Source organism: Heloderma suspectum, chromosome 3 (genome assembly GCF_057233095.1).
Source record: "Heloderma suspectum isolate Gila_16-S chromosome 3, 16-S_ref, whole genome shotgun sequence".
NCBI classification, from domain to species: Eukaryota; Metazoa; Chordata; class Lepidosauria; order Squamata; family Helodermatidae; genus Heloderma; species Heloderma suspectum.
The window spans coordinates 268,637,607-268,781,785 of NC_139460.1; the positions used below are offsets into that span (position 1 = coordinate 268,637,607).

Consider the following 144,179-nt stretch of genomic DNA (forward strand, 5'->3'; position numbering starts at 1 on the left):
ATAGAGGCAGCTCCATTCCACATAGGTGATTTATAGTGGCACATCCTTTTTCTTTACTTCTGCATACTTTCTGAGCTGGTTAAAATCCAGTTCTTTGTTTAATCAGCTGGCAAAATGTTCAAAACGGGGGTGAGAATTCGTTTTGGAACAAATGAAAAATGTAACCGAATGTGGCCTATTCAATCCAATATCCATTCATTCTGAAATGAAAAGGGGTGTGTGCATGTACGAGTGTGTGTGTGCGTGTGCATATATATATATATATATATATATATATATATAGAGAGAGAGAGAGAGAGAGAGAGAGAGAGAGACGCACATTTATCCATACCTTTACCTATTCAAGGATGTGGGGGCTTGCCTTTCTCCCATGGCAGCACAGCAGCAGGCTCCTGCAGACTTGTTGACCCAGAATGCCCTGTAGGTTGTGATGTTCTAGACATCCGGGAGCACAATTCCACTTGTAACAAGGTGCACACTCCCTGTGCACCTTTTTTTCAAGCAAAATTGTGGCGGTTTGCAGCAAATTCGGTGATGGGGAGCCAGGCCCCCCCAGAAAAATGCCCGGGGGGCAATATGTTGCCTACTCCTGGTCTAGTCCCCCATTTTATTTATGGCATGACAAATATATTAAACAGTTTACTATAAATGCCATTTTAATCTTTCATACATATATGTATTCTCTACAGCCGCTGCATGGATTTTACACAGATAAATTAGAATGGTTTTATGTAGAATTGTACATAATTCTGTATTAACAACTGCAGCAAAAAGGATCTTCATCCAAACGCTATTTCACCATGAAAACTGCTGAAACCACAACACATTTTGTCATGCGTTTAGAACAGGAATGTATTGTGTATGTCTTCAGTTTTGTTAACCTTGCCACTTCCCTCCACCAAAAATGATTTTAAAATCACACATTAAATACACCTACCCCTGCAACCATTTTTTTACATCAGAAAAACAACCACTATTGTAGAAACATTGACTTTTTGGAAATTGCCCACTCTTTTTATATAATTGAAAAATTCTACCAATGATAGTTGATGCTCTGTGGTTTGACTAATTTATAAACAATCACTTCTGTACAGAGTGAATGCCCCATGGCTAAAAATTCCAGTGTCCTTCTAGAGTAGACTCATACCTCCAATTTTTCACTTGGAGGAACAGAGGATACATTGTAATAATGTGTAATATTTAAATATTCAATTTCTTGTTTTAAGTTGGGAGACTTTTTTATTTCTGCAATTTTTAGAGATTAAAAAAAAAAACATTTTACACTCATTTGCTCTGCTGCAAATTATATCTGAAGGTCAGTATCAAGAGATCTGGATGAGCAACTGGTTCCCACCACACCGTCCCCACGCCCCAATTCCGCAGTGTTTGAGGAGCCCAGAGCTGCTTATAGTTTGCAGTGTACTCAACTGCAAAGACAGCACATCATTTCCCACAATCATTCTGGGAAAATCCATTAACACTGTCCTGAATAAGAAACAAATAAATGTTTTAAAGTGATTTTTAGAAATTGGGGCAGGGGGATTCATGATCAACCCAGAATTTTGTTACTGTACATTTCATTTTAGACAGATCAATCCAACTTCACTCCAATATGAAAAAACTTTTATCTAGTAAGAAGTGCCATTTACAGCATCTCAAGAAGAAATATTGCATGTTTCTTGAGCTGTGGTGCCATCAAGTGGCCAGCTTGATTCAGCAACCCTTAAATGTATTTTCTGAAACAGCTCAAATATAAAATAACTATGGGTCAAACTGTCAGCATGCAGCCTGACCATAACCCTAAGGGGACCTCATCTGAGGAAGAGGAATGGGATCCTGTAGAGACCCTTTGGGGAAGAGGACTCATATAGACTCACTATATGAGGAACACCTTCTAGCAAACAATTCAACATTTGGGAAGAAACATATGCATAGACCCTGTTCACATGAGCTCTCCAAATGCTTTGAATCCCTTTCTTTTCTTTATGAGCTTCAGGTTTCTTTTCATCGGCTTGCCATGGGGTGCTATTCCATCTCAACCAGAATCTGTGGTCTGACACAGCTCAGCTAAATACAAGAATCACCAGGCACCAGCCCTTGGGCTCCTGGAACTCCAGATACTAGTCCCTCGAGACCCAGCCGTGTCCCTGCTACTCCTTGTTGCACCTTGCTGCTTCTTCAGCTTGGTTTCGGTGTCCAGATGCTGGGAGACTTCTTCTAAGGAAGAAATCTCCAAGTCACTGTCTTCCTGTTCAACAAACTACAGCGGAGGGGAAGAGAGAAGAGAGGAGAGCAAGTTGCAGAAGGCATGCAAAGATAGACTGAACACTGGGGTGCTTGAGGCATTCGATCTTTGTGGATTTCAAGACAAATTGACCTGACCTGCACTTGTATAAATCATAATGTAGTTAAGCTTCTGATTTCACACTTCTCCCAATTTTGTGATTCTGTTCTCAACTCAGAAAAAGAGTACCAACAGAAATGCATATTTTACAATCAAATATGTCTAGAAATACATACATTTAGAAATTAGCATTTTATAAGAAAATACAATCAAAGTATTCATTTAAATACAAATCTTCATGCTGATATTTTCTTTCCTTTTTTAAAAAAAATAAAAAAATCACACATTCATGTGCAAATGGGATAGAATGGACTTATGACATGTGAAAGTGACATTAACTGGAAATAGCTTGACCCACCCTTCTTTACCTACACTATATAAGCTCTGCGACAGGTGAATGGCTTGTTACTTGCTCCTTAAAAATCTTTCTAAAACAATAAAATATGACACATCACTTCCCTGGTTTGGAGCTGTGGATTGAAGTGTCCTAATTTATGCTCAATATCGAAATTGCTGGAAATGCTACCTATACGTACCCATTGATCACCATAGAGCTGGGATATGGAATTCACTAGTACAGAATGTAGTGATGGCCACCAATTTGGATGGCATTAAAAGGGAGTTAGACAAATTCCTGGAGGAAGAGGCTATCAATGGCTACTATACTTGATGGTTATGTGCTATCTCCAGTATCAGAATCAGTGTGCCTATATGCACCAGTTTCTGGGGAACATGGGCAGGAGGGTGCTGTTGCACTTGTGTCCTGCTTGTGGGTTCCCAGTCGAGAGCTGGTTGGCCACTGTGTAAACAGAATGCTGGACTAGATGGACCCTTGGTCTGATCCAGCATGGCTCTTCTATGTTCTTCTATGTTCTTGTGATATGGATGCCAGCTATTTTATATCAAAGTGGTTTTCAAAAGGCTGGGCACTTTGCTCAATTGAAATGAAGAGGAGCTATTTAAGGGCATCCATTTACTTCGTCACATAGCACGTCGTTAAACTATTGAATTCACTATCACAAGATGTAATTATTATGGCCACCAACTTGGTCACCATAATCCCCACCAACCAAGGGGATTAGACAGATTCATAGAGGATAAGGATATCAATGGCTACTAGTCATGATGGCCATATATTACCTTCAGTATCAGGGGCAATTTGCCTCTGAATACACATTGCAGGAGAACTTGGGGAGCCAGAGAGAGCTCTTGTGCTTATATCCTGCTTGTGGGCTTCCAAGGGGGATCTGGTTGGCTACTATGGGAATAGAATGCTGGACTAGATAGCCCTTCAGTCTGATCCAGCACAGCTGTCCATATGTTCATATATTCATTTACATGGGTCTTGTGCAGGACAACTTCCTGGTGGATTGTGCTCTGTGAGTTTAATCTCTGACCACTGGCAGAATTTGGCCAATGTATTATGCACAGTATAATGGCATTTGTTAAATTAAAAATAACGAATATACAGAAGGTTAAAATGGGTCCCAGCAAAATGTTAAGCTCTTCTTTTAAATTGCCTGCAGCCTACTGTTGCTTTGAAATACTGGCTATGATGAAGTCATGCTCTTTGTCAAAACATTGTATACTAAGTCTACAAGCCTAAACACATTTACTAGGGAGTAAGCCCCATAGAACACAGTTGGATTTACTTCTGAGTAAACATGTATAGGATTGTGCTCTTAGTAAACAGTACATATGCATTTGTGTGTTTTAGGGATTATCCTTAAGAAACAAAAAATACTGTCAATTGTTTGGTTTTTTGACCCAATGCATGTTGCAAAATACCTGAAGTTTTTTAGTTGAGTGGCTGGGTGTAGGAGTTTTTTTGGTTTGGATGGAAAATAGCTTCACTCCACCAGGAGGCTTTCTTCTAGGAGCACCCAGAGTCCTCTCCAGATTTTTAGCCATTGACTGCACCAGTGTTTCTACATGAAGCATGGAATCAGTTGAGATCAGAATCTGGACAGCACAGTCAACAACAAACTTGTTTATTATAATAAGTGACTTCTTAAAGGGTCATTTCTGATTTAAGAAACCCAAAGTGCTAATGAAAGCTGTCAGAATGACAAAACTAAGAAACAGGCTGTTGGGTTTTGACCAGAAAGCTAGACCAGTGACGTCTATGGTAGTAAGCATCTAACCTATTAATCCTCCCCACTGTGTGGCAAGAAATTTAATGTCCAGTGTTAGCACACCAGTGATGCATCCTCATAGGACACAGATTGCTGGCATACTAACACTGCCCTTGAATGGGCTGGAGCACATGGTAAACACCTTTTAAATGCAATGGCAGCTGTGTGGAACATCTACACTGGTAAGTGCTCTCTAGGCAACACTGTCACATTTTAACTAGAGATGCTTGAGGAATTTAATCTTTGCAAATTCCTGTATAAAATGTCCTGATTTGCACTTCTCAAACCAGCGCAGAAACTATGTATTTAAATGCGTATTAAAATATGGATTTAAATGCATATTAAAATACACATTTTGAGATGATTTTTTTTGAAAACTTGCAGATCAGTGCAGGAACAGAATGGAATGGAATTAGGAGCAAAAACATGTGAAACAGACACAGCTCAGAAACAGACAAATTTGCCCATTCTGTAATTTTAGGCAGGCCTTTTTCATTGCTGGTGGCAGTAAGCAAAGAGGTAACCATCAGCTATTGCAACAGAAGCAGCAGGTATGAGAGGGTAAATTGGATGGGGTTAAAGAAATCTTGAATAAGGGAAAGGGAAGGGAAGAATGGCTGAGGGTCAGTCAAGATAAGTGAGGATTTAATTAAGCTGAATCAAATTACAGTTGTGTAGCTTAGAGTGCTAGCAGGCCAGTGCTCTAGGGCAGCATTCCCCAAACTGGCACTCTCCAGATGTTTTGGATAACAACTTTCTTCAGACCCAGCCAGCATGACCAGTGGTCAGGAGTTCTGGGAGTTGTGGTCCAAGACATCTACAAGGCACCAGGTTGGAGAAGGCTGCCCTAGGAGAAAAGGAAATAGATCTACAGTTCACATAGCAGAAGTCCATGCTTGTCCTGGATTAATGGGATATGCACGGCTCACATGCCTAAGCATTCAGTCTTGTCCTAGACATGGGAAGCAGTAGCATCTCATGCATGTTGGAACCTGCTGACCAAGCACACATTCTGAGAGGGCAACCAATTAATTTCACAAAGTTACTGCTAGGGATGTGTGATGCTGGGAATTCCATTCTGTTTAAGCCTGATGGGATTTCACAGTGTTTCCATTCCAATAAGTGGTGATAGACTGTAGTGGTTCCCCCCGCCCCCAATTCTGGAAATGTCTGCATTTTTTTTTGCAAATTTGGTGGTGGTGGTGGGTTAAATTTGCACAAATGGGATGGGTTGTTTTCCCCCCAGTCTTTAAATTTGAACAAATGAGTCACATTTTTTAATGCATTGGTTGTCTTTTGCAAGTCCTCCTTGGAGATGTGTTGAAAGGAGGGAGGACACTGCCAAGTGGTGCCAGTTCAAGCTGTAATAGCCAGAAGAATTGGCTCAGTCTTCTCCCAAAAGAGGGTCTATGACCCCCCTGGCAAAGGCGAAGTACAGGCTGAAGGGGCAGGATTGCAGCTCGAGATCGATAGGCATATGGTCAAGGAACACCTAATTACTTTGAATGAGTTCAAATCTCCAGGGCCAGATGAACTGCATCCTCGAGTAATAAAGGAACTGGCAGAACTGCTCAGAACCGCTGTCTATTCTCTTTGAGAAATCATGGAGGATGGGGAAGTGCCAGATGACTGGAGGAGGGCCAACGTTGTCCCTATCTTCAAAAAGGGTAAAAAGGAGGAACCTGGGAACTACAGACCAGTCAGTCTGACATCAATCCCTGGGAAAATTTTGGAGCAGATGATAAAGCAATCCATCTGGAAGCACCTTGACAACAATGCTGTGATTACTCGAAGCCATCATGGATTTGTCAAAAACAAGTCCTGCCAGACAAATCTGATCTCATTTTTTGATCAAGTAACCTCCCTTGTAGACTGTGGGAATGCTGTAGACATCATATACCTCGACTTCATCAAAGCTTTCGACAAAGTGCCCCATGATATCCTGATCAGCAAACTAGCTCAAAGTGGGCTAGATGAAACAACGATCTGGTGGATCCACAGGTGGCTACAGAATCGGACTCAAAGAGTGCTTATCAATGGGACCTTCTCAAACTGGGGAGAGGTAATGAGTGGGCTACCGCAGGGCTCAGTCCTAGGCCCAGTGCTCTTCAACATTTTGATTAATGACTTGGAGGAGGAGGTGCAGGGAATGCTGATCAAATTTGCAGATGACACAAAATTGGGCGGGATAGCTAATACTTTGGAAGACAGAAACAAAATTCAAAGTGATCTGGATAGACTGGAGCGCTGGGCAGAAAACAAGAGAATGACATTTAATAGGGATAAATGCCAAGTTCTGCACCTAGGAAAAAGAAACCAAATGCACAGTTACAAGATGGGGGATACGTGGCTCAACCACACTACAAGCGAGAAGGATCTTGGAATTGTTGTCGATCACAAGCTGAATATGAGCCAACAATGTGATGTGGCTGCAAAAAAGGCAAATGCTATTTTGGGCTGCATTCACAGAAGCATCGCTTCCAAATCCCGGGAAGTACTAGTTCCCCTCTACTCAGCACTGGTTAGGCCTCATCTGGAGTACTGTGTCCAGTTCTGGGCACCACACTTTAAGAAGGATGCAGACAAACTGGAGAGAGTTCAGAGGAGGGCAACAAAGATGATAAGGGGACTGGAAACAAAGCCCTATGAAGAGAGACTGAAAGAACTGGGCATGTTTAGCCTTGAGAAGAGAAGACTGAGGGGAGATATGATAGCGCTCTTCAAGTACTTGAAAGGTTGTCACAGAGAAGAAGGCCAGGATCTCTTCTTGATCATCCCAGAGTGCAGGACACGGAATAATGGGCTCAAGTTACAGGAAGCCAGATTCCAGGTGAACATCAGGAAAAACTTCCTGACTGTAAGAGCAATACGACAATGGAACCAATTACCTGGGGAGGTGGTGGGCTCTCCCACGCTGGAGGCCTTCAAGACGAGGCTGGATAGCCATTTGTCAGGGATGCTCTGACTTGGATTCCTGCATTGAGCAGGGGGTTGGACTCGATGGCCTTGTAGGCCCCTTCCAACCCCACTATTCTATGATTCTATGATAAGATAACACTGCCAAGGAGGAGATACTGAGCCCCCTTTTGCCTCCATGTTACTGCTCTACTTGAAATTTGCAGTCTCCCCCTCCCCACACACACACACATATTACTGCTTTGCCATGATATTTATGTATGTTTAGCAATCTCGCTCATTGCTGTAAGGAGGTGCTTTGAGTGGGTGGGCTTGTAACATGAAACAGCTTTCCTTTAAATAAAAAGGTGCTTGCTAGCAAGGCATGCCCGGAAGTGGAGGATGAAACTGACAAGTTCTTTGACAAGTACAGGCTGCTGGGCTAAACCAAGTAGTGTGTGGAGAGGATGAAACTGACAAGGATTTTTGCGAATAGCATAAAAATAGGTGGACTTGTGAAAGACCACGAATAATTTTTTAAATTTTTTTTTAACCCCATTTGTGCAAATTTAAAGACCCCCCAAACCCCACGATCCCAATCATTGCACAAATTGCCATCACTATTAAAAATAAATAAATCTGAAAACTGTGTATTTTATTGACTTGCTACAGATTGAGTTGACGCCAGCAGGGGGAAATGGAACGAAATCTGCCAGGGCCAAACTAGTACAATCCACTGAGATTTCACCCCCAAAATGGAATTCTCATACATTCCTAGTTACTGTATGCCATGCACTCAAATGAAATTCCCTATGCTGCTATTTCAGCCCAGAGAACCCAGAATATACCGAAGCCTGACTATGCAAGGACAACCCTCCCTGCTCCCATTCAAGACAAGCAAAAGAACTAAATAACATGTGAACATTCACATCCTTTCCTGAACTTGTTGAAGCCTCCCTTGAGAGTTACCTTTAGTCACTTGGCCTATAGAAAGCTATTATTATTCACCTGAATGAGTTGTTGCTGTAGCTGAAAGAACCATTCCTGAACTGCCTTTCTCCTCAGGAGAATCTGTGTCAGATGAATCCCACTCACTCTCTTCAATCTGTGCTACTCTGGGAGAGTCTGGTTCTCTCTTGAGGGGTGTGAGCTTTGGAGAGGTAAAGCTTGGTTCTTTCTCAGACTCTTCTTCAGAGCTGAAAGGTGAAGTGCTGAGGGAGAGAAACATAACAGAGGGAAACACTGAGAAATAAATATTCTTGACTAGGCTTCTATACAGGGATTTGGATCCACGTGTCAGTTAGGGCATTTTGAGGGATTGTCAAAATCTCGAGAGCTTTGCAAAACGTGCCCAACTAGCAAGGTTGGAGGGAAATGGCTATCTTTAGGGCAGGGAGGCAAGCTGTTATTGCTGCTGCTGCTGCTGCTGTTGTTATTTTAGAGTTGTACCTGCTTTTCTTTATAAAATGAACTCAAAGCAGCTTACAAAAAAGTTTAAACAATAAAACCAAGAGCAGGATAAGACAATTCAGCATGAAAACAAGGAGGCAGATCTTTAACTCAGAACTTTTAGTACAGAACTCACCTGGGGTGATGGACAGCAGAGTGTTGAGGGGAAGTTGGACTGCTCCTGGCTTGCTTTGGAGAAGGTAACCTGGGAGTCTCCATCAAACTAGCCATGGAGCTAACTTTGCTCCGTGGAGCTGGTTGGGGCACCTCTGAGGCATAAGGCTGTAATTCAACTTGTTGCTTCCTGTGCTTAGAAGATGCAACCTGGATTGGAGAGGGTAGGGTCATTTGGTTTTTACCTGAAAGGGAAGATTGGAAACGTATGGAGGAAAACACGTTGGCCAGTATCTGACCTGTTATTAAACAACCTGTAGATCACTCTTCATTCTGGAGAGAGATACCCTCACTTTGAAGTAGAATGTTAAAACAGGATGTTACCATGTACAATGGCACATGTTCATATACAAACAGTCTAATTGATCGCAAACATATTCAAGCCTTTGTAATAAATGCAAAGAAACCTTCATGTGTGAGATAAAGGGCACAATCCTGTTCAGATAGGCGGCAGCCTCTGAACTTGGAGGCAACTGCCTATCCAATGCAGGGCAGGAGAAACATGGAGGGGATTGTTCCCTCCATGCTTCTCCCGCCTTGCATGTTTGGCTAGACAGCCAACTGTGGCTGTCTAGCCGTGGGAGGATGGAGCGGGGGAGAAGGCTGCTGTACGACATATTGGATGTGTCGAACAGGCATTTCCGCCCTCCCTGCCCTGGAACGCCCCCCCAGAATATCCCCAGAATGCCCCTTTTTGGCCACTCTGCACTCCTCTTGCAAGCATGGAGGACAGGGCCATTCTGCACTGCCTCTGAGGCAGCACGGAGGTGTGGGGAGGTCATTTCTCTGGGAATTGACCTCAGAGAGTGGGCTCCAAGGTTGGTTTCCGGAAAACCAGATATCCTATGGCCATCTAGTCACTGTCTGGTGGCCATAGGATTGCTCCCTCCATTGTTTTGTCATTTTGTAAATTTGTTACTGAGGCTTTACAAGTAGCTGAGGAAAGAAGGGAAGCGAAAAGCAAGGGAGAAAGGGGAAGATATATCCAACTGAATGCAGAGTTCCAGAGAATAGCAAGGAGAGACAAGAAGGCCTTCTTAAATGAACAATGCAAAGAAATCGAGGAAAACAACAGAATGGGAAAGACTAGAGATCTCTTCAAGAAAATTGGAGATCTCAAGGGAACGTTTTGTGCAAAGACGGGCATGATAGAGGACAAAGAAGGCAGGGACCTAACAGATGCAGATGAGATTAAGAAGAGGTGGAAAGAATACACAGAAGAACTCTACAGGAAAGATCTTAATGTCCCTGATAGCCATGATAGTGCGGTCACTGAACTTGAGCCGGACATCCTCGAGAGTGAAGTCAAGTGGGCCTTAGGAAGCATTACTAACAACAAAGCTAGCGGAGATGACAGTCTTCCAGCTGAGCTATTTAAAATCCTAAAAGATGATGCTGTTAAAGTGCTGCATTCAATATGCCAACAAATTTGGAACACTCAACAATGGCCGCAAGACTGGAAAAGGTCAGTTTACATTCCAATTCCAAAGAAGGGCAACGCCAAAGAGTGTTCAAACTACCGCACCATTGCGCTCATTTCACATGCCAGCAAGGTGATGCTCAAAATCCTACAAGCTAGGCTTCAGCAGTATGCGAACCGAGAACTACCGGAAGTACAAGCTGGGTTTCGAAGAGGCAGAGGAACGAGAGATCAAATCGCCAACATTCGCTGGATCATGGAGAAAGCAAGAGAATTCCAGAAAAAGTCTATTTCTGCTTCATTGACTACGCTAAAGCCTTTGATTGTGTGGATCACGACAAACTGTGGCAAATTCTGAAAGTGATGGGAGTACCAGACCACCTTACCTGTCTCCTGAGAAACCTGTACGAGGGTCAAGAAGCAACAGTAAGAACCAGACATGGAACAACCGAGTGGTTCAAAATTGGGAAAGGAGTACGACAAGGCTGCATATTGTCACCCTGCTTATTTAACTTATATGCAGAGTACATCATGAGAAATGCCGGGTTGGATGAATCACAGGTCGGAATTAAGATTGCTGGGAGAATTATCAACAACCTCCGATACGCAGACAATACCACCCTAATGGCAGAAAGCGAAGAGGATCTCAAGAGCCTCTTGTTGAGGGTGAAAGAGGAGAGTGCAAAAGCTGGTTTGAAACTCAACATTAAAAAAACAAAAATCATGGCATCTGGCCCTATCACTTCCTGGCATATAGAAGGGGAAGAAATGGAAGCAGTGACAGATTTTACTTTCTTGGGCTCCAAGATCACCGCAGACGGTGACCCACAGGTACTTAAGGCGGGGCTGCCAGAGGCTGCTCGGGAAGGAGCCTGGGGAAGGAGGACCAGCCAGCAGCTGCACCAGGTGGATCCTGAGCCTGAGCCTGCTTCTGCCCCCGCCCACAGGTACTTAAGGCGGGGCTGCCAGAGGCTGCTCGGGAAGCAGCCTGGGGAAGGAGGACCAGCCAGCAGCTGCACCAGGTGGATCCTGAGCCTGAGCCTGCTTCTGCCCCCGCCCACAGGTACTTAAGGCGGGGCTGCCAGAGGCAGCGCCTCGGCGTCGCGCCAAGTGCGACGCTAAGTGCGCACTTAGCGTCGCACTTGGAGTCGCGTAGGACCTGAAGATCTACCCACCTGCCTCTCCAGAGACACCAGCAGCCACAACACCAGCAGCAAATAGCAGCAGCAGCAGAGGGCAGCAGCTTTAAAGACCAGGGGAAGGGGCAAACGTGGACTATCTGCTCCTTCTTAGCTGCTGTTCTCTTTTATCTTTTTAATATTCTTTTAAACTGTTGTATATTTTATATCTTAATATTTTAATATGTGCCTGGGAGGACTATTGGGCAACTCAGGGGGTGGGGGAGGTGCCACCATAACTGTGGTCACGGGCAGGGGGAGGTATGGCGTTGGGGGATTAACAGGCCAGCTGAGGAGAAGAGGGGCTAGACACCTTACAGCTGTGCCCTCTTCTGGTTCTTCCCCCAACCTGATGGTTCCTGGCAGCCTTACCAGTCTGCCCTTGGGTCTGGTGGTGCTGCTGCTGAATGCCAGGTCGGCCCAAAATAAGACCTCCCTCATCCATGATTTGATTGTGGATGGGAGGGCTGACCTGGCATGTATTACTGAGACCTGGGTGGGGGAACTGGGAGGGGTCACTCTCTCCCAGCTGTGCCCTCCTGGGTACTCGGTGCAGCACCAACACCGACTTGAGGGTCGGGGAGGGGGGGTTGCCGTGGTCTATAGGAATTCAATCTCCCTCTCCAGGCTTCCTGCTCATTCGAGTGCAGATCTTGAGTGTCTGTACCTTGTGTTGGGTACCCGGGACAGATTAGGGATTCTGTTGGTGTACCGCCCACCCCGCTGCCCATCGGACTCCCTGCCTGAGCTGACAGAGGTGGTCTCGGACTTGGTGTTGAGGACCCCCAGGATGATGGTCCTGGGGGATCTCAACTTCCATGCCGAGGCCGCTGTATCCGGGGCGGCTCAGGACTTCATGGCTGCCATGACAACCATGGGGCTGTCCCAACATGTCATCGGCCCAACGCATATAAAAGGACACACGCTTGATCTGGTTTTCTCGACTGGGCAGGAGGATGGTGATCTGAAAGTGGAGGAATTAACATCTGTCCCTTTGTCATGGTCAGATCACTTCCTGCTGAGGTTTAGACTTCTGGCGGCCTTTCCCCTCTGCAAGGATGACACCCAGCTCTACCTCTCTTTCTCATCAAAACCAGGTGAGGCAGTGGCTGTTCTGAACCAGTGCCTGGGCACGGTAATGGACTGGATGAGGGCTAATACACTGAAACTCAATCCAGACAAGACGGAGGTACTGTTAGTGGGTGGTTCGTCTGCCCGGCTAGGTGATATTCAACCTGTTCTGGAGGGGGTTGCACTCCCCCTAAAGGATCAGGTTCGTAGTTTGGGGGTGCTCTTGGATCCAGAACTGTCACTTGAGGCACAGGTGAACTCAGTGGCACGGAGCACTTTTTATCAGCTTAGGCTGGTATACCAACTACGCCCTTATCTGGACAGAGATAGCCTAGCTACAGTTATCCATGCTCTGATAACTTCTCGTCTGGATTACTGCAATGCGTTATATGTGGGGCTGCCTTTGAAAACGGTCCGGAAACTTCAGCTGGTCCAAAATAGGGCAGCAAGATTGTTAACAGGGACTGGCCTGCGAGCTCATATTACGCCAGTACTTTTCCAGCTGCACTGGCTGCCAGTCCATTTCCGGGCCTGATCCAAAGTTCTGGTGTTAACATTCAAAGCCCTTAACGGCTTGGGGCCAGGTTACCTGAAGGATCGCCTCCTCCCATATGTGCCTGCCCGGACCTTAAGATCATCAGCAGCGGCCCTTCTCCGTGAGCCCCTGCCAAAGGAAGTGAGGCGGGTGGCTACTAAGAGGAAGGCTTTTTCTGCTGTGGCACCCCGGCTCTGGAATGAGCTCCCTAGTGAGGTTCGCCTGGCGCCTACATTGTACTCCTTTCGGCACCAGGTGAAGACCTTTTTATTTTCCCAGGCATTTTAGCTTTCTAAATTTTTATCTTTGCTGTTTTAAATCTGTATTTTAAACTCCTGTACTGCTGCTAGGTTTTATTGTGGTTGTATTGTTATATTGTGGTTTTAATGTTCTATATATTTTAAATTGTTTTATTGTGTGTTGTTTGGTTTTAGTTTTTGTGAACCGCCCAGAGAGCTTCAGCTATTGGGCGGTATAGAAATGAAATAAATAAATAAATAAACTGTAGCCATGAAATTAAAAGGCGCTTGCTCCTTGGGAGGAAAGCTATGGCCAACCTAGACAGCATAGTCAGAAGCAGAGACATCACCTTGCCGACAAAGGTCCATCTAATCAAAGCTATGGTTTTCCCAGTAGTAATGTATGGCTGTGAGAGCTGGACTATAAGGAAGGCTGAGCGCCGAAGAATTGATGCTTTCGAACTGTGGTGCTGGAGAAGACTCTTACGAGTCCCCTGGACTGCAAGGAGGTCCAATCAGTCAATCCTAAAGGAAATCAACCCTGAGTGCTCATTGGAAGGACAGATACTGAAGCTGAAGCTCAAATATTTTGGCCACCTAATGCGAAGAGAAAACTCTCTGGAAAAGACGCTGATGCTGGGAAAGACTGAAGGCAAAAGAAGAAGGGGACAGCAGAGGATGAGATGGCTAGATAGCATCACCGATGCAATGAATATGAACTTGAGCACGCTCCGGGAGAGAGCGCAGGACAGGAAGGCCTGGCGTGCTATGGTCCATGGGGTCACAAAGAGTCGGACACGACTGAACGACTCAACAACAACAACAAAATTTGTTACTGCTGTTTACCATATTCAATACATTTTTTAAGCATGAAAATGTGAACCCACACAGAACCCTGGTAAAAGAGGGCTACTTTCCACATTACATCAATGGTAACTGAAGTGCTGAGCAGCCAAGAGCATTTTCATATATGAAGCTTATATTAACTTTGTTCCTTTTGTGTGCTATGTGAACAACCACCAATATTTATTAGTACAGAAGACAGTGTCACAAATCCCTTGGCCCCCTCTTTCCTTAAGCACTCACACACACACAAATAGAGAGGCTTTAGTCTCACGCCTTTAATTCATTATTCACAGGTTCATTACAAATCCTTGAAGACTCTCTGGCTACAAAGGAATGCCTTCAGGGGATTCAAATGGGATCACTGAAAGTTGCCTGCAGTTTGAAAGGGAGGCTATGTAGCTAGGCTAACTGAGGGAGGGTGGTCCCGCCCCTCACGTGGTACTTCCCTGCGTAACCTCTCACGCATCGCTAACTGGGTTGGCTGGCTGAGCTCCACCCCTGACGGAGGTGCCCCTCTTAGCTCTGCGCCATCGCCTTGCATCTCTTAGGTCATAGTCCCCAATCCCCTCCCCCTCCTGCTCACTGCTTCTCACAGAGGGGGGCAAGGAGGAAGCTTCATGTCCGGCCATCTGGGAGGTGGTAGCCTGAGAAGCACACCTACCAATATCTGAACTGGCTTGTGAAAATGCTTCCCCCAGTTCTGGCTGCTCCTCTTCTGAATCTGAGCTGCTAACTGTCTCCCTGCACTCAGAATCAATCCTGACAGACAGTGCATGATAAGCATTTCTAACAGGAATGCGCATCTGGACACCAATGGTTGTACATTTGTCTGATAAGCCAAGTGAAGCAAGTACTGCTTTGAGTCTCATGGGGGCACCCTAATTTTCAGTAGGGTGAAAACGCCCTAAGTGAAGTGGCCGAAATTACACAGCTGCTTCAAACACTGCATGGAGCAAATCGTTTGTATTTATATATTTATACATAAATATAATGTTTATTTATACATAAATAAAATACAGAAGGAGTCAGTGGCACAGCTAAGAATCTCAGTTCTATAACCATAGATTAAGTGTGGATCAAGGGTAGAGGAGCACAGAAAAAAATGCCCTGACTTGACTCCATTCCACCTCAGAGACCACTTCTCCCCCTTACTTCCTCCCTGAGTAGTTAAGATAGCTTCCTGTAGGCATATTGTGTGGCACAAACATCAAGAGGCTGTACAACAAGCTCCTGCATGAGATGCGTTTGAATGCTTCTGACCTTCACAAAATGTTGTAAAGTGTACCTTCCCTAGGCCCAATTTATACAGGATTGGGGTGGGCCACATATGGTCCTCCAGATGTTTGAGCCTACAATTCCCATCGGCACTAGCCAGCATTGCCCACCCTTGATATAGGATGTGAGCAACTGGTAAAGCACCCATGTAAGTGTTCCCTTCATGCCCAGTCACATTTAAATGCAGTTACCATGTGTCCTAGTCCATTCATGTGAAAGCACACCACTGGCACAACTGCCTGACCCATGGATCAGTGACATGCTAATGCTAAACACAAGAGAGCCAGATACACATGGAGCACTTATATGGGAAAGGTCCTTACCTGAGGCTTCATCCATTACAAATAAGGCCTTAATTAAGTTCAGCTGTGTAACAGGATTTTGGGTATTTACCACAGGTTTTCACAATTGTATTTATACATTTTACATTAGGGTATTGGTTTTATGCAATCTTTTTGTGATTGTGAATGCAGCCTCCAGCCAAAGAGAAAGGCAGAATCAAACTCTTTAAAATGAAAAAAGAAAATGATGGATATCTGGCTCCTGGGGTCATAGGAGCAGTTCGCATACAGTTTCAGTATGTAGGTTGCACATGCAAGTTTTGGGTTTGTGTAGGAACGGACATAAGAAGCTGACTTATATCATGTCATATCATTGGTTCATCCAGCTCAGCATTGTCTACACTGACTGGCAGCAGCTCTCCAGGATTTCAGGCTGGGGTCTTTCCAAGCCCGACCTGGAGATGCCGAGATTGAACCCAAGACCTTTTGCATTCAAAACATGCTCTACCACTATGCCACACCCCTTCCCCACTGTACATATAATCTTGAGCGTGAATAGGCCTGTAAATGGACTAGTTATGTGGGTTAGCTCACACAGTCTGTCTGCTCAAATGAATGGGTGGGTGGTTCTTGTAAGCAGGCTCTACTCTTTTAAGGATTTATACATATACCCCACCCCCCACTCCCAGTTAAACAATTAGCCTCCCAATTAAACCTATCTTATTTCTTCTTTACGAATTATGTAAGCCATCCTTGAAAACTCCGAGAAAGAGCATGATGCAAAATACCCCCCCAAATAGATAAGTAAATACAACAAAATAAAAGTATAAGTAATGTGTTGGGAATCAGTGTTCTAAAGAAAAATATATATATCAGAAAGCCTCTTACCTGAGATGACAGAGAATTGCAGGGACGTATTCCTGTCATTTTTCTGACCCCAACTGACTCGCTTTTTCACTTCTTGCTCAAGTTTGTCTCTCAAGGCAAGAAAATGTGGAAATGTGTTGGCCTTCTGCTGTTGTTGGATTTTGATCCCATCTCTCAAATTTTTATAGGTTTGAGCTGGGATACCTTTTGTACCCTGTCAGAAAAACACACATAATTATGAATAACGTAAACCACACTGTCACATAATTCTGATGTTGATCCTCCTTCAGGTGGTAGATCAAAGCCCTTTCATACATAATCCACATACAGAATAATTGTATGCAGGTGGAGCGTCGGTGGAAGCATCATGGCAGCAGACTCTGCCTCTGACCAATGCACATTCACTTCAGACATTGAAAGGCATGTGTATAAGTGAGGGGTACAGCCTGTCGCCACACTGTCACCTCCAAACGCAAACATGAGCACGAGCAGCATGTATCCACCAAAAATATTCGTAAATTGTTGAACCTGTGCTCATGTTCATCTTGTTCTCATTTCCCAGTTCAATTTGCACAGATTTTCTAATTTGCACTAGTTCTCTCAGTGGACTGTATCAGCCTTGCTTTAGCTTATGGAGGAAAGTTGCATAAATTAGGAAAGTTGCACAAATTGTGGGAAACTTGTGCAAATCTCCTGTGCGATCGCTGTTCGATTTGTGCAAGTTGCCCATTCATGCAGAGCGACCAGTGATCTCACACATGATTGGGAACTGGGCAGAAGATGAGTGGTGAGATGATGTTTGGAGAATCCTGGCCATTTCGAACATCATTCATTCACCCATCCCTATGCAACACCTCTTATTGCCAAGTGTTTTTTCTCAGGCATTGGAAGCAGATTCTAGAATTATCAGTTTCACCCACAGAGCAACACTATTTGAGGTCTTTGTTCCTTAATTTGAGGGATTCTGTACAGCCATAGGCTGAACTGAGGCCTTCCTATGGTGGGTGAGCCTTGTTGGCTCTCTGTTTGCTGCCCTTCTTTTTCCAATGCTTCATTTAATTCAAGGACTATGAGCTGCATACATAGTACCTAACACCCCCAAAGAGGTATGTTCTTCTTTTTCCCTATTCCCCTGACTCAATAGATTTAACTGCTTCAATTCAATGGCTCAGTTTCTGAGCAAAATGGTGCATTTAACATTAAATATCAGCCTGTTAAAATGCTACATTGAAAAATACTTAGTTTCATAGAATCATCTTTTCAGCAAGAGGTTAAGACTTTCCTCTACTCCCAGGCACATTAAACATTTTTTATGGGACCTGCGATTTATTGTTGATTGTTTAAAATTGTATGTTGGTTTTATATTATGTACTTTTAGGGTTCTAATCTTTGTAAGGGCTCAATCCTGTGGCCGCTATTCAGTGGTCATAGGATAGGTCGGTTCCTGGGAACCGACTTCAGAGCCTGTGCTCCAAGGTCGGTTCCTTGAGAACTGACCTCCATCTCCTCCTGCGCTGCCTCATAGGCAGCATGGAACAGCCCTGTGTTCTGCTCCAAGAAGGGGAGTGTGGAGCAACAAAAAAGGGGCATTTGATTCCTGGGGGCGTGCCGGGGCGGGGAGGGTGGAAGTGCCTTTCCGACGCTTCCTATGCATCATCCGCCCCCCCCCCCCCCGCTCCAACTTCCCGCAGTTAGACAGCTGAAATTTGTTGTCCAGCTGCAAATGCAGGATGGCTGAAGCACAGAGGGGATGATCCCCTCTGCATTTCTCCTGCCTTGCAATGGGTAGGTGGTCACCTCAAAGTTCAGAGGTGGCCGGTAGGATTGCACCCTAAATTGCCCAGAGAGCTTTGGCTATTTGGTCGTTATAGAAATGTAATAAATGAAATGAGTGGATGGAGTCCAATACTGGAGTTTAACAGAGGTGAAAACTCAGAGCCTCACAGACCTGTCTCTAGCTCTGTATGTATAAGTATGCATATACAAGCTTCAGATTTTGTCACACACTCTGCTGATGAAGCTCCTGCTGAATAAGGGCTGCTGTGTAAGGGCAGAGGGTGGTAGCAACTTCCTTCTTCACATTCCTTTCTGGATGATTCCTTTTTTTCTCCCTTCCACTCTGAAGTCTCAGTCTCTCTGACCTGGACTGCACGATCACTGCAGCCCACCATGGCTTATTAGCCATAGTGGGTTGCACTGCAGTGCCCACAGGCACCAATTTGACAATCCAAGCGCTCCCCACGGTAGCTTCTTGTTATGTGTGAACCCAGTGAGGGTGGGTTGGTGGGGTAGTTGACAAGCCACCCCGAACCCATGGGCTGTTTTAGGGTTGCGGGTGGCTTGTCAACCACACCAACAACCCACCCTTTGGGGTTCTCACGTAATGAGCAGCCACAGCCTGTCCCTGAATATTCAAAATGGCTACCACGATGAAAAACCCCGTGGGGAAATTCACCCATGGTGGCTTCTTGTTACATGCAAACTGGGCCTTTCTGCCCTGTTTCCATCCAGTCTTCAACTCTCCTCAGAACTCTCTCTCAGTCTTCTCAGACCAACCACCCTCTCAGTCCCCTATGGGGCTGTGCTCCAGGCAATTCACATGGGGCTACATTACATTGCACAAGATTACTTGCAAAACAATGTATTTCTCTTATGCTTCTTCATTCCCTCTCCTATCTGTTAATCCAGATCCAATGACAGGAAAATGTGCATTGCTGTGATTAAAATCACTGAAAACATGCTGAGGAAAAACATTTCTTGAACCCAAGAAGGAAATTTACAGAAGGCTCCTTAATACGCACTTTGTGAAAAAGGCATATTGACTTCCCCCGATTTCTCTGTGGGGCAGATGGAGCAATGTAGTGCCGTTCACAAGCCATTTTCCTCAGATGAAGATTCCTGGTGTTGAAGAAGAGTAAAAGAGGCGGCAGCACAGTTCCCATTTTTCTGCCTAGGTAGGGGTGAATGACCACACATGCTGAGGATGTTTTGGAGAGACTTAAAATGAGACTACACTCTTTATTGCCAGACATATTAATAAGCATTGCAATCCTCAGCTGAATATGCAACAGGAATTCAAAGTTCTTTAAATGGAAAAAAAAGGAAGAATGTTCTCTCTCTCTCTCTGCTTTTTTCTTCTCTTGGAACTTACCCGCTTCACTCCCATTTTCTCCAGTTTCTCTTCGAGGGTCTCTTCCAGAATTGGACGGAACTGCTTAAGCAAGTTTGGATCCCTCCTCAGTGCTTCTAGAACCCTCTTCTTCCTGTCCAGGGTATCTTCCAGTTCTGCAGAGAAACCAAAGGCCAGAATGGATAAAAAAAAAACAACCTTAAGGCAGGGGTAGGCAAACTTTTTGGGTCATGGATACATTTGGCCATTTGAGAAGCTGTTCTGAGCATCACCACAAAATGGCTGCTATGGGGGCCATGGCAAAGTCACCTGTCCAAATGACGGAGTACAAGAGATGGGATCTGAGCCCCCAAACACTCAACAACAACACACTTAACCAAAGGATAATTGTATTCTGAATTGTGTATTCATTCAGGAAGGTCGAATTCCTACACAGGAAACTAGTGTGACTCTTCACAAGACTGCCTATAAAACCAGCTGCTACCTGCTCTGCCATAAAAGGAATGATCATAATTACTTTATTGTTGTTGTTTTTTATTTAAAAAATAGGGAAAGAAAGAAAGAAAGAAAGCCAGCCAGCCAGCCTAATGCCTGCATGCATGCCAGGGTTGTTGGACAGAATCCAATATAAAGAATAGTTATAATCATTAATATAGTCCTGAACAGGTGTTGCTAAGGCTAGAACCAAATAACCATCAATTTCTGCACTGCTGTCCAGTATAAATAGCCACTGGGGCTACAGGGTGCAGTGTTTGGGGGAGGCCATTGTTCAGTAGCAGAGTGCATGTATTGCAAGCGGAAGGCCCCAGGTTCAATCCCCAGCATCTGCATGTTGGGCTGGAAAAAAAAATCCTGCCTGAATGCCTGGAGAGCTGCTGCCAGTCAATGGTGATAATACTGGGCTAGATGGACCAAAGGTCTGACTCAGTAAAAGGCAGCTTCTTATATTCCGATGTTTCCTGGATGATGAGATGTTCCCAGGCTCTGGAGTACACTGAGCCTGGGAACATGGATGGAAGGCCTGGAAGGTCTATAGAAATTTCTTAGTTAGGTTGGGGCTTTGTCCGGGCAACAACAACCGGGTTTAGAATAAAATTAAAACAAAAAGAGTAGCTGACAAAAAGCTTTTGATAAAGCCCCCCACCAAAGACTCCTGAGCAAACTTAGCAGTCATGGAATAAGGGGAGAGGTCCTCCTATGGATCAGTAACTGGTTAAAGAACAGAAAGCAGAGAGTAGGAATCAATGGTAAATTCTCCCAATAGAGCACTGTAAATAGTGGGGTCCCACAGGGATCTGTATTGGAACCAATGCTTTTCAATTTATTCATAAATGATCTGGAGTTACGAGTGAGCAGTGAAATGGCCAAGTTCGCCAATGAAACCAAATTACTTAGGGTGGTCAAAGAGGGATTGTGAGGAGCTCCAAAAGGATCTCTCCAAACTGGGAGAATGGGCATCCAAATGGCAAATGGGGTTCAATGTAAGCAAGTGTAAAATGATGCAAGTTGGGGCAAAAAATCCCAACTTTAAGTATAACCTGATGGGATCTGAGCTAGCAGTGACTGACCAAGGGAGAGATCTGGGGGTTGTGGTGGATAGCTCAATGTCAAGCCAGTGTGTGGCCACTGTAAAAAAGGCAAACTCTATGTTAGGCATAATTAGGAAGGCAACTGAGAACAAAACTGCCAGTATCATATTGCTTTTATACAAATCTATGGTGAGACTACATTTAGAAATACTGTGTACAGTTCTGGTCACCACACACATACATATACATACGTAGATACATACATACATATATATATATTGTAGATCTGAAAAAAGTGCAGAGGATGGCAACTAAAATGATCAAGGGGCTGGAGCAATTCACCTATGAGGAAAGGTTACAGCAGCTGTGATTGTTTAGCTTGGAAAAAGGTGAGTAAGGGGAGATATCATATAATAGAGGTGAACACAATTATCCATGGTGTAGAAAATGTGGATAGGGAGACATTTTTCTCCCTTTCTCATAATACTAGAACCCAGGGTCATCCCATGAAGCTGATTGGTGGGAGATTTAGGACATATAAAAGAAAGTACTTCTTCACATAGTGCATAGTTAAACTATAGAATTCCCTACCACGATACGTAGTGATAGCCACCAATTTGGATGACTTTAAAAGGGGGTTAGGCAAATTCCTGGAGGAAAAGGCTATCAGTGGCTACTAGTCCTGATGGCTATGTGCTACCTCCAGTACCAGAGGCAGTGAGCCTATGTACATCAGATGCTGGGGAACATGGGTGGGAGGGTGCTGTTGCGCTCATGCCCTGCTTGTGGGTTCCCGGTTGACAGCTGGTTGGCCACTGTGTGAACAGAATGCTGGACTAGATGGACCCTTGGTCTGATCCAGAAGGGCTCTTCTTACGTTCTTAACAAGTTTAGTATAAAATCATAACAACAAGAGTAGCTGCAATTGGTGAAGTATACCTTCTTCAGTGGACTCTTCTGGCTTTTCTGCCTTAGGGACTTCTTGGATTTCTGGAAATAACAAGCAAAAACAGGCATCATATTCACATTCCACTTGGTGGAGGTCACAGGTCTTACACGTTGTCATGGAATCAATGTCAAAGGTTAGTCATGACTTAAAATATGTCCCGTTGAAATCAGTGGGAAGTAAGTAGATCCAACTCAATACATTTTAAGAGAGAGAGAGAGAGAGAGAGAGAGAGAGGATGGTTTAAACGTGTCTCTAAATCCTCCTTTCTGCATGGCTTTCAACTCATTTTTAAACCTGCTACAAGTGTTTTTAAAAGTGTCCCCATGCCCTACTGCACTTAGGCCTGTAACCAAGTTTAAGCACATGCAACTGAAAACAATTGTTTGTTCTTTCCCCATTTACTTCTGCCTCCATTTCTCTCCTCTTCCTCTTTTTTTTTTTCTGCTGCCAGATTTTACATCAACAGTTCTTCAGGGCAGGCGGGTGTCCTCTTGTGCTCCATAAAATGCCATGCACACAGATGGCATCATCATCATCATCATAGTGTGCACTGACCACAAGATTAGTTTCAATTCAAAAAAGTGCCCAGTTCATCTTGAACCAATTCAGAGGCTGCTCAGTTTGACTCAGTGCCAAATATAAATCTGAATTAGGAAATCTGAAGCTTCGTGCCTCCCATTGACTACCACTGGAAATCAACAAATGACTTTAAAGTTTTTGCTGTTTGACAGAATTGGATGAAATTTGGAGGAACAGTAGCCCTTTCTGAGGAGATAAAAACCACAACATTCCAGAAAAATAGATCCAAGGTGTGTGTGTCTCTGTGTGCGCTATTTGCCTTTATCTGTTTTGAGTGAATTGCCACAGTAACTTTTTCATTTCTTGACAGAATTGAATGAAAATTGTAAGCTTAGTTGCCTCTCCTGATGGGATCAAGCCTGCTATATTTCAGATGAATACATTCAGGGGTTTTTGTTTGTTTGCAAGAGAAGCCTTTACAGTCCCCCCCCCCCAAGGGCATGCTTATCCCCCATGTCCTTTGTGGGCAATTGTTATGAAAATGGCATACTCCATAGAGATGGCCCTAGCTAAAAAAAGCCTGAAAAATTTTGGAAGGACAGATACAGCAGTTTTTGTGGAAAGGGTCTTCAAAGTTTTGGTGTGGGAACTGGTTCATGAAAATGGCATACACCATAGAGGTGTCCCTAGGTAGGAAAGCTGAAAGTATAGGTGCAGGGGCTAGGGAGTTTTGATTTTTAGAAGAATAGGTACAGAGGCTAAGGAGTTCAGATGAATGAAAAACAGTTTAAAGCCTTTTTGCTGTTTTCTGCTCAGTTGGCACCAACATCACAAAAAGTGCAATATAGGACAGGAATGGGTGATGGATATAAAGAATGCAGAGGGAGAAGGACTTGAACATCCAGCATTTTCCAAGCAAGCACCTAATGCAACACCCTCCCAGTAGGGATTTTGTTCTTTGAAAATCTGCCCACTTTGGGGCCCAATGGACCCCCTCTGCCCAACTGGCTCGGCTTGCATTCATGAGGCTTTTCCCGAAATCTGGGAACTTATTTGCATTTTTTTTCTTGTCAATAGAAAGTTGTGCAAATTGTGGATACAACTTGCATAATTTGCACAGAAGGCAGCCTTAATTTGCTTATTTTCTGCAAATTACAGCTGGAATTTCTGTAAATTAAGCAAATTACAGCTGGAATGTGCACAAATTAAGTGGATTACGGCTGGAATGTGCACAAATTAAGCAAATCACAGCTGGAATTTGCATCAATTATGCAAATTGTGCCTGCAATTTGTGCAACGTTCTATTGATGAGGAACCCCCTCCCCCTGAAAATCCACAAGCTGGCCCAACTCGATGCAGATCAAGTTGGGCCAGCTTGTGTGTAAGTGAGCCAAAGTCCACCCCCACCAGATGGATTCCTATGTCCCAGGTCTGACAGACTCCACCAAGACTCTTTTAACATTCCTGCTCCTGGGAGTGAGAACAAGCAAAGAGCACCAAATGCTGAAACAGTCCTGCAATATATTTCTTCAATATCCCTGCCCCAAAGCACTGGGAATGGAGAACGCTGGTAAAACCATCCACTGTGATTAGAAGCTAGAGCTATCAAGTCATCGAACTACCCCCCCCACACACACACACACATACACACTGGTCTTTCCCTTATATGGAGAGCTTAGGGAGAAATGTATCAGTTTTTGCAGACATATGTGTGGGTGCCTGTATCATTCTGAATCCAAATGTCTAACAAAGCTTTGGAAGGTTTCCAATTAAGATTTGGTCCACTTCAGAGGAGTCATACTTCGATTCAGACTTCTCACACATCTTTCCAAATCAGCCCCATTCAGTTCAGGAGCCATCCCAATCTGAAGTACACCCCTAATGATAATAATGGCACTGCTGTCTTTTAGAAATGCACACCAACCTTGGGAAGGAGGCTCAAAAGCACTTTATGCTGGAAAGTGGCATATGTAACATCAGGCCAAGATTTTTCCATTTTCCTTTGTAACTCTATTACGATTCAAGGATTAATTTGACTGCACATTGTGCTCGTCAATGACAGTATATTGGACTCTGCCAATAACAGAGAAGAAGGAAGAAGTTGCTCTTATTCCTGAAATAATAAAAAAATATTGTCTACTAAATCTCTAGAGACAATTAAAGACTTCTGTCCTCTTAGCAGCATAATAAAAAGATTGACTGTAGGAGCTCACCCTTACAGATGTGCTCTAAGGAAATTTATCCTTTTAAATCATCAGGTAGCCTGCAACTTTAGCGCTACTATTAATCATTAATCCTTGATACATAGCTTGTACGAGGGCTGCAAGAAACCTTAGTCTCCAGAAAGCAATCTGTAGTTGTCACTATCTATAACAGCAAATAACTATGGAACCAATTGGGGCTTCTCTTCCTTCTAGGCCTCTGTTTCCATTTTAATTCCATGGACACTGATTTCAGGGGTGAAATGTTCAGAATGACCTTAGAATGAGCACTTGATAATTAACTCCACTGTGTGCTTTGGAATCATCAAATACGGCTATTACAGGATTTCCTTTGTCGCCTGAAGTTGCCTGTGTATTACACAGTTTTCAAAAGAGAGAAAGAAGAGTCTAGTGTTAACTACAGAAATTCATTCATCTTAGATATTGGCCATTACCTCTGGCTTTGCTGGAAGACAGGAGCTTAATCTGCAAGGCAAAATAAGTTATTTAAAGGTTTTATTTACAACAGGGGTGTTGAATCTCTTTCAACCCGAGGGCCAAATTCAATTTCAGAGAAGCTCTCAGGGGCCATGTTCCAGTGATGGGTGGGGCTGAAAGCAAAGCGGGAGAGGCCAAAATACCCACATATTTTAGCTTAAAGCTCTGACTGCCAGTAACTAAGCCTTAGGAGAGGCATGTCAACTGTTTAGAATGGGGAAAAGCTGCACAAAAGCCAGGAAACCACCAAATGATTGGTGGCCAGGGGAAAGGGTGTGTGGCTAAGCAACACCAGGGGACTGGATTAGAAACCCTGGAGGGTTGGATTTGGCCCCTGAGTTTGAGGTTCTGCACCCCTATTTTACAAGGACTAGTAGCTGCTTGCTTTCTATGAGCATCCACATAATCAGGAACAATGTGAAACAATTAAAGGAGTAGCTCCAAAAGGGGTCCAAACATACGTGCCTGCCCAGACCCTAAGAGCATCCTCAGGGGTCCTTCTCCAGGAGCCCCTGCCAATGGAAGTGAGGTGGGTGGTTACCAGGAACAGGGCCTTTTCTGCTGTGGCATCCTAGCTGTGGAATGAGCTCCCCCGAGAGGTTCACCTGGCACCTACGTTGTACTCCTTCTGGCACCAAATGAAGACCTTTTTATTCTCCCAGTATTTTAGCATTTTAGCTTCCTAGTCTTTTAGCTTTGGTGTTTTAAATCTGTATTTTAAATCTATGCATTACTACTAGGTTCTATTCTGGTTGTACTGTTATACTGTGGTTTTAAGCTTTCATATTTTATATTGTTTTATGCTGCACTCTGTGGTTTTAATTTTTGTGAACCTCCCAGAGAGGTTTGGCTATTGGGCGGTATAGAAATTAAATAAACAAACAAGCAAACAAACAAATATGTTGCATACTTTATGCTAGGATGTAAAGCCAAAACCTCGAAGTGCTACTCTGTTGAAATAAATTCTATTGCCATGTGAAGTGTTCTCTCCATCAAAGCAACTGATTGCCAGAATCACAGTTTGCAACAAGGATATTTTATATCAGGGGAACATTCAAACATGCAATTTGCCACGGATATTCTGAAATGGTGAGAGTCTAACAAGAGCTGCAGCATGCGATTCAGCTTATTGTATTGTTTGATTCTTAGAGCAGAAGGGGCCTCCAAAATTCCCATTGAATTTGAGCCGCAAGAGGGAAATAGAGAGCTTCTCACAAGACTGTAGGCAGGATATTCAGCTTACTGTTTTCTCCTGAGATTGGATGATCTTGGCTTGTTCCCTGAGTTGTGCAGCAAATGCTGCCATTTGCTGCTTTCTGTGCTCGGCCATTTTCCATTGGTCAGAAGACAAGGAGGCCCATAGTCTCTCATTCTCACCTGTCAGCTGGGAGAAGGAGAGCAAATTATTGAGAGATTTGGGCATGATGACCAGTCTGCATGAGTAGAAGAAGACTGTCTTTCTTAGTAGAGCAGTGTTCTGAATGCAGCTACATCAATCCCCAGTTAAATGGGACCACGCTGGAGTTTGATTCTGCAGTGAGATCTTGCCATTTCAAATGCGTACACAGAGCATAGTTACACATTTTTTTCTTGATCCTCTCTCTCTTTCAGGATTCTAGCAAACCCTAGCAGAGGATTATGGAAATCCATTGCATCCTTGTGTTTTGGAGGCTGCTATGGATGGAATTGTCTTTCTTTTTTCTCTTTTTTGGAGCATGGGCTGCACAAACTGGCTTTGTTGTTCTGAATATAGTCACTTAGGAATATACCAATAGGACTGTATGCATATTCCACTGATGTACAGTCAGTATGTGTAGGTGACCACCTCCACGAGCAATCAGCATGAATTGATACACAGACTCTATGCATGTAGAACACAAAGGTTCTCTTCATACATAATTCTGAACATAGGTAGAGGGAGGCTGGAGCCTGCAGGCACAATCCCAATCCTCCAGTATTTGAACTGGCTGTACACCAATGTCATGTCTGTACTGTCATAATGGGACAGAAAGCGGTGGAAAATATTCTTCAGTTTACTCACCTCTTCCTTCTCCATCTGGTGCTCTTTCTGAAGTTCCCTCAGTTTCCACTTCCACTCTGTTTTCTGACAAATTAAAAAAAAGAAGCTTTAGCATTATTCACATTTATTTTGGCATTCTTTAACATTAGCTATGTAAATGTATTCAGTCGTTATTTGGGACTTCAGGGGCAGAAGAGAAGACTGAGGGGAGATAGGATAGCGCTTTTCAAGTACTTGAAAAGCTGTCACAGAGAGGAAGGCCAGGATCTCTTCTTGATCATCCCAGAGTGCAGGACACGGAATAATGGGCTCAAGTTACAGGAAGCCAGATTCCGGCTGAACATCAGGAAAAACCCCCTCACTGTCAGAGCAATATGACAATGGAACCAATTACCTAGGGAGGTGATGGGCTCTCCCACACTGGAGGCATTCAAGATGAAGTGGGACAGCTACCTGTCAGGGATGCTCTGACTTGGATTCCTGCATTGAGCAGGGGGCAGGGGCTAGGAGTTATAGGCCCCTTCCAACCCTACTATTCAATGATTCTACGAGTATCCAATGGTAGTCCTACACAGAGTAGACCCATTGAAGTGAATGGGCCTAGTCTGGGTAGGACTGCCATTGGATACTGCCCCAGATGTACATTTTTCCTGTCTTCACATTCTCTGCTGAACATGATTTAGGGTGCTGAGCTACCTTAAAACAAGAACAAGGAATCCCATTCAGTCCATCATGCCCTTCTGTGCCCTTGATCTCCTGAAAACTTGAAGAATGCTGTGGGGAATGCTGGCAAGTGGCAACCCACTGAGTGTAGAATACCCTCTTCCAGAGGGACAATGATCAATGCTGCTGCTTAGCTGCCAAATTATTAAAATGAGAAGTTCTGCTGGGCTTGTCATCAGAAACATCAATAGAAGCATCTTCACAGTGCAAACATATGCATGTCTACTCAGAAGCAAGTTCCCTTGAACTAAGAAGTAAATTCCCTTGAGATCAATGGGGCTTACTCTCAGTTAAGTAGGTATGAATTGGAGCCTTAGGGCACAATCCTATGCATGTTTAGACAGAGAAAAGGCCTACAACTCCCAGCGTTCCCCAGCCAGCAAGGCCATTTCTCTGTCTAAACATGCATAGGATTGCACCCTTAATCACTTGTTGATCGGAAACTATTACTGTCACTCCCAGGACAAGGGATATGAGCCAAAGTGACCTCACAATCATCCATCTAACACTTTTGCCATGTTTCACAATAGTGAAACAATAGCTTAGTTTTCATGGTTTGGTGCCAGTGGACCACAGAGTTTAAGAGACCACATAAAGAAGGTACTACTGCTTTCGTCCTACCTAGCCATTCTGTCTAGGAAGAGATGATATCCTACATTCCTCACAGTGCTTACAGTGGGAGTGATCAAATTCGCCATTCCATCTAGGCTCTCCCACCTGTTGTTCAATCTTTGCCTTCATCCCCTGTAGCTCCTTCTGAGTCTTACTCCACTGCTGCTTGTCAGCTGAATCATCATCCTGCAGTGTCCCCAGATTGGAGACCACGACATTCTTGACTTGTAGTTCCTGAAGTTTCTGGAGAAAGAATAAGGCATTCGTGTAAATGTGTCAGTGTCAAAGAGCATCCTGCAGCAGTCAGGGAAAAAAATGAAGGCACCACTAAGGTATTTTAGGTTTGCGTTACTATTCCATGCAAGCTGGACCTCCCATATGAAGGCATGGCCACATGACATGTAGGGGGGCACAAGTGTAATTTATGTCATTTAAAAAATAATAATAATCTTGATTGGAAAAGGATAGATAGATAGGGCATAGATATTCCCCATAAATGTCACCATAATCAGCCATACGTCTCCCTACTTTCTGTACTACATTGTACAGATCTACATTGTGCTAAGAAGCTAAATTCTTCCCCCGCCTATTAATCAGAATCATTGGAAACATTTTTTGGGGAGAGTTTATTTATTTATTACATTTATATCCCGCCATTTTTTCCTCTTTAAGAAACCCAAGGCAGCATACATTATCCTCCTCCTTTCCATTTTATCCTCACAACAACAACCCTGTGAGGTGGGTTGGGCTGAGTGTCTGTGACTGGTCCAAAGTCACCCAGTGAGCTTCCATGGCTGAGTGGGGACTAGAACCCGGATCTCCCGACTCCCAGTCCAGTACTCTAGCCACTAGACCACACTGGCTCTCCAGTTCCCTTGGCTCAGGGTATTGGAGTGGTTGTCTCCTTACTCCTAGCCCTTCCTAGCCAGCTCCTACCATGTTGAGATATTTCCATCTGCGACACCACCATGCTGAGCCTTGAAGCACTGAGTGGGCAAGTTTGGATAGGCTCAAGTGGGACTCCAAAGTTCATGCAAATGATGATTTAGTACATTTTTTATCCTGTACTTCCTCCAAGGAGCTCAGCATGGTGCACATTTTGGATAAACTGTATTATTACCTGTGAGACAGGTTAGGCTGAGATGTCACGCCTGGCCCAAGTTTACCCAATAAGCTTCATGGGTTGAGCGGGGATTTGAACCCAGATCTCCTTAGTCCTAGTCAAGCACTTTGTCCATTACACCACACTGGCTCTCAGATTAACAGAAAGATGTCTCAGCCCAAGTGACTAATTATAGGTCAGAAGCTTTGTAGCAAATTACACACTGCCTTTCACTTCCACTTTGAAGTTCAGGGTTCCATCCAGCCTGCCATGCTCTCTTCCTAGACACTCCATTTCATTCTAATCCCCCCTCCCCTATTTTTTTTTTTACCTCTTCCAACAGTCAGCCAGCATTCTGGGTCCACTAAGCATGCTCAGTCCTCTCTGGGCTGGGGGGCAGAATTTGCAAGCTTTTTTCTCCTAAAGCTTTTTTCCAACTTCTACAAACCTTTGGGTTGCCCCGAGTTTGCTCATACCTTCCTCTGGTGCATGGATGATGCTGTTTAAACTACCTAAGTATCCACACATGGAGAGAACTGAATTCACTAATAGCACATGTGACTGCGTAACAGCAATGAGTGTGGGAAGTCATGCCTATAGACACCCTTACAATCATGCTCAGGCCTTCATGGGAAGCAGGCCTTTGTTCTATAAATTCTCCACCCTCCCACTTCTAGATCTCAACAACTTTAACTCAGTTTTTCCTTCTTTGCCATGAAGGAATTAATCACTCCTTAAATGAAAAAAACCCTGGTGCTTACATCTAAGCTTTTATAGTAATCTGACACATTAAAAGCAGCATACCAATTTAGTGAAGGTGGCAAATGCATTGACTGATCAGGAAAAGAATAAGCCATGCATTTCCTTTACCCCTTCCAAGACAGAATTCTTGCTTGAAATATCCTTTAATTCAGTGAGGAACAGATGCCTGAGGTCTTCCATTTCCTTTTGAAACTTTGTCCTCTCCTCTTCCTTCCATCTCTCAAATTTTCTCCTTCCTTCCTCTTCTCTTTGGAGAACATTCTCTGCTTCCTGTCAGGAAAATAACAATCCCAAGCTGGACATAAACTGGTTAGAACCCCCACCCCCCAAAAGCTGTGACTTTTCCAGGATAATTTGGAGCTATTTTTAAAACTCTCAACTCAACAGTCATTCCAAGTGAACCAGAGAGATTTGGAAGGAAAGGCTGGATGAGGACTCTGGGTCAGACTTTGACAAGTTGGTCCCAACTGGCTATATTCAGCATGGCATCAACCCATGAATTGGGGCAAGGGGGGAGTTGAGTGGCAATGATCTGCAAAGACAGCTTGCCCTATCAAAGATATTTGCAGCACCATCCTATGGATGTGTACTCAGACACAAGTCCCACGGAGTTCAATGGGACTTAATCCCAGGTTATCATGTATAGCAGGGATAGGCAACCTATCTGGTGCCCTCCAGATACTGAGATGCGGAAGCCCCTGTACAATTATCAATGATTTTGTATAAGGCATGAATTGTTCCCACTTTGGCTACGTGTGGATCATTAAAATTCATCAAGCCAAGAGGTGTTTGGCCTTTCGGGTTCCTCCTAATCCATGATCTTCTAAGTCCATACCTGAGCCCTGCACTGACTCTCGGCCTCCAGTTGGGCATGGGTCTCCTTCAGCTTGACCTTCAGTTCTTCAATCTTACTCTCCATTTGCTCCACCTGTTTCTTCTTCTCTTTCTCTATAAAGTTGATTCAGAAAGAGATGTCATGGCCTCCATTGTAAACATTTAAACTGTGCATAGAAGTGGATGCAGGAATGTGCCAACAGAAATGTTACATCTCAGACAGCTGCATCTTTTCTTACAAAAAATTATCCAGTTTCAACTTTAAAATTAAATGGTTGGAAAAACAATGTAATTATTGTAATTGTAACAAATATTATGCTGTGTTATTGCATGTGATTATGATGATGATGCCATTACTCTGCATGGCACTTTACAAAGTACAGGAGGACTGTTCCCTGACCCAAGAAGCTTGCAATCTAAAATCTGACATAGTGGAAGAAGAGGGAAATCAGCATAAACAATCTGAAATTCTGATTCCCCCCCCCCGACTTTTAAAATGTCTTAATTTTAAGAAATGGGCAGAGCAATCCTATGGTTTCCAAAGGAGCACTCGGATGTTGGAGCACTCCTAATATCCAGTGCTCTGGCAGATGCCTGGCAGAGCAGAAAGAGCGATGAAGGCAGTCTTTGCCTCTCTGTCCTCCTTTCTGTTGCTATTCTCACTAGATGTGCTTTTGACCACATCTAGCGGAGTCACAGGGGGCAGGGAAGGGGGGAGTAACAGGAGCCAGAGTCTTCAAGATGTTGCAGATCCTCAGTGTCTCCACTCCCCACCCCCTTCCCCTTCATTTGCATTCTCAACTGAGGTTGGAGCTCCAATCTTGGGTGAGGAACCTGTGGTGTTTTCCGCAGCAGCTGCAATGGGTGGGGGGAAACAATCTCCATTTGGACTTTTCCCTCTCACGGTCATACGAGGTCTACAGCCTTGGAGGGGGAACTTCAAAATATCCTATGGTCCTTGGGATACTTTTCCAGTGACCATAGGATCCTATGGTGCTGTTGCACTCATGTCCTGCTTGTAGGTTTCCCATGAGCAGCTGTTTGAGATGTCCTGGAAATTAAAGGTTTAATCTGGAGTATTGGGGGCCTGATTGGCACAGACACTGGTTTGATTTCAGCACCAAGTTGAAACATGGCTTTTTACCAAAATCTTTGAGGGCTAATTGGATTCCCTCAAAATTGCACACTGTTTTAACTGTTTTCTTGTTTTAGATTTTAAACTGGTATTTGCTAGCTCAATGATTTAATATATTTTTAGCTATTTAAATTATTTATTGTTTCATACTGTTTCAACTGATTTTATCTGTACGCTGCCCTGAGATCTTAATGACATAGGGTGGGATACAAATGTTTTAAATACATACATACATAAATAAGTTCCTCTCCAGGTCCCCTCACCCTGGAACCCCCTTCATGGGAAAGCTCAGGAGAAGCCCCCAAGCAACCCCTAGTGCTCACCGGCTGCAGTGGCCTCAGGGTGCCTCCGCTGCATGTGGGCTTGAAGAAAGGAGTAGTTCATGAAGGTCTTGTCACAGAGCTGGCACTAGGGAAAAAAGCAGACAGAAGGATGAAGAGCCACATGCTGAAAGGTTCAGCATGTTGGCCAAGGGTGGGAGAAACACCTCCCCCCATACACATACACACACACACACATATGCACACCCCTGTAGATTCTCACCCAAGCCCATCGATTTCATGGAATCGTAGAATAGGTGGGGATCAAAACGCTACCTAGTCCAATGCCAATCCTAATGCAGAACCATCCCATCCACATGCTCAAGATAACCATGAATCCTGGGCTGTTTGGGAACTTCTGCTGAAACATATGAACATCTTTGCTTCTGCTGCCTCTATCAGACAGATGAGATGGAAGAAAAGATTATTCACATTTCCTGTGAACTGTATGTGCTCCAACAGTCCCCATTTATATGAATGTATATATATTATTAGGGCTGTGCAGGGACCCCCCAATCCGCTTTGCAGGGGTGGGCCCAATCCACCTCGGGCAAATTCGGGGGGCCCCCAACCCGCCTCGGCCCCGAACCTGAAGCGGGTTTCTGCCCCCCCAGCTCCTTACCTCGGCCGCCACCTCCTCTGCCACCACCACTGCCTCCTCTGCCACCTTCTCCATTGCGCCTTTGCCGCCACCCGCTGCTGCTGTCTTCGCCGCTGCCACCTCCTCTGCCGCCTCCTGAGGTCTGGACGCGCAGTGACTCTTCTTCCAGGGAGTCACCATTTTTAAAATGGCAACTTCCTGGAACTTCCAGGAGGTTGCCATTTTAAAAATGGTGACTTCCTGGAAGAAGAGTCACCATGCATCCAGGCCTCAGGAGATGGCATGGTGGCAAAGGCAGCGTTGTAGTGGCAGAGATAGTGGCAGAGGCGGCGGTGAGGAGAAGGTGGCTCAGGAAAGGACCTGGAGGTGCCGGGGGGGGGCCTGGGCCAGGGGCCAAAGAGCACCGAGCCCCTGACCTGCTCCGGGCCACTTTGTGCCCCTTCCACTTCACCTCAGAGGGGGCACAAAGTGGCCCGAAGCAAGCAGCCCACTTCAACTCAGGGTTCAGGCCCCAGGCCAAAGCGGTGCACAGCCCTATATATTATATTTTCTCACTGTCCCAATTTTATTTTTGAGGATGCTTAAAAAAAAACCTCATTAGTGTCAGGAGCGCTCTGGCGGCTTCTCCCAGTAGATTCCAATAGCCAACTCAAGACACAGATGAAATGATTTCTTTTCAAAGCTTTAATCCTTTTACAACTTAATGACTCTTTCAGATGCTAATCACCAGCGACTAAAGCAAGGAACAGCAGGGTAGCCTAAGCGTCAAGTAGTCAGTTGATCCCTGTTTGAAAGAGAGTCACTTGAAGACCCAGAACTTATGGGCTAAGGAGACATCCTCCCTCTTTCCCTTGGGTCCATGGGAGGTGGTTGTTGCTTGTGTGCCAAACGGGCGCTACGCCTCCTTTCCGCGCCCTCCATCGCTCGTTGCTCTTTGCATCTGCGTCGAGCGTCTAAGAAGCCCCCCTCCCGCATTCCCTCACTATCCGGGTCGCTATCTATCTCTGGAATGCTGGCAGGAGGAATCTCTGCCAGGTGCTGAGCCTGTGATGAGCCAGCCCCTCTCCCACAGATAGAATCCGAACTGCTCTGAGGCTCTCTGGGCTCAGTTTCCACCCTGACAATTAGTGTGCATACTCACAAACAAGAGTATATTGGCTCCCCTTCCATCCTACTAATAACTGCCTATGTAAACAGTAAATGTTGATATGTGTGTACAAATATAGCATACATCAGGCATTCAGAAATGTGTAATTGTGGTTGAAGGGGTGTGCGTGTCCTTACTGTGTTAACAGGGGTGCTATGAGTGCCTAAGTATGTCCCTATTTACATATGTGAAATGTTGATAGGTAGCTGGAGCAGGATTGACCCAAAGAGTATCTTTTTGGGATGGATTGACTTACCTCTGTCTGCAGTTGCTGGGTGCTCTCTGAGTTGCCACTACTGCCCACGCCTGCTCGCCATGCAAGCCCCGAGATGGCTTGGCAAGTGCCCGGTGAGTGCCGTGGGGCCGCCCATAATGGTGCATAAATGGTGGCTGTAAAGGGGCCAGCTATGCAACATGATGGGGGCAAATGGTCCATTTACGCCTGTAATGTTGCATAAATGGCCCCTTTACGGCCACCATTTATGCAACGTTACTTTTTTTATGGAGAAACCCAAGCTACCATTTTTATGAAAAATGGCCGCTTGTGAAGGGGGTATGCGAGAGCCCAGCGAATGGGTCCAGTAAGTGGTGGCGGCTTGGTGAGCAGGGTCTGGGGGGCTGAGCAGGGAGGAGCTCCCCATACTCCACCCCCCTCTCAGACTCCCACAACATCCCTAGTATCTTTCCTTCTTCCCCCTACAACAGGGGTGTTGAAATTCAGGCCCGGCGGGGCAAATCCAACCCTCTGTGGTTTCCAATCTGACCCCCTGGGTTTCCCCAGATAGGCACACCCCTTGCCCTGGCCCCACCCCTTTCCCCCAAGCACCAATCATTTGGTGGTTTCCTGGCTGTTTGTGCAGTTTTTCCCCCATTCTAAAAGGGGGAAAAGCCTTCTTCTAAGGCTTAATTGCTGGCACTGAGAACTTTAAGCTAAAGTATGCTGGTATTTGGCGTATTTTGGCCCCACCCCTTTTGCCTTCGGCCCCACCCACCATTGGAATGCAGCTCCCAAGAGCTTCTCCAAAGTGGAGTTCAAAGCTCAGGCTGAAAGACACTCAACATCCCAGCCACAGAACTCACCTTGTGGTAGTTATTGGCCCCAGCTTGCAAGAGCAACTGCTGGCTGGCGATCATCTTTTTGCGCCTCCGGCACTCTTCCTTAACACTCTTCAGCTCCTCCGCTTGCTTCTCCAGGTCGTACTTGAGGTGCTTGAGATCTTCTAGCGCCCCCTGGTGCTGCTCCTCCTGAAGTGCCAGGCTCATGCTCAAGCACTCCTGGGAGTGCAGCAGGTATTCGATGATCAGCTGGGCCATCTTCAGGACCTTTAAGAGAACAGGGTCTACTGGCTGCTGACAGTAGGGGCACTTCTCCGCATCAAGGTTGCAAAAGGTGACGCCATGGATACTCTCCTGGAGAGTGGTGAGATCCAGCTCACGAGCCACCCGCTCCACATCAATGGCACTGAACCGTCTCCAGTCGATAGTATCTCGCCGCGACTGGAATTTAAAGGCTGGGATCGCGCCAGGACTGGCTAGCATGCTGCCAAACAGATTGCCACTGCTTTGGAAGTTCACGGGAAATGTGGACCCTGGTATTCCTGTCTGATAATGTCGGGATACGGGTTGTTGTAATGGGTAGTAGATATTAGAAACAAATGGCTAAAAAAACCAAAATGGGCACAGATGGATCAGAGCTGAACCAAAGTGGTAATTGAATACCTGCAACAGTGCAGCCAAGTAATTTTAGACCCTGAACTTCATACTCTTATGGCAGGCCCCTTTAGATGGCCATGTACATTGCTTCGGTTGTGAAGCATGCAGCTCACATTTATCTTCCCCCCTCCAACGGCCATTCCGTGCTTCATAACTGGTTCTACATTTCTGTTATGTTAGAACAACAACAACCATGTTTGCCAACCCCAATTTAAAAACAACCACCACCCCCGGGCAAGTGCAGCTTTGCATTTTAAACTCATAGCACCATCATGACTACAAGTATAAAATACAGTTTTTCTTCTGCTGCCCTGATCACCTGCCACTCTCCGGGTGGTCATTCCCCACCCACCCTACCCTGGTCTGCAGGGCCCTAAATTTTGGGCCCAAGTTCCAGCCCTAGCTGCACCACTGAATACCTGCAATCATGCATTTGCTTATTTGAAGGTATACCCAAAATGTCAGTGGAGGCTGGTGGCTTTGATGTCACTGGGGTGGTGAATCTGCTCTGGGCTTCAGGTAGAACCAGGCAGAACTCTAAAGGAGCTATCCAAGGCCCTCTGCACCTTGGATAGCTCTTTTAGAGTTCTGCCTGGTTCTGCCTGAAACCTGGGGTGGATTTACCACCCCACTGACATCAGAGCCACCAGCCTCTACAGCAAATTGTATACACTGAATTCTGCAAAATTGTTTTCCTTTGATATTTTTCCATTACAATACTCAGTCCTTGAGTACATGTATGTTTATGTCAGCTTATGGGTTTCCATATTGGATGGTTAAACAAACACTGATTCAAAACCCTACTAAAAATTCATGGAATATGTGAACAAATGCAAATAACTACTTTTATAGCTAAAAGGTTTAACTCATTGACTATTCAGATTTAAAACTGGGTATCTGTATTAAGGGTACAGATGGGTGTTTCCAGCTTCCGCATAAAAACACACAGACACACAAAAGGAGGCTTGCACTATCTACAAAGTTATATACAGATCTCTCAGATGCTCAACATGACTATAAAATGTACATAATTATTTGTGCATATTCCTACCCGCAGATGGAAAGCATGAGAGCTACTGAGCTCTCAGCACTGAAAAATCAATCCACTTATACAAAAATCCACCCCATATATATTTATAAGCTTGATTTTGAAAATCTTAGGGCACAATCCTATGAAGATAGTCAGCAGCTTCTGAACTTGGAGGCTGCTGAGTATCCAATGCAGGGTGGCGATCTTCGCCTCTGCTCTCCAGCCACCCCGTTTTTCTGGTAGACAGGTGATTTCACCCATCTAGTAGTGGAGTTTCAGAGGGGGAGGGAAGGAGGCTGGGGAGGCCATAGGAAAGTCATATGGCTGATGCCCCAGTCTCCCCCCATCCCTGCCCCCAGAAATGCCCCCCTTTCCTGTCTCTGTGCTGTTTCCGAGCGCAGAGACATAAGGCTTCATCACACAGAGCATTTATCCTGTGATTGAGATTGCTCCTTCACAGAGGTGTGCAGGATCTTCACAGGATGCTGTGACCCTGCCATGACCCTCCTGCACTAAATGCCCTTTGTTCTGTTCTTAAATAGATTTCAGATAATGAGCTATCAAATTACCCGGCTGTGTCCCGCTTCAGTTTCCTCCATGAAAAGATTGAAAGTGTCAAGAAGAGGAGTGAGATCAATGAAAAATAATGGAAGGCTCAGATATGGGGAGAAGGGGGGGAAGGAAACGCATGTAAAGGGAGTCAGTGGTGATCCTGCATTTAAAATGGAAGCAGAAAGCCCCGTTTTAAATGCAGGATTTTAGGCTGGTGTGGAAATGCCCATAGCCAGAACTGTGATGGCTATGAGGAGGCGGGGTGGGAGGGAGTACAATTTCCAGGCTCCAAGGTCAGAGCCCTGTTACTGAACTCAGAGAAAGTTCAGTAACGGGGCTCTGACCTTGGTGCTTGAGATCTTCTACTATACTTCAAGACTGAGAAATGTACCTAGAATACACAGAAGAGAACATTTCAAAGATTTTGTCTCCAAAGGAAACTGGGAGGCAACAAATCTGTTAAATTTGATGTGATGTTAGTTGGTTTATGAACCCTGGCTTGTTTGGGAGCAACAAACCAGGATCCCGGGTTTGGATGTGATGTTAAGGTATTACTTCCTGGTTAGTTTTACCCACTCGTGTGAAGTGAGGAGTAAATAGGCTGCATGCATTAGCATTCTGCTCATTCACAGTAAGCCAGAAATCCTGGATTATTTTTATGTGTGAACATAACCAGTGTTACATTCATGTGTGATAGATGGTTCATTGAGGCACAAACAGTTTAACACTAGTAACATTTTCAACGCTATGAGGAAGGCAATAAAGGCTCCATGATTTCAGCATTAGTTCCAAACATTGTGTTTTTTCCACTCACTGTTCTGTGATAAAAATGGAGACATTTTCATTACTTTACAATATTGTAGTGACATTTCAGACTAAATGTCAGTTCATTGTTTCACTTCTATTCTAAAACAGATATAATTAGCCAGGGATATAGCTAGATACCACAATGCCTGAACTGGAAACCCTTTAGCTATAGTTTCAAGAATCTGTGTTACTGCTCAATAATGTCTGATACGATGATGTAGAAAAAGAATCCATGACGTCTAAGCTAACAAGCATTACAATTAGGACATCTGATATTGTACAGTGATAAATATTTTCTTTTAAATATGTTATTACTGCTATTACAACAAAGTCAGTTACAGCACAATCTTATGCATGTCTACTCAGAAGCAAGACCCACCAAGGTAAATGGAACTTACTTCCAGGTAAGTGTGTATAGGATTGCAGCCATTGAGTGCAATTCTCTCTCTCTCTCTCTCTCTCTCTCTCTCCTGGAGGAAGTTTGATGCTCAATGGCACTTACTCCCAAGTAAATATTTATAGGATTGCAGTTTTGGGGTTGGGGGTGATGTTTGTAAAATGATACATACCATGTTTCCAGTATAGAACTGCTGTTCTGATCTATCTGGACCCCTTGCTTATTCATAACAGTCAGTTGTGTTGAGCAACAGTGTGTTACTAGGTGTGTCTTGTGTGATGGTAACAAAACTCCAGAGTTCTGCTTGCAGTAGCACAAATATACCACAGCTAAGCAGAACACTCCAATTGGTTAAATATTCATTCTCTGCTTTGTGTGCCTTTGTTGGAGGCTCCAGTGTGAGCAAACAGTGATCGAGAGAGGCAACCAAGTAATAATATTTTTTGATGCATTGTGGAAAAGCTTAACACTCTGTCACATTATTCTAATTAAACCACTGTAGGATTGGAGTCATAAATGAAATGATGCTAAGTGTGCAAATGTCATTTACTGAGGGCTCTAGAGAAACTCCCAGAACAAAAGCAGAATGGCCCATCGGCTTGAACATCACAATTCTGGCATCTGGCCTGCTAGGTATCAAATAATATAAGCTTTGCCCCACCTCTGTGTTTGCGTTTACTATTATGCCTTCACAGTAGTGGTCATATTTATTAGGTGTTTATTATATGTCATACACTCGCTTTGGACTGTTATTGCAACACTATGCATGACACTTAAAATAATAATCAGCTAAAAGTGCTAAAAAGACCTGCTTCTGTTATCCCTGAATACACTGGAATTTCTAGATCTTTCCTGTATTTTACTATCCTTAAATGAATTTTTCATTGCTAGCAAGAGGCAAAGCCAACCAAGTAATTGGGAACAAAGGCCTAATGTGGGTTCAGGCATATATGGTACAGGACAATAATCTTTTTATCAATCCCTAATGCTAGGAAACAACACAAAACAGAAGAACTAAAAGCTCAATGATCAGTTCCTGTTTGGGATGTCTGTGTAAATGTTCAAGCAGAAGCATAAAATTATAATCCATCACTTTTCATTCAAAAATTTAAAAAAGGAACTAGAAAACATGTTTGGATCTATCAGCTACAGAAAGTAGAACTCCAGATGTTTTGGACTTCAACTCCTGGCATTCCTGACCATTGGCCATGCTGGCAGGGGCTTCTGGGAGTTGAAGGGCCAAGCATCTGGGGCCCCATGTACATGGGGCATTTACTCCAGTTCTACTGCACCCCCAAGATGATCATGGCACATGGCACATGACCCATGCCCCTGTCTGTAGCAAGCATGGTTTTTTATGCTTTAAAAACTGCTTTATTGCAAACTTGTTTTGTGATGGTTTTTCTTGTGGCGGCAGCTTCAGTGTGGTTTGGGAGTCTGTGTGACCTTAACTGCCTTCGGTGCAGGCTGTGGGGGAGCAGCCTGACTGGCGGAAGGGAAAGTTCTGTCACAAAAGGGTAGACATGGGAGGAGTGGGCTAAACATGTCTACTCGGAAGGAACTCATTGCCTTCAACTGCACTTTACTGAGTATGAGTGGAGAGACAGGTTGGGAGAATTCCTTTGTCTGCTTTTTTTAAAATCCCCAGACCAATGAATGAGTTTTAAAAATGACACCTACTCCCACAGAGAAAGGGTGGACATTGAGGAGAGGTGCCTGCTTAACATGTTTACTAGGAAACAACTCATCCTCCATTGCACTTCACTGAGTGCTGGGGAGGAGGGGGGTAGGGAGTAAGCCTGTCATTTAAAAACTCTCTCTTATGGAAGTGCAAAGGTATGCAGAACCTTACTGATTTTAAAAGTTCATTGCCCCCAAATGAACCCCTAATCCTGCTGAGAAAGGGTGGAATCAGAGGAGAGGTGTCAGCTAAACATGTATATTTGGAAGTAATTTGTCCTCCATTGCACTTCACTGAGCCCAGGTGAGTGGGGGGGGGGGGCAGGGAGCAAGCCTCCACTCATTCATTGCCCTGCACCTATGCAGTCACTGGTGTTCAGTTCTACTTGCGGGATTCCGGCCACCCAACCTCCAACTAACGCAGCTTCAGGTGCCATTTGCCCTGTGAAAGTGGTTTTTTTTTTTTTTTTAATGTAGATACCACTATACTGGCTACAATACATTTGCTGCAGGAGAAGCAAACCAGATTTCATGGAAAAGTGGATTTAAACAGAGTCGCCTCAGAAACTGTCACTGTGTAGATGGGCCCTGGAGCAACTTCTGCCCACCCCTGAGCTACCCAAGAGCAATTTGCCTGTATCAGCAGCATCACCGCTGCTGCTGGAATCAACTCAGCTAAATATTAATCTCCTTAATCTCTATGCAACATTCATTCATTCATTTCATTTCTATACTGCCCAATAGCCGAAGCTCTCTGGGTGGTTCACATTTACTTTGAATATTGTGCAAACTTTTATTTGCACACTTTTGCACATCAGTCTGTGTGCTTGCCCAAAGTGCCCTTTAAATTAAATTTAACTAGCAAAATCTTTGCCATTTCAGTAAGTGAGGTGTATTGCGAAGGGTCATGGATCACTGCCTTGCTGTGGCGAAGGGGCTTGCGTAACTCAGTGAAGCCATAAGCTATGCCGTGCAGGGCCACCCAAGACGGACAGGTCATGGCAGAGAGTTCTGACAAAATGTGGTCCATTGGAGAAGGAAATGGCAACCCACTCCAGTATTCTTGCCAAGAAAACCCCATGGAATGTATCACAAGGCTAAAAGAGATGACGCCGGAAGATGAGCCCCTCAGGTCGGAAGGTGTCCAATATACTACTGGGGAAGAGCAGAGGGTATTTCCAAGTAGCGCCAGAAAGAGTGAAGTGGCTGGGCCAAAGCCGAAAGGACACTCAGCTGTGGATGTGTCTGGTGGTGAAAAGAAAATCCGATGCTGTAAAGAACAATATTGTTTAGGAACCTGGAATGTCAGATCAATGAATCAAGGTAAGCCAGAGGTGGTCAAACATAAGATGGCAAGATTGAACATCAACATCTTGGGAATCAGCGAACTAAAATGGACAGGCATGGGCGAATTTAATTCAGGTGACCATCATATCTACTACTGTGGGCAAGAATCCCTTAGAAGAAATGGAGTAGCACTCATAGTCAACAAAAGGGTGGGAAAAGCAGTACTGGGGTACAATCTTAAAAACGATAGAATGATCTCAGTACGAATCCAAGGCAAACCATTCAACATCACAGTAATTCAAGTCTATGCCCCAACCACTGAGGCCGAAGAAGCTGAGGTTGATGGGTTCTATGAAGACCTACAACACCTTCTAGAACTAACACCAAAAAAAGATGTCCTCTTCATCATAGGGGATTGGAATGCTAAAGTAGGAAATCAAGAAATCACTGGGATAACAGGCAGGCATGGCCTGGGTGTACAAAATGAAGCAGGACAAAAGCTAATAGAGTTTTGCCAAGAGAACACGCTGATCATAGCAAACACTCTTTTCCAACAGCACAAGAGATGACTCTACACATGGACATCACCAGATGGTCAATATCGAAATCGGATTGATTATGTCCTTTGCAGTCAAAGATGGAGAAGCTCTATACAGTCGGTAAAAACAAGACCTGGAGCTGACTGTGGCTCAGATCATGAGCTTCTTGTTGCAAAATTTCAGCTTAAATTGAAGAACGTAGGGAAAACCACTAAACCATTCAGGTATGACCTAAATCATATCCCTTATGAATATACAGTGGAGGTGAGGAATAAATTTCAGGGATTAGACCTGATAGACAGAGTGCCTGAGGAACTATGGACAGAGGTCCGTAACATTGTTCAGGAGGCAGCAACTCAATCCATCCCAAAGAAAAAGAAATGCAAGAAAGCCAAGTGGCTGTCTGATGAGGCTTTACAAGTAGCTGAGGAAAGAAGGGAAGTGAAAAGCAAGGGAGAAAGGGGAAGATATATCCAACTGAATGCAGAGTTCCAGAGAATAGCAAGGAGAAACAACAAGGCCTTCTTAAATGAACAATGTAAAGAAATCGAGGAAAACAAAAGAATGGGAAAGACTAGAGATCTCTTCAAGAAAATTGGAGATCTCAAGGCAACGTTTTGTGCAAAGATGGGCATGATAAAGGACAAAGAAGGCAGGGACCTAACAGAAGCAGATGAGATTAAGAAGAGGTGGCAAGAATACACAGAAGAACTCTACAGGAAAGATCTGAATGTCCCTGATAGCCATGATAGTGCGGTCACTGAACTTGAGCCGGACATCCTCGAGAGTGAAGTCAAGTGGGCCTTAGGAAGCATTAGTAACAACAAAGCTAGCGGAGATGACAGCATTCCAGCTGAGCTATTTAAAATCCTAAAAGATGATGCTGTTAAAGTGCTGCACTCAATATGCCAACAAATCTGGAACACTCAACAGTGGCCACAAGACTGGAAGAGGTCAGTTTACATTCCAATTCCAAAGAAGGGCAACGCCAAAGAGTGTTCAAACTACCGCACAATTGCGCTCATTTCACATGCCAACAAGGTGATGCTCAAAATCCTACAAGCTAGGCTTCAGCAGTATGCGAACTGAGAACTACCGGAAGTACAAGCTGGGTTTAGAAGAGGCAGAGGAACTAGAGATCAAATCGCCAACGTTCGCTGGATCATGGAGAAAGCAAGAGAATTCCAGAAAAACGTCTATTTCTGCTTCATTGACTACGCTAAAGCCTTTGATTGTGTGGATCACAACAAACTGTGGCAAATTCTTAAAGTGATGGGAGTACCAGACCACCTTACCTGTCTCCTGAGAAACCTGTATGAGGGTCAAGAAGCAACAGTCAGAACCAGACATGGAACAACCGATTGGTTCAAAATTGGGAAAGGAGTACGACAAGGCTGCATATTGTCACCCTGCTTATTTAACTTATATGCAGAGTACATCATGAGAAACGCCGGGTTGGATGAATCACAGGTCGGAATTAAGATTGCTGGGAGAATTATCAACAACCTCCGATATGCAGACGATACCACCCTAATGGCAGAAAGCGAAGAGGATCTCAAGAGCCTCTTGTTGAGGGTGAAAGAGGAGAGTGCAAAAGCTGGTTTGAAACTCAACATTAAAAAAACTAAGATCATGGCATCTGGCCCCATCACTTCCTGGCATATAGAAGGGGAAGAAATGGAAGCAGTGACAGATTTTACTTTCTTGGGCTCCAAGATCACCGCAGACGGTGACTGTAGCCATGAAATTAAAAGACACTTGCTCCTTGGGAGGAAAGCTATGGCCAACCTAGACAGCATAGTAAGAAGCAGAGACATCACCTTGCCGACAAAGGTCCGTCTAATCAAAGCTATGGTTTTCCCAGTAGTAATGTATGGCTGTGAGAGCTGGACTATAAGGAAGGCTGTGCGCCAAAGAATTGATGCTTTCGAACTGTGGTGCTGGAGAAGACTCTTACGAGTCCCCTGGACTGCAAGGAGGTCAAATCAGTCCATCCTAAAGGAAATCAACCCTGAGTGCTCATTGGAAGGACAGATACTGAAGCTGAAGCTCGAATATTTTGGCCACCTAATGCAAAGAGAAAACTCTCTGGAAAAGACCCAGATGCTGGGAAAGACTGAAGGCAAAAGGAGAAGGGGACGACAGAGGATGAGATGGCTAGATAGCATCACCGATGCAATGAATATGAACTTGAGCACGCTCCGAGAGAGAGCGCAGGACAGGAAGGCCTGGCGTGCTATGGTCCATGGGGTCACGAAGAGTTGGAGACGATTGAACGACTGAACAACAACAATTGCAAATGGAGAGCTTGCATGTAGCAAGGCCCCAAGGAGGGATGGAGTAGACTTTTTCATGAGCATGGTCAATGATGGCATCTGCCACCCACTCAGACTTCTCTGTTCTCCCTGAAATCTTTCTCGCAGCAGCTGGGGCAAGGATGAGACATTGATTTTCCCATCAATGATATATTGTTGTGACCTACCCTTGTTGTAATGTGAAGTCTTTGGGGGTGGGGTGGTCTTGAATGCATAATTAAGACCTATTAGCTTTACAAAGGACCTATAAAAGATCTATCTGTCTGTCTGTCTGTCTGTCACACATATGTGCATGCATACGCACACACACGGATCCTAAGAACATAAGAAAAGCCATGCTGGATAAGATCAAGGGTCCATCTAGTCCAGCATTCTGTTCTCACAGTGGCCGACCAGCTGTTGACCAGGAACCCACAAGCAAGACATGAGTGCAACAGCACCCTCCTGCCCATGTTCTCCAGCAACTGCTGTACACAGACACACTGCCTCTGATACTGGAAGTAGCATATAGCCATCAGGACTAATAGCCATTGATAGCCTTCTCTTCCAGGAATTAGTCTAACCCCCTTTTAAAGCCATCCAAATTGGTGGCCATCACTATGTCTTGTGGTAGCGAATTCCATAGTTTAACTATGCACTGTGTGAAGACATCCTTCCTTTTATCTGTCCTGAATCTTCCGCCAATCAGCTTCATGGGATGACCCCAGGTTCTAAGTATTATGAGAGAGGGAGAGTAAAATGTCTCCCCATCTACATTCTCCACACCATGGATAATTTTGAACACCTCTATCATGTCTCCCCTTACTCACCTTTTTTCCAAGTGAAACAATCCCAGCTGTTGTAACCTTCCCTCATACGGGAGTTGTTCCAGCCCTTTGATCATTTTAGTTGCCCTCCTCTGCACTTTTTCCAGCTCTACAGTATCTTTTTTAAGGATCAAGACAGCTGCCTGCATCTTTGGCATCTCCTTGGGGGTGTGGCTATGGGGACCGTCATCATGAGCGCCTGCCCTTCAAAATTTACCACTGCACCATTGGGGAGGGGACAGTGCATCCTTGTGCATTCTGCGCTCAGAGACAATTGCCTGCTCCACTGCTTCAGGATCCCTGGGGCCAGCCATCCAGTTTCACAGGTGGAGAGCAAACAGTTGAGAGAGAACACTGCTGGATACATTTCTGTTGCTTTTACTGCAAGTGTCACCAAAGTATTTTACTTTTTCCTGTGGGGCAGGATATAGATTGACATTGACCCCCTGGTAACCAGAGAGACGGAGAATCAAGCCTCTTTGTATTTGCATGCCCTATTTGGTTACTCCCACTTCTTCATCTGCCTAGCTGAGAATCTGTTTCTTAATCATGCTAATGGGAGGGCAACTTGTTGCCCTCCTGAAGTTTTGACCTACGACTCGTATTAGCCCTAGCCAGCACAGCCCATATTGAGGGATAATGGGAGTTGTAGGCCAAAACATCTGGAGGGCCACATGTTGCCCATCCCTGTGCTAAAGGGTGATGGAAAATTGGATACAAGTTTTTAGAGAAAAGAAAGAGAAAGGCAGACAAACACTAGCAAAATAATTGCAGGTTGTATATATGGAGCAAGGGCCTGTATATCACAGGGAGTTCTGGCAATGCCGTGTGTCCTCCTCCCTTTGCAGGAGTGGGTCACCCTGAAAAGCTGGAGAGCAGGATATACCCTCACTGCAACAGTGTCCCCAGGTGCAGGGCTGTACTTTCCCCCATAGACATGAATGGCACTTACTCACATGGGAAGGGGAAAGCAAATACACAAATATGTACACACACAGAGAGAGACAGAGAGACAGAGAGAGAGACAGAGAGACAGAGAGAACAAACACATTTCAGGAACTTTTAGGATAGGAGCTGATCCTGCTCCGGCCAGGTATTAAGAATCAAGCCCACTCCTATTTGCCTAAATCTCCACCATCACCTGCCTATCCCACACTGATTTAACTTTCTTGGTCATGCTAAAGCATGAGCTTGAGTGTGATGAAACTGGCATATTTAGCCCTATCTAGACATTATGCTTCCATGAGGAGTCCCCACTCCCTCTGTCACACCCCTTTCAGATTTCCATAAGGTTGGGGAATGTCTGAAGTGAACATAAGAACATAAGAAGAGCTGGATCAGATCAAGGGTCCATCTCCTCCAGCATTCTATTCACACAGTGGTCAACCAGCTGCCCATGGAAAACCCACAAGCAGTGAATTCCATAATGTAACTATGTGTTGTGTGAAGAAGTACTTATTTTCACCTGTCCTGAATCTCCCGCCCATGAGCTTCAGGGGATGACCCCAGGTTCTAGTATTACAGGGGAGAAAAAGATGCTCCCTATCCACTTTCTCCACACCTTGCATAATTTTGTACACCTCTGTCATGTCTCCCGTCATTCACCTTTTCTCCAAGCTAAACAATCCCAGCGGTTGTAACTTTCCCTCATAGGGGAGTTGCTCCAGCCCCTTGATCATTTTGGTTGTACTTTTGGGGAGCTTGCTGTACACATGTAGGCTCCCCATACACACACGAACAGGGTTCAAAACTGTGCAAGGAACCAACACAGATACTGCAGGCTCCCTGCTTCATGCCTTGCCCTCCTGTCTCTGGCTTGCCTGAGGAAGGACAAGCCAGAGTTCCCAGTGTGCATGTCATGAGACACAAATCACAGATAGATGGCAGGTCTGCACTTTTGTGTAGCCGCCTGCTCCTGCTTGCTTCTTTAGAATGCTGGCTTATTGTGATGTGCAAATGCACTCATGCCTCACGGCCTGTGGTATGCAGGCGAAAAAGGCGGTGTGGATTGTGTTGTATTGGACAAGAGATCAATATCTGTCTTGAATGTCAGCATCACAGTTCCCACACTCCTCAGCTTCCTATTATAATATTATTATTGCAGTTCGCCAGATGAAATTTCCCCCTCAAGTACAACTCCGTGCTAAGAAATGCAGCACTCATGAAATTCCTGTTTTTCTCGTAGCTGTTAATGTAAGACTCAGGAGCCCTGCCCAGAACATGCCAGCACCCCCACTGTAAAACATCACTGGTACTCACTCCTTGTCTCTCTCAGTCACCATAAGAGATAATGTCCTTAGGAACAGCCCCCCATTGACAACCCTCAGCAGCTGCTCTGCCTCTACTCATCGGGAAACTTGGCCCTAGGTTTCTGAACGTTAGGAACCACCAGTGCCTCTGAAGTGGAGGATGTAACAGGGCCATCCAGGCCCAGCTAGCCTTCTGAGCCATGCTCGGAAAAAATGAACTTCCCCTAGAGGCAGAATTTGGCAAGGACGTAATCACTGCGCTGTTTCAAATGGCACAAGTAGCAATGCCATCATCACTGTTCATTTTATTTTGGCAGACTGCTTTATAACCAGAGTGTATCCCCTTCGGCGCCTCTGCTTCCCTTCACAGTGAATAAACTCTCTTCCTGCCACAACCCAAATCCTCTCCAATGGCTTCAGATTCTCTGGCCATAAAGAGGTTTCCAACAAATCTGGTGTTTAAGACAATGTCCTCAGTTGGGCTAGGTTAGCTGGGTGGCTATTCGGTTCATTGGTTATTTCCTAACTTTAGAGTTCAGATCTTCCTCTTGTGTGTTGTACGAAACAATGTGCAACAGCTGCTAATGCTTAACTGAGCAGGGGAAATATGCGAGAGGCTGGGAGAGAAGGCAAGATCTGGCTTGAAGAAAGCATAGTCTGTAGTCCCTCCTCCTCCCTTCTTCCTCCTCCACTCTCTTAATAGTCACAATGCACGCTTTCAGTTCTATATACCAAACAAAGCAAATCCTTACCTCTCCTCAGAATGCATGGTTTATGGAGTGGTGCTGAGAATGTGTGTGTGAGGGGGGAGGAGGGGGAGTGATCAAAGTAGCATGGATTTTAGGCAGAACTCTCTGAGCCAGAATCCTCCTTCTCCCCTCCCACCCAGGAAATTCAACACCATCCAGCAAAAGATCCCAGCACTGGTTCTCTACAGCGACAAATCACCTTCTCGGCCTAAATTCGCAACGTCAGGATGAATCATAAAAGCAACTCTGTGGCTCTCCCCTGAAACAGCTTCTCCCTTGGGGGATGGAAACAGCTATTTAGCTGTTCCCAAAGCCAAGCCGTTGCTGTAGTAACTTATAAAAACACCGTACCTGATTGCCCTCTGCCTGTTTGTTTAGCTTTACTCCGGTAACGATATTAGCTTCGACCCAACCGTAAGGCAGAAACAGGGAGGATCGTGCAATCACTGTGTATTAAAACATTGGTGCTCAGAGGTCTATTAAGGCTCTGTATGTTTGATAACAAAGCTCCCTCCCCGTAGCTATAATTCTGCTCTAACAAGCAGCTGTGGAGAGGAGGCAGGGTTGATGGTTGCAGTTGCTTTCTGCATGTGTGCCTCAGTGGTATTTTCTCCTTCGTGTGTGATGCTCGGGTGACACCCTATACAGCAGGGTGGGCACAGCAACCTGTGGCCCTCCAGATGTTTTGGTCCACAACTCACATCAGCCCGAGCCGGCACAGGCAATGGTGAAGAAAGCTGGGAGTTGTAGGCCAAAACATCTGGAAGGCAACAAAATTGCTCATTTCTGCCATACAGTGACACTGACATGTTATAGAGATTGCACAGAATAGAATAGAGACATTGGTTAATCTGTTGCCTCTTCCTTGCTCCCCCCTCCCCCCAACCTGGCCCATGTGTGTTCCAGGTTTGAACAGAGGGTGGTGTGGTGATGGTACATATACATCCCCTTCAGAACCTCAAAAACAGGCAGATAAATAAACTAACAGAGCACTCCTGTGTGTGTCTACCCAGTAGTGTTCAGTGAGATTTACTTCCAGATAAGTAAGTATAGGATTGCAGCCTTAACCTCACAAAGTGACATGGCAGGGATGGGAGGGAGGAGGAAGTCTGATTGCTTTCTGCATTTTTTGAAAAAGTGTTCCAAAACAGGTGTTTCACAGAAGGGAACTGCAGGATGTAGGCTAAAATGGTGAATCAAAAAGGGACGCAAATAGCGCCCGCTACGCTATTTGCATTCCCCTTTATTTTTGCCATCATAGTCTACATCAATATTTACGTAGATTAAGACGGCCAAAAATAAGGAATGCAAATGGCAGCAGCCGTAGCCGCCGCCATTTGCGTATGCGTTCTTTGTTTTTTGTTTACCCAGAGCCCTCTGCGGACGGAAATCCGGCTGTGGACGGCTCTGGCCTGGGCCTGGCCGGCTGCTCCGTGGAGCTGCCGAGGAGCACAGCCGGCCATGGAGGATTCCGGGGGGGAGGAACGGATCGCCTCCCCCCCATTGAGGATTCCGGGGGGAGGGACGGAATGCCTCCCCCCCATCAACATAATCCGTGGAAAGGTAAGTGACTTTTGTACATCCCTAGTGAAAACACCTTGGCCAAGGCTTGAATCTGAGGCAAAAATCCCTGCTTCAGAGACATTTGGACTACCTCCAAATGCAAGGCAATGAGGATCTCACGTGATGGAAGGCAAAGCTTTAATTTTTTTAATTGCTTGCTTGAGTGCCCCAAAGCAGAGGCTGCACATAAGGGAACTGCACAATTACTGAAGAACTAGGAGAAGGTCACACAATGGTGTATGTAGGTTTGTTTAGCTGCCTTGACTGCCATTATTGGCAGACAGGCATGAATCTTGATGATTCTTAAAGAAAGGAAACTGGCCCTGTCCTTTCAGTGCCCTGTAATAAGTGGTGTATAATGTCTGTATGGAAAATCCTCTCTCCCTTCACAAAAAGTTACTAGGAAGGTTGAATAGGAAAATATATACATTTAAGCTCAGAAGTTAGTAGACTCTTTTATTTCTGCATGCAGTGACATAGCCATCATTGGACGGTTGGCTCATCTATTATACAGGGAGGAGAAAAAGCAGCTACGCACATGGGAATAAGATGGAGGTCTTCATTCATGTCAGGGTTGAATATTGCTCCATCAGTTATCCGTGCAATCTTATAATATCTACTCAGAAGGAAGCCCCACTGAATTCAATGGAGTTTACTTCCAGGTAAAGGGGCGTAGGATTGCAGCCTTGGTCAAGTTTACTTGCTACTGCCGGAGGCCTTCACTACAGTTATCAATGATAGGGCAATGAAAAATGGATACAAAATATATGCACAAAATAGTATATATCCCCATGAGAAAAACAACACTGTTGTCAACATTACTTTTTAACAAAAGCATGCCTAACTTTAGAAGCAGCAGCAGCAGCAGTTGCAAAATGTATAATTATACATAGCAAATGACAATTCTTATTCCACATACAGCTATTTTCTCTAGAGTTGGCATCAGCCGTTCATTCATTTATTATGGAGGGTCCAGATGACGTTGCTGTCAAATTATTGCATTCCAGTATTTTCACCTTGTCTTCCCAACTTTTAAAAACCTGGTTTGTGGCAATTTTTCTGCCTATAAACACGATTGCAGCACCAGCCTATCCAGCCTATCCAATATTCCAAAGCAATATTGATGGATGGAGTGAAGGAGTGCTCTACGCTACTGTTGGTGGTCCACCACCTTTCTACATTGTTTGCCCTGCGTTTACTGGTTGCAATGCGATTTTCCTGGCCTTCTACACAGTCCCTTCTCCCATTGCTGGGTAAATAACATTTTAATTTTCTATTTCACTTTTTCACTAAAGTGCAATTATGCTAATAGAAACCAAACTAAAATAAATGAATGATTTAAAAAGATAATCTCAATAAAGCCACTGGCAAGGAGGGAACTAGTTAAAGGGCCCCATTTCTGAAATGCCAGTAGGCAGGAAGGAACTTGTTGCAGACATGACCAATTCATGGGCTAATTTCAGTAACCTTGGCTGTTAGGAGAAGCTGGGCTGTGCAAACACTAGGGATGTCATGGGAGTCTGAGAGGAGGTTGGAGTCCAGTGGACTCCCCAACTAGGCCTCTCGGACCCCTCTCTCTGGGCGCTCATTCCCTTAGAGAGACTTTTACACACAATGACAGGCGCTGGAATTGCCTGCTGCTGGTTGTCATGCGCAAGTCTCCCTTCTTCCCTGTTGGTGAGCCAGCAGGGAGAAGAAGAGAGACCTTTATGCACAATGATGGGAGCTGGGGAGTCACTGTGTGTTATAGTTTCTCTTTTTCTCCCTGCTGGGGCACCAACAGGAAAGAAGGGAGACTTGTGCATGACAACCAGCAGCAGGCAATTTCAGTGCCTGGTCACAGTACATCTCCATTCTTCCCCGTTGGCCCCCCAACAGAGAGAAGAAGCACAATAAAAAGCAGTGGGCAATTCCAGCACCCGTCATTGTGTGTAAAAACCTCTCTTCTTCTCCCTGCTGTGGTGCCCACAGGGAAGAAGGGAGACTTTTCCATGCAATGACCAGCGGTGGCAGGAAGGGCAGCAGCATGGCTCCTTCCTTCCCTCCCTGCCACCTCTGCCTCCAATGGCAGCTTGCTAAAGGGATGGCCAGCCCTGTGGTGCTGGTCAGGCACTCGCCAGGCCATCCAGCAGCTTGCACTGCATGGCGAGCAGGGGTGCGTTGTGGTGGTGGCTGAACAAGCTCCTGGCAAAACTGGACAGAGGTGAGTCCGTCCATCCCTAGCAAACACCTTGGGCAAAGCTTGAATCTGAGGCAAATATCCTTCTTCGGAGACATTTGGACTACCTCCACATAGAAGGCAACTTGGAGCTGAGGTGGTCCAAGGCAAAGCTGGCTCATTTGGATGCTTCAGACCCACCCAAAAGGGTGCTTTTTTGTCTCAGTTTGATACAGACCGGGGAGAGGAGGAGGTATAATTTTGTGACTAGCAAGTGTAGCTTCCAATCAGGGAATGACTTTGTCCAAGTTCTCCAATCACATTGCTCTTGGGTGGGGGTGTTTTGAAAGAACATATCAGAAACCGTTCTTTGCTTTTCATGACAGCTGTGTCCATCTCAGGCCACTGCAGCAGCCGTACTCATGGGCGTCCTGATGCCTCTTCACTAGCCTGAAAACTCTCTGATCAGGTATGTGGAGTTCCACCCTGTCCCACTGGAGTTAATCACCTAGTTTTATTTTGAGACATCTGTTCACTTCCTTGTGCAGCTTGAACAAGACTTCTGTAGGTAGTAGGGCAATATGTTTTGAACAGGTTTTCCACAAGTGTATTGCTACCAATGGTCACCTCCTTCTGTTGATGATTCATGAAGTTCCACAAGTGCAAAGCATAGGAGTCATTGAATTCTGGCCTTGAATCCCACACCTCATAATACTTCATCCAGTTTCCATAGGGGATGGGATAGAAACGCTCTGGGTGCAAGAAGGAAATGTTGTGACATCTCTGATCTTCCACATTCTCAAAATTTGTGAGATTGCATAGCCTCTTTAGCACCCTTGTGATCAAATAAGGTCCCTGATTTCCCCAGATGATTCCATTATAGTGCTGAACAAAATCTACCATGCAATTCCAGAGGAACCTATGATGATGTTGAAAACCAAGGATCCCATTGCTGGAGAACTGGGAAGACTGGGCAGCCAAGAAGTTGGCCACTGGGATGGGTCTGATGGAAATGACATCTGTGTCCATATAAATTCCACCGTATTTCCACACCATTGCAAGCCTGACTGCATCTGAGATAATATAGACCCAGTTCTTCTGCTGTGTTGCGTTGACCTGCAAGGTTCAAAATGGACACACAGTCATGGAAGAGCCCCTAGTTCTTGACCTAAGACAAACCACTGACTTCTTCCTGTGAGCACTTGAACAATAAAGAAGTCCCAGTATCATGGATCAGTTCAGGTTTCATATGCAGGAGGTCCTAGGTTCAAATCCTGGATGTAATGCCTCACTGGAAAAGACTGGGAGGGCCTCCCGCCTACACAGGTACACCTGAGAGAGTGTGGTCCCTGAGCCAATCAGGGTGTTGCAATTCACTACTTATAGATAAGTTCTTGTGCCCCAGTAGCTAAGCAAACTGTGAATTACTTGTGTTAAGCAGAAGGTGTGAGAATTACATGCCTGTTTTCCTTCTGTGGGTCAACAAATATTATATTGGCATCTGTGACAAAATCACCTGCTTGTTATGTTTGGGGATAGCACAGGCATCTGGTTGGGGCTTGAAGCTCGGCGGATTACTGCCAGCTAGGCCCCCCAGATGCCAGCTCGCGGATCCCTGAGGCTGCCCGATTTGCTGTACGCCCAGTCAGGCAAGCTCATGGTTTTCTGCTGCCCACCAATCCCTCACAGTCTCCTTGCAAGGAAAGAACAAGGGGCTGGCATGTGATGATGGGACTCCTGCCCCCACTGCCTCTCAAGCTCTCATGGTCTCCATCCTCGCAAGGAGATGGTGAAGGCTTGAGAGGCAGTGGGGGTTGCAGGAGAGAACAAGGGGTTGGTGCAACCCCCGCTGCCTCTCAAGCCCTCACCATCTCCTTGCGAGGAAGGAGCCCATGAGGGCTTGTGATGCAGCAGGGGCAGGAATCCTGTGCTGACAGCCAACCCTTCATTCTCTCCTAGCAAGGAGGAGAGAACAAGGGGTTGGCAGGTGGCAATGGGGACTCTGGTTGCTGGCATTTTGCAGAAAATGGTGGCTGCCAGAGCAGTGTGGGACATCTCACATTACTCACCAAGTGCCCATGGACTGTCTGGCAGCTCACGGCATGCTTTGAACAGGGTTGGGTGGCTGGCAGGGGTCCAGTGAGTGGTGTGTGGGGCAAGCAGTTGTGAGTCCGCCCATCCCTATTTATGTTAATATGTTTTATTGTTGATGTATTTAGTTTAGCAGGAAATGAATGTACAGGTAGGAAAGGATTGACTGTGGACAGGATGGGGCTTGTATGTGATTGGCTGTTTTAGTTCTACCTGGGAGGAGGAGGGAGTGAGTGACGGCTCTGGAGGATTTGTTTCCAGTTTGTTCAGTTGGGTTTTGGGAAGGGCTAGGGTGGGGAGTTGGACAGAGCACTGTCTTGGTTGGGGAGAGAGGATTTAGAGGTGCAGTGAGGCAGGTTTAGGCTAATTAATAACATCTTAGAAAACTAGAATAAAAGTTTCTTACATACAAATTAAATCCCTGTGCCAGCTGGGTCTTCGTTTATGCTACTTCATATAAGAGCACATCATAGCCAGCACCCAGTTCCCAAATTAGAAGTAACAGTGATAAATTTGACACACTTGGCATTAATTGTGGCTGGATAACAGGTTAGCTAAGTCTGTGGGTACAGCTGATCTGGCAATGAGGGCCCACTCCTAGGGCTTCTTATCCAAGGCGTGAAGGGATAATAGGTGAAAGCCTGAGTAAAGGGTGGACATCACAACATCATTAAAAAAAAAAACTTGAGGGAAGGTTTTCTGGGGGGAAGAATATTTACTTTCAAAGAATCAATATATTTTATAGGGGCGTAACATGCACTTACAATTCTGAAAAGCTTAGTGGTAACAAGGAAAAATGTTTCAAAAGCTATCATGCCTTTAAATTAGAATCTTACACAAGAAGAAGAGATAGAGGAGCTCACATTAAGTTTCCTAAAAATCTCTGGACCCCAACCGTCATATTTATATACACCGCATTTTCATGAGTTTGCAAGTAATCCTATGCATGTCTACCCAGAAGTAAGAAACACTGAGTTCAATGGGGCTTACGCCCAGGTAGGTGGGCATAGGATTGTAGCCTTAGGGCATAATCCAATGCATGTTTAGACAGAAAAAGTCCTACAACTCCCAGCATTCCCCAGCCAGCATTGATGGCTGGGGAATGCTGGGAGTTGTAGGACTTTTCTCTGTCTAAACATGCATTGGATTGCACCTTTAAGCTATTTGAACATCTGTTTCTTTAACAATGGATTATTTCAGTTACAGGTTATAAAGTTTACTTCCCTTCCATTGTCAGCATCTCTAAATCTAGTTCCAAAATAAGATTCTTGACCCTATATCACTTTGATCCCCAGTGTTTTTTGTGTCGTTTTATTATTAACTGCTTGGTATTCTATTTAAGATTAAAATATTTCCTCTCATCTTTGCTCATTTCGGTATCACAACAAGCAAGATTACTTTCAATAAATCGTCACTAGTTAGCCACCCTTCATTCTGATCAAAGCCACCATTCTTTCTTCTGAGAGTTAGGTAGGGATGTCAGAGAATTTCGCCACGAATCTCAGGGAGGCCAAATGCCAGCGCATTCGGCCCCCCAAAATCGGTGGCGAAACGGTCTGCCCCCCCCCCGACAGGACTTACCTTGGGCGAATCTCCCTGGCGGCGGCAGCTCCGGCGGTGGTTCGGCGGCGGCCGGTCTTCCAACTGGCTGCCGCCGCTGCCATTTCCAGTAAAAAACAAAAAAAAACCCCACCAAAAAATGTGGTAGGCTACATAAATCTAGATTTTAAAAAAATACCGTGATAGGCTATGTAAATGTTTACGTAGCCTATCACGGCTGAGTAAAAAAACACAAAAAACCCCGTGCGTACGCAAATGGTGGCGCCCATGGGCGCCGCCATTTGCATTCCTTATTTTGGCACGTCTAGTCTACGTAAACATTTACGTTGACTACGGCGAAAATAAGGGGAATGCAAATAGCATAGCATCTACGCTATTTGCGTTCCCCTTATTTTCGCCGTAGTCTACGTAAATGTTTACGTAGATTAGATGTGCCAAAATAAGGAACGCAAATGGCAGCGCCCATGGGTGCCGCCATTTGTGTACGCGCGGTTTTTGTTTTTTGTTTTACTCGGCTGTGATAGGCTACGTAAACATTTACGTAGCCTATCACAGCTGACTGCAGGGACGCAAACGGCGGCGGCTACAGCTGCCGCCATTTGCAGACCCGACCGGCCAGGATTCATGGCGGGAGGGACGGGGTGCCTCCCCCCTGGCCAGAATTTCGGGGGGAGGGACGGAGCGCCTCTCCCCCACCTCGAATCACATTTCGTCAAAAGGTAAGTGACTTTCGTACATCCCTAGAGTTAGGGATACTGCAGGTGCAAATTGACTTCTGTTTGCCCCTGGTTTCAAATATTGAGGGTTTCTCCACATGGGGCTTTTGTCCTGTGATTAAGATTGGTTATTCATGGAAATGTGTGGGTCCTTTACATGATGTTGTCAACCTCCAGCACCTCTCCTGTGGTTTCTGATCATTTCTGTGGGCTAATTTGAAAGGGAAATAATGAGCTAATAAAAAAGAATTGGTTTGAATTTGTCCATGTAAAGAGGAAATGGTGTTGTAGCAACTGCACCATGTAGTAGCTCTATAATGAAACACAAAGAACTCACAGATAAAGAGAAAAAGGGGGAGGGAAGGGAAGTGCATGTAAAGGGCCAATCTTAATCCTGCAAAGAATCTGGAAGCAGAAGCCCTGGTAAAATTGTGGATTAAAAAGCCTCTGTGTGGAGATGCCCTCGTTCACAGACAAAGAGCTAAGTAAAAACAGGCAAAATAGGCAGAGGTTTAAATAAGCATGAAGCTGACTAATGCTTTCATATTTTCTTAATATGTTCTACAAGATATAGGCAACAAATATCCTAATATGGTTAAGTCAAGTTGCCGAGAGAGCAAGAACCTTATACATTTAAAGAAGGCAATAAACTGCATGAGGGGAAATGCCAGAATATACATGTGAGTGCAAAGGCTCCTGGGACAAGAATATAACTTCAATATTTTTTCCTCTCTAATATGATAAGGGGGACCACTGTATGGGTTAATATACTGGCTCCTGCATGGGCCACTTAACCGTTGGAGAGGGAGCATAGCTCAGTGGGTGAGCATGTGCTTTCCATGCAGAAGATTCATTGTCTGGTATCTCCAGTTAAATTTTAACTGGAGATACCAGGGATCATAAGCAGTGGTAAAGCCAGTCTTAGCTGGCTTTGGGGTTCACTGGGGAAGGAGAAGTCTGCAGCTTCCCCCCTTCCCCAGTGACCCAATTAGTGGTGGCAAGGCAGAGATCTGGGCTTCTGTGGGGTCTCTGGGTAAGGGAGGAGGCCACAGCTGCCTCCCTGCCTGAGCACACTGATGTGGGTCCTGCTTATCATCAGAGATAAGGGATAGGAAGTGTCACCGCTGCTACAGATATGGGTGGTGATGGTCTGGGGGGCCACCAGAAATGTTTTGGCAGGCCATATGCAGCCCGTGGCCTGCATTTTTTCCACCCCTGAGTTAAAAGGCTGATGGAAGAGACCTCTGCCTGAGAACCTGGAATAGGGTAGATGAACCAATAGCCTGAATTCATATAAAGGTCCCATCCAACAATCTCTCAACAGTTTGTCAGTTTCTGTTTAAACAAAATTAACCAAATATAGACAACAGACATACTGAAGTTGAAACTCTGAGGTTGTTGATTCTGAGTGTATGGAGATAGTTAGCAGTTCAGATTCAGAAGGGGAACAGCCAGAACCAGGGGAGGCATCTTCCCATGTGAGTTCAGATATGGATAGGTGTGCTTCTCAGGATGCTAGCACCCAGATGGCTGGGCCTGAAGCCCCCCCCCACATGAGAATCCAGGAGGAGGAGGAGAGCGTGGGGCATGACCTGAGGGAGGCTAGGCTGCGGCACAGAGCAAAGCGGGAAATGTTAGAGGCGGAGCTCAGACAGTCGACCCGGTTGGTGATGCGTGAGGGTCAACATAGGGGAGCATCACTGGATGGGAGGGGTTTCCCTCCCTAAGTTATTCTAGCCAGCAAGTCCCTGTTCAAACTGCTAGCAACATCATAGTTCCCATTTGGATTCCCTGCTGTTATTCCTTTGTAGCCTGAGAGTCTTTGGGGATTTGCATCTGTAATGAACCTGTTGAGAGTGAATTAAAGACATGAGACTGAAGCTTCTCTTCTTGTGTCTGTGTGCATGAGGAAGGTGGGGGGCCAAGGGAACATGACAGTGACCCACTGCAGATGTAACATTACCTAGGGTTTGTGCTGTGAGATTGTGTAATTTCTCCACGCTGCTTTCTGCTTGGGCTTACTGTTATGTATGGTGATCAGCATACATCACCAATCTAGGGTAAAATGAACCTAAGGATATCTGAAAAACATGTTTTGAAAACCTGGTAAAACGTACAGCTGTGCCAAGCCTCAACTGAGAAATGTGAATTTTCACTAAATGTAGGTATACAATGAAATAAGAACATAAGAACATAAGAAGACCTCTGTGTCAGGGTGGAAACTGAGCCGATAGAACCCCAGAGCAGTTCTGATTCTGAGGACGATCAGAAATCTGTGGGAGAGGAGCATGCTCATCTCTCACAGGCACAGATTCCTCCTGCCAGCATTCCTGAGATAGATAGTGACCCTGGCAGTGAGAGAGTGCAGGAGGGGGCCTTGCTAGATGCTCGACACAGATGCAGGGAGCGACGAGCGATGGAGGGTGCGGAAAGGAGGCGTAGCGCCCGTTTGATGTGCAAGCAATGACCGCCTCCTGTGGACCCAAGGGAAAGAGGGAGGATCTCTCCCTAACCCATAAGTTCAGGGTCTTCAAGTGATTTTCCTTCAAATGGGGATCAACTGCCTACCCGGAGCATAGGCTACTCTGCTGTTCATTTCTTAGTCATTGGTGATTAGCATCTGAAAGAGTCATTAAGTTCTAAAAGGATTAAAGCCTTGAAAAGAATCCTTTTGTCTGTGTCTTGAGTTGGCTATTGGAGTGTACTGAAAGAAGCCTCTAGGGCGCTCTTGACACCCTGCTGGATCAGACCAAGGGTCCATCTAGTCTGGCATACTGTTGACACAGAGGCCAACCAGCTGTTGACCGGGAACCCACAAGCAGGGCATGAGCACAACAACACCCTCCCACCCATGTTCCCCAGCAACTGGTGTATACAGGCTCAATGCCCCTGGTACTGGAGGTAGCACATAGCCATCAAGATTAGTAGCCACTGATAGCCTTCAGCTTTATAGGATGACCTAGAATTTCAGCCTAGTTATAAATCAAAGTCTTAGTAGGAATGGGGTGGGGTGGGGTGTAACATCTTCATTTTCTTTCCACTGATAACTCCCACCCAAAAAAGATCAGCATTTGTCAGAAAGATCTATTGTATTTATTTGTGTCTCTTTCTCTCACCCCACAAAAAAGCAACCCCACTTTCCCACTTACCTTAAGGTACCATGGGAGTAGAGGTGTGTCCTGGAACAAAATGTCCATCTGAAGGGGAAAAATGAAAACATTTTTCATAGCAGATAAGAAAGTAAGTGATGGGTAAAAAGATTTGAGATCTGCCATTGTATTATTGCCCAACCCTTTCATAAAGAAAATGATGGGCCTATCTGGATAAATTCTGGCAGCAGATTCCACAGAACATAAAACCAGGGGAGGAGGCTGCAAATGGTCAGTTGTCTCCAGAAGGATGATACTTCTGCCCTCGGCCATGACATCTTCAGGTGTCCGGAACTGTTTGGAAATAGGCTTGCAGGAAAAGAAGCAACCAGGTGCTTGGTACAGCTCATAAAATATTCCAAATGCAGACAAAAAGGTGATAAACAAGCACACCTGGATCTCCTTTAGCATGTTGACTGGTCCTTGAACCTCTGATATAAATAAATAAATAAATATTAGTCATAAACTCAACTCTGGTTCTTTCTTTCTTTCTTTCTCTCCCCCCCCCCACACGTACACGCACACACGCATGCATGCGTGCACACACACGCACACACTTTTTACTCTCTTGCAGTTCAAAGTCTTCAGTAGTAAGTAATAAGTTATCACTCTCCTCCTAAGCAAAAGGCTGTGATCCCTTAATAAAACTTCAGTCTAAATGTGGGATGAGAAGACACATTCAGAAGACTCTTGAGAAGAGCTGAGCCTACATTTCTCAGAAGACATTTTCCTGAGAAAATTCCTGAGATTTCTTTTTTCACTCCCTTCATCATTTTTTATAGCAGCTGCCATTTCTCCCCATAGCATGTCCCAGAATGATGCTCGCTGGGGCATTGAGGAGGATACAAAATGGCGGCCAGACTGCCAACACACAGTTGCCACTGCTGCCATTTGCAGCAGTAGACAAAATTGTAGGGATGGTGGAGAATTCCGCCACAGATTTCAGTGCATTCGGCCCCCCAAAACCCATGGTGGAATGGCCTCCCACCCCCTGCCACCCTGCGGAATCCCCCGGGGACGAAGCTTACCTGGGGCTCCGGTGGTGGCGGCAGCTCTGGTGGTGGCGGCGGCAGCTGGTCTCTTGGCCTGCTGCTGTGGCCGCAAATGGCGGCCGTCATAGCGGTCACCATTTGCATCCTGCCAGGCTGCCGTGATAGGCTACGTAAGTATTTACGTAGCCTATCACGGCAAAGAGCAGGGACACAAACGGCGGCCGCTATGCTGTTTGCGCCGCTGCTCTTTCCGTGATAGGCTACGTAAGTATTTACGTAGTCTATCATGGTAAAGGCAGCCATGCAAATGGCGGCCACTATGCCATTTGCATGGCTGCCTTTACCATGATAGGCTACGTAAATACTTACGTAGCGGAAAGAGTAGCAGGCGCGGCGCAAATGGCGTAGCGGCCGCCATTTGCGTCCCTGCTCTTTGCCGTGATAAGCTACGTAAATACTTACGTAGCCTATCATGGCAGCCTGGCAGGATGCAAATGGCGGCCGCTATGACGGCCGCCATTTGTGGCCGCAGCAGTCCGGCCGCGGCCGGAACTCCGGCTGTGGATGGCCCTGGCTGGTGGCTCCATGGAGCCGGCCAGGGAGGATTCCAGGGGGAGGGACAGAGTGCCTCCCCCCCACCGTGGATCCCTCTTCGCAGAGCCAGGTAAGGGATTCGTACATCCCTACAAAATTGTGGGGAATATTGCAACCTTGTCTGCAAGTTACAGGAAGGGGGCAGTGTTTCAGTTAGCTAGTTAAGTTATGGGAATTTTGGGCATAGCTAGCCTTAGGATCTCTATAGCCTCCCATGTGGTTTCCTGCTCCTCCCCCCCCCCCACTTTCCACCATTGCTGGGAGCACACCTGTTTTGCTCTCTCTCCTGCCAGTGTAATAGAACACAAAGAAATGGACTGAAAAACTTTGTCTGAAACTATATGCTGTACCTTTAAATATATGCTGTACCTTTAATGCAAGAAACTGTGAGTAAACCATTTTACCTTTTCTTCACAAAAGAAGGGTGTGGTCTCCTTTAATTTTAGCTGTGTGTATTCATGTGGGATTGGTAAATGGTCATTCTGTTATGCCTTCTTGTTTTTCTCTGCTAACTGCCTGTTTAACAGGAGGCAGCAATACAATAATTCCCATCAAAAACAAAACTTAGGTTGAATGAAAGAAGTGGTGCTACTGCCATTATTAATGGTAAGTACTACCCACAAGAGACTGTTGGATAATTTCTGCCCCCTGCCCAAAAATACAGTGGATACTTTTGGGAGGCCATTTGCACACGCATCTCCTCTTGAGCCAATTCAGTCCTCCTGGAAAAATTGCCATTGTTTGCATGGGGTAAGAAAACAACAGCTTGACAGCGGTTGACAGTAGGATCTCTTTCTGGAAATACAAGGAGTCATCATTTTAAAAATGGCAATGCCCTGGAACAGGAAGAAGGCTGCCGGCATGTGTCCCAAGGGCCCAGGTAAGGAGCTGGAGTCTAAGGCAGCAGCAGCACGGCTGGGTTTCTCGATCTCTCCGAAGCGCCTCTGAAGTGCTTTGGAGCGACCCAACGTGCTTCGTGCCCCCTCTGCCTCACCTCAGAAATGGCCCAAAGCAGCCCGAAGCACCCCGCTTCAGCTTGGAAGTCAGGCTTTGGGCCAAAGCGGTGCACACAGCCCTAGTTGATGCTAGGTGCAATCCTGTTTGACGGTGCAATCCTGGTTGACGGTGCCATCCTATACATATCTATTCAAAAGTAATTATTACTGTTTTCAGTGGAGCTTACTCCCTGGTAAGTGTGCACAGAATTGCAGCCTGAACTTTGGGAGTATTCCTGTTGTTGTTTTAGCTTTGTATTTCTAACGAGTGCAGAGTCCTTAGCATCTCCACTAGATACCTCCACGCCATGCCAAAAAATATGACATTCTCCAAAATCCTACAAGCATTTTATTTGCAAATTCTAGAGACAATAGACACTAGAGGATGCAGCAGCAGCACTATGCATGGCAATATGCAAAATATAAAATAAAAACATGTCTCCTCACCACCTTTTCCAAGGGAAAAATATTTTGCCAGCAGGTTCCTTTCCCCTGAGCTGCCACCAAGTGGCCATTTAATGCATCCTCCTCATATTTGCTGTAGATGTAATTGTTGTTGCTGAAATCAATGTCCTTTGTGGAATACTGACTTCTGGTTAGAATTGTGAATTCCAGTTAGAACAGAATCCCATACCCCTGCCAAGTGGCTGCACTCTCTTCTCTTACAAATGGGGTGCTGAATGGCTAACACGCTCTATGGGAGCTGTTTCGGCTGTACTGATTAGGAGTATCCCTTTCATGAGATGAAAGCAGATATGAGCGGGTGAGGAAGACTGTATCATTCTGGTGCAGCAATATCAGAGAAGGATGGTAGTTCCATGAAGTTCTTTGGTGACATCAAAAATAAAAGGAAAAGGAAAAAATAATCCTCTGTCCTGTGTGTCCCCCCCCCCCATTTTTTTTTTTTTTAAAGAAATACAGTTTTTAGGAGAAAACTCCATCCTAAACTGTGACATACTGAGATTATGTCTGTCCCACCTTACCTGGCTCTTGCAGCTATTCTGGAAGTGTCCTGAAGGAGCCATAGATCATGAGTGTGATGTGTTCAGCGGATGCCTGCAGTTTTTCAGGCCAGCTGTCTCTGCAGGAGACTTCTGGAAGATGCAGCAGATGGGATTCCTGTTTGTTAGCATCCTGGGTATTGCTTCATGTCTTTGTTTTCAATAACAACTCCTCTCAAATCAGAGTCTTTACTGAACTCAGTTGCACCATCTCCAAACACGTGTAGCTGATGTACATTAAAAGGCCACATCCTCTCTTTGTTGGTACCTTAGAACACCCACCGGTTTTGAAAGGACAGGTCATGGCTGCTCCCTCTTTCCTGCCACATTCATAGTTTGCATTGGGGAGATTTCCATTGCCATGAAAAAGGGCTGGAACTGACTGAGCTTTTTTTCTGTAGCTCTCCCTGAAAAAAGTATTTACTCGTGCAGGCTGAGTGGAGGTTTCAAGTCACTCCTCAGCAAGTTGCTGGTTCCTATCCTGGTTGCTTAATAAATATTGTCCATTTTGTTTCCGATTTGCCTTTCATAATAGGAACGTCCAATTACAATGGAATCCAATAACATTGCCAGTGACACTGGAATCATTTCAAGCAATGTAATGTTGAAAAAAGGCTGCAAACTCTAAGTGACATGAATAATTTAATATTCTAGCAAGCATCTGATTGTCTGTCATTGGAGCATAGGGAAGGGAAGTGGGCTGGTTTCAGAGTGCATTACAGCTATGTTGCAGATTAATCACCCCTCAGTGAACATTAACTGTTCTGTTGTACACAGAGTCAGGGGGCTAATGAGCGGTAAAATAAATTCTCATTTTCCAGTACGTGTATAGTAGATGTGTAGATTCTTTATTATTGTTCTGTGTTAGGGATTGTAAATATGGTGATTATTCTGGATGAATGAATCCAAACTCAAAGAACACAGTCTTGTGTATGAGCTCAACAGAAGCCTGCAACTTTTCAAATAAAAGGTACCATTGGATGGGAAAATGGCTGGAGTAACAAGAAGGTTGAGAATGGAAAATTGTGAAGTCTGGAATTTTCCATAATAAAGCCAGGAGTATGAAAAGCTTCTCAATTTTGCTGTGAATGAAGTCATCAGTCAATATCGTCATTCTTCTGTACACTGAATTGTTACATTCTTGGTGTGCATAAAGATACTTGTAAGTAAGTTACCAAATATAGAGCAAGGGGGCCACCACAATTCCTCATGGAATTCCTTCTACATCCACCTGTCGGTAGGTGGTATTTTTGCCCACTCCCCGCTTTCTGCACGGTGGGAAGTTCCAGGGAAATTCCCACATGGTTCAATTTCCTCTGGATGAGAAAGAACTAGAGACTTATAGGATCATAGAGTCAGAAAGCATCTTGCCAGCTATCTAGTCCAACCCCCTGCTCAATGCAGGAGTTCCAGAGCTAGAGCAAACCCAACAAGTGGCTGTCCAGCCTCTGCTTGAAGACCTCAAATGAGGGAGAACCCATGACCACTTTAGGTAATTGGCTCCTTTGTCAAACTGCTCTTACCATTAAGATGTTTCTCCTCATGTTCAGCTGAAATATGCCCTTCCATACCTTAAGCCCATTAGAACTAGGCCTCTGAGGCAGCAGAGAACAAATCTTTGACCTCTTTGATGTGACAGCCCTTGAGGTATTTGAGGAGCACTATCATGTCCCTTTTCAGTCAGTCATTGTGGCATCTTTCTAATATTTGCTTTATTTAGAAATACACAAGGAGAACATAGTGTTGAGATCTTAATGATTTGTATGCAGTACACCACAATTAGGGATGTATGAACCACTGTCTGGTCCAGGGGGCTCCTTTGTGGGGCACTTCGGGCTGCTTGGGGCCCTGCGGAGTCCTCCAGAGCCTTGCTGCATCTGCCAGAGTTGGTGAAGCAGCTCTCTAGCTTCCTATAAAACACAATATGCTAATGGCAGCTGCCATTAGCCTATCGTGGGAAAATTACAGCCGTAAATGGCATATTTTATGGAATTTGTGGCTGTAAAGCACTTACTTTTACCTAAATTGAAGGTTTTAATGGCTGCATTTAGTTAAAAGTAAGTGCTTTATGGCCTCAAATGGCATACAATATGCCATTTATGGCTGTAACTTTCCTGTGACAAGCTAATGGCAGCTGTCGTTAGCATATTTCATTTTATACGATTCTGGAGAGCCGTATAACTCCTCCTCGTGGGAACTCCTCCAGACCCGGAGGTGAGTGTGGCTGGTCTGCCATGGATTCTGGAGGTCAGATTCTTTGGAATCTGGCCTCACTTGAGTCCGTGGCAGATTTCTCCAGCATCCCTAACCACAATATATCTTTCCTCTACACCATAATATATCTCATTTAAGATGGTCCGCCCTGGGGGCTGATGGATCCAATTAGTTCCAGTCAGCTCTGGTGGTGTTTCCTAATGACAAAACAGGTGCTCCTGTTGAAGTTCTGGTCGATCTGTGGAATATGGAGTTGGCCAGGGAGGTTGAAATGATCACTCCTGAGCATCCTCTCTTGCTTAGCAGAGTCCAGATGGCACCATGGTATGCTCTGGAGGTTAGGATGATGAAGGAAGCTGGGAGACAACTAGAACACAAGTGGAGAAAAACTCCTGATGAATGCAATCAAATCACTAGCATGTGATTAACATCGAGCCTGCTTAGTGGCAGCAGAGGCAGCAAAGAAGCACTGCTTCTCTGCCTTCATTGCATCCTCCCCATGCTGACCAGCAGAGCTTTTCTAGGTAGTCCAGGGCCTATTATAAACTGGCCCAAAGGAGACGGTTGAAGCTTTGGCAGCCCACTGTGATCTATTTGCTCAGCATTTTGAGGAACAAATCACTTGCATCTGTCAGGTCTGTGACTCCCTTGTTTTAGTCGATCAGTTTCATCAGGTGTCCAGAGTGCAGTCTGGTTCAGTTAGTACAGCTCGAGGCCATGAACAAGATACATGGAGGAGCCCATACAACCACTTGCATGTTGCATCCTTGCCCTTCATGATTGGTGAAATCATGTAGCAGGGAATGGACAGCTGGTTGGGCCAGGGAGGTGGTATATGCCTTCTTACAAGAGGTCCCTGATCACCCGAAAGAGGTGTCAATAAGATCACTCCTTAAGAAGCACTCTCTGGATCTGGAAGATCTGAACAATTTTAGGTTGGTTGTGCAGATCCCTTTCCTGGCCAAGGTATTTGAGTGGCTGGTTGACCACTTCCAGGCACTCTTGGATGAGACTGATTTTCTGGATCCATTTCAGTCAGGGTTCAAGCCTAGTTTTGGTACTGAGACTGCCTTGGTTGCCCTGCATGATGACCTGTGTCAGGAGAGAGACAAGGGGAGTGTGTCCCTGTTGATACTCCTTTATCTCTTGGCAGCATTTGCTACCATTGACCATGGTATCCTGCTGGAGTGGATGTCTGAGTTGGGAGTTGCAGGCACTGCTTTGCGGTGGTTCCACTTGGCGCTCCTACCTGAATCATTGTTTCCAGAGGATGGTGCTTGAGTGGGGTATTGCTCAGCTCCATGGATCCTCCAGTGTGGGCCTCTGCAGGAGTCAATTCTATTCCTTATGTTGTTTAACATCTACATGAAACCACTGTGTGGGGTCATCCAGAGTTTTGGGGTGCATTGTCATCAGTATGCTGATGATGTGCAACTCTACTTCTTTTCGTCTCAGGCAGCTGTGGCAGTGGATGTGATGAACTTGGTAATGGACTGAATGAGAGCCAATAAATTGAGGATTAATCCAAAAGACTTGAGACTCTGCTGGTGGGTGGTTCCTGGGACTGGATGGGGGAAGTGCAGCCAGTTCTGGATGGGGGCTACATTCTTGCTGAAAGAGCAGGTGTGCAGCTTGGGGTACTCCTGAACCCATCATTGTCATTGGAGGCTCAGGTGGCCTCTGTGACACGGAGGGCCTTCTACCAGCTTTGATTGTTATACCAGTTGCAAACTTATCTGGATAGGGATAGCCTAGTATCAGTGGTCTGTACTCTGGTAACCTCCAGATTACATTACTGCAATGTGTTGCACACTGGGCTGCCTTTGAAGATGGCTCGGAAACTGCAGTAGTGCAGAATTTGATGGCCACATTGTTGACTGGGGGCCGATCTACATTGCGTCTGCTAGCGCATCAAATTCGGTAGACTGGGGAGGTAAATGCCATCACATTAAAACGTGATTATCCTAGGGATGTACGAAAGTTCCGCCATGGATCTCGGGGAGGCCGAATGCCAGCGCATTCGGCCCCCTGAAATCGGTGGTGGAATGGCCCGCCACCCCCCCGGGATGGGACTTACCTGGGGCAGATCTTCCTGGCGGCGGTGGCTCCGGCGGCGGCTCAGGCTGCGGTTCGGCAGCTGCGGCCGGTCTTCTGACCGGCTGCCGCCACCGCCATTTCCAGGTTTAAACAAACAAATAAACAAACAAACAAACAAACGTGATAGGCTACGTAAATCTTTACGTAGCCTATCACGGCTGACTTAAAAAAACAACAATCCCCCCCGCGCATACGCAAATGGCGGCGGCCATGGCTGCCGCCATTTGTGGTCCTTATTTTGGCACGTCTTAGTCTACGTAAACATTTACGTAGACTAAGACGGCGAAAATAAGAGGAACGCAAATAGCGTAGATTCTAGGCTGTGTGAGTGGCGGAAGATTTTGTGAATCAGTTGTGCCAACTGATTTTGCACCAGATCCTGAGAAAGGAGCTGCTGCTACCTCAATCCAAAGCTGCACCCTGGTTTAGGTAAGATGCCTCTTCTTCAGTTCAGACTGTAAACTTGCTCCAAACTCTTCCTCAGTCCTTAGCTCCGAGGAGTGACGTTCTCTGAAGGCAGGGTTATGTGCCATCAGAACTTGTTAATCAGCGTATGGAAGACAAACAAACAAACAAACAAACAGCCAAACCAATCAGCATGACAAAGGATGGTCAGCCAACGTCCGTAACACTGCCACAGGCTACCGTTCACCGCAAATTCCCAAACTCTTTCTCTGCATTCTTATGAGAATAAGCTAATCCAAAGCAATCCAGCCTCAGGCAGTTTCTGGCATCTAGAACGTTTGTGTCCAGAGTTTGGAGAGTCCAGAGCAGCAAAAAAATAATTCAAATGCTTCAGACATTATAGCTGGGCTAATACATATTTGCAATGTGGAGGTTCCAACAGTGATTTGGATCCCAAGAGAAGTGAATTTCAGGAAGTAAACAAATAAGTTTCACATCTTCTTCTTCTCCCTGCAGCACCCCTAAAAAGCTTTTCCAGAGGCTAAAAGTGTTCCTGAACAATGTGGGATGAGGTATGGGGGCCTACTGGGAAAGGGGAGAATTACCCCAGATTGTGTGGACCCCTGCCTGATTCAGGGCAATTCCCTTCCCCAGCAACCTGCTGCACTCCATCCCATATGATTTGAGAAGACCCCCAATTCTCAGGAGAGGCCTTTTGGGGGCACAGGGGACTGCAGTGGGGAGAAGGGGATGGGAACTTTCCTACCACGAATGTCCTTAATTTAACTTCTCTTAGAATCCAAGCTAATAATGTTTCTTTCCTATTTGCAGCATGAAAGCCAGATATAGATGGCTTTTATCATGATACTTGGAAATAATCTGCCCCAACACTTATGTAATTGTGTGCATTCATATCACAAACATGTACTTTTACAGCATAAAACCATGATCATGAATACAAAATCTGCATCCTTTCTTGTTTGGAATATGGCTCATATTAACTATATTAGCTTTGCTGTTTTAAATCTGTGTTTTAAATCCCTGCATTGCTGCTAGGTTTTATTCTGGTTTTATTCTGGTTGTATTGTTATGTTGTGGTTTTAATGTTTTTATATTTTATATGGTTCTGTTGGGTGCTTTTTGGTTTTAATTTTTATGAACTGCCCAGAGAACCTCGGCTATTGGGTGGTATAGAAATAAATAAATAAATAATATATTTCTGTTTCCTGTTCTGTGTGGGCAAGTTTCATGTCCCTTGATGATTCTAATGGATTTCTTTGGTAACATCTATGTATTACACTAGAGCTGCAATCCTATACACACTTACCTGAGAGTAAACCCAATTGAACTCAGTGGGGCTTGCTTCTGAGTAGACCTGTATAGGTTTGGATTGTAAAGCTGTAATCTGATGCACACTTTCTGATGTCCACTAAGTCAATGGGGCTTACTCCGGAATAGACATAAATAGGATTGGGCTATTTGTACCTCCATTTGTGCTTTTGGGTAATATTTAAGATAATAACATCACTTTTTTCATTCTCTGTTCAAGCAGGTTTTTTGTCTGTTGAAGAATGCTCAGCTTTGTGTATAGACTTATATACCCTCTTGAAACTACCACATTAATTATCATAGAGTCATGCACTGTCCTGAAATTCAAGCCGCTCACAGAGTGATCCTGTGACTCTCAAAAAATATGTCTTATGTGACTATCATGACTGATCAATTCAAGCTTCTAAATATAGGCAAAAGTAATTGATCTCCAATCTATATTTCCCATCCTCTTTTTTTAACCCCCGCCCCCAATGATGCATTTTAAAATAAATGAGAACTTACCTGGTGCGATCAGGTAAGGCAGGCTGTGCTTGCACCTTTTGCAGGACTGACCATGCACTGGAAAACTGATTCTTTGAAAAGCTATTGCTAGACTTGTGTAAACACCAACACAAAAAGTGTATCAGGAAATCCTTTGTATCCAGGACATGTACCACTGATTCTAACTTCTAGTGCATCCACCTTTTCTGGAGCTGATTTTTGTACATTATTTGCCCTGAGATAAAAAGAGGAAACATACCCCCCCACTGCCTTTTAAAGGAGACTATTACAAGTAGGGAAGTAGTAAAACAGCCAAGACCTGTGCAGTGTAATGAGAAGAGTTTGCTGGTGGAAATGTGGAGACAAGTACTTTGGAGTGACAATGAGAACATAATCAAGTAGCAGCAATGTACCTAGAATAGCATAGGAGCTCAGGAAAGATACCAAACTGCAATTATGAGCATAACAGAAACAGAAAGCTAGGTTTCTTCAGAGACAGTGTACATATGTCATTTCCTCTTTGCTACTTCTCCCTTTGTTGTGGAGAGTTTAATGTGACTTCTTGCTTAGCTTGCCTTAGAGAATGATGCTGCTTTGCTCAGAAATAATATATGCCAGTCTCCCCAACCTGGCACCTTTCAGATGTGTTGGACTGCAACTCCCATCACCCCCAGCCAGCCTGCTGATGATGGGGGTTACAGTCCAATATATCTAGAGGATATCTTGGTCAGCTTGGGGAAGTCTGACCTGTACTTTGTATTTCCTAACTTGGATGTTGTTGATTGGAAAATGAGAGGAGAATTATTTCTTTTGCAGAAAAACATAATCTAGCATCCATGAAACCACTGGCATCCATGGCATAGCTAATGGAATCGTTTCACCTGGGACCCACATGGAAAGACATTGCATGTATCTATATCTGCAGATTCCTTGTTGTTGATGACCCTTTGAACTAAGGTTAAAGTGCTGGATAGCGGCTGTTCATGGTCTGCTAGCAGCAAGGTATGTGGATGACACATTCTGTTGAAACTAGGGATGGCAGAGAATTCCACCACGGACTCCAATGAGGCCGGATTCTTAGAATCTGGCCCCCCAGAGTCCATGGCGGAATGGACTGCTCCCCCCTGCCACCCCATGAAGCCCAGTCAGGACAGACACTACCTGGTGCCGTCCATCTGCTGCCATCCATCCCGTCCGCTGCTGCCTGTCTGCGGACGGGACGCAAATGGTGTCCGGCATAGCAGACGCCATTTGCGTCCCTGCCTTTGGCCGTGATAGGCTATGTAAATCTTTACGTAGCCTATCACGGCAAAGAGCAGGTACACAAATAGCGTCCGCTATGCCATTTGTGTCCCTGCCTTTGTCCGTGATAGGCTACGTAAATCTTTACGTAAAGATTTTACGTAAAGATTTATGTAGCCTATCACGGCCAAAGGCAGGGACACAAATGGTGTCCACTACGCTGGATGCCATTTGCGTCTCGTCCACAGACAGGTGGCAGCAGATGGGATGGACGGGACGGATGGAAGTGGATGAATGAGTCAGGTAGGGTCTGTCCCAACTGGGCTTCGCGGGGTGGCGGGGGGGAGCAGTCCATTCCACCACGGACTCCAGGGGGCCAGATTCTAAGAATCCAGCCTCACTGGAGTCCGTGGCGGAATTCTCCGCCATCCCTAGTTTCAACAGAATGTGTCTTCCATATATCTTGCTGCTAATAGACCACCCCATGAACAGCCACTATCCAGCACTATTCATAAATCTTTACGTAGCCTATCACGGCCAAAGGCAGGGACACAAATGATGTCTGCTACGCCAGACGCCATTTGCATCCGCAGACCGGCTGCGGCCGGAGCCAGCTGGTGGCTCCGCAGACTCTGCGCGGAGTGGAGCTGGCCAGGGAGGATTCTGGGGGGAGGACTGGATCGAGTCCCCCTGCCTGCAGACCCCCCACGGACCCCAGGTAAGGGGATCCGTACATCCCTAGGAAACATTGCCATATTTGCCACTGAGAATCATTCAAATATCCATCCTTTTGCGTGATGAAAAGTGACACAAAAGTGTCCCTTTTACAAACAAAACTCATGTGCACACTCTAGCAGCAATCACCATGTGGAACACATAGTGCTGCTCTAAGACATAGGTGGGCAGCCATCTCTGACCAGATGTTGTTGGACTGCAACTTCCATCAGCCCTAGCTAGCATAGCCAGTGGTGAGCGATGATGGGAGTTGCAGCCCAACAACATCTGGAAGGCCACACATTCCCCATCCCTGATGTACCATTTTCTAATCAGAGTAAATGGTTGCTCATCGGTGTCCTTCTGCCACGGTTCTAACCGTGGTTTATTCTGATCAGCACTAACAAATGCAGCAGTTTGTTCAGTGCTCTGGCTTTCCAGTGAGAAATGTTTTCCAGGTCATATTTTTTTCATTCTTCGTAGTTTGGCAGCATCTCTTGCAGCATAGAAGGGTATCTGACATCAGGCTCTTCTTATACATGGCAGTGTTTAGAACAGTATTTTTTAAAAAACCAGAATACCTGCTTGAAACAGCTTCTGCTTCTGTCAGGGCTGGGACAACCCCACCTCCCATTTCTAAATGCCAAAATGAACTTGTAGGTGCTAATATATGCTTTTAAGCACATGCTCCATAAAGGACTCAAAGATTTCAAATATATGATTTTAAGCACATACTCCATAAAGGACTCAAACATTTAAAACTGATAGGTGCTGCCATCAGATTTTTGGTCATCAGGAATTTCCCTTCCATAGTGATACCTTGCATTGACTTACAATGTAGTCCTTTACATGTTCAGAAATAGTTCTCATGGTGTTTGGTGGGGGATACTCCCAAGAAACTGTGTTTGGAATTGCAGCCTTAGAAGCCCCTTTCATGTGTTACTCATATGAAGGGGGATCCATGTGTTGAAGAGGTCAGCCCTGCCCCCAATATCATGTGTTCTAGCTAGCCCCAACCCAGTGCCCAGATCTTGAGTGTAGACATCTGCAGTGCGGAAGACTACATCTGTAGACATCTGTGTGCATAGACTTTCACATTTTCTAAACCCGGTGACATCCGTGGTTAGACTGCAATTTCTATCATTGGCCATGCTGGCTGGGAATGCTGGGAGTTGCAGTCCAACACATCTGGAGGGCACCAGGACGGGGGAAAGCCAGGCTAGAGTGTATCCATGAATTGGTGGGCTTACCTAGTTAGAGTGCTGAAATGAGAGGCCTAGTTCTAAATCCCTCTTTAGCCATGGACTCATTTGGGCAAATCCCTCTTATTTCCTCCAGCCATAATATAGCTGATTGGGTCAACTAATGCAAATCATTTATTGTGTGAGAAAGCCAAACACAACATCGTACAGCCCTCTGGTTCCTGTGTGTAAGACAGAGTCAGGTAGCACCAATTTATGTAGTCTGTTAAGGCAAGGCTTATAAAGTCATAACCTTCCCATTTGATAAGATTGCCTCCATTCACAGTTACAGCATTCATATTATAACAAAGCTCTTCCTAGTCAATCTTATCTTTGCTTTCATAGCCAATTAAATAATCAAGTGACCACTGTTAGCAAGCTGCTTGTAGTAGAGAAGGCCCTGCCACCTCCATGGTACTGGCAACCAGAAGCATGGTGCCTGTAAGAGAAATTTGGCTTGAGCCAAGGTGAGAAATTTTGACCTTATCAAAGGAGATTACTCAAGGGCTTTAAGTCAGGAGTGCAAGGCTGGATCTGGCATTACTTAACCAATCAAAACTGCATACATGCAAAAAACTTCAAGGCAGGCAAGAGATAAAATTAATCATACTGGCAAGAATCGAACCCTGAAGTGAATCCCCCTCCTGATTATAAGTCAAATAGCTTCTTGATGTAAGAATGGGAGGTCTAGTGTGCAAATAGTGTCACCAGTTTTTGAAGTGGTCCCATCTCAGAAATCACCTGCTTGTTTGTTTTTTTAATGGCTCTGGGAGTGGGGTGATCAACCTCATCAACAGAATGGCTGTTTTAGGCAGGAACAGTCATTCTCAATACTTGGGAATCTTTCTGCAACCTTTGTGTTTTTTCATGACAGCTATGATGTCAACGTCTTCGTGTAAACTAGATCCCCCCTCCCCAATTTTGTGCACTCCATGTGCTAGCTTTTGATTGGTTACAATCATAGCTGTAGGACCAATGCCATCTACAGTAGGTCCTTGCTACTTGAACCCCATTTCAGTCTCCTTGCCACCCCACAGCCAGAGGGAATACCATTAGCTCTCTTGGAGAGAGACAAACCCCAGAGTCCCTGCTACCCTTGGCAAGCCAAGAGAGAAATGAGAGCATGGGATGCTGTGGTTTTGTTGCTGCTCCACCAGTTTTTGCCCAGTCTCATCGAAATCTGGTCACTTAGGTTTTCACCTAGCCACAGGCCACGATCTGATACAACCACTTTAAATGGATATATTTCCCCTTTGCCTGCTGAGATTCAGAAGTTTCAGTGCAGCCCAAACTTCAGCTACAGGAATGGGTCTCATAGACCTATCTCTTAATTTCTGCTCGGTTTTCAGAAAATCCTTATACAAATTGTAGCCTCCTACTCTACAGCCTCTTCCCCTGTTGTGAGTGTGTGTGCCTGTACTAATTCAGTCTGGTTTTAAGCTGTACTTGGTGGAAGCCTCAGCCACTTTGCTGCAGCCTTCCCCAGCCAAACTAGTGGAAAGGATTGCAGCTGGAGCCCTGTTTGCTCCCTTTTGTTTCCTCTTTATCTCCCAGCACATTTCTACAAGACTTTATTTATTTATTTATTTATTATTATTATTGCATTTATATCCTGCCTTTTTTGCTCTTGCGAGCAACCCAAGGCGGCTTACATTATCCTCCTCCTCTCCATTTTATCCTCACAACAACAACCCTGTGAGGTAGGTTGGGCTGAGAGTGTGTGACTGGCCCAAAGTCACCCAGTGAGCTTCCATGGCCGAGTGGGGACTAGAACCCAGATCTCCCAGCTCCCAGTCCAACACTCTTGCCACTAAACCACCACAAGCTGAGGGTAGCAATCAAGCTGTCAGTGACAGTAGTCAAAGAGAGGGGCCTGTTTCACATCAGTACATGCAAGCCCATTTCCCCTTCTTGAAAGGAAACAGGAGTGCAGTGCTTAAAGCATCATAAACTGGTGTGAATGTGTTTTAAGTTCTAGATAGTCTGCCATGAAAACGTCAGCGCAAGCGGTGTCCCTCTAGGGGCCAGTAATGACCTGGTGCTTGCACAGGAGGAACCTTTCCTTTAAGCTCCTTCCCTCACCCTCTTTTGTTACAGTGATCATGCATCAGGATTAGACTGAGCATACCATCTTTTGTTAGGACAACCCTCCCTAAAATCCTTTCCCCACTCTTACACTCACCCGAAACTATTCTTTTGCAGCTTTCCCAAGAGTGTTAGGAATTCCGATCTACTTACCCCCACCTCTTGACATCTTCACACCCACAGGCCCACCCCCATCTAGGCTGAACTGAATGAATGTCTGTGGCCTAGCTTTAAGCAGCAGAGCCCTCGGATTCAGCCACCAAGAGAACTGAGCTAATTTCCCCACAATCTGGTTCTCTCTGCAACTGTTGAAGGTCTTCTCCCATGTTTATGTATATGTTTTGCTTGTTGTGATTCATGAACACTCTACCAAGTTAATTTCCCCAGATTAATGAGTGTACATTTTTAATTCTTGTGTTTTAATAAATTCCCCATTGTTTGAAGATGCCTGTGTATGTGTGCGCACGTGCGTGCAAGCATGTGTGTCTTATTGGGTCCAGTCTTGCCAAAGACACACTATTACCAAATTTTAAAAGATGCCTTAAATGCTTATCTTGAGAATGTGTACAAGTTTATAGTCTTATCTAGAGGAACACATTGGGTAACACTATGTTTATCATATAATGGGTATGTTATCGTCAACCATTATATGACAAACATAGCAATATGAATTGATGTGTAGTCATCCAACAAGTTGGGCCTGCAACAAAATGTTGCAGTGTAGAGTGCTCCTGCTCAGGGCTCCAGCCAGCCAGCTATGTGCTTTTCCAAAATATTCCATTTCATTCTGCTTCCCCTGTCCCCCATTTTCTGGGGGAACTCAGCATTCTGTGGACACTGAGGATGCTCAGTCCTCATTGGGTTGTTTGAGGTCTCTCCCTTTGGCTGTTTTTCTAAAGTGTATATGTGTGTGTGCACATACCCCCCCCCCCCCCCGGTTCCCACAAGCCTCCCTGTTGTGCATGGATGGTGCGCTTTCAGCTACATAACAATTGACACTTGAAGAATGTGTTTGCTATTAGTGGGTTGGGCCCAGACATAGTCATACTTAGAGGAGGCCCACTGAATTCTGCATTGTACAAAGTGCTGAACTCCTGGTTGCCTTCAGTTCCAAATCTCCATTGGTTCATGGGTGAAAGTTGGGTAGGTTATGCCTTTGTTAAGATCCAGAAACCATTGGATAATGAAAGTATTTGTGAGAGCCTGCTTGCTCTCAGAATGCTTCCATTACTATTTTTAGGGCAGGTGGGTTGGTTTACTTTGCCTAAGTCTGCCTTTCTTCAGTTTTGAGGTGTTCTCTTGCCTTTGTACCCTTTGTTTTCTTTGTGTTCTGATTTCTAGTCTGGATATATTTTGCTCTACATAAGAAAATCCAAATGTCCAGGACTGGTGCCAGATTTGAGAGGACCCTTGATGTAGGGCCTTCTGTGGTATAGGGATGAGCAAATGAACAGTGTTCAAGACTGCTAGGATTCTCTGGACATCATCTCACCACTTGTCTCATGCCCAGTTCCTGTCCGCATTTGCGATTGTTGCTTGCTCTGTGTAAATTGCAAAATTGCGCAAATTGAGCAGCGATCAGCCACAAGTTATTAATTTGCACAACTTTTCTCCATAGCCTAAAGTGGAGCTGATTCCATCTACAGGGGAAATTTGTGTGAAATCAAGCTGGAAAGTTGCACAAATCAAACATGAGCACACGTCTGGCAAATTGTGAACATTTTCAGCTGTCATGCACTCACAGTTGGGCCTTCGAACAGGGCATACTCACATGTTTTGTGAGCAAAAATGAAATTCTCATACATCTCTACTATGGTGTCCCCCATGTCAGTGGGCAGCCCCTCCCCTCTTCCTCCACTTCCTCCTGATTTCCACTGGATGTGGAGGAAGTCAGGCAGGCCTATTGGAGGAGGGTGGTGGTGGTGGTAAGTCCATTAATGAGTGCTGGGCGACTGCCATTGAAATTGCCTGCAATGCCTTGGGGCAATGTAGCATCACTTCATGGCAGTGTAAGCAATCACACTTGTCATGGCCCTGTGTCCATCAGAGTACCAAACAGGGGCCTGAGGACAACAGCAGTGGATGCCCAAAGATCCCAGCTGCTGAACCCAGACTTGCAGAAGTCACTCTTTATTTGCCATATTTTCTTTCATGTCGCATCAACCTATCTTGGGTCCACTTACTCTCCCCATCCAAGGGAAACATTATTCTTCCATTAAGAAGTTGGCAAACCTACCCCTGAACAGGTAGTGCAAGTTTTCTGGAAGTGAACAGGCTGGCTTAGCACAGGGGGTTGGTAGTGGCAGTAGCTTCTCTGTTGAGCACTGGGCAGCTGCCATTGAAATTGTCCACAATGCCTTGGAGTGATATAATGTAACTCCAGGACATTGCAAGCAATTGTGATAATTCAGTGCAAGTATCATGTGGTCTACCAGGATACTCTGGAAAGGTCAAATATTTAGGAAAAGGGCCCACAGTAGCAAGGTGGTAAATGTCAGGAGCAGAGCCAAGTTGAATTTGGGGGTGTCAAGGGTGGAGCCACAGAAAACCTGGTGGATTGTGTATGAAACAGAAGCTGTTAGGTCAGCCTTCCCCAACATGGTCCCCTCCAGATGTTTCGGGTTGCAATTCCCAGAAGCCTCAGTTAATATGGCCAATCGTCAGGAATGCTGGGAGTTATAGTCCGCAACATCTGGAGGGCACTATGCTATGTTAGATCATGTAGGGGGCCTGCCAGAATTTGAACTTTACTGGCTTTTCAGACCCCAGTTCCAGTTATGTGGCAGAAGAGTTTATTGGGCAGACCAGCAAAGAACTACCAGCTGGTTGGCAACTCTGGCCATTGCCCAGGGTGCTTAAATGCTTTGAACTGTCTGATACTTCAGAAATCTGTTTTCATCACAGAATTAGCTTAAAGGTGTTTGAAGTTTTCTCGGAGTGAACTGGATGAAAAAAACAGGTATTACAGGATACCTCTATATTTGCTTTCAATGATAGGCAAATCCTGTTTTAAAGAACACCTGAAGGATGTAGGATGTGTCAATGCAGCCAGAACAGAGTAAAGCAAACATATACTGTGATATGATATCAAAGAATGTTCACGCTTAAGTGAGGACTAATAATGTTGCAGAACCCAGAGTCAGAGAGACCACGGAGTGAAGGAAAAAGAGATTCTTTATTTAACGCGCGGGCTTAAGGCTGGAATCGTTTCCAAAGAGCCAGAAGCCCCGATTTACATTAGCACATTGGTTTTATAGACATTGTGACACATATGAAACGGCTCCTCCTCCCCCTCCCGCATGGGGTTGCAATCCTCAACATTTTTCCTCCTAGCACCATTGTTTATAATACAAGAACTGGGTTATAGGGTAGCCATGATAAGGAGAGAACAGGAGAGAACAGCAGAGAACAAGATATACAATTGTATGACCTTTGACAAGATAAGGAATTCCTGTGTCTCGTCAGCTTACAACAATATATTCAAGGGAGAAAGAGCTCAGCAAGAACATGAAGCATGAGACTGCATGAGGCTACTTAGTCTGACCCCTGATATGGCTGCTACATTCCCCCCTTAAATGCATAATTTTATTACAATTATAGCATTTCTGATAACCATACAAAGCTTTTTGTGACATACATATTACTTAGCCTCTTGTTGGGCTATTAGAGCATAGAGGGCAGCAGTTTTACTAGCTGAGACATAAAACAGATTGGTTAAACAGCGCATAAGACAAGGAACGCAGAGACATAACAGAACTTTTATGAACAATACTGATAGAATTAGGATGAACAATGCTTTTAAGCTAGCTAAGATCTGGAAGCCAAGGGGTTAACTAATTGAGCTAATTGTTTTGTCTTATTGTTTTGTTAGCTACTATATTGTGCAGCTTGTTGATCTGTTCATCTACAGCATTGCCATTATCAGTTAAGTTAAAACAACAGAGCTTTTGGTGTGTCTCACAACTTAAATGATGAAGAAGGAAGAGGTAATCTATACCAGCTCTATTTTCTAGAACTGCACCTCTTAGATCACGCAACTCTTTATTTAACAATGACAATGCTCGTGAGGTGGCATTTATGCTTTTGGCTAAGCTGCAAGCTAACCAGTTGTTCTTTAGACCATTAGCCAAGGCTAAACCTGGAACCTTAACCAGTGACATTGCTAAGGCCAATTTTTCTGAGTCAGAATATAACTGCACATGACTATTACAATTTTTAGTTAGTTGGAGTGCTCGAGGCTGCCGTTGACGGATTTTCTCGGGCTACAGGGGAAGAATTGGCACCAGTTCAATTGGCGGCTGAGGCAACATGGGTGGTTATCAGACAAGTTGGCAGGAATGAATGACCAAGTGCGGGAATTACATGTCTAAAACCATCCATGAGGCAAAAGTATGTGGGCATCATTAAAAGATATGTTTTGAATTTTATTACAGTGGAAGGGGGCCAGGGATAGCTTTGTATTTTCTGGAAAAAATTTTGACAATTAAGCATTTGTGCACACGTAGCATTTGTTTCAGCAATGATGGGGGTGCGTAGAGTGAACTCTGTAGGGGGTAGGATCTTTGCAACCACGCCCCAATTAGCATTTTGGGAATAAGTTAAACTTACACCATAAACTCTTAACATGGTATCTTTTTGAATTTTCCCAGGATGTCTACAGACAGGTATTAGGCAAGAGCTAATAAGCCTGTTTGCAGGTATACCTCTTGGCAAACAAAAATGTTTTATTTTTATGATGTTAGCCAGGTGAAGCCAGTAATTATCAGCAAATCACTGGGACAAACTTCTTTTTCTAGGGGCAGACCCCCCTTTTTGCACCTTATTAAGGAAACACAATGCAACACTACTAACACTACAACACACATGTTTGATCTTCTTTGGGATCTGACCGTACGCTGGGCAGCTATTCACCTGGCAAGCTGCAGTAGGGTCTAGTCCCCTTCTTTAATTCTCCAGTTGCAGGTCTGACCGTACGCAGGGGGACAGTTTCCCGGTGTGTCCACAGTAAGGTCTAGCCTGAGTCTTCTTACTGCTTTTTCAGAATGATTTTTAAAGGATTTTCAGGATTTCTGTTTACAGTCTACTCTCCCCCTCTCGCTCTTTTGACTTGTGTCCAATGTATCCAGGGTTTAATTTTAGCTGCTTTCATAGCTGCGGGGGTGGAAAGTATGACAGTTTTCAGTCTTCTCTATCTGGGAGTCAAAGGGTTATTTTTCCCTCTTTAACTCATACTTTAACTCTTGGTTGGAAAGGATGAGCTTCTGTGATGGGAATGGCTTATTTTTTTAAGACAAAGCGACGCTGGGCTTGAAGAACTTTGCTCAGTGTTTGAACTTTTTGTTTAAGGCTAACGTTTGCTTGCTTTTGATGCTGCTCCAGTGTCAATTATGAAGTCAATGTCACGGCCCCTCACAGTCAATATCACGGCCCCTCTCAAGCTGTCTCCCTCTTCGCCCATTCTGGCCTCTTTGGTTTTTTCCTTTGTGTATTTGATTTATTTTATTTGGGCATTCATGCCACTAATGTCTATCTTGTCCACACTGGGCACACTGGTTCTTTTTTTAAAGAATCTTCTGCCTCTGCCGGGTCTTCTTCTTTTCTTTTTTCGTTTACGTCTTCTTGGGCCTCTGGGTCGAGGGGGGTGTACTGGCGATAGGCATTTGAAAGATGCTCCAAGTACGCTCTGGGGCCTCGGTGGCACCTTGCAGCACTTTAGACACTTTGGTCATATTAATTGACTTCTTTATACCTGCTTTTCATGGCTTCTAACAGCAGGGTTTGATACTGGGTGAGGCGCTCTAGCCCAACTTGTGTTTTGGGATTCCAGCAGGGGGGGGTTACTTACAAGGAGACTTTATTGGGTAACTTACAGCACACAGGCGTACTTAATTTTTGGATCAGACAGCTTCTCTGAACCATGAGCTATTGCGCTAAATGGGTTTTTATACTATACATGTTACCCATAACACTAGCAAGCATTTTCAGCATAGGCTAGAAGTGTTTGGTTCTCAGGCACAGCTTCCTGTAAACAACTTCGCTTCCCAAAGTGCTTGATAACACTTTTTATTTATTAGTATGGGAAGACAAATTTTTTCTCTTTCTTTTGCTTTCTTTTTCTTTGCTGATCTGCCTGTATTGCAGATCATGTTTCAAACTTTTTATATAAAACTTTCTGCTCCATGCACCAGCCTTGTCTCTTTATTTGTCTTTTTCAAGTTAAACTTACTTAAACTTTTCTGCCTTACACTAGTCCCACTGACACACATTTGGGATAGGCTCTTCTTCTCCTTCTAGTTACATTTTCTTCATTTTAAAGAACTATTACATTATTGTGGCTACTTTACCCCAGGTAATAAGCTCCAGGCACAATCAGCTGCTTTTAATTTACCCTGGGGGCAACTATGGCCACGCTTCTTTTTTTACAAATGTTTTTTCTTTGCCTTTTGCCTTTTCTTTTTCTCTCTTCTCTATCTGTCTTCTACTTTCTCTATTCTTTCTTTTCTACTTGCTTTTGTCTTTTCTCTTCGTCATCCATTGGGAACCACACTTAGTATTATTTGGAGTTGCAACTAACACTAATCTGCAAATATCACATATACTTTATGATATCTAAGAAATCATAAAATATATACAACAAACTTTTTCTGCAATTTAACACAATGAATGGAAAACACTTCTTGCATGGTAAGGCATGATGGAGCAGATCCAGCAATCATACTGGTCTTCTGGCTGAAAGCTCAGGGCCCATTAAAATCAAGGGACGGGCATACCCACACACGCAGAGTTCTAGGTCACCATTTTTGCATCGGCAACTCTATGCTGCATGAATTCTGGCAAAAGGAAATCTAAAAGTTACAGATCAAACTTAGCCTGCTGTACACTGAGCTGACTACAAACATAGACACACGGTCCACAGCGATGAGAGTTCAAGTTTATCAAAAGCTTCACAGCACTGTCCATGGCAAGTCTTTGACAATTTAAAATTTTAGTTCATGTGCAGAGTGTCTCTAAAAAGCCCAGACATTGATGGAAGCAAACAGAGACGGCTCTGGGCAATGAAGATGCGATGTTTCCAGCAAAGGCTCTCCACTTTTGCATGAGTTTAAAAAGGGAAAGTGTGGCCCTACACCCCTTTTGACAGACAAGGGCCTTTAACTTTTTAGCAAGGCCTCTGTCTAAACAGAGCGGCACAGCTCAGCTCTCTAGCTGTGACGCTTTAACCTGGGCAACTCCTCTGTAAATTTTATTTTACTTCTGTCAGGTTCTCACAGACATTTTAAAAACTTACTCTTTTTTTTTTTTTTTTCTCTTCTAACCTGGTACACGAAAGCACTGAAACACTGAGTGCCGAAACTCAGGACGCTGGGGGGTGATGGGCATCGCTTTATACTTGCATTTTTCAGGCAGCCATTAATCTTCGGGGAGGCGGTGGGGTGATTTGCAGGACTTCAAAGGCAAGCTTCTCAGTTTGTTTGTATTTGTAAATCCCAAGCTCAAAACAGGACACGATGAGGTACAGGGCCACCAAATTCTTGCTTTGGCACGGGCAACAAATAACTCGGGTTAGCTTTCTTCGCTGGGGTCTCAAACAGGAAAACAGTCTTAATTTAAAGTTGTAACATCACTGACAGCGTCAGCCAGCCAGCTACACAGATCTCATTGTTTTTTAAGACAGTTGCTCCAATATCTTCTTTTCTTCTCAATCAGGTTGGGTCTCCCAGCTTACACAGTTTATTGCAGCTTCCAGGAGCATGGCAGTAGCGTGATTTTGGCTTGGCCAGGAACATGCTGTCTGGTTTCTTGGTCTCTTTAGCACACACACTTAGGCAGTGTAACACTGGACACTCAAATCAGTGAGATTTCTTCATTGCAGGGAATCCCACGGCAAAAGCTTAATGGTTACGCTCTTCAGAAATCATATAGCTGATGGTCAGTAGCTACAGGCTCTATGCAATTTTAACACAGTTCAAAGCTAAACACGGTTACCTTGACAGAGATCTTCAACATGGTCTTTCTGCTTCATTCTGCTTTGGGACAGTCTTATGGCACACTTTTCACTCGAAGAGGGGTCTAGCCTGTGCTCTGGGGGCTGATTCTTCACCTTTATTTTCTATTTTGCCTTCATCTTCTGGGTCTTCATTTTCAGTTTCCATTTCTTAGGGATTTCATCTCAATTAGGCGAGGTGATGATGTTGCACAACTCAGAAAGTTGTGGGCAATTTTCCTGCCCCCCCTCTCTCGGCGCGCTAGGCTAACAGCTACGTCTTCGGCCTTACACTCTCACGCTCCCACGCTTTGTTAAAAGCCAGACTGTCCTGCAACATTTTTCTAATTAACAGCCTCAGATCTTGTTTTTTTCCTCTCAGCTCGACCTTGAGCTTTTTGCTGTTTTCTCTTTCTATTCTGAATCTTTAAAAAAACACCTTTTTATTTCTTTGTTTGACATACATCTCAAGGGGGTGCAAGGTTTGCTTCCCCCACCACCCATAGCCTCCCTCCTAAATTGAAGACAGACACAATTAGGGAATGGGAATTGGTCAGTGAGTAAGGGGTCTCACTGGCCGACACAAGAGGATTTTTCACACCACGCACTTTGCTACTGGCCTGGGCACCCGGATGGTCAACGGTATGCTTCAGAAACCGCAGTAGCCACTCACACAATCATCAATCTCTCCACTACATCCATATGTCCCTGCCACCCACTTTTCCCACTTTTTACCAGAGCGGAAAACGGCTTCCCCAGCTTCCTCAGCTTCCTACTGAGTACTGGCGTGCTAGGTACTGGCGCCCACTCGGGGGTGTGATCAGGCCCCCCTTCTACCCGCAAGGAGTAGGTTCTTTTGTATACGTATACCACCAACACTGACCTTCTTCATAAGGCGGGGCCCTCTTTTTTTCTGCCCAGTGGCCTTTCTCCCTAAAGGCGGGGCCCTCTTTTTCCCATATACTTGCCTTTCTCCTGAAGGCTTCCAATGTGGGTTTCAACTCAATTGCAGCTGCGATACAGGCAGGGCTCAAGTTCCTTCCTCCGCTTCCCAAGGTTCTCTTGCTGCTCGCTGCCGTTTGGGCGATCCCAGTGCAGGCTTTCTCCCATTCACTCGACAAAAAGGTCGGTGGCGCCAAGAAAGGGAGGCATGCGCCGAGCTCGTCTTCCCGGTGCGGCGATCAAGAGCAGGCAACTGCCACCTGTCTGGCTCAGAGCCTGCCACATCCGAGTCACAGCACCATTTATGTTGCAGAACCCAGAGTCAGAGAGACCACGGAGTGAAGGAAAAAGAGATTCTTTATTTAACGCGCGGGCTTAAGGCTGGAATCGTTTCCAAAGAGCCAGAAGCCCCGATTTACATTAGCACATTGGTTTTATAGACATTGTGACACATATGAAACGGCTCCTCCTCCCCCTCCCGCATGGGGTTGCAATCCTCAACATTTTTCCTCCTAGCACCATTGTTTATAATACAAGAACTGGGTTATAGGGTAGCCATGATAAGGAGAGAACAGGAGAGAACAGCAGAGAACAAGATATACAATTGTATGACCTTTGACAAGATAAGGAATTCCTGTGTCTCGTCAGCTTACAACAATATATTCAAGGGAGAAAGAGCTCAGCAAGAACATGAAGCATGAGACTGCATGAGGCTACTTAGTCTGACCCCTGATATGGCTGCTACAATAATGGCAGAGGGATAACACAATGGTAGTTCAGCAGAAGGTAATATTATGTGTTGCATACTGTACTGTAGCGGTACATTTTGAAGTGAAGGTGCTCATTCTGAAAGCCCTCATAGTCACACCTCCAAGGAGATTCCAAAATTGCAAGTAGCTGTGTTATTCTCTCTCTCTCTCTCTCTCTCTCTGTATTATAAATGTTTGTGGGTATATGCATTCATGCTCACGCACACAGGCAACAGTGGTATATAGCTTAGTATCCAATGTATTAGGAACAGCTGACAGTTATAGAAGAGTGAGCTGGCAAAGGGCAGTGTAGTGGCATGTTGGACTTTGACTGGAGAAACCTGAGATTTCATAACAAAGGGAAAGAGAAGGACCCAATATGTCCCCACACAAAATAAGCTTGAAAGAAGAGTCAAGAAGGATCTTACCTTTCCTTAGCAACTGCTCAAGTTTCCCCACCCACAATGACAGAGCCTTGGCACTACTGGCTTAAATGAAGTCACAGCTGCAACAGGGTTAAAACATTTAGATGAATTCCTGAAGGTGTGTGAAATCCAAACTAAGGCAAACTGGGGACCACCACAGAGCTATGACAGATATTGTTTCTACATAGTCAAAGTTTGGACTGCGATATGGCCAGAACTTGAGAACTTGTGGCAGCCACTAAATATTAGGGCTGTGCACCACTTTGGCCCAAGGCCCGAACCCTGAGTCGAAGTGGGCTGCTTCGGGTCACTTTATGCCCCCTCTGAGGCAAAGCGGAGGGGGCACAAAGTGACCCAGAGTGGGTCGGGGGCTCTTCGAAGCACTCGGTATGCTTCAGAGCTCTTCCTGCCCCCAGCCCAGTCCCCCGGTGCCTCCAGGTCCTTACCTGAGCCGCCATTGCCACCTCTGTTGCTGCTGCCCTCACCACTGCCATCGCTGTTCTCACTGCCTCAGCCATCCTTGCCGCCAACTGCTGAGGCCTGGATACGCGTGGTGACTCTTACTGTAGGGAGTTGCCATTTTTAAAATGGCAGCCTCCAGGAAGTTCCAGGAGGTTGCCATTTTAAAAATGGTGACTCCCTGCAGTAAGAGTTGCCACACGCATCCAGGCCTCAGCAGTTGGCAGCGGCGGCGAGGGTGGCAGTGGCAAGGTAAGGGGGTTTGAGCAGGGGCATCAGGGGGGACCCGAAGCGGGGTTCGACATCCAAATCCCACTTCAGGTTTGGGGCTGAGGTGGGTCGGGAGTCCCCCAAATCTGCCCAAGCCAATTTGGGCCCGCCTCAGAAGCCGCAAAGTGGCTTCTGAGTCAGATCGGGGCCCCCCGGCACAGCCCTAATATATACAACTAATCCCCCACCCACCCTCAGCCTTCTCCAAACTGGTGTCCACCAGGTGTGTTGGACTGCAACTCCCAGCATGGCCGATGGTCACGTTGGCCAGGAATGCTAGGAGTTGCTGCCTAACACACCTGGATGACACCATGTTGGGGAAGGCTGCCCTCCGTGTGGGAGGTATGCAAAAGAGGATGATCATCACAGTCATGCCCTCCTTGTGAGCTTCCAGAGGTACCTTGCTGGCTTGGCCACCATTGTAAACACAATGGTGGACTAGATGGACCTTTTGATCTGACCCTAGTCCAGGCATTTTTATGCTCTTGTCTCACCCATCCTTTTGTCAGGGTGGAGACTGAGCCCATAGAGCCCCAGAGCAGTTCTGATTCTGAGGAGGAACAGCAATCCGTGGGAGAGGAGCACGCTCATCTCTCACAGGCACAGCAGCTCACACACAGCATTCCTGAGATAGATAGTGACCCTGGCAGCGAGAGAGTGCAGGAGGGGGGATTGCTGGATGCTCGACGCTGATGCCAGGAGCGACGACAGCAGGAGGGCGCGGAAAGGAGGTGCAGTGCATGTTTGGCATGCAAGCAATGGTCACGTCCCGAGGACCCAAGAGAAAGAGGGAGGATCTCTCCCTAGCCTTTAAGTTCAGGGTCTTCCTGTGGTTCTCCTTCAAACGGGGACCAACTGCCTAACCTGGAGCATAGGCTACTCTGCCATCTTTCCCCAGTGCTGTTCCTTGCTTTGGCGCTAGCGACTAGTATTCTGAAAGAGTCATAAATTAATAAAGGAATATGTGTCTTGAGTTGGCTATTGGTGGGGACTGCAAGAGGCAGCTAGGGCGCTCCTGACACCTTTGTCCAATAGGTCAAATAGAATGTAGCTGAATTTCCATACTGAAAGGAGTAATTGACAAAGATGTAATTAATCTAAATATGTAATTTGACAAAGATGTAGTCTTACCTTATGATGTCTGCCAGCTTTACAGACTGCATTTATTTAATAACATAGAGACATGTGGAGGATGAGATGCTATTGGTGACTGATGAAGCCACTCCTGTGGCACTAGGGGTGTACGAAGCCCCTACCTTGCTCCATTCTGGGGCATCCGCAGTGGGGGGGAGGCACTCGGTCCCTCCCCCCGGAATCCTCCCCGGCTGGCTCCACTCCATGGTGTTTCCATAGAGCTGCTGGCTGGGGCCCGCCATAGCTGGAGTTCCGGCCACTGCTGGGTTGCTGCAGCCGCAAGTCGTGGCCATCGTAGTGGCCGCCATTTGCATCCTTGCATTAAGCTGTGATAGGCTACATAAGTATTTACATAGCCTATCACGGCAAAAGGCAGCCACGCAAATGGCGGCCGCTACGAAGGCTGCCATTTGAGGCTGCAGCAGCCCGGCAGCGGCCCAGAGAGGAGCCAGAGCTGCTGCTGCCACATCCGCCGCCGCATCTGTTGCATCCGCCGCATCTGCCGCCGCTGCATCCACCTCCAGGTAGGTTCATCCCAGGGGGATTCCGCGGGGTGGTGGTGGGGATTGCTCCATTCTGCCACGGACTCCAGGGGACCGGATTCCAAAGAAACTGGCCTCACTGGAGTCCGTGGCGGAATTCTCCACCATCCCTATGTGGCACTCAACGTGGGGTTGAGTTGCCTCCCCCCGCATTCAGTAGGAATGGGGACAAGTGGTGTAATGGCCCCAGCATCATGCTGCCCTGTCCTCCACATGGCCTCTTCTCCTTCGGTGTGGCACCCCATCCACCTTCCATGTGCAGCAGTGTGGGAATAATTGGTCACCAACTTGGGGACTAAGTAGGATTTTGGGGTGTGTGCCCTGATTGGTCACGGATGCATCTTTTTCATTTACTCTGCAGTCTGCACTGTGATCCTCGTGTGTGTGTGTGTGTGTGTGTGTGTGTGATGTTCAAATTGGCTAATTTGCTCATCATTACAGGTCACAACTTCGAGGCTAGTTCAGGCACCCAGATCGCTTAATGCATTTGGCAACATCAGCCACATGGGACTCTGAGGCACTAGATGGGTGAAGGGTTGCAGGCCTGTCTTACCTTTCATCACCAGCTGGCTCAAGATAATGGAAGATGGGAATGGCCTTTGGGCCTCAATAAATGCTAATCAGTGGGGATGGGTTGGAGCAGTCAAGGGCCCTAGCAGGTGGGCAAGCAATGAAAAACCCAGACTGGCATTTAAGTTGAGAGTAAAGTCAGAGTGGGATCACCCAGACAGGTTCAGGGAAGGTAACCTGAAACCCCAGGTTAAAAGGGCATCCACACTTATTTATAGTGCAGCTCCTGTTGCAGATCCTTTGTTGTAATCAGTACAGTTGTGATACTTTTATCCAACATTCTTGGCTTGTATCTTCAGTCCAGTGGGTGTGGGGAATTCACTTGTCGCATTCATCTAGCTATGTGCTGATCCAACATGAACACATCTGATTGCCCCACCAATTTGTCACATGTCTATGACCCCATCTCCATCTCTGCCTTTCAGGAGTTCGATGTCTGAATTCTTAGACCTACACAGCTTGTGACCCACCAAACTGTATATCGTAGCATGTCAGGTAATTGACCCTCCCCATTTGTGCACATAAAATTATGTGTGGGATAGAGAACATGAACAGGGAGATGTTTTCTCCCTCTGTCATAATACTAGAACTTGGGGTCATCCAGTCAAGCTGAATGGTGGGAGATTCAGGACAGAGACAAGGAAATACTTCTTCACACACTAATAGTTAAACTGTGGAGCTTGGTGGGGAACAGCAGCAGGAGAGGACCACTGCCCTCGTTGGGTTGTGGGCTTCCCATAGGCATCTGGTTGGCCACTGTGGGAAACCAGATGCTGGACTCAGGTAGGCGTTTAGTTTCATCCAGCAGCGCTCTTCTTGTGTTAACGTGGCAGTCCAAGCAGGCAACAAAACTAGAATGTGTCTTGAGCCCCTGATGGTCTGTGATACACGTGCTGCATTCAGATTGGCAATGGCAGGTCACAAATTGAACAAGCCAACAATGATGGGAAATGGAGCCCAGATCATTAAGTAGCAGAAAACGTGATAGGATATCAGCTTTATCCACACTCTTCGATACATTGTAATGACACAATCTGTCTAGTCAACAGCTTCTTCCAGTCCTGAGATCACTTTGGTAAGATGCCAGTACTGTACAGTTGCATGTATGGTTGGAAATAATAGTCCAGGAACTGCCACATGGGCCGCTGATATGCCTCTGTCACTGTGTGGTTTGAAAGGCAGGCGCTGAGAATGAAGAGCGCAGTGAGAAGCACAGTCAGGAGAATCACCAGCAGGATGCCAGAAAAATGCCACAGAGCAATGAAGATCCAGGCTATCTTTGTCCTATGAAATGAGAAATGAGAGGCCAGCATTGGATAAAGACAAGTCAAGGTGAAATAGTCTCCTCTCAGGCCTGAGTAACAATTGCAGACTGGGCAAAATGAGCACATAAGTGGCTTGCAAAAGGTTGTCATTCAGACTGGAGAATGCTTTGGGCTTTTAATGAAGGTGAACTGATGCTAAGGGCATTTAGCAGATGACACAAAAAGCACCTTTGGGAGCCCCTTTCACACTATCTGAGCGCATTGAGCTTCCTGGTTTTGTTGTTGTTAATGCACTAAAGTACAAGAAATCCATTCTGGTTGAAAAGGAACATATATTCAAGCCAATAAGGCAGCACGTTCCAATTACCGATGGGGGAAAGACAGAACAAAAAGAAACCAATTTAAGCATCCGTTGTCACATGGTTTAAGACACACAAGGCAGTGAAGCATCTGGCTCGTTCTGTCCATTTTGGTCCAGTGGATAAAAGGTTGTGTCGGAATGTGGCAGAACCATATTCACATCACCAAAGTCATGAAGCTCATTGAAAGGCTTTAGGCCAGCCAGCCTTCCTCAACCTGGGGCCTTCCAGCCATGTCAGACTATAGCTCCCATTACCCTCATGCAGCATGGCTGCTGGCCAGGGGATGATGAGAGTTGTAGTCCAACATTTCTGGAAGGCCCCAGGTTGGAGAAGGCAGTTTTAGGCCAGTCAGCATTTCTCACACTAATGTAGCTCACTGGGCTGTTATGAGAGTATGAGAGAATAATAGTTAAACGGTTTGGATACAAGCTTTAGGAATGTAACAATAGTGGTGGTGGTGATGATGATGATATGCTTCTCTGTTCCGTCCATCCCATGCTCAGTCACATGCCTACTTATACACACCCCAAGAGACAGGGCAACAGTCTGTCCATTTTACACACCCCTTGATGGGCCTGATCTTTAGAAGATGCTGAACAGCATGTCTTGAGAAAACCATTGGTTCATCTAGCCCTGTATTGTCAACACTGTTTGGCAGCAGCTCTCCAGGGTCTCAGGCAGAAGTTTTGCTCACCACCTACTACCTGATCATTTTAAGTAGAGATGCCAGATTGAACCTGGGACCTTCTACCTGCAAATCACATGCTTCATCATTACGGTACAGCCCCTCCCCTGAAGTGCACATGGCACAGCACTTGCAAAAACCTGGTGGTCTGATGTTTCTTGGTTCTATGTAGCAGCTCCTTCCATGTATATTGAGAGAGAGAAAAACTCTATATTTGCTCACTCGTACCTATTAATTCATTTACATTAACGTCACCAATTTCCTTAAAAAGAAATTGTATTAAAGAAAAATTTCTTAAAACCCTCTTGGGAACACTAGTGCCACATCTCTCAGTAGGAAACAATCACTGTTATGTATCTGTGATGTCAAGACATTCAGTGCTTAGTAACACTAATGCTGCTTTTGAAAAGCCACATAACCAAACCCAAACCAATTTTCTTCTATGTCCATTTTATTGACCCTTCCTACATGTTCTCATATTATCCCTCTCATATTTTCTACATTACTGGCTTCCATTTCATTGCATTTTCTGAATGTTGTTAACTATCAAAGTGAACTTGCTTCTAGGGACAATTTTCAGAGGGGTAGCCATGCCAGTCTAGTGGTTAATTTATTTCTTTAAATTATTTCCTATCTAAATAGAAGATCGAGGCTTAGATTTAAGAAGTGACTTACTGTCCGGTTAAAAATGGCAGAACTGTTGAGTTCTGCTCAGGTAACAGTTTGGTAGAAAAAAGAGTATGTCTTGTTGATTCCACAGAACCACACTGTGATCTATCTCAGATTACAGAGTCTGGTTCTACTCCCCAAGCCTACTGGATTCCAGTGATACTTGAAATGTCATTGACGTTGTACACAACATCATGCCTGGTTGGCTAATGTGTTGCCACGATATCATGCTACACTGTGCTGGATGTCTCTAAGCATGCATGGCAGATTCTATAATGCCAATGAACCTTCCAAACCTATAACAGGATCTCACTGGGTTTGGTAAGCCCTAGTATCATTTGGAACAGTTTTGCTGCCATGAGTGAAACTGCAAGTTCACCACTGGATTCTGGTTAATTTTGGAAATTGGTATCATATCTAGTTAATCATGGGATCAGAGTTCTGAAAATCCAAGGTAAAAACTCAACCACTCTCTGCAAACCATCATGTGAAAGAAAGCCCGCTGTGTATCAAGCCAGATTATTATTTCTGCAAATGTCTACACTGTTATCAGTTTATGCATGTGTTTGTTTTTAATGGGAAGACAGTAACAAATAGGAAACATGTGCTTCACTAACCTACCACCACAAAGCTGCTTTTTCACCAGTTTTTCTTCCCTTTGCATTTTTTCTTCCTGTGGGCAAAACAAAATTGGATAGCTTTTTATTAGCACTTGTAACTGCATGTAAACAAATAGGACTCAAATATTTCATTACTGAGGTTTTCAAAGTTCTTCTCTGTGAATTTCCAGAGTGAAGTGAGAAGAGTATACTTGTCACCCATGATGCAGTTTATCTATCACCCAAATGCTAGAATGCCAGAATATAGTACAGCATGGCTGGATGTGCCTGATCTCGTCAGATCTCAGAAGCAAAGCAGGGTCAGCCCTGGCTAGTACTTGGATGGGAAACCACCTGGGAATCAGGCTTCCTGCACTGAGCAGGGGGTTGGACTCAATGGTCTTGTGGGCCCCTTCCAACCCTATGATTCTATGACCTTGCAGCCCTACCTTAGCTGTTGTGGTCCAAGTATATGTTTGTACCGTAACAGCTAGAGCAGCAACAGTGACCATTTTAAGTAGTTGTGATTAAAACAAAATGTCATCAGAACATAAAAAGAGGCCTGCTGGATCAAACCAAAGGCCAGTCTAGTTCAGCATCTGGATTCCCACAATGCCCAGCCAGATACCCATGGGAGGTCCAAAAGCAAAAAAAGGAGAGCACTGGCTCTCTCCTGCGCATGCTTCCCAGTGACTGGTATTCAGAGGCATGCACCATGATATTGGAAGTAGCATACATCTATCATGACTCATAGTCATTGGTGGCCTTAATGTTAGGGATGTACGGATTCCCCACCATCCGTTCTGGTGGGGAATCTGTGGGGGGGGGAGGTGATCCATTCCTCCCCCCCTGGAATCCTCCGGAGCGGCTCCACTGCACGAGGATTCTGGGGGGGGGGGAGCCCAGCTTGGGGGCCACTTACCTTGCTGCCTGACGGCCAGAGCCATTCGCCTCCTCCCTGCCGATCGCCATTTCTTAAAAAAAAAAAGGCGATTGGCAGGATGTGCCCATAGACTTATACGCAAATAGAGCCATGAATCTTGCATATAAGTCTATGTGTCCATAGGCTTATACACAAGATTCACGGCTCTATTTTGTGTATAAGTCTATGAGCACATCCTGCCTATTGCAATCAAAAGAATCTGGCCTTATTTGAATCTGTGGTGGATTTCTCCAACATCCCTACTTAAAGTTCTCCTGTGCCATGGAGGAGCGGCTTTCTCAAAACATTGGCACAAGCCCAGGGGTAGTAATTGTGTCACAGGTACAAAATGTATGTATGCATGATTTGCTTTGGACCCCACCTTTCTACCAAAAAAAGGGCAATCAAGGTGGCTACTGAATTTTGTGTTGTATGGCCACTGCAGAGTGGACCATTGTTTCAGGCTGCTAAGGCAGAGCTCAGTTTAGAATTGCACATCCCTCTTGGCTACCTGGCAAAGGAATAATAGCAAAGCATCACTAGGGAATGAAGTGAGCTTGATGCAAGTGACTCTTCAGCCCCTTTGACTTAGCCACACATCACACAACACCATTGCCACCCTCTCCCTTTCAGAATAGGGAACCTCCCATAGCCTCCCATCGACCTCCACATCCAAACACAATGGGGAGCCAAGGAGCAGAAGCTGTCTTCCAGGGTTGCTGGGCTCAGTTGCAATAACTGGGTTAACTTCATATACAACATAAAATCACCCCCACTTTTAAAAACAGATGGACTAAAAGCGTGTGCTCACAAGACTGACCAGGTAGCTTTCTCTGTATTGAGTAAAACAAGGTTACTGACCAGTTCAGCCCTGGCTATTTCATACATCAAGCTCTTTGGGTGAAGGTTCAGAAACTTGCCTGGTAACTTGATCTGACGACTGAAAGAATGAAAGAATGAATAAAAGACTGGATTATTAACAGATTTTTAAAATTTTTTACAGTTCTGTCTTTATGTATTATAGATAGTGATGTCGGAGAAATCCACAGTGGAACCAAATGAGTTCGGATTTTTATGGCTCTGACCCGTGAATTCTGCAGTGGACTGGCTTTCCCCCTGTTGGGTGGATTCCACAGACTTGCGGACCGTTTTTCTAACCTTCGGGAATTTTGTGCAAATTTCATTGTAGAAAAATATGCAAAAAATTTAAAAAAAAACTGGCCCCAAATGCACATTTCTCCCAAAGGCTAAAGCGTGAAAATTTGGGGGGGATTTGCACATTTTGTGGGAATTTGCACATTTTTGCATGTGCAAAATTGCACAAATTTGGAAACAAAAAATTCCAATTCCATTGATGGTTGGATGATGAAATGAAAAGTGTCTGACAACCTGCAAAACACAGATTTTTACACAATCCATACAACCATACTTATAGGCATTTCCCATTCCCACCCCCAGCTAGGGCAATGCACAGATCCCTTTGCTTTCTGGATGCTGAGAATGGCCGAATTTAATAGGATATATGAATGAGCCATGATTTGAAATATGAGATGATGTTATTCTGATACGTCACATTATACATAATACAGATCCAGCAGGGTTGTGGACTGGAAATTGTTTCCATTTTCCCCATTTTTTTCCCCTCTGTTTTGGATGCAACGTTATTTTGCATTTTCTTTCTTGTGCAAATCTTTCCATGATATTAATTAATTTTGGATTAGTTCATTCATTTTTCAGATTTCAATCTGTGTTTCGAAAATCATTATTTTCAATGGGAGACCCACTGTGTTTTCTATTGCCTATACCTTTGACATTCGACATGTAAATGGCAGAAAACTTTTTGGGATTCTCATCTTCCATAAGGGTATTATATCTACCAAATTTCAGGGTGATTGGACAAAGGGTCCCTGTTTGAGAGACAAGTAAAAGGGGGTGCCGTCCAATAAATTTTTCATTACTTTCAATGGGAAAGCCACCCTATTTTCTGCCTGCTTTGACATTTTTAATCCTAATGGCATGCCATTTCCAGAGGTTTTAGTATACCTTCGGGGTGTTACATCTGCCCAGTATTTAAAAGGTTGGAGAAGGGGTGGTTTTCATCACAGAAGGGAGCTCTGCTGACCTGCCTCATTCCAGAAATGTGCTTTTCCATTAGTTTCAGATTGTTTTTAGAACTGCAAAAGCCACATTGTGCAAGCAGTGGGTCCCTCAAGCACATGGGCACAATGGGACACTACCCTGTATATGCATGTGTGTGTCCATGCGGATACAGCCCCTGGCCCAGCAATACATGCAGCCCTCATGGCCAAAAAGTTGTGCACCCCTGGATTAAATGAACACACATCTCACAGAGTCAGAGCCAAGGTTCCCATATCGGTCCAAAATCCAGAAATGACTGAAGATCACTTTGTAGGTATTCACATGGTAGTTAAAGAATGAAGTAATCCACATTACTAGGGTGGTGAGGCTAAAAGGTGGTAAATGATGGATTTCCTTGACCTCTTTAAGGTGTTTGACGGAGGAAGAATGAGTTCTGGACTCAGATCACAGGGCATAGGTCCAAAACTGGGCAAGGAGGGAAATGATCTTCAGCCCAGCAACCTGGCTTTACATTTTGTAAAGGTCCAATCCTGTCCAGATCTCTGTCTTGGATATTCAGCTTGCACTCACTGCTGAGTCAAACCCTGGCACTGCCTCATCAAATGTTGCATAAGAAAAGATACGAATCTGCCATTTTCTTGATTACTTGCAGAATTTGTTTGTTTAAAGGATAACCTCAACTGTTGTCTTTCCTGCAGTAGCATTACATATGGTGCAGACAAAGCCATATTCCTCAGTAGCAGAATTATCATGACTTTAATTCATCTAACATACTACAAGATCTGACACTGGCTACAGAAAAGATTGGACTCAGAGAGAAATCTTACCGAGCCTTGTCTTTTGCAACAGCTGACAGCTCATCCTGCAGGGTTTTCTCTCTGTCCTGAAGAACCTGAAAGTCAATTAGTCAACAAGTCCCCATCAGTCACTGTTTTTTTCTCCTTCCCACCCCACAGCAATATCTTATACTTCACACAGTTCAAGGCCTAGGGCAATTTTTTAAAGGTATATTGACTACATGTGCTCTACAGAAAGGAAGTGAGCTGGTTCTCAAAGTAGTCAGTGGCAGACTGTCTCAGTCACACTCACAACTATCCATAGCATAATGTTCCATACAAACGGCTATTGGGTGGGTGCAGGTAATAATAGGGATTTGATGTGCAACATAAGGGCACATGAGGCCGAAGGGAAGAGCTCAAAATGCTCTTTTTCCAGGGGACCTGTGGAGAAGAGGCTGTGTTGTTGAGGGTGCTCACTGGTCAAGGGGATCCTCTGGGGGGATCTTTTTCATGGTGTGTGTGCATGTGTGTGTGTGTGTGTGTGTGAGTGAGTGCGTGCGCGTGCGGGGAGTACTATAGCAAGAAAGTACGCCAATCCCTGACACACATTTAGGTGTACCATCCACCCCTCCAACCTTCCATGCCTAGTTTCTAGAGGGTGGCAACAGCACTCCACAATCAGCAGCATAATTGGTGCCATTTTTAAGAAGCCCTTCATCATAGTAACAAGGATGCTATTGCATTCCAGGCAAGCTTGGCTATGTGATAGATTTGGCTATGTGATTATGTCACTCAAGGGAAATTAAGCTAATTTGGAGTGAGGCAGTACAATAGAGTGAGAGTTGAGGAAAAACCTCTGATTGGCTGTGTGAGGATGTTACTGTTATCCAGATGAAGAAAATCTGTTTTTCAGAGTTGGAGCTATGAACGGCGCTGAACTAGTGCAAAAAGGTAAGTTCCCTTTTTGCACCAAAAAAGGTTTCACTGGAAAACATTTGGTTTAGTCCTAGCAAGAACAAAAATTAGTACATATTCATAATGTGAACTGATCATCATTTTAACCAGTAGGGCTGTAATCCTGTGCTTGAACACTGTAGGATTTAAAGGTAAAGGTAAAGGTGTCCCCAACCAGTCGTGTCCTACTCTAGGGTGCGGTGCTCATCCCCGTTTCTAAGCCGAAGAGCTGGCACTGTCCGAAGACGCTTCCGTGGTCATGTGGCCGGCATGACTGAACACCGAGGTGCACAGAACACTGTTACCTTTCCCGCCGAGGCGGTACCTATTTATCTACTTGCAATTTCTTGCTTTCGAACTGCTAGGTTGGCAGAAGCTGGGACTGAAGACGGGAGCTCACTCCGTCACGCAGCACTCGGGTCTTGAACTGCTGACCTGCCGACCTTCCAGTCTGTAGTTCAGTGTCTTAACCACTAAGCCACCGCTTAGTAGGATTTACTTGTGAGTAAACTTGGGTAGGATCAGGTTGCACATCTGTTTTATTAATTCCCTCTTATTTCATAGTAGTGGAGCATAACAGAGGCAAAACACTCAATCATCTTGAAATCATGCATAGGTGGCTATGATTTTAATTACTTTTCTAATGAATGAAAACCTACAGACAGGTTTCTTTTGCATTGTCCAATAAATACCTTATTCTTCATACATTATTGACCATTCTTGTTACCATGTTGAGATGTATTGCCAGGTATTCCCTTTTTCTTTCTCTGTTTACTTTATGGTCTGACTCCCTGTGTAACATAATCTCCTCCAACACTGCCAACAGTGGAGATCAAATTCAAATATCCAGAATTCCAGAACTTCACTAGACCACCATTTGGGCTCATCACAGCTGAACAGTGGAATCCTATGCATGTTTGTTCAGACATAATCCCCACTGTGTTCTATTGGGCTTATTCCATCGTAAATGTGTTTAGGACTGCAGCCTAAATTAGGCAGCTGTTGATGTTTGCATTCAGTCCACCTGCAGGTCAGCATGCTCACGTGGATACCTGCATTTTCACTTGGTATTCTTGTATATACTCTTCTAGCTCCCGGATTTGGTGTTTCATCTGGAAAAGAAGTAGAGATCGTTTTTGCTGCATCCTTCTAATGCCCCTTCCCTTGGAGTTTTGTTCAGCACAGTTCCAATTATTGCCTGCAGTAATCCTAGGAATCCCAGGTACCATGACATGAACCACATTTCAATGACCACCACCTGAGATAATGTCAGTCCTGAAACAACGTCAGTGGGTCAGCTGAACCACTAGGGACAGTTGAGCCGCCTGGTGCTTGTTCCCCAAATCAAAAATCAGACACTTTTGGCATTTGTTTTAACAGTTGAAAACCCTGTGGGGGAGGGCAGACTGAGGATTCAAAAAGAGCACTCAAAGGGCCTGATTAATGCTAGCCCTCCATCTCCTGTTATGCCTCCCCCAAGGGGGGAAAAAGGCTTACTTGGGGAATGGGGATGATGGAGCAGGCAGAGGAGTTTTTTTTTATGACGACGGGAGAGGCCCAGTGGTTACCTCCTCTTTTAGGGAAGAGGTCTTTAAATATTCGTATCTATCTATCTATCTATCTATCTATCTATCTATCTATCTATCTTCTACATCACCCTTCCTACCAAGGGAGCCCAGGGTGGTACACAAGAAAATTGAAATGCATCATGATACATCATAATTACAATCCTCAACTATATATCTAAAAACAGCAAGCACACACACAATCTCACACCATAAAGTCCCAGGGACAGATTACATCCCCAAAGCTCAGGTGAACAAATACATTTTTAATTGTCATCTAAAACTCAAGAACTTGGAGGCCACCTGCACTTTCCCAGGCAGGGAGGGAATTCCACAATGGGGGTGCCACCAGTCTGAAGACCCTGTCTTGAGTCACCATACTCCATCATACTGGTGGGATCCCTCAGGATCACAGAGCTTATAGCTCCATCCCATGATCTCTAGTGGCAAATTATGTACATTAAAGCTTAGTTGATTTCAATGGGAAAGTTAAAGCAAATTAGTGGGACTCAGAAGTGCTTCACTTTGGTTGGACTGTACCCTATGATAATTAATTTTACCTTTATAAAAACTTCATCTTCCTCTCCATAGTTCAGCTTAGATTCCTGGAGCTCTCTCTAATTCAACAAAAACAAAAATACTTTTCATCACTTGAGGTATCTTGGAAGCACATGTATGTAAGACTTTTCCTTTCCATTTTAGTCAAGAGAAATAGAACCATACATCATATGGCATAACTGAACTAAGAACATATTTAGGAGAATACTCAATAAAATAAATGATATGGTAGTCTTGCAAGGGGACAATTGACAATTCTACACTTCCATTCGTGTCAATGGGGCTCTTGTGCCAAAGACGTTGGTCCTTCTAGACAAGGCCTTTATTGTGCAATTGCCCTGCCTCATTCAGAGAGTTTTGTGGGTTGGGGCATGTCCAGACAACAACATCTTCCTCCCCCTCCCCCTGCTTTTTCTGCCTTTTTTCTTACTACAGAAAGGAAATCTGTTTAGGAGAGAAAGACGGAATAGCTGCACAATGTATTTTGATTAACAGTGCTAGGAGCTGTCCATCTGGAGCATCCATTCTCAATAAATGATGCCTATTGCCCTAAATCCATGTGACTGCCATCAAAACATAGCAAAAGATTTTCTTTTTACACATCTTTAAAGAGTCTCACATAAAGCCTTATAAAATTACCCAAAACATGTTGGATCAACAAGAACAATAATGATGGATACTTTAGTTTGGTCTGTGTTTTTAATTAAATTGACCTAATTTACATTTTCTGGACTAATATACCTATCAGAACACAGCTATCCTTAGGATTCTGCACTTCTCTGAATTTTGCAATGCAGTTCTCAGCTTAAAAACTGCATGCAAAAATGCATATATCAGGGCAAGGATGGGCAGACTTCAGGCATGCTAGATCTTCTTCCTCTTCCTCCTCCAGAACCCTGAGTTCCACCTAGGGATGGACGAAAGTCCCTTACCTGGTCCCGCAGCGTTTTTCTCAGGGGGGGGAGGTGCTCCAGTTCTCCCCCCGAAATTCTTGGTGGGTGGGGAGGCACCCCGCCCCTCCCAGCCGAAATTCTGGCCGGGGGGGAGGCACCCCATCCCTCCCCACCGAAATTCTGGCCAGAGGTTAGCGCCCCATCTCCCCGGCCTCGAAAGAAAAAAGTAAAGTGTAAAACAACAACAACAACAACAACGTGATAGGCTACGTAAAGATTTAGGTAGCCTATCATGGCTAGATTTTCAAAGTCAGCCATGATAGGCTACATAAATCTTTATGTAGCCTATCACGACTGACTTAAAAAAAAAAAAGCATGTACACAAATGGCGGCGGCCATGGGCGCCGCCATTTGCGTTCCTTTTTTGGGCACGGGTAGTCTACATAAAGATTTACTTAGACTACGGCAAAAATAAGGGCAACACTATTTGCGTTGCCCTTATTTTCGCCGTAGTCTACATAAATCTTTACATAGACTACTCGTGCCCAAATAAGGAACGCAAATGGCGGCGCCCATGGCCGCCGCCATTTGCATACGTGCTTTTTTTTTTTTCAAAGTCAGCTGTGATAGACTACGTAAAGATTTACGTAGCCTATCACGGCTGAATTTGAAAATCTAGCCGTGATAGGCTACGTAAATCTTTACGTAGCCTATCACGTGTGTGTTTCTTTTTTTACCCTTTACTTGGAAATGGCGGTGGCGGCAGCCGGTCGGAAGACTGGCCGCTGCCGCCCCGCCACCGGGACCCGCTGCCGCGAGGGACATTCGCACGAGGTAAGTCCCATCCTGGGGGGGCGGGGGGGTGTCGGAGAATTTCCCCACCAATTTTGGGGGGCCGAATGCGTTGGCATTTGTCCTCCTGGAGATTCCTGGAGAAATTCTCTGACATCCCTAGTTCCACCAGGTACAAATTAGTGGCTTTGCAGGGAGGGGGCAGACATAAACTTAGAATGAAGGAGCAGGGGTGCCTAACGACATACTTACTCCAGGTGCTTAATACCAGAACTGAGCTTGTAGACCTTTCACATAGAAATCCACTCTATGTTTTCCGTTAAGGTTTCTCTACTTCAGCCACCTAATTTAGAGGAACCCTCTCCCTTTATCGTGTTGCTATGAAACAACAGGGAGTCAAAAACCCTTGCCAATCTACTGCAAATCACCTGGAGATCCACCAGTAGATCCCAATTGACTTCCTGCCCTCCTCTGTATTTCAGAAAAGTGCATGAATTTTCATGTGTTTTTTAATTTAAAAAAATAATAGGTGATGTGGAAATTGAGTAGATTTAAAACTGACATTGATCAGATATAGACTGATACATACATTCATCATTATCATCAACAAGAGTGCAAATTAAATAAATTTCTCCCCCAACTCTAGCTATATTTTGCATTAACTTTAGTGGCCAGTATATGTGAACAGAATGCTAGACTAAAGGGGCCTTGGTCTGATCGAGGATGGCTCTTCTTATGTTCTTATCATCATGGGTAAACCTTCCAAATCTCCAGTGATACAAAATGAAAATGGACAGACTGTATTTTGGAAATCAAAATTAAAATTCAGAATTCACTCAGCAGAGGACATGAAGAATCTAGTGAGGCTAGTGAGCTGATCCAGGAGATGTTAGCAAATGACCAGTTTAGCAAAGGACCATCAAAGGAGTTCCATATAATAAGAAAAAGGTGAGGTGACCAAAGCAAGGATGTGTGAAACCTTCCAGTTTTCCCCAGGGATTGCCATCTACACAAACATTGCATCACAAGTTCAGGACAATTGTCATGGATGTCTAATATTTGCAATTGTCCATTGTCCCTCATTCAAATCACAAACAGGCTAGATGGAGAAATCAGTCGATTTCAGTTTCTCTTAGTAGGTGCCAGGCGAACCTAGAGAGGTTTGCCTAATACCTATGTTGTACTCCTTTCGGCGCTAGGTGAAGACCTCTTTCTTTTCCCAGCATTTTAGCATTCTAGTCTTTTAGCTTTGCTATTTTAAATTTGTTACTGCATTTTAAATCTCTGCACTGCTGCTAGGTTTTATTCTGGTTGTACTTTTATATTGTAGTTTAAAGCTTTCATATTTTATAGAATCATAGAATAGTAGTAGGGTTGGAAGGGGCCTACAAGACCATCGAGTACAACCCCCTGTTCAATGCAGAAATCCAAGTCAGAGCATCCCCAGAGCATTATATTATTTTATTTTGTACTTTGGGCGGTTCACATAAATTAAAACCACAGAGCTTTGGCTATTGGTCAGCATAGAAATAAACAAACAAATTTTCAGTTTTCCAAGGTTGAGTTCAGTTTGTCCTGTATGTTGACAATCTTAAATTCAGCTCATCCTGAACGCTGAATTTTTTTAATTTTTAAATTCAGTTCATCCTGAACTTTGAGAAGTTTTTTATGGTTCGTATGGAAGTGGGCATGCATTTTTGTGTGCATTTCTCCTAATACATGCATTTTTATATGCAATTTTTTCCTAATATACCCTTTTTTTTTTTGCAAGCCATCTGCCTAACATAACACAGGTTTAGCAGTATTTTCACCAGTATATTATTTTGTGTGTGCATTTTCCCTAATATACACTTTTTTTGTACACAGTTTTTGAATGGAGAATGCTACTGCAAAATTTGGACAAGTGCAAGTTTTGAAGGATAACTGAGGTTCAGTTTGCATATTGGTTCAAAAGTGCAAATTAAATGTATTTGTCCTCCGTATCTAGCTATATTTTGCATTAACTTTAGCGGACACATTATTGGGCCTTACTCCTTCATGTGGAAAAGCACCTTGTGCTATTCTAAGTTCCAAATTCACTCACCCGCAGTTTATTGACATGACAGCAGAGCTGCAGGTAACTCTGCTGGTTGATCTTCCTGGATGCCGTCAAAGCTGAGCTCTAGTTTTGGGCACAAAAGCACACGTATACCCACATTCAGTTCACCAATATGCAGCAGCCAGCCTACCAAGTCTCTTTTGCTACAGATCGACCATGTGCGTGCGTGCGTGCCTTTGTGTGCATGAATGCCCATATATGGACATGTGCGGCCCCTGGCACACATCTGATGAGGCCCTTGGGACTGAACAGGTTATACACCCCTTAAATAATCTATGGCCGTAACTACCTTTTTTTTTTCTATAGACAGAAAAACTAGTAAGCCTACACTATGCATTCTGCATAAGGGAGCATTATATGGGTGGACAACTTGTCCGGGAAGACAGAGGCATCAGAAGCTTTCCCAATCACATAATCAGACTGGAACTGAGTGCAAGTCAGCTCTCAAATTTTTTCTACCCCATTTGTGGGCAGAGAAAGTGTGTGCGTGTGTGTTAGAGAGAGAGAGAGAGAGAGAGAGAGAGAGAGAGCGCCCGACCATTTCACCAAATTTTGTCCCAGGGAGAAGAAATTCTGCAACCATTTCCCAGGGATGATGGATCTTGTCATTAGCATTGGCAGTAGCATAGCCTCGTTCTTTTCCCCTGAAGTTTGTTTGGAGTTCTTTTTTTCTGCTGCTGCTGCTGCGAGCAGTAGCAGCATCAACCACATTGGCAGTCTGGCCACCATTTTGCATTCCTACACATTGCTCCAGAGCTGATATCATTCCAGAAATCTTAGCATCATGGGACTGAAGGGGCTGGGGTTTATGTGGGCACCCTTCAACACCTTCAGGTATGTCTAGAGAGCAGAGACAGGTGCTGCACTATCTCTGGGCTCTGAGCCAGGTTATGATAAAAGTGTATAAAATCCTGCATAGAGAAATTGGTATTGAATTGCTGCAGTTGAATTAGCTGCATGCCTCTCTCATAAGACTAGAACCAAGGGTCATCCAATGAAGCTGAGATCCAGGAAAAGCAAGTATTTATTCACACAACACATAGTTAGACTATGGAAATTTGCTACCACAAGAAGTAGTGATGGCCACCAAGGTAGGTGGCTTTCAAAGGGAATTAGGCAAATTAATGGAGGATAAGGTTACCAGTGGCTATCAGCCATAATTGTTGTATGTTACCTCCAGTATATGAAGCAATATGCCTCTTTATACCAGTGGCTAGGGAACTTGAGTGGGGGAGAGGTGCTATTACACTCATACCATGCGTGTGGGCTCCCCCACAATCTGATAGGCCATACTAGGAACAGAATGCTGGACTAGGTAGGCCTTGGTCTGATCCAGCACAGATGTTCTTATGTTCCTTCCACTCCTATTCTAAATCAATGGTGATGTATGAAAGAAATTGTGTGAGGTTATCTCTAGCTTGTCTCATTTGGTAGCTTTCCAATCAAAACATTACACATAATATGAAATACTTTCAGAACATCATCAGAACATCTCACAAATTCATGCTGGTTTTTGCTTTATGTTCCATGCTGAAGTGAAAACTCTCCCTGGAGATGTGAGAAACTCTCACTACATACCTTCTCAGAAAGCATGAAGATTCTCAAGTGCAAATTTTCATTGTCCTTCTCCTGTGGGAGAAAAAGATCAGCGCAGTTAGCTGTAAAATGTTTCTCCAGGTCTGTGAGCTGCCTGAAGAGAGACAAACTACAGCAATTCACTACATACTAAAGAAAATCCTTGAGGGAGCTCCTCACTCAACTCAAGAGTCCTAAACGATCCTCTATTGCTGCTTCAATTGGATGTTTTAGTGCTTTATAGCAAGTTTGGTAGGGTTACTCTAGTGCAGCCTTCTCTAACCTGATGCCTGCAGATGTGTTGGACTACAGCTCCCATTATATCTGGCCAGCATTCCCAATGACTGTGCTGGCTGGGGCCATGGAAGCTGAAGTCCAGCACATCTGGAGGCCACTGGGTTGGAGAATGTAGCTCCAGTCAGTGCACAATTAGTTGTATGCCTTAGATGCTTACTCAGGCAGATGTTGTAACAAAAGAAAGCATCTTCCACCACAAAATCTCCACTCTTCTCTGTTTTGTGGTGGTGTGGTGACCATCAGGAGATCCATCTGGCAAATAGCTGTTCACAAATGGCTCACAATATGGAGAAGCATTGAGATGAGTGAAAATGGCCACCATGCAGTTCCTTGTTTGTAAGAACTGAGCCTCTTGTTCATAGGGCTCCCCCCTCCCCAGATTTGTGCAGGTTGTTCACTACACAAAGAATGAAAGATGTTGCATGCATCACAAATGGGTGTATATATTTGGTGTGGACTATCGAACGGAACTTATAATGAGTCAAGTCCTATTGAGTAGGAACAAGAATCACATATTGGTACCGATGCTATGAAAATAAGCTTTTGGTTTGTCACAAATATTATAGGAGGCTACTGATTCTGTATAAAGACTCACTTTGATCAGGGATATTTAGTTTCATTACTGCCTACCAGACTTTTGAGATACTGCTCCTCTAAAGATGCCGTTACACTCTCCTCTTCCTGATTTTTCTTTGCAGCTTCAATCTCTTTTTCTAAGAAAGTTATTGTCTCTTCAGCTTGCTTTATCCTGTGTATGGTGCAGGGAATAACAACAACAACAACAATAACAATAAATTGTCTTAATTAAAATATTTGTACACAGCCTTTCTGCCCCAAAACTGGGCTCTCATGCCAACTAACAAACACAGTATTGATTAATAAAACATTATTAAAATGACTTAAGCAAAAATAAAATGTAAAACAGCAGCAAAATTACACCATCCCAAAAGTGAAATGCAAAGGATGCTAAGTGTCCAACTTATTTTAGAGAGAGCTTTAAACAAATGCCCATCTGAACAACAGCATCTTCACTTGCCCTTGAAAAGTAGAAGGCAGGGGGTATCAGCCAAATTTCCTATGCTAGTTCTCAGGTCAGGTGCCACTACTAAGCAAGTCCCCTCTCACCTGTAATACCTCAGCTAGGAGCAGGACACAGAGCAGGCCTCCCCTGATGACCAAAGGGTTCATATGGAAGAAGGCAGATCTTCAGATATTATATTTAGGGCTTTGAAAGTTAAAACCAGCACTTGGAAATGTGCCTGACAAATCAGGGGTTAAGGAAATCGATATAGGATAGCTGTTAAATGATCTGAAAATCAGGCTCCTGCTACCATTCTAGCTCCTGTATTTTGTGCTGACTGAAGTTTCCAGGCACTTTTCAGAGGCAGCTTGTGTTGGGGGAGCACCACAATGCTTGCACCCAAAATTATTTCCCCCCCTAAAGTGTTAAATGCTCAATGCCAGCCTCTCTCCTCCACAGAAACTAAGGGCACAATCTTATGCATGTTTAGACAGAATGGCTGACTGGGGAATGCTGGGAGTTAGGACTTTCTCTCTCTCTAAACGTGCATAGGACTGTGCCCTTAAGGACTGAATTCACCCAACACCATGATTATTAACACGTACCTTTTGAGCTCAGCTTTCATATTCTTCATAGCTGCTTGTAAATCCCAAATATTGGCCTTGATATTGTTCCCTTCATTAATGAGGCAGTTAACTTGGTCTCTCAGCCATGCGTTCGTATGCCTGGATTGGAAGATGGAGGCTCCCTTTGCCGCTATCCAGGTGGCTCTTCGTTGGGATATAAAGAACATGACCGAGTTATTTATTGCAGAAGTGGTCTCTGGGAAGACAATGTGTTGCGGATATCTTAAAACTGCTGATGACAAGCACAGTGGTCAGTCTCTGAAAAACCCAATATATCACAGATTTGAGAGGGAGGCAGAATGATATGCCTGTTACCCATTTGAGAAAAAGGAAGATGCTATGATGCTTGACAGTTTCCCAACACACACTCGCTCTTCCCCCTGCAAGATTGCCATCCCAGTTTTCCTAACTTAAGAACACTTACCGGGCATTCTTGGTTCCCGCATTGACAGCTACACAAGCTTCGGAAATCTGCTGGCAGTAATAATAGTCATTTAGCCTTTTTTAAAAAAATAATTATGTTTCATTTATTACATTTCTATACCACCCAACAGCCGAAACTCTCTGGGCAGTTTACAAAGATTAAAAGCCATTAAAACATATGCTTGGGTAAAAACCATTTACATACCAATATATAAACAGACAGTACACACACAGACACACATATATCTAAGCAATTTTAAACAATCAATAAGAAAAATCCAGGGCCTGATTAAAACCTCATCATATACTGCCAAGTAGGGATGTACGGATTCCTCATCTTCCGATCTGGTGGGGAATCCGCCCGGGGGGGGGGGGAGGCGATCCGTTCCTCCCCCCCAGAATCCTCCGGAGTGGCTCCGCTCTGCGAGGATTCCATGGAGCCACACACCGGCTCCGCACTGCTTGTGATACGGTAATGGCAGCTGCCATTACTGTATCGCTGGGAGGAATACAGCTGCAAATGGCGTATTGGACACCACTTGCAGCCGTAAAGCCCTGAGTTTAACCTAATTGCAGCCGTTTATGGCTGCAATTAAGTTAAATTCAGGGCTTTACGTGTGAAGAGAAAACTCTCTGGAAAAGACCCTGATGCTGGGAAAGATTGAAGGCAAAAGGAGAAGGGGACGGCAGAGGATGAGATGGCTAGATAGCATCACCGATGCAATGAATATGAACTTGAGCACACTCCGGGAGAGAGCGGAGGACAGGAAGGCCTGGTGTGCTATGGTCCATGGGGTCACGAAGAGTCGGACATAACTTAACGACTGAACAACAACAGGGCTTTACGGCCACAAGTGGTGTCCAATACGCCATTTGCGAATGTGTTTTTTCCCGTGATAGGCTAGCCTACGGAGCCGACGTGCTGTTCCAAAGGAAATCCTCAGGAGGCGGAGGTAAGTGAGCCATTCTGCCCTGGATTCCAGAGGCCAGATTCCAAAGAATCTGGCCTCATTTGGGTCCACAGTGGAATTCTCCGCCATCCCTACTGCCAAGAGAAGAGGAAGGTCTTAAACCTAGCACTGAGAAGATAATGTTGGATCCAGGCAGGCCTTGTTGAGAAGATCATTTCAAAATTGGGGGGCCACCACTGAGAAGGCCCTCTCCTTTGTTGCCACCCTCCAAGCCTCCCCCAGAGGAGGGCCTTAGATGATGAAGTTAGTGTACAGGTAGGCTCATGCTTGAAGAGGGGCTCTGTTAGGTATTGTGGTCTTGAGCCTTGTAAGGCTTGATAGGTTAAAACCAGCATGTTGAACCAGACTTGGAAACATACAGGCAGCCAGTGGAAGTGAACCAGAATTGGTGTTATATGTTCAGATCTTCTTGTCCCTGCTATCAATATGGCCACCACATTTTGCACAAGCTGCAGCTTCTAAACCATCTTCAAAGGCAGCCCGCTGTAGAACACGTTGCAGTAATCTAACTTGGAGGATACCAGAACATAGAAAACTGAAGCCAGATTATCCTTGCCCAGATAGGGGCATACTGGGCTACCAACCAAAGCTGGGAGAAGACACTCCATGCCACTGAGGCCACCTGAGCCTCAAGTGACAAAGATGGCTCCAGGAGAACACCCAAGCAATGAACCTGCTCCTTCAGGGGGAGGTCAACCCCATCCAGAACAGGTTGCACACCCTCCATCTGGTCAGAAGAACCACCCACTAACAGCATCTTGGTCTTGTCTGGATTGAGTTTCACTTTATTAGCCTTCATCCAGTCCATTATCACAGCCAGGCACCAATCCAGCACATCCACAGCCTCACTTGATGAAGATGAAAAGGAGAAATAGAACTGTGTGTCATCAGCATACTGATGACAGCACACTCCAAAACTCTGGATGCCCCCACTCAATTATTTCATGTAAATGTTGAATAGCATGGGGGACAAAACCAACCCCCATACTCTTGAAAGTAAAATAATTGCCACTGTTTTCAACAGCTCAACTTTTGTAAAATCTAGGGACTTCCAAGTATTGCAAAGTATATTGAAAGGTTTGGGGCTTGAATATGGGCTAGCAGCATCAATTTTATCATGCAGTGTCAGACCTCCTGGCCAGATATGGAACACAGGGTTTCTCATCCTGCCTGCTAGCTTCTTCCCCAGGCTTTGCCGTCTGTCCTAACCACCCCCCGAAATGGGCTCAGAACGGAGCCTACCTGTTCGTGGCCATCCGGTGCTCTGCAAATGGCTGCCGCGTCTACGGCTGCCGTTCGCCTTCCCACGAATGGCCGTGATAGGCTACGTAAGTATTTACGTAAGTATTTACGTAGCCTATCACGGCTAATGCAGGGACGCCATTTGTGTCCCCGTGGAGGCCGTGATAGGCTAAATAAATATATACGTAGCCTATTACAGCAATAGGCCACTACGCCATTTGCGTCCCTGTCTTTTGCTGTGATAGGCTAGGTATATATTTATGTAACCTATCACGGCAAAAGACAGGGGCACAAATGGCATAGTGGCTGCCATTTGCATTCCTGCCTTTTGCCGTGATAGGCTACGTAAATATATGCGTAGCCTATCACGGCCAAAGACAGGGACGCAAATGGCGGTGGCTACGGCAGCCGCCATTTGTGTCCCTGCGCAGCCCAGCAGCGGCCAGATGTCCGGCTGCGGGAGGCCCTGGCTGGCGGCTCTTCAGAGTCGCCACAGAGTGGAGCCAGCTGGGGATGATTTCAGGGGGAGGGACAGAGTGCCTCCCCCCCCCACTGCAGATGTCCCTGGACGAAACCAGGTAAGTGTTTTGTACATCCCTACTCCTAACAGGGAAAAAGCTCTTTTCTCCAATAGCAGCTGATTGGAGAGAAGAACGTTCCCTTGCTGAGCACTGAAAAGGGCTCCCTTTCTCAGTTCCCAGCAGGGGGAAAAAAAGCTGTTTTCTCTGATTAGCTGCTGATCCAAGATAAGAGCTTTCCCCTACCAGGGCAAGGGGGTGAGGCTTGGGAAGGAAGCTACTGAGGAATTCAGTCCAGCTTACTTCTGAGGGTTGTCTTGAAGAGGCTTGTGCTGCTTACTTGTGACATGCTGTTCATGCTTCCTTCTGAATACACATGCTGAGGCTTACTTCTGAGTAGGCTTGAAATAGGTAAGAGTCATATTTTGCCTATGCCTACTCTGCTTTTTGTCCCACATACAGATTGAATGTGCCCCCCCCCAAAAAAAACCCTTCCCCAGATTGGAATTCATACCTTGGACTAAAAAAGGTCCCCCACCCATTCTAGAGTGATGATACTTTGGGCTGCACAGGCAATGTGGGGGAATTAAAATGGCAGGCACAAATCACAGTCACCTGCTGTGGTGGCTCCAGGTTTTCATCTGCCCAGTACTAGATCCTGGGCAGCTGTAGGCCTGTAGCAAGCACTGTAGGATGGCTGCAGAGTCTGTGTTGGAGCTTCCTGAGGGCCCGTGCTCTTGTCAAGTGCCCAATGGTGCCAACACTGATGCAGGAGCTGTTCAGTAGGGATTAATCTTAGGTAAGCATGCATAGGACTTTCAGCCTTAGGCTTTGTTTGTGGGGATGATGATGAGCAGGAATCTTTTCTCTGCTTGGAATTTGAACTTCCTTTCTTTGACCTTGGTTTCCTCATTGTTTGATTTCTTTCTAAAGACCGGAGTCAACCCCTATGTCCCATTCAGTCACTAAGGGTGCAACCCTATGCATGTTTAGCCAGAGAAAAGGCTTACAACTCCCAGAATTCCCCAGCCATCTATGCTTTGTTGTAGGGCTTTTTTTCTGTCTAATCATGCATAGGATGGCGCCTTTAGCCACATATTTTTAATTTGTGTGCACTGATGCTGAGCCGAAAGTTCTCAGTCAAGACCTTCAAACTGAAATTGGCCCCCAAAGGTAGGAGGTGTGTGAATTTCGGGGGGGGGGGCAATTTCATGCACCCATACTGCAGCTCAAGGTTCACATTCTGAAATATATATATATATATATATATATATATAAATAAAGAAACTTGGCTGCACTGTAGATTTGCACCACAGGGACTTCCTACTTGGTTCCAGGGGAAACATGATTGCTGAATGTGTCAAATGATACTTAGCTATTCAATAAAGGGAGTATTTAATCTCTACAAAAACTTCATTTTTATTTTTAATTGATAAAAATAACTGATAAAAAAGAGGATAATACAAAAACTCTGCCTTTTCTTTGGCTCAGACAAAGCTGCAGCAAAATTAATGTAACAGAATGATACTTGGACAACTGAATTTATGGAACATGGGATATTAATGTAGCAGAATGATACTTGGACAACTGAATTTATGGAATGTGATCTATGCTGGTGCTTGCTTCAAAGTGATTGGTTTTATACTTCTGCAGCTTTATAATTATGTAATCATTCACTCGACTTATTGTTATCATGTTTGTCAATTATCCTATCTATCTACCTAGAAAAATACATATGTCAAGTGGCTCTTAACATAATCTCAGCACCTGCTAGTCCTACTATGAGTAGTAGGGCTATAACTATATTCCTACTATTATGGCATTACAGTCCTGTATGAAGAGGACACATGTCTTATTTCTAGTCCAAAAAGATATTGTGAGCAGCTGGCTTTCCCTGCTGTCTTATAAAAGCAGTGGCACATGGTAAGAAGTTGAAGAAGCAGTGACTTCCTCCCCCCACCCCCCCTCATTATTGGAGGTATCCTATTTATTATTATTTATTTATTACTGACATTTATATACTGCCTTTTTTGACAAAAAAAGGCAGTACACAACGATGATAGGATCCTGCTGAATTACAATAAGTTATAATTCCATATTGCATCATGACAACAAAGTTCATAGGCATAGAACTTAGGGTGCAATCCTATGCACGTTTAGACAGAAAAAAGGCCTACAACTCTTAGCATTCCCCAGCCAGCATGGGGTCATAGGATTTTTTTTCTGTCGAAACATACACATGATCATGCCCTAGAGTCTTAGAACTGTAAACAAACATACACAGACCTATCCTTGTCCAGAATTTTCAACATTACCTTTGCTTCACTCATGTCATTCTCTATCAAGAAATCTATTCAGATAAGTCTAATTTGATTTTCCCTGTGGCTTAGCTGAGTCCATGTATAACCCTGATGTGCTGTGTGCTGTGTGTGCATCTGTGTCTCTTTGTGTAGTACCTCTGTAGGCTTTGAGGTCACAATGGGCTTTGCAATCTCCTAAGTGAAAATACTCTAGGCATGGCGTGTTTATTACACTGTATTTGTAAGAATAAGAGGTATGTATAGATGGATTTGCCTGCAGTGTATAACTTAGGAGAAGCAGCCAAGTGTATTAAGAGGGCTGTGTTTACTAGGGCATTCACAATGAGAACCAGTTATTATTTTTAAATAGGTTTGTAGCCTGTGTAGATGTTATGAATGGTGAAGTACCTGAAAATCAGCCTTCCCCAACCTGGTGCCCTCCAGATGTGTTGGACTTGAACTCCCATCAGCCCCAGCTAGCATGGTGGGAGTTGCAGTACAAAGCATCTAGAGGGCACCAGGTTAGTTCCATCCCATTTGGACTACTATAACAGGCTCTTCATCTGTTCTTTCATTTCTTTTTCCATGATTTCTTATATTTATTTATTACATGTATATCCCACTTTTCCACCAAAAATGGTGTTCAAGGCAGCTAACAATAATAAAATACAAATAAGAAAAGAATGTTGATTAAAACATAAAAAATAAATCAATGAAAAATACAATTAAAACACAGCAATAAAATAAATAACACCCAACCTGTTAAAAACTCCATCTGTAACAAACCAGCTTATGTGCCGAAGGTCTGCCCGAATAAAAACAGTGCCGACAGACAGACAACAAAGTAGGAGTCAACATATCCTCCAGTGGCAGGGCGTTCCAGAAACTGGAAGCAGCCAGTGAGAAAGTCCTACATTGGATCCCCATCAAACGTGCCTCTGATGGTGGCGGCGTAAAGAGATCCCACTGTCACGTTTCCTTTGGGCCCCCTCTTCCCTTATGCACTCACACACACAAATAGAGGGGCTTCAGTCTCACGCCTTTAATTCATTATCAACAGGTTCATTACAGATGCAAATCCTCGAAGACTTTCAGGCTACAAAGGAATGCCTCCAGAGTAGGGATGTACGAAAGTGACTTACCTGTTTGCGGATTCTGTTTGCGGTGTGGGGGGGTGCTCCGTTCCTCCCCCCGGAATCCTCGACGGGAGGGAGGCGCTCCGGTCCTCCCCCCGGGATCCCTGATGGCTGGCTCCGCTCTGCAGCCAGGCTGCGGAGCAGTCAGCCAGGGCCATCCGCAGCCAGATTTCCGGCCGCAGACAGGCTGCTGCGGACACAAATGGCGGATTCTTTAGAATCCGGCCTCACTGGGATCCATGGCGGAATTCTCTACCATCCCTACTCCAGAGGATTCAAATGGGAACACCAACGTTGCCTGCTGTTTGAAGTGAGGCTTGCTGGCTAGACTAACTTTGGGAGGGATGTCCCACCCTTCCAGTGATGCTTCCCTACCTCGCCTCTCATGCATTGCTAACCGGGTCGACAATCTGCGCTCCGCCCCTGACGTTTCCCACTTAACTCTGTGCTGCAATCTAGCATCTCTTAGGTCACAGCCCCCACTCTCCTCCTCCTCCTCGTCCTCCTGGCTTCTCACAGAGGGGGGCAAGGGAGGGGGGCTTTAGGCCCAGCCATCTGGGAATTAGTAACCTGAGAAGCATGCCTACCCATATCTGAACTGGCTTGGGAAAATGCATCTCCCAGTTCTGGCTGTTTCTCTTCTGAATCTGAGCTGCTAACTATCTCCCTGTGCTCAGAATCAGCCTGACACCTGCTTCCCCCTGAAGATTTTAAAATCCAGGTAGACATATGGGAAAATGTGGCCTTTCAAACAGCCTGGTCCCAAGTCATATATGACTGTATAGGTCATAACCAGCTCTTTGAACTGTGCCTGGAAACAGACTGGTAGCTAGTGACACCACTGTAACAAGGGAGATATGTGCACCCTGTAACCAGCTCCAATCAACACTCTGGTTGCAGCTTTCTGGACCAGATGAAGCTTTCAAACAGTTTTCAAAGGCAGCCTCATATACAGCATGCTACAGTAGTCCAAATGAGATGTAACTAAGGCAGGCATGGCCATGGCCAGATCAGACATCTCTAGGATGGGCACTAGTCACAGCTGCATAAATGTACTCTTGGCCACCACCGAAACCCAGGCATGCAGGTTCAGGGCTGAGTCCTGAAGAACACCCAGACTTCAAGCCTGAGTCTTCACGGGGAGTGTAACCCCATCCAACACAGGCTGAGTCCCTATTCCCTGATCTGCCTTTCAATGGACTGGGAGCACCACTGTCTTATCTAGATTAAACTTCACTTTGACCTAATCAAGTCCATTACTGACATCAGACAGAACTAATGTTCTTAATAGCCATCTTGAATGCATGTCTAAAACGTAGGGGATAAATATGCAAGTAAAAAATGTGGGAATAAAGAGACCCTTCCTTTCTTTCAAATTTGCAAGCCCTCCCCCAACCTCCAACCCCTTAACCCAGTGACCTTCCACTATTTTGTAAAGCAGGAGCCCCTTTAGCTTTACCTTTATTGTCATCGAGGCCCTGGGCCATGTGTGGCCTCCCCTCCCCGGGTCGAGCTGCCGTGCTGTGCACCTGACTTGGTTGAAGGTCTTCTCAGGTCTCTCCTCCTCATCTCCGGTCTCTCCTCCTCATCTCCCTCCATGTTGTCCAAGCAGGGCCTCAGTCAGCCAGTCAATTAGTCATTTAGTCAATCACCAGGCAGACGACAAATTCCAACAGGCTCACTTGGTCCTTGGATTGAGATGGATCTTTTTCTTGTCACTAAGAGAGTGCTCTATTCTGCTAAGTGCTGCAGAATCTCCCAGGCAAGGTTCATGTCACTGTCTTCCCCCCACCCACATTCAATTTTGCCGCCACCTCCAACGCCTTTGCAGTGCCAAACTGCAGCTAGCTGTCAGGAGCGCCCTAGCTGCCTCTTACAGTCCCTTCCAATATAGCCAAGTCAAGACACAGACGATGAGGATTCTTTCCAAGGTTTTATTCCTTTATTACTTAATGACTCTTACAGATACTAATCACTAGCAACTAAGCAAGGAACTGCACTGAGGATAGATAGCAGAGTAGCCTAAGCTCCAGGTAAGGCAGTTGGTCCCCATATGAAGGAGAAGCACGGGAAGACTCTGAACTTATGGGCTATGGAGAGATCCTCCCTCTTACCCTTGGGTCCTTGGGATGCGACCGTTGTTTTAGCGCCAAACGAGCAGAGCACCTCCTTTCAGCAACCTCCATCTGTCGCCACTCCCTGTGTCTGCGCCGAGTGTCCAGCCAGCCCCCCTCCAGCGCTCTCTTGCTGCTAGGATCACTATCTATCCCAGGAATGCTGGCAGGAGGAATCTCTGCCAGCTGCTGTGCTGGTGAGAGATGAGCGAGCTCCTCTCCCACGGATTGCTGTTCTTCCTCAGAATCAGAACTCCTGTGGGGCTCTATGGGCTCAGTCTCCATCCTGACACTAGCCAATCACATTGCTTTTTGCCTCTGGGGCTCCCCCCCCCAGCTGATTGACTAATTGCTCTCCTCTCCCTGCCCATCTCCCAGCCATCTTACAGCTAATGAGCATCAGGTCTCCTGATGCTCCAGCCCCAAACCCTCCTCCGGTAGCCCAGAACACAGCAGGGCACCCACTAAAACAAATAACAAGGCAAAGTTAGAGAGCCCCTGCTAAGACTGAGGAGGTACTAGAGAGAGGGGTGCGTGTGCAGGTTTACTTGAGGTGACTCAGGTGACTGAGAGCCGCCAGTGGTCTTCTGGCCTTGCACAGAAGAACATAGCCTTAACCACTAGCATGAAGCGAGCGGACGGTGTAAAAGCCAGAATGGAATGGAACAACCCCTTTATTTAAAACTAAAGCATGCCAAGCACTATGGCATGCATTAGAGACACATGAGAACAATATTTTAGGACAGAAACCCTTAAAAAAGTATATTAATATTAACCCCGTAATGCCCAGAACACATCTGGAACAGAACAGAATGGCCCCAAACAGAGACTTCCAAATGAGGCAAATCAACCAGATTCACCAGCCACACATAACGACATGGGACTGATGCAATTAGCCACAAAACTTCCACAGAAACCACATTCAGGTACCCATTCCAGACAATAGTCTGTATTAGGGCTGTTCAGGTCCCCCCCCCCCATCTGATTTGGAAGCTGCTTCATGGCTTCGGAGGCAGGCCGGATTCTGCTTGGGCTGATTCGGGGGGGGCACTGACCCGACTTGGCCCCAAACCCGAAGCCGGATGCAGATGCCCTCCTGATGCCCCTGCACCCCCCCAGCCTCTTACCTTGCCACCACTTCCTCCATCGCCGCCTCCTCCGTTGTCTCCTCCTCCGTTGCCACCTTCTTCTCCAAAAATGGCTTGAAACAGCAACTTCCATGTGATCCCACTCAACCAAACTCACCAGTCACACATGACTAGATGGGAGTGATACAATAAGCCATCAACAAACACTATCAGTCAATATTAGAATTAAAAGCCATCTTTAATGCATGTTACAATAATATAGCAGAATCAAACCCACCCCAAAAATTACCGACGTGTGTCTTTAACTTTTAGCCCTACCAAGTAACATTTGACATCATCAAATTAAATTTGTCTATTCTTAAATCAGCATAATTTATATTAAATGATTTTTTTTTTCAAAGCCTGCTGGTTTAAGACCAGAGTGAAAGCTATCTTGTGTTTGCTCAAGGTCCACAAATCCAGGAAATTGGAAGCTAAATGTAAACAGCTGCAATTTAGTTCAAAATGAATGCTTTACAGCCACAAGTGGCATACAATATGCCATTTGCGTCTGTATTTTTCCCAGCGATAGGCTAATGGCAGCTGCCATTAGCGTATTGCCTTGTATAGGGGCTAGAGAGCCACTCTGCATGAAATCCTACAGAGTTGGAGGTAAGTGGTGCTGTTCTGCTGTGGAATCTGGAGGTCGGATTCTTTGGAATCCAGCCTCATTTGAGTCCATGGCAGAATTCTCTGCCATCCCTAATACATGCACACCTGTGCAAGTGTGCATTTGCACAATTCCCCTGCTAAAGTAAACTGGACTGTAAGTCTGGTTATCGGAACACTGTTTTTGTGGAGGTTTTGTGGCTCATTGCATCTAGGGGTGTATGAACCCCACTTACCTGGGTCCACTGGGGGGTCCGCGGGGGAGGGGAAGGCAATCCGGTCCTCCCTCCAGAATCCTCCCCGGCTGGCTCTGGTCTGCGGCGAGTCTGCGGAGCCACCTGCTGCCGGACTTCCGCCCACAGCCGGTCTGCGTCCGCCAATGGCGTCTGGCGTAGTGGACGCCATTTGTGTCCCTGCACTTTACCGTGATAGGTAAAGTGCAGAAAGATTTACGTAGCCTATCTTCTTTATCTTTAGCAAGAAAGATTTACGTAGCCTATCACGGTAAAGTGCAGGAAAGCAAATGGCGTAGTGGACGCCATTTGCGTCCGCAGCCCTGCAATACGGCCATGGCAGCTGTATCGCTGGGTCTTTGGAGCTGGCAGCAGGGAGGATCTGGAAGAAAAGGTAGGAGATCTGATCCTCCATGGACTTCGGGGCCCCAGATTCAATAGAATCCAGCCTCACTGGGGTCCGTGGAGGATTTCTCCAACACCCCTAATTGCATCACTCCCATCCAGTTACGTGTGACAGGTGAATTTGGTTATCTGGCTTATTTTGAAGTTGCCCTTCTGTGCCATTTTCCAGAGTATGGACTATTGCCTGGAACAGGTATCTGAATGTGGTTTCTGTGGAAGATCTGTGGCTTATTACATCCATCTCAAATAGTTACGTGTGGCAGGAGTTTTTGGTTGATTTGTCTCCTTTGGAAGTTCCCATTCTGGGCCGTATTATAAAATATAGAGTGTTGCCTGAAACAGGCACAAGAAGATGGTTTTGAGGATATTTTATAGCTTATTACATCATCCCCATATATGTGACTGGTAAATTTGATTGATTTGGCTCATTTTGAAGTTGGTGTTCTAGACCATTTTCCAAAGTATGGACTAATTCCTGGAACAGGTATCCAAAAGTAGTTTCTGTGGACATTCTGTGGCTAATTACATCCATCCCACATAAGTATGTGTGACTGGTGAATTTCATTGATTTGGCTCAATTGGAAGTTGCCATTTCAGGCCGGTTTTCCAGAATATGGACTATTGCCTGGAATGGGAACCTGAACATTGTTTCTGTGGACATTTTGTGGCTTATTGCATCCATCCCACGTAAGTATGTGTGACTGGTAAAATTGTTGATTTGGCTCATTTGGAAGTTGCCACTTCAGGCTGGTTTTCCAGAATATGGACTTTTGCCTGGAATGGGAACCGGAACATTGTTTCTGTGGGCATGTTGTGGCTTATTAGTTATGTGTGACTGGTAAATTTGTTGATTTGGCTCACTTGGAAGTTGTAGTTCCGGGCCATTTTTTAGAGAAAGACTATTACCTGGAATGGATATCAGAATGTGTTTTTTTGAGGTAGTTCTGTGGCTTAGTGTGCCCCTCCCATACAGTCCTATGGGAAACATGAATTTGGTTGATTTGGCTTTCTTGGAAGTGGCCATTCCGGGCTATTTTCCGGAATATGGACTTTTGCCTGGAATGGGTATCTGAACATCGTTTCTGTGGACATTTTGTGTCTTATTGCATCCATTCTGTGTAATTATGTCTGACTGGTGAATTTGTTTGATTTGACTCACTTGGATGTTGGCATCCCGGGATGTTTTCTGAGAATGTGGACTGTTGCCCAGAACGGGTATCCAGACATGGTTTCTGTGGAAGTTTTGTGGCTTATTGCGTACCTCCCATCCCATGTAGATATATGTGGCTGGTGAACTTGGTTGATTTTGGTCACTTCAAAGTTGCTGTTCTGGTCACACACTGGACAACATCTTGGGCAGATGACTTTTCCTCAGCTTCCTCAGTTTCAATCTGTACAGTGTATTATTTCACAGGATTGCTCTGGGAGGTGGCTAATTATTAGGACTTTTGTACATTGAATAGCTTTGGAATTGAATAGAAGGAGAAACTCCACCAGGTATAGCTTCTGCCATTACTGCAGTGCTTTGATGGGCAAAGTTGCACTAGGTGACATGTACAGTAGTCCTCTCAGGGCCTTGGCCCTGAAACTCAACAGTGTTCAAATTGATTTCAAGAGGGCCTGTTGTGACTTTTAAAACCACTAGATGGCAACACTGCTTCAAAAAATCTTCAGTTGGTATAAACATATTATTAATTTTCTATGAACATAGCTTCACTTTGTCTCTCCATTCCAAGACAGGAAGAATTCCAGAAAATTAACTTTTCTTATCATATTGGGAACATCTTAGAAGTCTGGCCTCTAGAATCTCTGGAGAAACTGGGGTAGGGGATCTGCAATACCTAAGAAAGTGAACTGAAAAATCTGCAGTCAGGAATAAACAGTGTGGCCATTCTTTTGAACACAGTACAGTTGCATAATGGCCTAAGTCTCACTAAGGTAGAAAATCTTTATATGGGCTCTACCACTTCAGATTGTAGGTGGGAGCTTACATGATTTCAGGATGGGGGTGGGTGAAAGCCCTCTTGAAGACTGGGAGGGAGGAGGATAATTGGTTGGAGGGGGACGTTCAGGTGATGGCAGGGAGGGCAAGTTACTAGTGTGTACAACATGGCCAAGGTCTGAATTTTTCTCTAATCCCCCTTCTTTCAAAAAGCCAAGGCATACACTGGTTGAAGAGGGGGCAGAATGTGTGTAGTATAGTATTGCTGCTTGCTTTTCAAAATGGGGACTGAAAATGACCCTGGGAATGATGCTACCATGAGCATTTCAAGCTTCCATTTTCAACACACACCTTGGCAGCAGTGGAACATGCTTTTGGAGAGGTGATTTTGGGCAGAACTGTGGTGGGGAGAGAATGAATTACACTCCCCACTCCAAACACCACGGCTACAGTCCTGCGGCTGTTCAGGCTTCCCTGTGGCTTCTGTTTTCATAACAAAAAAAACACATGTGCATATTAATTGCAATCATGCTATTAACATCGCATCTAGTTTGGCCCTTAGGCTAAGTTAAAGCACATTTGTGCCCAGCCCTGAAGTTCCCCTTGTGCACAAAGGCTCATAGAGAACCAAAGGGAACTCTTTCCCCTTGTTCTCCCAGTCTCCAAATGCTTCATTCCTGCTTGTGCACAGATCATTACTAGTGCTGTGCTGAACATTTCTTCCACGTTATTTTTTCAACCATTCATTCTCATTCAATTTGATAGAAAAGAAATTGCCTTCAAAAAGAAATGCAAAGGAGAAATTTCAGGGAAATTCTCATGGATTGGATTCAGGTTGCTTGCGCTTACCTTACTTATGAGGTGGCTGAAGAGTGTGTGTGAGTGTCCTGTCATTCATTATACAATCAGCTTTCTGTACCTGCATTAGAGACAGGATGTATCCACAATCACCTCTCAGAAATCTAAAGTTAGGAAGACCCTGGAGAAGTTGCTGAACCCTAAAGAATGACAACTATAGTCAAACCAAAATCGCTCAGGAAACATTTTTCTCAGAAATGTCCTGAGATTTTTCTTTTCTTACCCCCAACCTAGAAATAAAAGACCCCTTTGCAGAATTTCCCCAAACGTTCTTCCTCATTTTTGGTGGATTTTGCCTTCCCTCTCCACCCCCACTCCTCAATGCCCTGGAATGATGGTAGGTATGGGGTATTGTGGAGAATGCAAAACGGGGGCCAGGCGGCCAGTACAATTGCTGCTGTTGCCACTTGTAGTGGCAGTGCAAGCAAGCAAACAACCAACCTTAGGAATAAAAGAAAGAAGCTGTAACCCTTGCCAGTGATGAGCCCTACCTGTGAGAAATTGTTGGAGAATTTCACCTCCCACTGGAGTAATTCATTGAAATTGTCCCCCCAATTTCTCTGCCCACAAGTAGGGTGGAGAATTTCAAGAGGTCATTTGTGCACAACTCTAATCATTACGCTACATGTTACACCTGTACTAAAGGCTCAACACTGGCTGCCAGTCTGCTACTGAACTAGGTTTAAGGTGTTGGTATTAGTGTATGAATCCCTATAGAAATTAGGACCAGGTTACCTCAAAGAATGTTTCCCCCTGTATCAGCCTCTCAGGCTGCTTCGATCTTCAGGGAAAGCCTTGTTGTCCATGCTGCGGCCTACGTATTTCCTTTTGTTGGTGACACTGGACCTTCTTTGCACTGGCACCCACCCTGGAGAATAATCTCCCCTCTGTGGTATGCTAGGCCTCAATGCTAGCATGTTTTAGACATTAATTGAAAATATATCTTTCTACTTTGGCTTTCTCCCAGCTGTCAGCTGTTTTGAATGCTTCCTAGTAATATTGCATTATTGTGCATTTATTGTATTGTTATACTGTTTTATGGTGTTGTTGTAAACCACTTCAGGATTTATGCAAGTGAGAAGCCATATATAAGTATTGATGAAGATGATGATAATGATAATGATAATGCAGCAAGGGCAGGGGGCATCCATCAGTGCAGATGTGCCGATGGGTGTTGCTGCAGTGCTAGTTTCAGGGCCAAAACATCACAAGTTCGAACATCAAGCAGTTCGATACATTTAGCCATTTTGTCCACTTCCATCAGTAAGGGAGGAGGCACTCTTGATGCATGTTGTGTCCTCTAGTTTACAGTATAAACAACAGGTGTGCTGAACTTCTTTCAGCTTGAGGGCCAAATTCCATTTCAAAGAAGCTCTCTGGGGCCGCACATTCCAGTGGTGGGTGGGAACATAGGCAAAAGGGGGCAGGCCAAAAGCAAAAAGGGGCAGGGTCAAAAATGCCAGCATATTGTAGCTTAAAGCTCTGACTGCCAGTAACGAACCCTTAGAAGAGGCACGTCAACCTTTTAGAATGGGGAACATACTGCACAAAAGCCAGGAAACTACTAAACGACTGGTGGTCAAGGGAAAAGGTCAGGGGCTGGGAAAAGGGCCATGACCATCTGAGGGACCTTAGGTGGTCTGGGTTTGGCCTCTGGGCCTGATGTTCTGCACCCCTGATAGGGCTCTTTCACCTACCAAAGAAAGCACACATTAACACCCCTGTGCTGGCCTGTAAAACCAGAATAATGGCTGGGGGGGGGGGGCGTTAATAGCAAAAGAGCAGTGCAAAATTACTGGAACATTTCTATTAGAACTGTGTGCAAATGACCTCTTGCAATTCTCCACCTTATTTGTGGGCAGAGAAATTTGGGAGCCAATTTCACCGAATTTCTCCAGGGAGAGGAGAAATTCTTAACAGCTTCTCCCAGGAAGGGCTCCCCATTGGCAAGCCTTGTAGCACAGCTTCTTTCTTTTTGGTAAGGGTCTTCGTGCTGCGACAGCATCAGCTATCTTAGCAGGCTGGCCCCCAGTTTGCATCCACCTCAATGCAGGTGGGGACAGTGTGGTGTCTAGCTCCAGGGATGAAGTGGAGTTAGTGCTTTGCCAAAAATTGTCCTCCAATTTCCTGGAAGTTTTCTCCCCCATGAAAGAAGCTTCCATTGTTCTGCCTCATTCAGGATATTTTATAATTTATGTTTGTGGTGTTTTTGAGCTTCCCTAATCACAGCTAGCCTCCCAGGCTGCCTGCACCCTGATCTGAAAAAGGCCCATGGGAGGAATTACCTCACGGTGCCTTAAACTGGGCTTTAATTGAAGTGTAGGAAGCTGAGGAGGCTACAGGCTGCCAGAGAGATAATTGTATATTGAAAAAGAGGACCCTTGTGCTCAGTCCCTGGCCACCTTCTAAGTAAGGTAAGCCCAAGAAAAATCCCTAACCAAACCAATGAGAATTTCCCCAAAATTTCTTCACCATTGAATTTCTTTTCAAAAGCAATTTCTCTTCTATCAAACTGAATGAGAATGGTTGAAAAAATGTGGGAGAAATGTTCAGCTCAGCACTAATTTCTATGGATTATGGGCCATGTCTGTAAAGAGAAATAACCTCTAACTGAGTCCAGCTAGTTTAGACAGATGCTTTCATATCAAGAGCACTGTGGCTTCTCAACAGAAGTTGTTTTTGCCAGCCTTTACGCTTAGTAGTATAGTTGGGAGATACATTTATTCTTGACTCTGGGACTGCCATGCAGTCAATGAAATAAATGCAGCAAAGCATCATCATGCTACTGAGATACAGCTGGGAACAAAAGGTGCACAGCACTGCAGCGGTGTCAATAACATACATCAACACACCTCCTTCTCATCCTATGGAGACAACCAATTTGCTTATCTTATCTGACTGTTTTATATTGTATAAGCAATAATCCGAGATACAGCAGGAAGAAGGCTAATTTGTAAACCAGGAGAAAACATTGGATTATAATTGGATTGCTGTAGCTGATGTTGGTAGGAAGGCTGGAATCTGAGTTAAATGTCCCTTGTGTGAAGAAATCCTTGCATTTTGTCTGTCCTGAACTTACTGCCAATCAATCAGCAGGCAAAATCTGACCTGGTTCCATGACTGCAAATGATCACTGCATCATAGCTTATGGAAACTGTTCAGATGATTAATAGAGGCTTAAGGACCAAGGAGACTGGTTTTCAGTATTTCAGGAATGCGGCTTGGGCCACATAACTGAATCAGTGCTTGGAAGCTGTGGTCAGGTAGGTGAGGGCTAATGGACTGATGATGAATTCAGACAAGTCAGAGGTGATGGTAGTAGCATTGTCTTGGCTCTTGGAAGGAGTAGGCTGATTTCCCTGAGATTGATGGTCTTGTAATCTCCCCACTGGAGCAGCTTCAGAGTCTGGGTTGTTGTTGTTGTTTACATGAAGCATTTACTGTGTGCTTGTAATTCCCTATTCATGGTTGTTTATGGGTTCTTTAGAGAATGTTGTGACCCTGCACTTTCACTTCTGTGTCTAACCAGCACTTTTGGTGAGTTTTTTTTTTTTTTTTTTAAAGAGATGGAAAAATGCAGCATTTAATTGTGAAAGTGAAAGAAAGTGTAATTTCCTATTGTGTATTTGTGCTATTCCACTGTACCACAGTGCCACCTATAGGTTATATAGTGGAAAAGCAGGAAACACTCCTTGTGTAGTGCTCAGATCTCAATTCTGCGAAGAAACTAAACGTAGATACAGCAGATTAACAGTGGATTAACTCCCTTGTGTAGAAAAGCTCTGGGAGCTGTTTTTGATCCTACCCTGTTTTGCAATAAGCAGATTGCTGTAGCACAGGGATGGGGAAGCCATAGGCCTCCAGATGTTGTTGGGCACCAACTCTCATTCTCTCTGGCCAGCATGGCCAATGGTCAAGGATGATGGGAGTCAATGATATCTGGAGGACCACAGGCTCCCCAGCCCTGCTGTATTAGCTTTAAGAAGCACTTCCTACCATCTCCACTTGTTGCACAGGCTCCACCTCCTCTTGGGCAGACAGGATCTTGCAACACTCATCCATGCTTCCATAAGTTTCAGGCTATTCTGATTGCATGTGCAGCACCTGTGAGTGGGCAAGTTGTAGTATGCATGCAGGCTTTGTTCTCAGTTTCGGGTGAACACATTGGTAAGGGCAGGGGGAGGGGACGACAAGCAGGTACATTCTTGATTCTCCCATCCACCCATGCATATCTCCACATACGCTGTGCTGCAAACAGGCTAATGAGAATTGCTATTCAAAAACAGAAGGTAGAATGCTTGCTGCATGTGCATAATCCTGGAAACATGTGAAGGGCTTCCTGAATTGGGACCCGTGTGTGCGCGCGTGTGTATCCTGTATTTTTATCCTGCTGTTTAGACAAGTATTGTCTTCCAAAGTGGCTCACATAAATAAATAAAGACCCTCCAGCCATTACTAACTAAGTACTTAAATTACTAACTAAATTACTAAATTACTAACTAAAAAACTAAATTACTAACCAAGAAGGCAAAAAAAAACACAATGGAAGGTAACGGGGGTGGAGGGGAGAAGGGGAGATCAGTTTTCCAAGGCCAAAACAAGGTGGTGAGCTGTAAGCAGGCATTTAAATTCACTCTGGGCCAGGCTGATGTTCCCTTGCTGGTGTCCTGGCTTGAATAGCTATTTGGCCGATGAATGGAACCAAATCGTGTTCTTCCCCCCAACTTCTTCAGTCCCAGGGTAACTGTCAGTTGGAACTGAGTTTTCTTTCTGGCAGGGAGGGGGGAGCTTCTCCTTTTCAGGCTGATGGGTGGGACAGGTTGGTCTCCCCCTTGGCTTGACGTTATTCCTGCGAAGCAGCCAGAATCCATGGTTCTCTAAGGATGAAACAGGCCTCCTAAAGAAGCTCTATGCACTGGCAAGAGTCTGGTGAAACTGGGCCCTTAGTAAAGCTGAAGCCGCTCTCAAATGATAAACGTGATGCCATCGACTTTCTGTGCCAGCCAGAATTCCTGTGTCAGGACTGATTCTTGAGCCTCGGTCCTTTCCCTGATATAGGAGCCAGAATGCATGGCCCAATGCTTCTCTGCCAGAAGCATCCCTTTTCATGTCTTCAGTTTCCACTTGTCACTCCATTAATACTTAACACATTCCTTTTGCTGGGATTCTGTCCCAAGGGCTTCTTGTGGATTGTGTAGTACTGTACTTTGCTGTCATGAGAGTGAAATGCCAAAACATTCTTCTCTGCAAACTCCTCTTTTTGAGAGGGAAAGAGAGAGAGAGAGAAGAATGTGCTTTGCTTCTCTCAATCAATATTATCCATTAAGATCCGTGTCTAACAGTGCTGAGTCCAAATGAATAACTGAATGAGCTGCCTCCTGCTCTCTTAAACACTTTGAAACAGTAAATGCACTCTTAAAAGGAGCCATTTGATATCTCCGCTCTATCTAGCTCAACAAAGGGTGGCTTCTTCAGATGAAATATGGGAACAAAATTGCATGCTACTTTGACAGGGACAGAAAGGAAAGAAGAACATCTTCATTTTTCAATTGGATTAATGATACAGGGACTCATGCTCATGGGTGTGAGATGCAGGAGATCGGATGAAATCTGTAGAACTGTGTCAAATAGCTCAGTCCAAGCTAATCTTCACATAAAAAGATCCATGGCCCAACCCATAATATAGTTAAATCTGAATACTTGGGCACCTCCTCCCCTCACAGAGACCATTGTAGCCAATTGCCCTTGAGCAGGAGAGGAAGTGGAAGTAAACTGTGGCCACCACCATCTCTTCAAATAAGCATTTAATTTTTTTAAATTATACATATCCTTCCTCCCTTATCCCTTATTCCTAGTGTCTCATCTCTTAAATTTAGATTGTAAGACCTGAGGGCAGGGACTGTCATGCAACTTATCTTTGTAAGTCACTCCTAGGGATGGCCATCACAGGGAAATCTGGCCCTTTTGGGGCTCACCAGATTTCCCTGGAGCTCCCAGCTTGGCTTGCATTTGCAAGCTGAGCTACAGGCTCTTTCCTGGAATCCAGGACATTTCTTGGATCCCCCCCAACCCCTACCTCAGCACTGACACAAATTGTGACTGCAATTTGTGTAGTTTATGCAAACTGCAACTTCAATTTGCTTAATTTATGCAAATTGCCACCATAATATGCTTAATTTTGCAAAAATTACAGGTGCCATTTGTGCAAATCAAGCATATTACGGCCATAATTTGCGTAAATGCTTATTTTAGAAGAACAGAACATGGAAATCTATGAGCTGGGCCAACTCATACAGATTGAGTTGGGCTAGCTCATGGGTTAGTCAGCCAGAGTCCAGGGGGGCCAAGCTGCCAAAAGCTCGGTGAACTTCACCCCATCAAATGAATTCCTTCGAAATCCCTAGCTGCTCCAGGAGGCTTTTTGGCTAAAGGGGGGGGGTATAAATGCAACAAATAAATAAATAAATACATACATACATACATGGATTTAAGTCAGTTAATCACTATTGAAGTCAGTGAGTGGATTTAAGGGCATTCTTCATTGGACCAAATGTCCAGTTAGTCCAGCAGTTCATCTCCCACTATAGCCAACACAGCAGTAGAAAATGGTGCTGGAGATACATGTGGTGGGATATATCGAAAAGCTCAACATGTTTACATAATAGCAGTGGTTGAGGCAGGGCAGGACTTTGGGGCCAAAGTCCAGAGGACCACTAAGAAGAATGAGCAGAAGAGCCCCTAAAGACAACAGACCTGGCTTACTACATTTGAAGTAGGTGAAGTAATACACATTTACCTGGTCCGCATGATCATTTTCAGCCACGGTGGCTTAAGTAAGCCACCGTGGTTTATGGCACCTGCTAGGTGCCCATGAGCACCCGTTCCATAACCCAACCCCCACTCATAGGTTGTCATGTCACCCAAACCTAAAACAGCCCATGGGTGGTTTGTTAACCATGGCAACAACCCATCCTTGCCCGGTTCGGACAACACAGTAAACTTTTAGTGGGGGTTGGGTTACGAGACGGGCAAACGAGATGTGCCAAAACCCTACTGGCTTATTTAAGCCAACGTGCAGTAAGTGATCATGCGAACCTGCTCATTGCCATCTAAAAAGCACCCCTGCCCCTCATAAAACCAATAAGTCAAGAATGTAAAATTACCCCCTTGCACTACTAACAGTAGCTAGGAATGGGTGATTCTGTCAGACTTGATCTCATTGAAGTTCCTATCCACCAAGCTTGTTCTGACTCATGTCTTCCTCAGATTGTGAGAGTTTTTTTTTCCCCCACACAGAAATCGGTGTATATTCCCATGAGCATTTTTCAAAACGTACACATAAATGTATGCATTTTTAATATGCATTTTCCCGCTGAGAATAGGGACTTCCTGTGCATTTTAGGATGTATGCATTCTTTGTGTGCACATTTCAAATGTACAATTTTTACATTTGTACACATGCACCCTTGTTACGTCTCCCCACCCCTCCTGAAACTCGCCACAAGCCTCAGAAATGTACGGATGTCATCATCGAGATGTGTTCTGTTCTGTGTTTAGCCAGGGGGAAGGTATGAACTGGGTTTTCTTGCATAGAAATGTGAACCAAACCAATTTCTCACCCATCCCTAACTGCAATACATGTACAATACAAGTCAGTGTGGTATTGAAAAGCAAATTCATAATTCTCTCCTACATTGTCCCTAAGAGAATAAGTGCAGCATCTCAAAGGCAGGAGTGGATTAACAACAATGCTACCAGAGAGATGGCCTCCCCCTGCTTTGCAGCAACAGACCTGCATCTTCTGCCCTCCCTCCGTGTGCCGCTTCCTAAGATGCCTCAGGTAAACACCTTCTCTCAGTCGATCACAGCCTTCAATGATGTTTTGTAATGATGAGCGGCGTTTCAATTTCTTTAACTGGGAGAATTATTTCCCACTGCCTGGAAGGGCAATCTGGCACATTTGCATGCATTTGAGGAGCTGCCATAACAGAAACTTCTTTGTTTAGGCCAGCTCGTAAATATGCGCCACAGGAGCCTGCACAGCACACAGCGATCTGTAGTGCCTTTGCTAACCCAAGAGTTTGCATCTGCTTTCGCAGCCACCGAATGTTCTCCTTGATTGTGATTTGTGTTCTGTATCAGCTGCACCATTAGGCATTTGCTTGGTCAATACTGTATTTTCCTAACAATCAATGCTTTTGGTCTGTGACGGTTACCTGCGTTTTTCACACTGATAATTTTAACTGAGTTTCTGTACACAAAAAGGGGCAGATGGTTAAGCTGCATTTATTTATTTATTGGAAGGATTTGTGCCCTGCTCTTCAGCTCCAAAAAGGCTTCCAGAGTGGCATATATGACAGCCCTGTTCTCAGGCCTACAATCTAAAAGACAGAACACAAAAGGAAAAGGGATTGGGTGTGTGTGTGGAGGACACCTCCCACCCTGGCACTTGTTCTTCATTACAAAGTTGTTAGGGCAACTAACTGGAGTGCATACCATTCGAGGAGAGCAGGAGCCAGACGTCCCTGGTCTCTCAGAGGAGCCAGTGGAATGGCCTTGCTTCTCATCTCTCCCTCTCCTGGAGCCTAATGTATTGGCTGATACCAGGTGACAACAGAATAAGGGAGGAGCCTAATGGAGGTGGCTCCTTGAATAAGCCATGCCTGTCTTCACTCCTTCTGCTGTTTGCAGTGGAGGCTGATGGCTACAATTTTAATGGGGCTATGAATCTGCTCTGGGTTTCAGTCAGAACCAATCAGAACTGTAAAGGAGCTATCCAAGGTGCTGAACCCCCCCATGGCTTGAGCACCTTGGATAGCTCCTTTACGGTTCTGACTAGGTCTGGCTGAAACCCAGAGCAGATTTACGTACCCACTGAAATTGGAGCCACCAGCATCCACTGGCTGTATGCCCTTGTATTACCTGCAGTTCAATAGACTATCTCTTGAGCTTGCATACCATCCAATTGTTTGCCAGTGGAAGGAGGGACACACTTGTGTGCAACACACCTATTTTCACAACACAGATCATGCAACTTCAGCCCCTCTCCCCATTACTGAATGCTTTCTCCACTTATTATGTATCACACTCCTTTACTCTGGCATCGCCTGCCCTCCACCGCCTTAGCTGACAAAGCAATGATAACGATTTACCTTAAAAAAGAGAGAACAATGTAATAGAATTTTAATCTCATGATGGATCTGGTTGTATTTATTATAGAACAGCTGCACTGAGACATTCAGGAACATTTACTATGAAGATAGGCAGGGATGGAAGGCAAACCTTGAAATTGTGTGTCCATGTGCATGGATACTGTGTATGTATGGAAATTAGAGTAAAGATGGATCTGCCCCATGCTCAGAGATTTATTTATTTATTTATTTATTTATTTCATTTCTATACCGCCCAATAGCCGAAGCTCTCTGGGCGGTTCACAAAAATTAAATCCAAGCAACACACAATAAAACAATTTAAAATATACAGAACATTAAAACCACAATATAACAATACAACCACAATAAAACCTAGCAGCAGTGCAGGAGTTTAAAATACAGATTTAAAACAGCAAAGATAAAAATTTAGAAAGCTAAAATGCTAAAATGCCTGGGAAAATAAAAAGGTCTTCACCTGGCGCTGAAAGGAATACAATGTAGGCGCCAGGCGAACCTCACTAGGGAGCTCATTCCAGAGCCGGGGTGCCACAGATTTAACTTCAAGAGACCCAGAGAATGCGGCTCTGACAGATGAAGAAGTCTAGTGCATGTATGTGCTTGGCTAAATATTTTAAAGGGATATTACCCAACATCTCTCTGAAAAGCAAAATAGGAAGTGTATTTGCTGAATCAGGTGCAAGGAAATAGGGATATCTAGTAAACAGGGACAGTCAAGGGCATGAGCTTGTACAACTGCTAGTATAGCCCTGTACAGAGGGCATAACTGGGTGAATGAATGTACATAGAGCTACACTGGCCCACATACATTTGCAACACAATCCTGTACATGTCTACTGAGAAGTAAGCCCCATTGAGTTCAATGGGAGTTCTAGGTCAGTATGTGTAGGACTGCAGGCCCTAAGCACATGCACATTGTGCAAAAGGCAGGGGTTCCCAATTGCATAACAGGCCTGCATGTTTGAACACTTTGTATGTGCACAGTGTCTGTTTAAGCAACCAACTGAATATACATATGTCAGGAGCAGGACCTGCCTCTCCAGTTCTGCTCCTCCAACACACACATGTATATTCTGACTAGGGGCTTCTTTATCATTTACATCATATTCTTAATTTGCAAAAAGGCTCTCAGCAATCCTCTGAATGAGTCAGCTTACTATTAATCCAAACATCAGTTAAAGAAGCGATGGCCCCAAAGCCACATGTTGAGTCTGTTGGTGTAACTCGAATACAGGTCTAATGGAACTGAAATTGGGAGGGTTCAGAACAGGGGCTGGTTTAATGGCATACAACTGTCACTTAGTGAGGCAGTAACAACCCTCAGTACCTTTTGTTCTGAAATGGACGCATAAATCAATCCTTTGCAGCTGGGACAAGAAATGAATCATTGGAAAGTTCCTTTACCCTAGCACCACCTAACCAAATGACTCTGGTGGAACAAATACACAAGACAGGCCCTACCATTAGGCAGAGTGAAGCAGCTGCCTCAGGCAGCCGATTCTGGAATTCATGAAAGGGCAACAAATGGCTAGTTATTCGATGTTTGAAATTATTGTTGTATTTTTACTGCTAGGGACAGGGAGAGGCGCCTGTGGGATTTTCTGCCAAAATAACTTTAGGCACATGCCAGTAAGTCAGGATATGACAACAGCAGCAGTTTTTTCTTTCTTCTCTCTCATGGTATATTCCAGAATGTACTTTAAGCTTCCATGTCCTGTGCCTGCTTGTGGATCTACAGTTGGGCTCCTCATTAAAATGGAAGTAACTTGTATTGTTCTGTACTGACATCATGAAGAACATTGTCCCCCATTCCTCAGAGTCTGCTGCTTGGCATTTTTCAGCTACTGTGCTTCCTCATGGTGGGCTGCTGTTCGAAGGACTGAAGAAAATGTCACAGAGGGGTGCAGTAGAATTCTACTTCCATAAATACAAATCTGTGACAACATTTTGCACTTTCCAAAAGCTCCCAGGTTACAGCACTCCAAATGCTGGGATATACACCCTCTCCAAAACTACAAAGCGTATAAAAACTTCTCTCCAACGGAGGAAATTAAAATAACTTGTAATAAATTATGAAGGCAGCTGCCCAAAGCAATGCTGCTGTGTGAAATACATATTTGATCATGAAATGTTATTTTATGTTGAAATGAGGTTAACAAAATAAAGGCAACAAAAAGAAAAATGTACATAATAATAAATAAAAATCACTGAAGAAACAAAGGAGTTCGCTCATTATAAATTTTATTCTATAACTGATATGCTTGTGGAACGTCTACAATAAAACAGCCTAAGCAGGAGCTCAGTACCTAATAAAAGTAAAAATGCAAGTTCTACAACATATAAAAGGAGCGTGTGCAAGTGCATGTCATTTGGTGTGAATGTGCATATTAATCAGAAAAAATATAGGCAACTGTACTTGGTTGGAACTTTATCAAAAGTTTGCTTCAACATAGGAAATGAATGGAAACCATAGTGCCATTATATCATTCTTTAAGTTGGGATTCCTTGCTCGCTGCACTTGATGAATAAGTTCATACATATTTTAAAGCAGATACTGAGTTATGAAGCTATGTAGCCAAAATGGGGCTACTGGGGAGTAAGTGGGAGGTGCTAGAATGCTTGGGGGAACCCCAAGGTTTGCAGAAGTGGCAACAATATTTAGGGGTATCTCACCCACAAAACAGCTCAGTGAGGACTGAGCATGCTCAGTGGATACAGAATGCTGAGTGTCTGTTGTGGGAAGGGGGGACGGAATGGAGTACCCTGGGAAAAGGACATGGCCGACTGGTTGGATTACTGAAGAGGAGCACTCCACACTGCAGCATTTTGTTACAGGTCCTGCTTGTAAGATATATTCCTCAAAACTGTACATGATACTGTACATTTCAAATTCTACAATATTCCACCCAGTGTTGGACATTTTTTGGAATTCTCATCATGAGAGACCCCATTATCCAAAATGTTGCACTGAATACTACTGTGAACACGAAGCTGATCTCCATACTCAATATCTTTTTCTTTACCAAGCAACTGGTGTGTCGCTTAATATGGTAAATCACAGAACTGTATTTTGGGAAGAAGCTGCAGATAGAAAAATCAAATTTTTATAGCTGATCAATCACATTGCTAAGTGCAAGTGCTTTCATTTAAGTTGATATCGTCCTTCCAGAAGTTGATGGAACTAAATCAACTTAAGTCTCAGGCCTTTTAGCTTAATTGGCCTGCAAGCTTGGTTGTGCTGTTTTCTCTTTTCCTTAATGGCATGCATTGGAAAAGAGCTGTAGCTCAGTGGTAGAGCACCTGCTTTGCATGCAAAGGGTCCCAGGTTCAATCTCCAGAAACTCCTAGTAGGACTGGAAAAGACTCCTGAACTGAATCCCTGGAGAGTTGCTGCCAGCCTGTATTGACAATTGGACCCTCCCAGGTCTACATCCTTCTCACAGAGCCATAGCAAATGTGTATGACATTTAGAAGATGTTGGCCTGGTTTGCATGTCACCACACCCCAGGTATTTTTTTTTAATTTATTTTTTTAACCCTGGTCCCTGGGCTGTTGTGAATGAGGTGGAAGCATGCTGGTTCCTGCCTCCCAATCAGCCCCACTTGATTTGATGTATGGCAGGTAGGAATGGACAAATGTCAGTAACAGTTTCTCATTTTTCCAGCCTTAAGTTCAGTCGCTCCTGAATGCTGAGATTTTTTTCAAAAGAAGGTTCACATGAAAATTCATAAGCATTTTTGTGCACATTTCTCCTAATGCATGCAATTTTGTATGCATTTTGGTCTAATACACACATTTTTGCAAGTGATTTTACTAATATAATGAATTTTTAATGTTATTTTCTCTAAAATACACATTTTTATAAGCATTTTTGAATGGAGAACTCCACTGTAAAATCTGAAGACATGTGAATTGCAAAGGATAATTGAGTTTTGGTTTGCATAGTGGTCCTAAAGTACAAAATTAGGTAAATTCGAATTACATTGTGAACTGAATGAATTTCTCCTCCATTCCTAATAGTAGCTTCCTACATTCAAAACTATTAACCTGACATATGTACATGAACATTAGAAGACAAAAGAACTTTAGGATGGTCCACTACTCCCAAGCAATATGCAATATCTCCAGAAATGAAATCCCCATGGGCACCCTTCCTATCATTCCTTTCTCCATTCCTTGGTATAATCCATCCATTTTCTGATTTGTGCCATTATAGAAGAAAGGGCTGAAAATGTGTTTTTCTTCTTTGAATTAAAGGGTGCTTTTCTTTATCCTAGAGAGATGGTAAAAGCATATCAAATTATGTTCTGAATCATCAGAGTACAGCAGATCAGTATCTTATCTCTGTATGAAATTGCATGTCTATGCAATAGTATTACACCGGCTTTCAGTCAAGACATAAATTCATAGCATTGCTGGCTCTAAATAGAAAGCTTATTGGACCCTAAATTGCAAGTGAACTATGTATGAGACAATTTCAATACTAATGAGCACTGTTTGCCATACAGCAGTCGAATGTTCATTATATACAGTGTTTCCTATTGTGAGGCAGGACTCTGTCCTCGGCGCATTCTTTGAAATTTCATTAACCTTAAAAATGGGAAAGATGGAGATGAATACAATACAGAACATGCTACCAACCTTTCCAGGAAACTGCTGGGGCCAAACAGCTACAAAGGAAGTGCTATGGCTCTCCTATCAGTACTACCATTACTGCCACCCTGCCTGATCCAGGAGCAAGGGCAGAAAGAGGCATCTGTGTGAGGCTGTGCATGGATGGATTGCAGTCTGTTTGTTCAGTAAGGTGCTAGGGACAACCCCACATCCAGCCCATGTGGCACCAAACCAGCGTTCCCCAACCTGGTGCCCTCCAGATATTTCAGACTCCCATCAGACACAACCAGCATGGCCAGTGGTCAGGAATGCTGGGAGTTGTAGTCCAGAACATCTGGAGGGCACCAGGTTGGGGAAGGCTGCATTAAAGAGATGACTGATACTGTCAGTTCCAAGCACTTTTCAGGAAGGTGGAAGGCATCGATTCCAGGCACCTTCTTTCCATTAAATGTTCAGATTGATCACTTGTTCAGCAGGAGAGAGTGGGCGATTCTGCCACATAACCCTTTGCTGTGTGAGAGCATATCTGAATGTGCTGTCTCTGAATATATTGACTCTCTATCTGCCATACTCGAGATTGAATAGATCATATCCTGTGCCATGGAAAACACGGAGGCCAAAATCATGTATTCTGGAATGAACCCAAGGCCAGGAAACGGGAAAACTGCAACCCAAGACATGATCCTCAATAGGTATGCTGACTGGGCTTGTGTGATGGAGACCCACCAGTTTGGCCTACCGGGTTTCTGGGTGCAGCAGAAAGCATGATCTGGTGGATGAGGAGGGGTTGGTGGTAACCACACCTTTTGGTTGGATATTAAGCCAAGCCAAAATTTGTGGGCTCCTGCCCACTGCTTTCAGTGGGATTTAAGCCATGATTAACTTGAGCTGCTAAGATTCACTGTGTCCAAGTCTTTTACTGTCTGAACTATAAGCATTCTGGGAGTCACACATCCCAAATGGCTGCAGCCACAGGGCTGCAATAAAATAAGCTTTTCTCAGCAAAATTATTGATGTTTCATTATGCTGGTGTTAGGATGCATTATTAACTTGATATATACTTTTCTTACATAAATTGTTCCTGTGACTAACCCTGCTCTAAATTCTATACAAGTTATCAAGACTACAAAACAAAGCTATAAACTTTGGGCAAAACTCCAGTTCATGCCAAAATGATCATAATGACAAAACCTTTCCTCCATTATGAGATAAAACTGAAATATCTGAATATCTACTAAGCAGCAACAAAGTAATCCACTGCAGAACATTTAGATAAACCACAATGGTCTGGTGCGGATATCACAACACCCCAGTGGTTGCTTTTTTAAAAAATCCTGGGTTGATGTGAATGAAATGTGAGCATGCTGGGAGGAGCTAAACAATCCAGGGACATTCCATCCCTGGTTTGTTTAGTATGATATCAGAGCCAGGAATTCTGGTTTGTTGGGAGAGAGACAACCCAGAGTTGAAACCCATTCGTTGTCTCTTCCTCAACAACCCAAAATTCCGGGTTCAGACATCATGCTATTGCTAAACAACTGAGCTATGGAGCATTCCTGGGTTATTTAGCCCCAGCAGGAGTGATTGGGCAGCAGGAGCCAGCATGCTCCCACTTCATTCACAATAACCCAATTAAAAACAAACAAACAAACAAAAACCCTGGGGTGTTGTGACATCCAAACCACGATATCTTCTGTCACACGTTTTCTATAGCTCTGTAAGAAGGATGTAGACCTGGGAGGGGCCAACATTCTTGGCAGAAGAACAGGTGTGGAGCAATCCTGAGGGGACCAAAGAAGGAAGGATGGAGAGAGTGTCGCCCCCCTCACAAACTTGAGGGGGGCAGCTTGGCCTCTGACCAGAGCACCATGGAGCTTCAAGGGGCTGAAGAAAGACCTGACTGATAGATGGGCTGAGTAGGTCAGCCTTGGTCAATGGGAAGGGATGCTAGGAGACTGAGTACCCAGGATCCCTCTCATTTGGGGCACTATTCGGCACCCATCCACCAATCCTAGATCACAGTCTGAAATGAACAAGCTGCTGAATGGGGCTGAGTAGGATAATTTTTGCCCCTCCAGCTCTTAGTGGCTTCATGATTGGGTGGGGTATGTTGTTGCTGTTTATTTGTTTGCCTACTCCATAGGGTTGAGGGTGACAAATGACACAGTGAAAAGGGTTTACTAAATAAGTATGTCACAGCTAAGATGGTCCAGTGGATAAAAACTGGGATAGGAGTAAAGGATTTTGGTAAGCACCCTGAGGCATCAGTTGAAAGGGAAAGAGTGTTTCCTTGGATCTAGGAATGTTGTGGGCATCCAGCTTGGGCTTGAAGCCTAGAGATAAATGATCAGCTCAGCTCAGCTCCCTGGATGCCATTCTATGGTTCCCCATGTGTGCCTGACTCAGTGCAAAATGGAGGCTCAGACTTTTACATAAAGGCCAATTTTACACAAATGGCAGCTGTAAAGTGACCATTTGTGCACAATTACATCCATAGAGGGCCATTTATGCCTGTAATCTTGCATAAATGGCCACTTTATGGCTGACATTTGTGTAAAATTGGCCTTTACAAATAAGTCAGAGCCACCATTTTTACGCAAAATGGCAACTTGGTGAGGGATTGTGCGGCCATGTGCTGCTCAAAAGGGACTCGCAGACCACCTGGTGACTCACCATGTGTGGTGAGCAGGGCAAGCCGGTGGAGGTCCAGTGAGTGGTGCATGACCCAGACCATGGTAAGTTTGACCATCCCTACTTGGATCACTCTCCCAGGGCTAGAGGGTTAGGGGTAGGGGAGGGAAGAGGGCCCCCTTTTGGACTGACTTACCCACTCAATACAATAGTCAGGGGGGACAAGGTCAGTGCTACCTGAGGACACCCTAGGCAGTGAGGTTATGAGAAGCTTGGAGAGAGGTGTTTTGTGACACTGAGCCAGGGTGGACCAGTTCTAAAGGTTTGGCAGTGTGATTGGTGGGAAAGCAACCCATGCCTTTGTAGCTCAAGTAGTCACCTCATGGGGGAGTTGGGAGTTAACAGCGGACCAGCTGAGTTAATGTTTGCAGGTTCCTGAATATGCTAATGAAGTTGTGCCCCTTATTTAAATCCAGCAAGCACCTCATCTCCTTGTACCTGAGTTCATGGGCAATGCCACAGAGTTGGGAGGTGAGCAAAAAGCTAGATTATTAAGCCTGCTTCTGGAGTCTTTTTAGACTTTTACAGCCTTCAAGACTCCTGGGGAGAGTGTGAGGCCAATCCAGGGAGATTAGCCAAACAAAGCTAGAGAACCCAGGTGAGAGGTGCTAAGGAGGAGATCTTCAACCAGCTCCTAAAAGTAGCTTTCCCAGAGAGGTGGTGGGGACCAGCCAGTGAGGGCACTGAACTACCAGTTTTGAGAGCATTGTGGGCTAAACTGAGCCTCTGCCCTCACTCCTTCTCATATATGTATGGATTTTGTTAAATTCCCTCCATTTGTGGTTCATGGATTGCCAGGTGTCTTTCATTCCGTTGTCCGCTCATTAATGGAATTGGATTTTTTTTTTTACCAGAAAGTTGTTCTAGTTGTGTTAATTCACATTAGCACAAGTGTGCATTAGTGTTAATGCACAATTCTCCATCAGTTTATGTGAATTAGTGCTAATCCCCCCAAAAAGAGAAGAAAAAGAAAAAAGGTCAGCAAGTCCACAGAACCCAATGACTTAGAAAAAGCTAGCCCATTGTGGAATCTGCAGGTTGGATTCATAGAAATCCAAATTCATTTGAATTTGTTGCAGATTTCTCCAGAATCCCTACCTGGAGTAAGGAAGTCAATGCCTGGGTAGATGACCAGGCAAAGGCACATGCTTAAAGGCGGGAAGACAATGTGCTCTTTTAAAAATGTGCACCCTCCTTGTTTCTACTATAAACAACCCTACAACATCAGTACAGATATAGGAATTGATCGATTTATAATGTATTCTTATTTTTGATATAAAAATAATGATGGATGTTTTTATGATGGTAGATTAGTAAGTGTTGGTGTAACCTGAGACTCATGTTCTGTCTCCAGTGTTCCTAGTAAGTAAAGAGTATAAAATGCTGTATTTGTGGGACCACTCTGCATGCATATGAACGAACATATTTATCAGCTTGGAGAGTACATTGAATATGCGCATGCACGATTTTCATATTGCTTTGCAAACCACAAGGGCATTGCATTGTACAGGCACCCTTATTAAATTGCTCTTGAAAGAATAAGAGGTGGCAGGAGGCTTTAATTACAAACTCAATGTGAATCGGATGTGGCGCACATACCCCTCCTACTCTCAATCCAGCAAAACACTTTAAATTTAATTTGAATCATGGGACTTACAGTGCAGTGTAAGTCAACGGGACGGCTCTTACGTTTCAGACAGTTCAGGGGTATTTCCTTTATAAAATTTTCATTTGGAGAGTGCCCCCCGAAGTCATATGAGTTACAAAAAATCATAACACAGGAAGGATTTAAATACCTGTACCTACTTGAAAGTAAGACATAGATAGACTGAGAATTCAGCAGTTATTTATGAAAAGACATACATTAAAAAAGCCTTCTCATTTCATGAGAAGAATCACTTCATCTAATATAATAGTCAGAGTGTCTGACTATGGCTGGGGCAACTTGGGTTCAAATCTCAATCAGCCTTTGAAGCTTCTGCAATGATTTGCTACTGGAGTGCCTCATGGAAGTCAATTAATATGGGAAGTGGCTCATGGAAAGAGGACTGTCGTAAAATCTCAGAGATGGTCTGGAGATGCCTGATGTAGTTCCATTTTTAGTAGAGCTGCGTTTGGACAGTAATAAGATTACATGGAGCCTTGTGTATACACCATATGGACTATATTAGGTGAAAAGATTTAATAGCCATGACCTGCTAGATACCTGGTCAAACCACACAAAAACAGAAACAACAATTGTGTGAGACTGCTTCACGATGTTCAATCACCCCATTTCCATTTCTCCTACCCAGATTGTTCCTTTTAGGTTCTCCTCTAATCTTCCTGTGCCCTGCATAGCTCATAGGCCATCTCTGCCTTTTGGTGCTGTTTTCCAAGTCCATGACTATAAGCTGCAGCTTTTCCCTGCTCCCACCCCAAAACCACAGGCCAAGACAGCTGCAAGACCACAATGGACAATCTGCTTGATGGACAGTCTTCCTGATGGGTTGAAACATCTGATCAATGTATACTCAGCCCATAGTTAATAAATTATGGAAACACGACACCAAACACACTGAACCTTGAAGAGTAAATGGTAGATAAAATATAAAGCTTACAGCTTGGATTCAACATCTGGTGGCAAAGCAACCAGGATTCCAAACAGTTATACCTCCTTCAAGTAGGAAAAAATTGCCCACCGGGCACTTGAAGGGTGTATCTGAAAATACAGTGAACAGCAAAAGAGCTGGGAGTAAAAGAGGTCATGAAAATGGTTAAAGGCTGGGGAAAGGACAAGCTAGACAGGCAACAGGCATTGCCGCTGGCTGATGCTGACAGAAGTTTAATTATTAATGTTGAGCATTCCAAGTCAAATCGTGCTTCCCTGCAGTGGACTTCCTGTGGGTATAAAAAGCAAGTATTCTTTACTGGGGTTCTGAGAAATGGAGAATCGTGGATACTTAACAGCCAGCATTTCCAAATCACCACCACCACCACCAACAACAGCAGCAGCTTCTTCTGGCGGCCTTTTGTCACTAAGCATGTTTCCAACATATCTCTGAGTATTCTTTGGAGAGAATAATCCAGGCAGCATTAAAAAACAGCATGATATTGCTTGGATTTTTAAGGTTAATCATTATCTTGCCTGTCAGCTTGAATGATGGATATTGCTGCTGAATTTCTGCTCTGTCAATTTTTCAGCACGTCGGCCATCTGTCTATTGACCTTATGGGCTGTCAGTATCTTGAAGTCAAACATATGGACCCAACAGGGATCACACATGTGATTTTATATTTTCATGAATGACAGTGATGGAGAAATGAAGACTGAGCAATGTTAATCTGGAAAAAGGGGAAAGGGAGGAAGAAAACGAAGCACTGGCATTAAATTGTACTGCTGGGAATGGGCCTAGAAAACTGCATCCCATATTACTTATTTGCTGTCTTTGGAAATATAGTCAATGAAAATAATATGAATCCATGATGAGTTGTTACCAGCATGGTGGTAATGGGTGGCCATATTGAATACTCAACCCCTGGTGTGGGGTTGCCATGGTTTGTTGTGTCATCTGCACCCAGGTGGCAGGGACCGTCTGAGGGCTAAACATCCCTCAAATAACCCATGGTCTGTTGTAGGGTTATTTGAGAGTTCTTAACCCTCAAATAACCCCTGCCACCAGGGTTGGATGACATGACAATCCGTGGCAACTCCCCACAGGGGGTTGAATATTCAAAATGGCCATCCACATGCGCCACGACACACTGCAGCTCAAATAAGCCACAGTGGCCTGCAATGATCATACAAACCAGCCCCGTGCCTGCAGCTGAAGGCTTTTAAGCCTCTGCCCCACCCCAGAGGGCAGCTACAGGCCATCAGTGCCACATGAGGAATGGTCTACCTATGAGTAGAGCCTTACTCATGACTACAGCTTTATTCATGAGGAGTCCTCATTCCTTAGGTGGGCATCTGTGTCTGGCAGCTGGCTGAGCCTGAACCTTTAGACACCTACACTCCCTGGGGCCAGGTGACTACTCATCATCTGCTTCCAAGTCCAAGAGGGTGATAACTAAGTCATGAGGGGGAGGTCAATGGTTTTCTCCCCCAAAGGCCCAGGATCCCCCTGATCTGCCTCAAGGTCCCTAGACACAGGCTGCTCCTCTGTGATGCTTGGCTCAGGGGGCTCCAGGTTGCCCTCCAAAGAGGACTCATCCAGACTGGGACTGGCAACATTAAACCAGATGCTGGGAACAAACTGTAGTGGGGGAAGTCTGTTGCCTTTATGCCTGGCTTGTGAGCTTCCTAGAAGCATCTGGCTGGCCACTGTGAGGCATACGTTGCTGTGCCAGATGGACTCTTGGCCTAATCTAGCTGGGCTCTTTGCATCTATTAATACTATGCATTATGTAAATTAATTGGTCATTATAACAATTTCTGTTCATTTTAATTCCTGTTTATTTTTTGTCTTAAATTGCAACACTTTGTCTGAGACTGGAACTAGCAATAAACTATTCTGACTTAGTGCCAGAACCCATAGTGTTCAATATATTCATAAAGGAATCGATAGTGCATACATTTTAGATACCTAACAGGTATCTAAAAATTAAATTGATCTTCATAAAGCAGAGTCCAGGTTGCAATAAAAGGACTGACGTGAGCTGCAGCACATAAGAAAGAAGGAAACAACTACATTGAATGAATAGAGGATAGTTGGCTAACCACCTGCAATTCAAAGAAAGGTTTAGAAGGTATAGTGGTGAATAAACATCATCAAACAACAGTGAGATGTTATGTAGTAGTACCACAAAGAGCCAACACCATCCTACTAGGGATATCCACTAGATTCAGATAAAGCTGGAGCAGAATCAGTCGCCTTTGGATGGTTTCTGGTGCTTCCTGAGGTGAAGCAGGGTTCCCTCCAAAGCCATCAGAACTGAAGCTGAGCCAAAAAAGAGGTTTCATTAAGAATTTATGCTCAGAGATGCAGACCTATCTCCAAATAGTGTCTTCTGGTTTCATTTCTCTAAAATGCTGATGAACACTGAGTGACTGACAGGTCCATCTTCTAATTCTAAGGCACATTTTGCCAGGGAGTGCAATTGGTGTGGTTTGGAAGAGGGCAAGGATGGGACCATGAGAAGGCCACACCATCAGGCTTCACTATGAAAAATGCCTTAAACTGTTTTTTAGTCTTCATAATTCTGTAGCTCCTGCATCTATCCTTCTAAAACATTTAATAAATATCCCCCCCCCCAAAAAAAAACTGGGAGCGGAGGGGAAGAGGAGCTTAGAAAAAAAGCAAGTAAGGGGAGACATGATAGGAGGGTATAGCTATGCAGAGTATTTGACAATGGGTCCAGGAAAGCTTATGCCACAATATATTTGCTAGTCTTCAAGGTGCCCCTTGACTTTTTTCTTTGCAGTGGCTTTCACCTTTTGATCTTATGTGTGATAAACCTATTGCCTGTCCTTGCATTTCTTTTTTGTAAGAACATTGTAAAACATTTTTTTTATTTAATTCATTATATACTTACCCCACTTCTGTGTCTATTTAATGCATCTGATGTGATGAAAGAACTTGCCCTGAGGAGATGGGAGAAGAAGCAGACACAACCTGGTGAACTGCTACCATTTGGCCGTCAGTGGTGGCCCCTCCCTCCTTCAACTGCCCCCATCACTTTTACCAAGCCCCTTCCTCCTTTTCCCACATTCTCAAATTGCAGTTGACACGGTTAAAGCCTCATCACCACATGGGAAGATGCTACCAATGATCAGCTCCTTCTCATACTTGTATGTTCACCATGGTAAGTAACCAATTGGTAAGCAGTGGTATGAATTCACCCAGTGTGACCTTTTATTATGCCATCCAATAGGAAGAATAAAAGTTAGTGTCTTAGGACTTTGAAATGATTTTCACTTCTTTTGCAGAGTATTTCATTTTTTAGAACAAGAAATCCCTGATTTTCTTTTTTAAAACACCTTGGCTCTGTATGTCAAACCCTAAAATACAACACTACTGTCAATTTGAAGAGGCTTTGGAAGTGAATGCAGCATTGATCACAATTAGTACAGAGCAATTTACAATTATCTGAAGAGTCCTTACACCATGAAGTGTCCCAATAATTTGTAATTACTTAACATTTCACCTGCTCCAAACCCCATTTACTTCCCAAATCAGACTCTTTAAGGGACGTGAAGTAGCACATTGCAAAGTGATCAGTGCAACCTGGAGTAGTTGCTAATTCTAGATGCACTTCTGGAGCTTCTGCATATCAAGTAGTTTCTATGGATGCACTTCTCCAAAAGGTCACTCGAGGATTACCTGCCAATGGGTGACAGGAAATATATAAGTGGTAGAAAGAGAATTAGAACACAATGAATGTCAATAGCCCCATTATCTGGTCTCCATGGATTCAGTAGCAATTATAGCCAGTACAGTGCTGGGGCCACATGGGAGAGCTGACATTGTGATCAAAGCCAAGAAGGATGGTGCAAACCAAATCAGCAAAGCAAATGGCTCCATACAGTAAGAATGTACATGGACAGAGAGAAGCATGGAACTGTTGTGAACACATCAGCACCTTTAAAATGTTCCTAGAGAGTCAGCCTGTCCAACTGACATGGGTTTCCGCCCAAGGGTCTGCAGATGACAGGCCATTGTTATTTGTGTTGGAATAGCCAACTGGAGCCTCTGTCTCAAAGGGACTAGTCCTATGCACAGTGAATCTATCTGTGTATTGTTTGATTGGAGGGTGGGGCCAGAATATCTCATGGTACTGTGTAGTCATGGGAAAGGGAAGAGATGTGAGGAGGGATATGTTTTGAAGGCACTTGCTTTATATGTTCCTGAAAAAAGCCTTAAAGTAGTTTTCAGTCATCATAACTCTGTAGTTCCTGCGTCTATCCTTCTGAAACTGATTTACTCGCCCACTCATTACAATAGTCAGGGGGTGTAAATAGTTGTAGAAAAATAAGTATTTTTTTTAAAGGCCCCAAATGTACATTTCCCCCATAGGCTAAGCATGAAAAATGTGCATTTGGGGGGTGAGGTGGATTTTCACATTTTTGCAAGTGCAAATTCAGGAAATGGGAAAAAAATCTAATTCCATCAATGAGAGAACGATGGAACGAAAGGCACCTGACAATCCATGAAACGCAGACAGTATGGATTTTACAAAATCCATACATCCCTAGTATGAATCTCCTGATTCTCCATGCATGTGTGTGTGTGTCTGTGGAAACTGAGTGGAATATTCTGGAAGACAGCATGGCTGGTTAGCTGGAACCTTGAAGAGGAGCACTCCATACTGCAACATGTAAACTTCTTTTAAATAACTGTTTAAATTCACACTGTCTAATGCCCCAAAGCATATGCAGGGCAAGGATATAATCACAGAATCATAGAATAGTAGGGTTGCAAGGGGCCTATAAGACCATTGAGTCCAACCCCCATATGAACTTCCAGATG

The 144,179-nt window shown here is 44.8% G+C and overlaps 3 protein-coding genes across 3 annotated transcripts; all 3 read right to left on the reverse strand.

Moving 5' to 3' along the window:
• Positions 1 to 581: 581 nt before the first annotated feature.
• On the reverse strand, positions 582 to 49,258 carry DZIP1L (DAZ interacting zinc finger protein 1 like). Its single transcript, XM_084842009.1, has 16 exons — positions 48,919 to 49,258; positions 35,872 to 36,450; positions 33,047 to 33,131; positions 31,590 to 31,702; positions 30,863 to 31,024; positions 28,996 to 29,133; positions 27,577 to 27,639; positions 26,779 to 26,919; positions 25,493 to 25,523; positions 22,308 to 22,358; positions 19,861 to 19,994; positions 16,731 to 16,923; positions 8,960 to 9,182; positions 8,383 to 8,585; positions 4,133 to 4,272; positions 582 to 2,260 (listed from the first exon to the last, which is right to left on the reverse strand). The coding sequence occupies exons 2-16, from the start codon at positions 36,328 to 36,330 to the stop codon at positions 2,081 to 2,083; spliced, it is 2,316 nt and encodes a 771-aa protein (XP_084698135.1). The 5' UTR covers positions 36,331 to 36,450; positions 48,919 to 49,258; the 3' UTR covers positions 582 to 2,080.
• A 3,882-nt stretch (positions 49,259 to 53,140) lies between these two features.
• Positions 53,141 to 60,634, reverse strand: A4GNT (alpha-1,4-N-acetylglucosaminyltransferase). Its single transcript, XM_084845675.1, has 2 exons — positions 60,153 to 60,634; positions 53,141 to 53,752 (listed from the first exon to the last, which is right to left on the reverse strand). Exons 1-2 carry the CDS (start codon positions 60,561 to 60,563, stop codon positions 53,141 to 53,143), a joined length of 1,023 nt encoding a protein of 340 aa, XP_084701801.1. The 5' UTR covers positions 60,564 to 60,634.
• A 28,953-nt stretch (positions 60,635 to 89,587) lies between these two features.
• On the reverse strand, positions 89,588 to 109,043 carry LOC146351247 (uncharacterized). The gene is made up of 11 exons (XM_084842010.1): positions 109,016 to 109,043; positions 106,804 to 106,850; positions 106,359 to 106,523; positions 105,363 to 105,480; positions 104,439 to 104,489; positions 102,846 to 102,923; positions 99,080 to 99,136; positions 98,007 to 98,066; positions 96,032 to 96,113; positions 92,222 to 92,273; positions 89,588 to 89,903 (listed from the first exon to the last, which is right to left on the reverse strand). The coding sequence occupies exons 3-9, from the start codon at positions 106,385 to 106,387 to the stop codon at positions 96,045 to 96,047; spliced, it is 462 nt and encodes a 153-aa protein (XP_084698136.1). The 5' UTR covers positions 106,388 to 106,523; positions 106,804 to 106,850; positions 109,016 to 109,043; the 3' UTR covers positions 89,588 to 89,903; positions 92,222 to 92,273; positions 96,032 to 96,044.
• Between the last annotated feature and the right edge of the window lie 35,136 nt (positions 109,044 to 144,179).

Excerpts from the sequence above, each read along its gene's own strand:
- A4GNT (XM_084845675.1), bottom strand. The coding sequence starts at position 60,563 with ATGCTAAAGGAGATCCAGGTGTGCTTGTTTATCACCTTTTTGTCTGCA. Across the intron at positions 53,753-60,152 it reads TACTCCCATGGTACCTTAAG|GTCAACGCAACACAGCAGAA; the intron begins GTAAGTGGGAAA and ends TGAACCTTGCAG.
- DZIP1L (XM_084842009.1), bottom strand. The coding sequence starts at position 36,330 with ATGCTAGCCAGTCCTGGCGCGATCCCAGCCTTTAAATTCCAGTCGCGG. Across the intron at positions 27,640-28,995 it reads AGGCAAAGATTGAACAACAG|AAAACAGAGTGGAAGTGGAA; the intron begins GTGGGAGAGCCT and ends TTAATTTGTCAG. Across the intron at positions 16,924-19,860 it reads AGAAAATGGGAGTGAAGCGG|GGTACAAAAGGTATCCCAGC; the intron begins GTAAGTTCCAAG and ends TTTTTCTGACAG.
- LOC146351247 (XM_084842010.1), bottom strand. The coding sequence starts at position 106,387 with ATGAAGAATATGAAAGCTGAGCTCAAAAG. Across the intron at positions 105,481-106,358 it reads ATGAAAGCTGAGCTCAAAAG|GATAAAGCAAGCTGAAGAGA; the intron begins GTACGTGTTAAT and ends CACCATACACAG. Across the intron at positions 99,137-102,845 it reads GTCATGTCAATAAACTGCGG|AGAGAGCTCCAGGAATCTAA; the intron begins GTGAGTGAATTT and ends TTGTTGAATTAG.